Source organism: Cupressus sempervirens, chromosome 9 (assembly GCF_028749045.1).
Source record: "Cupressus sempervirens isolate cs-2001-9-10 chromosome 9, ASM2874904v1, whole genome shotgun sequence".
Taxonomy (NCBI): Eukaryota; Viridiplantae; Streptophyta; class Pinopsida; order Cupressales; family Cupressaceae; genus Cupressus; species Cupressus sempervirens.
The window spans coordinates 786199673-786343851 of NC_143126.1; the positions used below are offsets into that span (position 1 = coordinate 786199673).

Genomic DNA, 144179 nt, shown 5'->3' on the forward strand with positions numbered 1-144179 from the left:
CCTAGCACTATGAGGCCAATTGGTTTCTATATTTTGAGCCCAATCTCCATACTCATTGTTTACACACACCACTTGTACCAAGTAGCAATAATGTCCAACACGATTTAGGGCATCTTTATTTCCCTTTAGCCAATGAAACAATACCAAGATGTTTATGATCTCTCACTTCAAATTGGTTTCATAAAAATTATTTAGAAATTTTCTTGCTCTGCCCTTGGGTGTCTGGAACCATGGTGCTAGTAGGCTTCCCTTGTTCACAATCTTATTTTCATTGTAACTTGACATTGAATTCCAAAAATCCATTTTCTTAAAAACTTTGTGGATAGGTAGCTAGAAGAAATTATGTGTAATGTTTCTTTCTATGTTGAGTAATACTTCATTGTTGGAAATTCTAATATAGTGTGTGGATAGATCATACTGAGCAATGCACTTGAGTATCAACTCAAGAGCCTAGCCTTCACTAGGAACCCTGTAGCTTCCACAGTACCACTTTCTCTTAACTTCTACGTAATTATGTGTAGGCATGATGCAAGATCATCCTGGGTTTCCTTATAATCATACTCTTTTGTTCATTCTAGCAGTTATCACCAAGTTTACAGTATTAACCAGCAATGTTAACCAAGTTCCAAAAGTGTTAATTAAGTTTTAGTAGTGCTAACCTAGTTTCGTTGTTAACCAAGTTCTATTGTTAACTAAGTTGTCCTTGTGTTGACTGAGTGTTCCTTCATGTACTGAGGGAACTTGATATTCATTGATGCTTGGTTCCTTCTTTGACTATGTTTTTCTATGATTGGTTCTTTGCTCGAGCTGACTTATGTATATAATTTGGATCATAAATTTAATGATAGGATCTTGTCTTGAGATGTGTGAAAACCATTTTAAGGTCAGCCTTTCTATTATGTAATAATCTATGATATTATATAAGCCATTTTGGCAAGTATAAGTAGGGGTATTTGGTTTGGGTTAGGTAGAACTTAGAGAGTTCATAGTAGATGTATCTAGAAAAGTGAATTTGAAGCTGGGTAGTGGATCTTCAATTTGTATTTTGTATCTAATTATAACCCATAATGCCTTAGAGTTGGGCATGTATGCTGATAATTTGATCAATCAATAAAAATGTTTTGTTCTCTCTCTCCTTGGTGTTCTTCTATGTGTGTTTTCTTCTATTGTATTTACTCAGCAAGGTGTTTGGATAGTTAGGTGTGCCATTAGCCCCATCAAGTGGTATCAAAGCTTGAGGTTCTTCCTTGTTTAGATTGGATCATATAGAACCCTAAGTTGAATTTGGTTGTAGGGTTGTAGATCTATGGATTTGACCTATAACTTGCAAAGGGTTATGATCTTGTAGGAACCTATTTGTAAAGATTGTCCAAGGTAGAGGAAATTTTGACACTTCTATTATGGATATGTTGAAACAAATTATAGCCAGATTAGATGTTGTGCAAACATCCTAGAGGAGAGGAGCACATCTTGATGATGTGAGTGATGATGAAGCCATAGCACCAAACCCTAATCCAAAACTTGAAGAAGATCAAGATGAGGAAATATTGTTGAGATTGTTGTCTAGGGAACATTCAAAGCCTATTGTAGAAGTTGTTCCTTATGATGGAAAATTAGACACCAGTGTTGTGTTCGATTAGATCTCTAATATGGATAATTTCTTTGAGTTTGAAGACACTCTTGATAATAAGAAGGTAAAAATTTCAGTCACTAGGTTAAAAGGTCATGCCTTACTATGGTGGGAGAATTTGCAAACTGATAGACAAAGAAGAGGAAAGGAGAAGATCAAGACTTGGCTGAAAATGATGAACAAAGTAAAGAATAAGTTCCTTCCTTCAAATTACCAAGTTACCTTTTTGAGAAAGATGCAAAATTTGAGACAAAAGGACATTGACTGTGAAAGAGTATACTAAGCAATTCTATAGATTGGATATCAAATCTTGACATGTGGATGATGAGGTTGAAAAATTTGTAAGGAATATAAATGGATTGAGATCTAGAATTCAAGATGAGATAAGTTTTGTGAAATTGAAAAATGTGGAAGAATCATATCAATATGCCTTGAAAGCTAAGGAGGTCTTGACAAAGAAGCATAAAAAAAGACAAAGAGGTAGAGGTGGTAGATTCCAAAGAGGCAAAGATAGATCCTATGGAGAAGGTTTCAAATCTAACAATCCTATGGAAGATAAGGGAAAATATGAATGGAAAAATGATGAAAAAGGCGAGACCGAACGGAAAGGTGGTAATTCTTAACGAGGAGGTACTAGTTCTTATCAAGGAAGAGGTAATTCTTATTCTAGAGGTGGTTTTCTTGGAAATTGTTTTAGATGTGGAAAAGAAGGGCATGTATCATTTGAGTGTAGATACTCTAGTGAGAATGAAAAAGGTAACAGAAGTGTTGTCACTCAAGGAGACCTTTACGGTTCACCAAGTGCACCTAAGGTTGGAGAAAATATGATGGTGAGAAGAACTTTGTGTAATAAGGGAACTAATGAGGAACCTATCCTAAGGAGAAGTATTCTCAAGATCAAATGTAAGATGGCTAGAAAATGTTACAAAGTAATCATTAACAGTGGAGGTTAAACAAATTTGGCATCAGAGGAGTTGGTTACCAAGTTGTAGTTGTAGAGGTTGAAGCATTCTAAACCCTATCATGTTTTATGGATCACAGATGAGCATAAGATAATGGTAAGTGAACAATGTGTTGTGAAGTTCAATATTGGAAATTACTTTGATGAAGTTTTGTGTGATGTTATGCCTATATTGTTGTCATATTTTTTTGGGTAGACCTTGGAAATATGATAGATATGCTATACATGATGGAAGATTCAATCAATACACTCTTTGGATCAATGGGAGAAAGCAAGTATTGTTTCCTTTGGTTAAAATTCCAAATGATGTTAATTGTACTAAGGTTTGGAGTTTTTATGATCAATGGGAAGCAATTTGAAAAGGAAATGAAGAAGAATCATATATGTTTTTCAATACTTACTAGAATACCAAGTTGTGCTAGTGGTAACTAAGAAATAGAAAATAGTGATGACCAAGTATCAGAGGGTAATAGTAACCGAGTGACAACATAAGCTAGCAGTATTGCCCAAATGCCAGTAGAAATTTAAAGGTTGCTAAATAAGTACAAGGGGATTTTTACTAAAGTTATACTTGATGGTTTGCCACTAGTAAGAAGTATATGGCATTGTACAGACCTGATTCTTGGATCTAGTTTATCGAACAAGGCATCATATAGATTGATACCTACTGAAAATGAACAACTTAATAGAAAAATGTAAGAGTTGTTGAAGAAAGGTTTGATCAAAATAAGTTTGAGTCCAAGTGTTGTACATGTTGTATTAGCACCTAAGAAGAATGGATAATGGAGAATGGAGAATGTGTATTGATTCCAAAGATATTAAAAAGATCACAATGAAATATAGGTTTCCTATGTTGAGGATGGATGATATAATGGATTTTTTGAGTGGAGCCAAGTATTTTACCAAGATTGATTTGAAGAGTGGTTATCATCATATCAAAATCAGAGAAGGTGATGAATGGAAGACTACTTTCAAGACAAAAGATGGTTTGTATGAATAGTTGGTAATGGCTTTTGGTTTGACTAATGCACCTAGTACTTTAATAAGGTTGATGAATGAATTTCTCAAGAGATTTTTGGGTAATTTTTTTATTGTTTATTTGGATGATATTCTAATATTTAGTAAGACTTAGGAAGAATATATTGAGCATGTTAGACAAGTATTTTAGAGATTGAAAGAGGAAAACTTGTTGATTAACTTGAAAACGTGTTCCTTTATGCAAGAGGAGATTGTGTATTTGGGATTTGTGATTTCAAATGATGGTTTGAGAATGGACCATGAGAAGGTTAAATAAATTTTGGAATGGCCTACACCTAATAATGTGGGTGATTTAAGCTTATTTCATGGTTTGTCTAGTTTCTATAGGAAGTTTATAAAGAATTTAATTTCTATGTGTAATGTTATGACTAAGACAATGAGAGGAGATAAAAAAACAATTTTAAGTGGACACATGGAGCTAATAAAAGTTTTGAGAATTTGAAACAAAAGGTTGTGAGTTACCTATATTGGCTCTGTCTAATTTTAATAAGGTATTTCAAGTTGAATGTGATGCAAGTGGTGGTGCAATAGGAACTATGTTGGGTCAAGAAGGTAAACTTGTTGCTTTCTTTAGTGAGAAGTTTAATGATGTTAAAAGGAAGTATTATGTATATCACCAAGAGTTTTATGTTATTGTTCAAGCCTTGAAGAAGTGGAGACATTATTTGATTCCTAAAGAGTTTTTGTTGTATACTAATCGTAAAGCTTTACAATATTTGGGAAGTCAACATAAATTGAATCAGAGACATATGTGGGTTGAATACTTACAAAGTTTCACATCTATGATCAATCATAAAAGTGGAATCACTAACTGAGTTTTTGATGTATTGAGAAGAAGGCATTCTTTGTTGATTGAGACGAAAGTTGAAGTTCTTGGTTTTGATGAAATGAAGGAGTTGTATGATACTTACCTTGATTTTTATGAGGCATGGAGAGAGGGTAGAGAACCAAATCTATCAGATCACATGAGTAAGTATGAGGAGTATTTTATTCAAGAAGGTATGTTATTCAAAAGAATTTAGTTATGTGTACCAAGAATTTCTATGAGAGTTAATTTGATTAAGGAAAAGCATTATGGTGGATTGGCTGGACATTTTGGAATTGATAAGACATTGAGTTTTCCTAAGGATAAATATTATTGGCCACAGATGTATAAGGATGCTTTGAAATTTTTAAGGATTTGTGGAATTTATCAAGTTTCAAAAGCACTAATTCAAAATACTAGATTGTATACACCTATTTATGTTCATGAGAAACCTTGAAGTGATATAAGTATGGATTTTGTTCTTGGGTTACCTAAGAAAACAAGAGGATGTGATTACCTATTTATTGTTGTGGCTAAATTTTCTAAAATGGCACATTTCATACCATGTAAAAAGTCATTAGATGGTGTGCATGTTTCTGAGATTTTCTTTAAAGAGGTTGTTAGATTGCATGGATTACCAAAATTATTACCTCTAACAGAGAGAATAAATTCTTTGGTTATTTTTGGAGCACTTTGTGGAAGAAGATGGATACTAAGTTGAGATTTAGTTCTACATTTCATCCACAGATAGATGGATAGATATCGGTTGTGAATAAAATCTTGGGTAATTTTTTGATATGTTTAGTTGAAGATAAGTCGAGTAATTGGGATATGATATTGGCATAAGATCAGTTTGCATATTACAATTATGTGAATAGGAGTATAGGAAAAACTCCTTTCGATATTGTTACTAGAATGTAGCCTATAGGAATATTAGATTTGAGGGATGTCACTGATGAAGGGAAGAGAAGCGTTCAAGGGGAAGAATTTTTTGGTTTTATGAAGCCTTTGCATGAGGAAGTGATGTTGAAGTTGGAGAAAAGTAATTAGAAGTATAAGGAGAATGTTGATAAGTCTAGAAGACATCATTTTTTTGAAGTTGGTGATGACATGGTGGTTCATTTGAAGAAAGGTAGATTTCCTATAGGAACATACAATAAGCTAAAGATGAAGAAGTTTGGACCTTGTAAGATCTTGAGGAAGTTTGACAATGGTAATGCTTATGCAGTTGAGTTACCTAATGACATTGATATATCTCCTATATTAAATTTTGTTGATTTGTATAAGTATCATGGGTCAGAGGATGAAGTTGTTGTATTAGATGATTATCCTAAGAAGCATATTGAAGAAGTTGATAGATATTGGATCAGAGAGTTGGTAAGAGCACAAGAGGAAAAAATTACTATGAAAATTTGGTAAAGTGGAAGAACAGACCAGTTGAAGATTCTAAATGAATTTATCAATCTAAGTTGGATTCATCTTAGGTTGTGACACTTGCATGATTTAGGAGAATCATTTATTTCAAACCTAGTTGTCTAATGCAAGAGCATCCTAGGTTGCCTTGTAATTCTTCTCTTTTGTTCATTTTGACAATTATCGCCAAGTTTTCTACATTAACTAGTAGTGTTAAGTGAGTTTCAACTATGTTAACCAAATTCCAGTAGTGTTAACCAAGTTCCAGTGTTAACCAATTTGTCCTAGAGTTGACCAAGTGTTCCTTCATATGTCGAGTGAACCTAATATTTGTTGATCCTCAGTTCCTTCTTTGACTTTTTTTTATGATTGGTTCTTATTTTGAGTTGACTTATGTATTTAATTTGGATCATGAATTTAATGATAGAATCTTGTATTGGGATGTGTGCTGACCATTTTAAGGTCAGCCTTTCTATTATGTAATGATTTGGAATCTTCTATTAGCCATTTTGGCAAGTATAAGTAGGGGTATTCGGTTTGGGTTAGGTAAAAATTAGAGATTTAAGAGTAGATGTATCTAGAAAAGTGAATTTAAAGCTGGGTAGTGGATCTTCAAGTTGTATTATTTATTTTCTTATAACCTAGAAGGCCTTATACTTGGTCATGTATGCTAATAATTTGATGAATTTAAAAAAAAAAAATTGTTCTCTCTCTCCTTGGTGTTGTTCTCTCTATGTTTGCTTTCGTTGTGTTTACTCAACAAGGTGTTTAGATAGTCAGGTGTGAGACTAGCCCTATTGGAAGCATGAATATTGATGATATTCCTATGAAGGAGTATTGTAGAAACCTTATTAGATCATTATCATGATGGTATGTTACATTTATGACTATGTTTGTCATTGATGTCAACATAGTAGTTTTATGTGGTCTCTGACAAAAGAACAACAGTAAAGATCAAGTTGGTACAAATAGATCATTGAGTACTTTTAGTAGCAAGGTTATAGAGAGATTATACTATGTGTCATTATACGAAACTAACCTCAGAAGCATAAGATATTAAGTCTAGAAGAAGTTATGCAAGTTTTGGTGAAGAGTGTTCTGAGATAGAGTTTATAGAGGTATGTTCTGATAAATTTGTTATATCTCTTAGTCAAGTTATTATTCTGAGAATTCAAAGTTACAGATGTGAAGAAGACATGTGAGTGATGACATGGAAAATCTCACTCATCATAATGTTATGTGTACAGAAAGTTATTCAAGTTACAAGACAAAATATTGATGTTATTGCTAACTGTAAAGTCTTCTTAATGTTGTCCTATAATAATTAATTGAGAAGGTATAAAAGCTGACTCAAGGAATTTTTTTATGGATTTGGTATAAAGGAAGGACATTTTCCTTTATCATAGATGAGATAAATGAAGTAATTGTAAGTATCACAAAAAGCAAAATGCGAAGTTGAGTAGTGCAAAGCGAAAGTGAAGGAAACTTCATTGTCAAGGTTTTATTGTGTGATCCAAGGTTCATGACCTGGTATACAAGGTCTGACAGTGATTGGTCTAGTTGACAGGACAAAGGAAAGAAGTTGAAATACAACACACACAATTATTCTACAAGGAATAGTCGAGAGACCAGTTGGACAGTGAGTTCAGTGGTCTTGCCCCAAAAGTTGTTTGGACACTGGGTCCTTTTGTCTTCTACAACTCCTAACAAGGTTGGCACAACCCCTAACAGGGTTGGAATCTTCTAACAAGGATTCAAAGTCTCCTAACAAGGAATCATATATACTAAATGTTGTAATATACTCCTAGCAAGGTCCATCCTCTAACAAAAAATATTTATATTAGTACATCATCTTGTGGGCATCATTCCCACAAGGTTTTTCCTTCTGATCAAGGGTTTCCCTAGTTAACATGCCTAGTGTAATTGTCTATGTGCATCTTGTTATGGTTACTGTTTACTTTGGTTGAATGGATAATATTATTTAAGGTTGATAGATGTTTTAATTATTGGATAACTAATTCACACCCCCCCCCCCCCCCACTCTTAGTTATCTTGGTAGACTATTATTTCTAACAATTTTTATCAGAGCATCAGGTCCTTGAAGATAAAGTTTAAAACTTTGAGAGATCCATGGCGAGCATGTTTAGGAAAGATAGTCCAAAGTTCGATGGAACAAATTATGACAACTGGAAGGAAAAGATGAAGACACATATGTTGTGTATGGGTCCAAGATATTGGATCTTTACAAAATCATCAAAGACAACCATTGTTGAAAAATATTTATAAACTTGTACCGAGGAAGAAAGAGATCTTTTTATGTGGAACATGAGAGTTAGAGAAGCACTATTGTCTGCACTTCCTAAAATTGAATACAATTAGGTAATGCCACTTGTTACTTCACATTTGATTTGGAAAGCTTTGGAAACTAGTTTTTAAGGTGATGAACATTCTCAGAAATTGAGACTACAAAATTAGATTTATGCATTTCAAGATGCTAAAATAATGGAAGATGAATTTATAAGAACATATGTAGGTAGAATATCAAAAATCACTGCAGGTATTAAATCTCAAGGAGGAACCAAAGAAGATGATGACGTTATATGGAAAACATTGAAGAGAAAGTATTATAGATGTTATAATCTGAGAACAAAGACTATCATGGAAAGTGAAAATGTGAGGCTTGATGAGAAATTCAAAATACAAGAAAGAATAGTTGGTTACAATTCAAATGATGATGTTGTTACTAAACCAAGGAATGATGAAGTATTCCTTGAGACTAACAATGATTTGCAGAATGAAGGAGAGCTAAGGTAGGAACAAAGCTCAAAAACATCAGTAGAGCCAAGAGTTGAGATAATAACTCCTACTTCATATAAGAATATGACAAAGAATCATCCACCAAAGCAGATCATCAGAAGCAAAGATAAAGGTGTGATGATAAGAAGTAGAATCAATGAAGAACTATTTTTGATATCTTAAGTTGAACCTAAGAATGCAGATGAAGCATGTAAAGATGACTATTGGAAGCAAGTCATGAAAGAGGAATTGGATCAGATAGTAAAGAATGAGACATGGGCATTGGTCCCTAGACCAGCAGACAAGAATATGATAGGAACTAAATGGGTATTCAAGAATAAGATGAATGAACAATGTGAAGTTGTAAGGAACAAGGCAAGATTGTTATGTAAACGTTACTCACAACAAGAAGGAAGAGACTGTGATGAGACCTATGTTCTTGTGGAAAGAATAGAAGTAGTAAGGTTATTCGTAGCATATCTAGCATATAAGAAATTCAAAGTATATTAGAAAGCAATAGTAAAGAAAGCAATGTATGGCTTGAAGCAAGCACCCAAAACTTGGTATGCAAGGTTAGACAAGCATTTGCCAAAGCTTGGATATAGCAAAGGTATGGTAGATAGAAATCTCTATTGGAAATAAATTGATGATGGATTAATGATTTTGGTAATATTTTTTGATGATATATTTGGAGGAAATGATGATCAAAGTGACAAGTTTGCACAAGAAATGAAGAAGGAATTTGAAATGATTATGATAGGAGAAATGAAATATTTTCTACGATTACAGATTGTGTAGGATAAAGAAGGAATCTTTATTTCTCAAACTAAGTATTTGAAAGATTTACTAAAAATGTTTGGTTTGGAAACATGTGAAACCATTGGAACACCTATGGCTAGACATAGGTTATCTACAAAGGATGAGACACCTACTGTTGAGAAGAATAAATACAAATCTATGATTAGAGAATGGCAATATCTGACTCACACAAGGTCGAATATAGCAAAGGTAGTTGGAATTATTGCAAGATTTCAAGCCAATCCCAGAGAAGCGCATTATGCAACATTCAAAAGGATATTTAGGTACCTGAAAGAAACACCTAAGTTTGGATTCTAGTATGATAAATATAATGATTTCACTCTTTATGCTTATATTGATGCTAATTGGGTAGGTAGTATGGATGACAAAGAGAACTAGTGGTGGAGCCTTCTTTCTTGGAGGAAGACTAGTTTCTTGGCTAAGTAAGAAGAAGGATTGTACCTCACAAATTATAGAAAAGGAAGAATATGTTGCAGCAGCAAAAAATTGTAATGAAGTTGTTTGAATGAAGCAGATGTTGAAGGATATAAGGATAGAATTTAGTGAACCTATTGTCATACATTGTGACAATACAAGCATAGAAAATATATCTAAGAATCCAGTGTTGCATTCTAAAACCAAGAATATCTCTATCAAGTATCACATGTTGAGAGAGAAAGTTGTAGAAAAGGAAATTAGATTGGAGTATGTGAGCACTAAAGAGCAAATTGTAGATATTTTCACTAAGCCTCTTCCGAAAGATGCTTTTAAGTATTTGCAAGGTATGCTATGGGTTATGCCCCTTCCTAAATCAAAGTAGAAGATGCAAGAATGCATCAGGACACTTGAGCTAGTCAAGAACACTTGTTGCAAAGTTTGATGGTTGTTGAAACCTTTGACATTGATGTCAATGGGGGAGAAGTTTAGCGTGAAAAACAATTTGAGTACATTGAAGGGAGAAGAAAATAGTTTGGGATAATTATAGCATGGGAGGATTATTGATGAAGAGGATTTGAAAATGATTGATGAAGAGGATTTGAAAACAAAGGTTAACAGTCTTTTGCAATTGGTATTCTTGAAACTAGATGTTTTTCGTCTATGTTGCCATCAATGCCAAAGGGGGAGATTGTTGGAAACATGAATGTTGATGATATTCCTATGTGGGATTATTTTATAATCATGATTAGATAATTATCATGATGATATGTTAAATTCATGAGTGTGTTTGTCATTCATGTCAACATAGCATTTTTCTTTGGTATATGACAAAAGAACAATTGTAAAGATCAAGTTGGTATAGATAGATCATTGAGTACTTTTAGTAGAAAGGTTAAAGAGAGATTATACTATGTGTATAGTATACATAGGTAACCTCAAAAGCATAAGATATTAAGTCTAGAAGATGTTATGTAAGTTTCGGTGAAGATTGTTCTAAGATAGAGCTTACAGAGGCATGTTCTGGTAAACTTGTTATATCTCTTAGCAAATTTATTATTTTGAGAAGTCAAAGTCACAAATGTGAAGAAGACATGTTGGTGATGATGTGGACAAGCTCGCTCATCATAATGTTACATGTACAAAATGTTATTCAAGTTGCAAAGTGAAAGATTAATGTTATTGCTAAGTGTAATGTGTCCTTAATGTAGTTCTATAATAATTAATTTAGAAGGTGTAATAGCCAACTCAAAAAATTGTTTTATGGATTCGATATAAAGGAAGGAAATTTTCCTTTATCATAGATGAGATGGATGAATTAATTATATGTAGCACAAAGAGAAGAATATGAAGTTGACCAGTGCAGAGTGGAAGTGAAGGAAACTTCATTGTCAAGGTTTTATTGTGTGATTCAAAGTTGGATACCTGGATCTGAGGTTTGTGACCTAGTCTACAAGGTCTGAAAGTGATTGTTCCAGTTGACAAGACAAAGGAAAGAAGTTAAAAAATAGTACACACAATTATTCTGCAAGGAATAGTTGAGAGAACAGTTGGACAATGAATTTAGTCATCTTACCCCAGAAGTTGTTCGGATAGTGGGTCCTTCTAACTTCTACAACTCCTAATAGGGTTGGAATCTTCTAAAAAGGATTCAAAGTCTCCTAATAGGGACTCATATGTACTAAATGTTGTAAGAGACTCCTAATAGGGTCCATCCTCTAACAAGGAATATTTATATTAGTACATCATCTTGTGGGCATCTTTCTCGCCGAGGTTTTCCCTCTGATCAAGGGTTTCCCTAGTTAATATATCTGGTGTAATTATCTATGTGCATCTTGTTATGGTTATTGTTTACTTTGGTTGAATGCATAAGATTTTTTAAGGTTACTGAATGTTTTAATTATTAGATAACTGATTCACACCCCCCCCCCCCCCCAAGTTATCTTGGTGGACTATTATTTCTAACAAGCCCTAGTTTTTCAATCCCTCCTTGCATCAAGGGGTTTTGAGTTTAGTCTCCTATGTAGATCACCCAAGTCATAGAACCTTACTTGGGTAACACTTATGCTCTTCGATTCATAATAAATCCAATGCAAGCTATCATGCCTTGTGAAATTGAATGTCATGGCTAATAATTTATAATAAACTATGATGGCTTTACTCTGTTCAGACAATTGAAAATGCATGTTTGACGATTGATGATGGTGAGGTTTCTCTAAAATTCTTTTTTATATATTTTGTTTAAGAGACCTTTCACTTGAATTTTTGTGCCACATGGGTGAAAGGTATTTGCATTAAATTGTAAGTGACTATTTTGTTTAACGATCAAATCTGAGTTTAATGCCCAATAGCTAATGGATGGAAAGAGACATTATCATGTCATTTCATTCATACTCCATATCTTGGGAAATCAATTTTTCTCTTTACTTTCCTTTTTTAACATGGGAGCAATGGTTTTTCCACTTTTCCAAACCATAATTCTAGCTTTTATGTTGGTGGTTCCACTTTAATTCTCCTTTAATAAAGTGGTAGCCTCATAGAACTTATTTTCCAAATTTCCTATAAGCCTTGGCTTCAAGCACTATGCACTTGCTTATGGTGTTGTATGGAAAAAAACACTTTTTCGAGAATATTCTTTCAAAGCCTTCAAGAAATGTTTTCACTTTAACCTCTCATGGGGTCCACTTTATTGTTTACACTTGAGGTTACACCTTTCTTTCTATTTTTCCAAACTATAGGGTGTGCCAAGGAAATATCAACAAAATGTTCTTGCCTAGCTTGATCTTCCATTTTCAATGCAAGTGTTCACACCTATGAGGGTAAAGTTGGTTCAATACCTTTCTAATTAGTATATAAGCTCAAACTATGAAACTTTGACATTCCAAACTTGAGATGATAATATTTTTGTCTTCACTTCTCGTCGTGAATGATCCTAAAGACTTATATTGCTTGCCTAGACTCATGAACTAATTAGGTAACTTGAACTCACTAATTTTTTTACTAGACCCACATGTTATGACCAGAAATCTGAAGGGAGGAAGGGAAAACACAACATCTTGATGAGAAGTGCCTTGACTCAAACTCTACACAAGACTTTGGCTTTAATTGTATGACTCAAACTTGGGCATTTTGGGCTCAGCTCAAACATGCTACCATATGTGAAATGATGGGAGACTAAAATGAGGGCTACAACTAGCTCTGAGTGAAAACTCAGGTGCAAATTTTCCTAAGCAAGGGACCTAGATATCTTTGGTTTTACAACTATAAGGATGAAAAAAACATAATGAAAATGCAACGACCTAGGACAACAGCAAGCTAGAGAAAAGAAGCAGAAAAGGAGAAGACATGAAAATAACTAACCACTAACTATAGTACATGCAAGGATTACCTACTTGTCAAATTTGATATAAATTCAAGTATTTTCCATTGTAAGATAATGTAAAGACTTTTTTGTCTAGATATGGCAACTTGAAAGAGTCATGTTGATTGGCTCGATGAAACTTAAATGGGCCTTTTCACAAGCTCTCAAACTTCAAATAATCCATTTGGCTCTTCCCTTTTATCCCATTCTAGGACCAGATCTCCTTCCATGAACTTTCAATGCCTCATTATTTTTTCAAAGAGGTTCTTCACCCTCATCTGATGTTGCACAATTATATCCACCATTTCCTCCCTTTTCTTCTTCCAATTGAATTAAATTCATTATCCTTTTCTCCAAGCCATCTTGAAATACACCATCCTCTATCATAGTCTAGAGTTTACATATTGATATTTATAGAGGAAGAGGTAGATTGGCCTTTATATCATATACTAACTCAAATGGGGATATCCTAATAGCTCTTTTTGGGGTGATCCTATTTACCCATAATGCTTCTTGTAATGCCTTGTACCAATTTTTCTTATTATCTAAGACCAAATTCTTCATAATATTTATCAAGTTTTTATTGCTTGACTTGGCCTACCCATTTCCCTATGGGAAGTAATCAAGTGAGTGTCCCTCCTACATTCTGTAGTCATAGAATAATTGGATGATTTCCACCAAAGAAAAAAATAAAGCATTTTCTATAACTAGCTTCTTGGGAACTTTGAAGTGAACTAGTATGTTCTCCTTGAAGAATTCACAAACCACTGTGATGTTGTTTTCTTTCTAGGATTGGCCTCAGTACACCTAGTGAAATAGTTAATAGAAATTATGATGTGAGTGTTCCTTGAACTAAGAGGCAAGTTGATTGGGCCTATGAAATCCAACCTCCATTATTGGAAAGGGCTTTCTATCACCATTGGCCTTGAGGGAAGAGTTGCTAACTTTGGCTCTGTAATGCCTCACCAAGGGATCCAAAAGAACTAAGCTAAAGTTTTACTAAGTTTGCCAAACATTTTTTTTTCAAAAGAAAAACATATAACAACAATTACAAAGTAGCAGAAGCAATAACATACAATCATACATAGGCAAACATAATAGATTACATTCCTTAAGGATCCTAAGACATTGAGTCACATTTAAAGTTAAATAATACTAACTCCAATAAATAACACATCCATATGAAAGAATAACTACAAGTCCAGTCCGTTTAAATAATATACATTTTTTTGAATGCCACTTGACAATAAATTCAGAATGCACAATCATCCACTATAAATGTCACAAGGTATGAAAGGTTAAAAGAATATAGATTTATAAACTAGATCACATCATCCCTTTCGGACTCATGAAATAAAGTACAATACAATAAGTGAAATCATTCATCATAAATATATAACCATCCATCATAATACACAAAGATAGAATGAAAGGAAATGCAAAAAAAGGAACTCCGGCTACAGCATCTACAGACGGATCTCAATGATAAAGTAAAAAGCACTACCACCCGAGCTCATGGTAACACAAAAAGGTCCACTCCCACCGCGCTAAGGAGATAGCCTCAAATCCCACATAGGATAAGATAACAATCCCAAAAATTAAAGGTAATATCTATGTCAAGGAAATCCCTAAAAGTAATAACTCAAAGATTCCAAGATAATATGACATCTAGACCCAGAGGCAAACAAAGACACGAAGGAAATCTATACTGCTAGTGGGCAAGTGTCTTCGCATGAACCAACTTTAGGGTTACTTAGTTAGTCTTTTAATCCTTCGGTCCCCTAGTGACTCTATGCAGCACTAGTACCCTTTCATACTGAAAAGGCATACTAACGATGCATGGTCACAACCAAGTGTCTTCTCTACTCCCATCCTAATATGTACTAGTACTTGAGGCATGGGCAAGAAAAGACAAGACTCTTATTAGGTTCATTTTACTCTCATTCAGTGTAGTGTTTTCACTCATTAACCACTTACAATGGGTTATCCTGGTAGCCACTTTGGGCCCCAGCCTCCGTTGCAAGCCACTTCCCAACTTAACATACAAATTACCTACCCTAGGCTCATAAAAGTACAAATCAGAGAATCACAATTTTTACCTCAGCCCTATACAAGCATCAAAAGATAATCCACAATAATACCTCAGTTCTTTACAAGCATCTGGAAAGCATCCAAAAAATAATTGATCGAAGACTCAAAGGTTAAGTCAAATAGACCATAACATTCACTTGAGTTTCACACAAGAACACTGATAACAATAACAAACAATAAATCCAAACTCATCATAGAGCATACTAGACACATTACCATGGTTGAGTTTAAAAAGATCAAAGATCAAATCATCATAATATCACAAAAACAAAACTCTCGAGCCTCTGGTAAATGTCCTAAGACTGGTCAAGACTCTAGTCAACCCAAACCCACAATATAAGACAACATACAAATAACAGTGTAGGTTTCATAATTTGGTTTGATTTTGGAAACACATAGTTTGAGTTAATAGTAAGGTTTAGATTTTCGTTCAATGTAAGTTTTTGAATATATGGATTTTACAGTTTATCCTTAGAACTTAACCCATTCTTGTTTTAGAACAATTTGTACGATTCACCCAAATCACAATAAAAATCATTTTCATATAAAATTCATCTAGAGAAATCCCAAGTTCACCCATTAATCATTCACAACTTACAGTTCTAATTTATTTTAATAATAATTTAATTAAATACTCTAATTAAATATTATTAAAATTTGATAATCAGTTTTGCTCCCCAAATACATTTTAATGATAATTAATTAAAACTTTTTAATTAAATATCATTAACTTAAACCAAAAATCATTAATAACTTATTTTTAAATTATTAATAAAATTACAATATCATTAATAACAATTTAATTAATTAATTATATTAATTAAATGAATTAACAATAAATAAGATGAAACCTTTGTTAAATTATTTAAAATTTAATAAGTTTTAAAATATATAAAATTTAATATAAAAATATTATTAAAAATTTAATAATAATAATTAATTAAAAATACAAATTCAGCGCTTAAGGCCCACGTGGCTGGCAGGAAAACTATCATAGTAGGGTATTGTTGCGTTAGCAGTACCTGTTGTCGCAGTAGTACTGTTGTTGTAGCAGTAATACACGGTGACATGGGAGCGAGAAGGTAAGAAGGGGGTGGGGGGTTGGTGGCCTCCACCCACCCAATCATTTTTTTTTTAAAACAAATCCTGCCCCAAATTTAATTATATATATATATATATATATATATATATATATATATATATATATATATATATATATATATATATATATATAAATTTTAGAAGTTCTATGAATACTCTGATAGAGAAAATATGACCAACCAACCAAATTTTATATTCTAAAATTTCTATTTCTTTCCTTCCCGGTTTAATTTACAACTTTGAATCTACAGAACGAGGGTCTTACTGATATTTTCAATCCTCACATATACATAAACAATCGATATGAATACCAGTAATTTCAAAATGAAATATTAAAATATTTGTCACAATGAAATTTGGAAAACCAATTCAACAAGCATGATGAAGATAGGAAATTCAAAGAAACATAATTCATTGGATGAGTAAGACACGAGGCTCTACCTAGTTCTGATGCTAATTTGCAATCACCCGAAGATTGTGAGAGAAATCTCCTCTCAAAACCTTCTCTCTGAAAATTCCCTTCTCCAAAATTCCTAGTCCCTGCAAAAAGAACTCTCCATGTCTAATATGGAGTTCTCTCCTAAAATCAGGGCACCGATTGTGCGATCAATCAGAGAACTCATTAATCATAACCCTTTAACTCTTTATTAACTTTTCTTTTATGTTTTCATGCACGTTTTTTGCAATATAAAATATCTTTGTTAAATTTATTTTCTTTCTCTTTTTTAATTAATTTATTATATTTAAATTTCATGCATAAGCTTTATGCAATTTAATTAAAATAAACTTTATTAGATAATTGTTTTCTCTCTCTTATTAATTTTCAAAGCATTTTTTAATATAATATTTATTAACTTAAGTAGTAATAATAATTAGCATTTATTTAAAAATGATCTCCTAAATTTATTATTATTAAATTAAATAAATAATATTACGCTCTCAAATTAAAGCTATAATTTCCTTTTAAAATTTATTTCTTTTTATTTAAATTAATTTCCCAATTAATTAAATATAATTAAATATTGAAATTATCTTAATAATTTTTCATGAAATTAAATCATTAATTAATCTTTTAATTTGACTTAATTAATAGAAAAATCACCTAAAAGATGAAATATGAAAACCCATCATAAATTACAACATACAAGATCAAACTCAAGGGTTATAATCATGAATTTACACCATGCAATGAATTCAAAAGGGTAATCATCTCAGATACTTGTCCTAATTTTCTAGGACAATTGGTTTAAAGGTTAGGATTTAGACTCAAGAATTTATCTGCTCTCTCTTACCATTGAGATATTGCAATAGGGTATGCTCATCCTAGCAATTCAGGGAAGTCGATACCCGATACCTACAATCTGCATAAAATCCATGCATATACAAACACATATATTCTAAACTAAACAAGCAATGGTAGGAAGTGGTGCATCGTGTAGATCTCGACTAGCAGGTGACTATGACTCCCTTCCTTAACCACATCAGAAATGTCAACTTAAAGAAAACATACACACACACACCATACACATGCAAGTATGGGGTAAGTATCCATAAGAAAATACGTATAAATAATCCATCTAACTAACATCATCAAATAACTGAAATCATTGTAAATCACTATAAATAATCATGCATACATAAAGCAACTAGTACCAAAGTAGTCTCATTATAAAACCAAGTATGATAACAATATCCAATAATCTAGAAAAAAATGCTACTAATCATCAAGCATAAACATAAACTAGCCTAAAAGAGTTTGGAAATAATAACTAAATGTAAACTATGGGCAGGCATTACAGGCTTACCCATGAACATTTTGCACTTCTCACATTGAGCCGCCCATTTGTAAGAATCTTTGAACATACCCAACAAGTAATAGCACTATCTCAAGATCTTTAAGGTAGTGATAGAGGACAAGAAGTGGTCACTGCATGCTTTATCATGAAAATTCAAATGTATCTCAGGAAGATCCCATCAATGGCCCTCTTGTAGAGTTTGTCTTCCCAAATCACATATTTCAATTCCTTCATTTTGAGATCTCTCTTCTTCCTCAAAGTGATTCCATTAGGACATTCTCCATATGTAATAAAATATACTATGTTAAAGAACCAGGGGTCTTGGAGACTTACTACCAAAACATTTGGCAAATTTTCATTTTTGTCTTCCGCTCGGTTCTCTGTTATTGCTCTACACAATCCATTCCCTTGAACTAGCTTGGTAGGCTTCATGTCTATATTATACTCTTGTGCCTATATCATGTTGTGTGAGGATGCTTTTTACTATTTCTTTAGGTATGTACACCATGGTGTGGGAGTGTAAGATATAGAATTTGAAATTCTTCAAGGCCCTCACCATGGCATATGTGTGCTTCTCAACCTTTGACTACTTCAATTCATGATCTTTGAGATGGATGCTCATGAAATCGATGGGTGTTTGTTATTGGAATCATGAATTATGATGATATTCCTATGGGGGAGTATTGTAGAAATGTTAATAGATCACTATCATGATGATATGTTACATTCATGACTATGTTTGTCATTGATGTCAACATAGTAGTTTTCTATGGTATCTAGCAGAAGAACAATGGTAAAGATCAAGTTGGTATAGATAGATCATTGAGTACTTTCAGTAGCAAGGTTAAAGGGAGATTATACTATGTGTCTAGTATATGCATCTAACCTCAGAAGCATAAGATATTAAGTCTAGAAGAAGTTATGCAAGTTTTGGTGAAGATTGTTTTGATATAGAGTTTACAGAGGCATGTTTTGGTAAACTTGTTATATCTCTTAGTAGAGTTATTATTCTGAGAAGCTGAAGTTAAAGATGTGAAGAAGACATGTTGGTGATGATGTGGCTAAGCCTGCTCATCATAATATTACATGTATAGAAAATTATTCAAGTTGCAAGGAGAAAGATTAATGTTTTCACTAAGTGTAATGTGGTCCTATAATAATTAATTAAGAAGGTGTAACAGTCGACTCAAGAAATTTTTTTATGGATTTGGTATAAAGGAAGGACATTGTCCTTTATCATCATATGAAGGAATATGAATGATTTTAAGTAGCACAAAAGTGGAATGCAAAGATAAGCAAAGCAGAGTGTAAGTGAAGGAAACTTCATTGTCAAGGTTTTATTGTGTGATTCAAAGTTTGATACTTGGATTCAAGGTTCATGACCTATTCTACAAGGTCTTATAGTGATTGGTCTAGTTCACAGGGTAGAGGAAAGAATTTAAGTACACTACATACAATTATTCTGTAAGGAATAGTTGAGAGATCAGTTAGACAATGAGTTTAGTGGTCTTGCCCCAAAAGTTGTTTGGATAGTGGGTCCTTATGTCTTCTAAAACTCCTAACAGGGTTGGAATCTTCTAACAAGAATTCAAAGTCTTCTAACAATGACTCATATGTATTAAATGTTGTAATATACTCCTAACAAGGTCCATCCTCTAACAAGGAATATTTATATTACTACATCATCTTGTGGGCATCATTCCCTCCAGAATTTTCCCTCTAATCAAGGGTTTCCCTAGTTAACACATCTGGTGTAATTGACTATGTGCATCTTCTTATGGTTGTTGTTTACTTTGGATGAATGGATAAGATTTTTTAATGTTGATAAATGTTTTAATTATTGGATAACTTATTCACCCCCCCACTTGGTGGATTATTGTTTCTAATAATTGGTATCAGAGCATTAGGTCCGTAAGATAAAGTTTAACAACTTTGGGAGATCCATGGCAAACATGTTCAAGAAAGATAGTCTAAAATTCAATGGAACAAATTATGACAACCAGAAGGAAAAGATGAAGACACATATGTTGTGTATGGGTCCAGGATATTGAATCTTGAGAAAATCATCAAAGACAATCATTTTTGAAAGTGATTTGGAAACTTGAACCGAGGAAGAAAGAGATCTTTGTATGTGTGACATGAGAGTTAGAGAAGCACTATTGTTTGCACTTCTTAAAATTGAATACAACCAAGTAAAATCACTTAATACTTCTCATTTGATTTGGAAAGCTTTGGAAAATAGTTTTGAAGGTGATGAACATTCTAAGAAATTGAGGCTACAAAATTGGATTTGTGCATTTCAAGATGCTAAAATTATGGAAGATGAATCTATAAGAACATATGTAGGCAGAATATCAAAAATTATTGCAGGTATCAAATCTCAAAGAGGAACCAAAGAAGATGATGAGGTAATATGGAAGATATTGAAGACCTTAACACCACTGTTTAAGTCAGCAGTTCAAATGATACAATTGTTGATATCTTGTACCAAAGATTTCACAAAGGATACATTGCTTGGGAGACTTGAAGCGGTTGAGAATGAGCTTAGACAATTCAGAGAATTGACCATAACAAAAATAGCTTTCAGTGCCTTAAATATTCAACCTAGTTTATCACATAAGTGTTAGAGGAGACTTTGCTAGCAATAGCAAATCTAATGAGGACAGAAAGATTGAAGAAGGAGTAGCCCTTCTAGTAAGAAGAGAAAAGCATGTTAAGAAAAGCTTTAAATGTTGGACTTGCAATGAATTTGGTCATTATGCATCTAAGTATCCTAAAAGAGAGAAAAAGTATAAAGGAAATTTCAAACCTAGAAGAGATAGAGAGTGTCTTTATGAAAATGAAGAAGATGATTCTCATTAACAAGTAGTAAGTGCTAGTAATGATGAAATAGGATTTGTAAAAATTAAATAAGAAAGTCTAGAGAAAATAGCTTTGGTATCACAAGTTGAAAAGAAATCTGATTGGATAATTGATAGTGGTTGTTCACATCATATGACTGGTGATATGAACAAGTTTTTTGACTTCAAAATTCATGATGAAGGAATTGTCAGAGTTGGAAACAATGCAGCATGCCATGTTAAAGGTATTGGATCTATAATTCTTGAAGGTAAAACTAACACTAAAGATGTATATTTTGTTGATGGTTTGAAGCACAATCTTCTGAGTGTTGGACAACTAGTGAATAAAGGTTATCAGTTGTAGTTCACAAAAAAGATATGCATGATTAAAGACGAAGATGGAAAGGTAATTGGAATAGGAACCAGATCTAGAGATAATGTATTTAAGTTGAATCCTACTGAAATGACATGTTTGGTTGCAAAGGTAGATTACAGTTGGTTATGGGATAAGAGATTTTGTTATATAAACTTTGACAGCATTGTGAAGACTAGTAGTATATTTGCAATTAGAGATTTGCCTAATATTATAAAGCCTACTAAAACAATTTGCAAGGAGTGTGTTTTGGCAAAGCACAATAGAACTTCTTTTCCCATCGAGAAGTTTACTACTATAGAAAAATTGGAGATTGTACATACAAATATCAGTGGTCCTACGAAGACTAAAGGATTATATGGTGAAAGGTATTTCATGATTTTAGTTGATGACTTTTTTGGAATGTTGTGGGTTGCATTTCTTAAAGAAAAATCTGAGGCATTTGAAGATATTCAAGAACATAGTGGCGAATGAATAAAAAATGAAGATTAAATGTTTAAGATTGGATAGAGGAGGAGAGTTTACTTCAAATGAGTTTAATATCTTTTGTGAAGCTAACAGAATCAAAAGACAGTTATCAGCTCTGAGAACCCTTGAACAAAATGGTATAGCAGAGAGAAGAAACAAATTAGTAACAAAGGTAGCAAGAGATATGTTAGTTAAGAATGATGTACCCAAGATGTTTTGGAGAGAAGATGTAAATACAATAGTCTACACTATGAATAGAGTGCAAGTCACAAAAGACACAAACATGCCCCGTTATAAACTGCGGGTTGGTCACTCACCTACAATTAAGTATTTTAGAATTTTTGGTATTAAGTGTTATATCAAAAGAGATGATGATATTGGTAAGTTTGATGCTAGAAGTGATGAAGGTATATTTCTTGGTTATTCATTGAAAATAAAAGCTTATAGATGTTATAATTTGAGAACTAAACTATTATGGAAGGTGAAAATGTAAGAGTTGATGAGAAATTCAGGATACAAGAAAGAGTAGTTGATTACAATTCAGATGATGATATTATTATTAAACCAAGGAATGATGAATTATTCTTTGACACTAACAATGATTTGTAGAATGAAGGAGAGCTAAGGCAAGAAAAAATCATGAAACCTTCAATAGAGCCAAGAGTTGAGAAAACAACTCCTACTTCTGGTAAGAATATGATAAAGAATCGTCCACCCAAGCAGATCATCAGAAGCAGAGATAAAGGTGTGATGACAAGAAGCAGAATCAATGAAGAACTATGTTTGATATCTCAAGTTGAACCTAAGAATGCAAATGAAGCATGTAAAGATGACTATTGGAAGCAAGCTATGAAAGAAGAATTGAATCAGATAGTAAAGAATGAGACATGGGAATTGTTCCCTAGACCAACAGATAAGAATGTGATAGGAACTAAATGGGTATTCGAGAAAAGATGAATGAACAAGGAAAAGTTGTAAGGAACAAGGCAAGATTGGTATGTAAAGGTTATTCATAGCAAGAAGGAATAGACTATGATGAAACTAGCTATGCTCTTGTGGAAGGATTATAAGTAGTAAGGTTGTTCTTAGAATATGCAACATATAATAAATTCAAAGTATATTAGATGGATGTCAAGTCAGCATTTCTGAATAGAAAACTTGAAGAAGAGGTATACATAGAATAGCTTGAAGGTTGTCCGTTAATAGATGACAAGGACATCATATTTAGATTGAAGAAAGCATTGTATGGCTTGAAACAAGAACCCAAAACCTAGTAAGCAAGGTTGGACAAGCATTTGGCAAAGCTTGGATATAGCAAAGGTATGGTAGATAGTAATATCTATTTAAAAGAAATTGATGATGGATTAATGATTTTGGAAATATTTGTTGATGATAGCATATTTGCAGGAAATGATGATGAAACTGACAAGTTTGTAGAAGAAATGAAGAAAGAATTTGAAATGAGCATGATAGGAGAAATGAGATATTTTCTAGGATTACAGATTGTGTAGGATAAAGAAGGAATCTTTATTTCTCAGAATAAGTATTTGAAAGATTTACTGAAAAGGTTTGGTTTAAAATCATGTAAACCTGTTGGAACACCTATGGTAACTAGACACAAGTTATCTACAAAGGATGAGACACCTACTATTGAGCAGAAGAAGTACATATATATGATTGGAGGATTGCAATATATGACTCACATAAGGCCAGATATAGAAAATGTATTTGGAATTGTTACAAGATTCCAAGCTGATCTCAGAGAAGCACATTATGTAGAAGTCAAAAGGATATTTAGATATTTGAAAGGAATACCAAATTTTGGATTGTGGTATGATAGATCTAGCGATTTCACTCTATATGCTTATATTGATGTTGATTGGATAGGCAGTATGGATGATAGAAAGAGCACCAGTGGTGGAGCCTTCTTTCTTGGATGAAGATTAGTTTCTTGGCTAAGGAAAAAGAAGGATTGTACCTCATAAAGTACAAAAAAAGTAGAATATGTTGCACCAACAAAAAATTGTAATCAAGTTTTTTGGATGAAGTAGATGTTGAAGGATATAAGGATAGAATTCAGTGAACCTATTGTCATACATTGTGACAACACAAGCATAGTAAATATGTCTAATAATCCAGTGTTGCATTCTAAGACCGAGCACATTTCTATCAAGTATTACATGTTGAGAGAGAAAGTTGCAGAAAAGGAAACTAGATTAGAGTATGTGAGCACTAAAGAGCAGATTGTATATATTTTCACTAAGCCTCTTCCCAAAGATACTTTTGAGTATTTGTGAGGTATGCTAGGGGTTGTGCCCCTTCCTACATCAGATTTGAAGATGCAAGAGTGTATTAGCGTAGTGTAAAAAAGCACTATTATTTGTCTAGATTGAATGTTGATGCTTCATGTATGGGGGAGTATCTGTGATGAACAGACTCATATAGGTCTCTTGTTGTATGTTGTTTTTGAACAGTGTCTTTGGACACTTGAGCTAGTCAGAAATAGTTGTTGCAAAGTTTGATGGTTTGTGAAACCTTTGACATTGACGTCAATGGGAGAGAAGTACAACATGAAAAACAAGTACAACATGGAAAAATAGTTTGGAAAGCATTGAAAATAAGTACATTATGTTTCAAAAATTAGTTGGAAAGAAGTACAGTAGTATAAGTACAACATGGAAAAATAGTCTGATGTAAAGTACATTGACGTATATCAATGGGGGAGAATGATTGATGAAGATGATTTAAAAAGAAAGGTTAACAATCTTTTGCAATTGGTATTCTTGGAACTAGATGTTTTTCATCTTTGTTGCCATCAATGCCAAAGGGGGAGATTGTTGGAAGCATAAATGTTGATGATATTCCTATGGGGGAGTATTGTAGAAACATGATTAGATCATTATCATGATGATATGTTACATTAATGATTGTGTTTTTCATTGATGTCAACATAGTAGTTTTCTATGGTATTTGACAGAAGAACAGCGGTAAAGATCAAGTTGGTACAGATAGATCATTGAGTACTTTCAGTAGTGAGGTTAAAGGAAGATTATACTATGTGTCTAGTATACACAACTAACCTCAAAAGAATAATATATAAAGTCTAGAAGAAGTTATGTAAGTTTCGATGAAGATTGTTTTGAGATAAAGTTGATAGAGGCATGTTCTGGTAAACTTGTTATATCTCTTATCAGCGTTTTTATTCTGAGAAGCTAAAGTTAAAGATGTGAAGAAGACATGTTGGTGATGAGATGGCTAAGCTCACTCATCATAATGTTATTTGTAGGGAAAGTTATTCAAGTTTCAAGGCAAAAGATTAATGTTATCGCTAAGTGTAACATGTTCTTAATGTGGTCATATAATAATTTATTGAGAAGGTGTAACAACCAACTGGGGAAATTGTTTTATGGATTCAGTATAAAGCAAGGACATTCTCCTTTATCATGATATGGAGGAATGTGAATGATTATAAGTAGCACAAGAGTGGAATGTGAAGATAAGAAAAGCAGAGGGGAAGTAAAGGAAACTTCATGACCAAAGGTTTTATTGTGTGATCCAAAGTTTGATACTTGGATCTGAGGTTTTTGACCTATCTACAAGGTCTAACAGTGATTGGTCTAGGTCTGATAGTGAGTTCTTCTATCTTCTACAACTCCTAATAGGGTTGGCACAACTCCTAATAGGGTTGGAATCTTCTAACAAGGATTCAAAGTCTCCTAGCAAGGACTCATATGTACTAAATGTCGTAATAGACTCCTAATAGGGTCCATCCTCTAATAAGGAATATTTGTATTAGTACATCATCTTGTGGGCATCATTCCCACCAGGGTTTTCCCTCTGATCAAGGGTTTCCCTAGATAACATATCTAGTGGAATTGTCTATGTGCATCTTGTTATGGTCGGTGTTTACTTTGGTTGAATGGATAATATTGTTTACATTTGATAAATGTTTTAATTATTAGATAATTGATTCACCCCCTCCCCCCCCCCTCTCAGTTGTCTTGGTGGACTATTATTTCTAACATTTGTATCCCTTATTTGTTCTATTTTGTGAGTATAGCTAACAATGTATGCTCTAAGATGTAGCAATAGGTGATGAACTCCTTAGTATAGTTAGGATGAAAAAGAATAGGAGCTCACACAATAGCACATTTAATATTCTTGAAGGTGTGCTTACCAGAAGAACTCCAATAGAAATTTTGACTCCCCTTCATCATATCAATTATATTTTTGTTTATCTTTGAAAATCAAGGATGAACCTTCAAAGAAATTACACCTACCTGAAGAAAGATTTGACTCATTTTTGGCTCGATGGGAGGTTCAACAATTGTATGGCTCTTATTCTTTCTAGATCAATCCAAATCCCTTTTTGCGAAATTGTATCGCCAAGAGATTTTTCTTCACTGACATAGAAGACAAAAAAATTAGTGTTCAAATAAATTATCTATTCCCAACACCTTCTCCAAATCCTGCAAGTGATCCCTTCTTTTCTTGGAGAATATTGTCGAGTCATCAAAATAAATGGCTATGATCTTGTCTTTTAGATCCCTCAATGAAATGTCCATAGCTCTCTAGAATGTGGCTCCTATTTTGGTCAACCCAAATGACATCATTTTGTATGCAAAGTTTCCCCAAGGGGTGATGAATGATTCTTTGTGTTGTTCACCTTTTTCAACCTTGATCTGATTATAGACAGAGAAACCATCTAGAATTGATAGCATCTCTGGCCCATTCATAGTTTTTAGCAAGTGATCCATATCAGGCAACGCATAATCATCTTTAAGATAAGCTTGATTTAAATTTTCCAAACCAAGACATATCCTTATCTCTCAATTATTCTTCCTCACTGGCACTATATTTATGACCCAAGTGGAGTGGTGGATTGGGTAGATGATCCTCACCTTAAGCATCTTATCTACTTCTCTAAAGATAGTGTTGACTACCATGGGATTGCAATTTCTTTATTTTGGCAAAAAGGAGTGTCTTCTAGATTGAGAGGGATGTGGTACTTGAAATTATCACCTATGAAGTTCTTTAGATATTTGTAACCCCAAAAAAATACATCTTGGTAGGATACAAACAAATTCCTCACCTTGGCCCTTTTTTCTCTAGTGTAGCATTTCTTGGTATTAACAAATCTTGAGTCATGTTTGTTTCCAATATTCAAACCATCGTAATTCCCCTATAGTTTATTCCTTCTCACCTTGTCTTTTCAGAGTGTGTGCATCATGTCTATAGAGAATTTTCTTGAGAAAAATCAGTTGAGGTGGGATTTTCTTACCTTTTAAGTTAAAAATCCCCTACTCCCAATATTTACTTCTATAAAAAAAAAAAGTGTTTCATGCACTCTCACCCCCTTAAAAGTACTTCCTACAAACATCCTCGCATTCTCAAGGAACATTTATATTTTCCAATCATCTTCGAAGACTTTCCAGGTATCAACATTGTGTGGCACATTAAGTCAAAATAGTACTTCGACTTTATATTCCTAATCCTTGAAATCTAGAAGGAGTGACGAGGTAGACATGGCCCATGAATTATCTCTTTTGTTCTAGTCTCTATGGATAGCTTCAATAGAAAAAGATTCAAAATATTTGATCTCGTCCTAGACTCGATTCTTGTAGTTCCTTAACCTGTCATTCTTCACATTTTACAATCTTGATCTGGTCAAACTATCAACTTGGCATCTATCTAAGATTTGAGGGCCTTCACCTCTCTTCCTTAGCAGATTATATGTCAAGAAAGAGTGCCTCATATTCAGAAATATTATTTGTATTCTTGAATTCAAGCTTGTATGGGAGGTTAGTCATCTCGCCTCTTGGTGAAATCAGCTCTACACTGGCTCCAAAGCTAGCGGACACACAACTACCATTGAACTCTAACATCTAGATGTAGAACTAACCTACATGATCTTCATCCTCCTCTACTAGTGATGATTTGATGAAGAGCATATAATTTTTGAACTCAAGATATTGGTATAGAATCTAAGCCTTGGGATCATCTAACTTTAGCATAATAAACTTCACTTCTCCTCTAGTTTGAGCTAGATCTTTTTATTTCCAATTGGGATAACCATGTGTGACTAATCCAACTTAGTCCCTCCTCCCATATCCCTACAAAAATACATGCTTAATATCATGATTTAGCTAGCAAAGCTTGTCAACTTCAACCCCTTGGTTGGGTGAGCTACCAAGGCCACCTATGAATTGTTTATCTACCCTACCAAGGGGACCTATTTGGCATCCATTGAGTAGCAGCAACTAAAGGTTTTAGTTGATGGGAGACCCAAGGAAAGAGCTACAAAAGTTCACATCACATTACCTAACACTCTAGAATAAATGATACATTTTCTTAATCTATGTTTATTAATAAATAAAGACAATTAGAAGGTCTCAAGTTTTTTCCCTAGGGAGGTGTCCAAAACACACAAAAGGAACTCCAAAAAAGAGGGCTTCTCTTCAGATGGTGAATTTATGCAAGCATTGACACCTCTATTATCTTCTTTACAATACCCAACCATCTTCTAAAGCTTGGAAGGATTTGACTTCAAGGAATCTAATAGAGAAATTTGAATATGAGTATCTTTAAAAAATTGAACAATGTTAAATAAGCTCAGATTCTTTACCATCTATGGCATAGGATTATGAGGTACTTGGTCCAGTCACTTGGGTGGAGTTTCTTATAGATGCATTATTCTGAGGTTGGAACATGGCAACCAAAATTCTATTCTTCTAACTTATAGTCAGCATAGTCAATGATATCTCATCTAACTTAGAAAAGCGAACCCCTCCTCTTTCTAAATATGATTCATACTCCAAGTAATAATTTCCATATTTTCCATTAGGAGTTGAATCTTCTTAGCCTCTGATAGCCTCACCTACTATCTCATTCAAGATGCTCATCTTCACGAACCTTTCCATTTCTTGGAAATTTTCTCCATTTTGATCAATGGTGAGATGGACTGCACACATGTTCCCCTTCTTGGGTGGTGCTTCTATAGCAAGTCTTTGCTACGTAGGAGGCAATTATAACATCTTCCCTTCATTGTTCATCCATGGAATATCCTAGTAGGGATGTTGGAATGAGGAACTAGGTTTAGAGATTTGCATTTTCAATGAAATCATTTCATTTGAAAGCTTCTAAAGAATGGCTTCAAAGGAAGTTGGATTACCAGTACTCACTCTTGTTTGCATTTCCCATTTCTATTTCCTAGCAAAAATGAGATCATCTTCTAGTTCAATCACTCTGCTCTGGGCTACAGCCAAATCCACCACTCAACCTCACCTCAGATTGCTAAGAAAAAAAGTATTCAAATTATCTTTGGTGGGCCTGTTATTTGTTGGGGTGCAGTTAACAAACTTATTAAACCTGCTACAAATTCTCACATGGTGATGGTGGGTTCTGTCTTCATATGGGTAAGCTAGGAAAGAAGGGTATGCTTATCTTTAGCACTCTTAAACCTAGCTTTGAAGTGCCTTTTCATGTCATCACAATTGGTGATATATCATGTAGACAAGTGTTGAAACCAATCTATGGCTCCATCCCCTTGTGTCTCCACAAATAGGTAACTACCACATCCTTGTGTTGAGAAGCTATGATGCTACACACATAAAAAAATAATGTGATTTGTTCTTTTGCCAAGATCTTCCCATCACCTACAAACTTTAGAAGAAGAAAATTGGACCCTTGAGGAAGGTCATTATGCCCAGCTAAGTTTAGGAGACCAATTGTGGCTCCCCACAATATAGGCACAACTATTGCTTGAGGTGCAACAATAGTAATTTCCCAAAGCTTAACAATTTTAGGGGAAGCTACTCTGTGTAATGTTAGGGCATGAAAAATATATGTCAATATGCTTTGTTTCTTTGGGAGTGAAGCTAGTCATCTCTTACTCCTATGAATGGAATTTACTGTTGATAAGCTAATTTGTCTTAAATCTTCAAGGATGGATTTTATTTCTTGTATATCATTTCCACCTCAATAGATGAGCTCCAATACAGGGAAATTAGCTTTCTTGAACACTTCAAAGACATATTTCTTCTTACCTTTCCCCCTTGCACTCTTGGTGTACCATTTTGACTCCAGATTGAATAAATATTCTCATTTTTGGTGTCTTTAATATGTCAAAAATGTGGTACTTGTCATTGAGCCTACCTCAACCTTTTCATCTAGTGATTTCTTTCCAGGTTCTTGGCTAAAGTCTCTTCCTTTACCAAAACTAGAATCACTCTCATATAATCCTCCATACAATTTATAATTCTCCATGCTAAGGTGTTCAACTAGCTAACGATATCTTCTTGGTCAACTTGAAAACCAAAATTTGGTTAGAGCACTGGGATTATATTCTCATGAGGGAATACCATTTCTCCTCATAATCTCATTGACTAATCTAATCACAACCTTTCACCATCCCTAGCAGAGTCACCCAAAATATATTGGCTAATAGATTATCTATATTTGATATTCATTTATATTCCTCTTTGATGCCTAGTTGATGGAAATAATCATTCTCAATAGTTGGAAAGTCTCATCTATATCATTAGACTTTCGTACGAAGTGCAAGGTACATCTCTCTTGTGTATGCGATGCGAAATTAATTTTGTTTGAGTCATACTTAACATACATGCTCTCTTAACCCAAGAGAAGAAGAGGTGGTATAAAAACCTTCCATATCCATAAAGGGTCCAACCATAACAAATTTCTATAACTGAATTAACTCCTACCCACAGGAGTAAATGGATCTTAGCTTTGAATCTTTTCTATAACTTAGCATGCACTTACTATACTCTTAAATACACAATTCAATTAATACGATTGACTCACTTATAAATTTTTAACTGAATGATGAAAGAAAGGTAACTGGAATACATAAGCACTCTGATCACCATTAACCCCATATTCAAAGAAAGATTCTTCTCTGCTTCAAATTTGGTGTCATTAATTTAGTCAACATTCATCCACTATATACAAAATAGAAAGACAAATAAAAATAATTGAACAATAAACTTTGATACAACTCTTGAGACTCAATCAGTTGTCTCAGCACCAAGGAGAGAATTCAGACCGAAAAATTTCAATCCTTCTATTGGTTTTCAAAATATTACTTATTGTCCCTTTAACTTCTGGTCATTGCATAAATATAACTTTTGAGGAGAAAGAGAGGAAATCAAAAGGGATGGTGACACTTTTCATATTGGCACACAACAAGGATTAAGACTAAGAAGCTGAAACATTTTTGCTTCCATTGTCAATTTGTTTGGCACTTTCTTGGTTCACCTTGTATGTCTTCATACCTTCCAGGATAAGTGTATATGTTAGGGATTTGTACATTATATGAGTGAATCATCCAATAATCATGATCCCTTGAAAGTCCTTCAATTGTGTTGGTCTTGGTTTTTATCTTCTCTAAAACCTTTTCAATCATCCCATCTAAAGTGGTTAACTGATAAAGTCCTAACATTTGAAAATTGGTGGGACACACTAGCTCATCTATGAAGTCTTAGTATATGGTTTTCACAAGTCCAATATTGACAACCTCACTTCTTTTACTTACATGAGACTTTATGCACAATTTCCATAGATACCCAAATATATTTCTTATGTTTTCTTCACAGACTCATGCACCTTCCTCAATTGTTTCTTAGCTTTGACCATACTTTCTCTCGTAAACTTGCAATAGGGGTTATTAGCCAGTCTTCTGAATACCCAAGCTAAGGAAAATTTTGACTTTGAAACTCATGACTTCATGTAGTAGTGACATAGACTTTTTATATCTATTAACATATGTTTTCAACAATTCCAAATCATGAACATAACCTCATTCAATTTTACAACCTCCTTGCAAGTTTTGTTGATCTTTTCAATTAAGGGTAGGCCCCTAACCTTCATGTCCTCAATCCATCCACACCCAATCTTGCCAAAATGTCTCTCTTTTCATAGTCCAATGATCAAATCTTTGTTCTCCTCTATAGACAGGTTGAAGGGCTTGACAATAGAGGATTCTCCTAAGAGGACTTCTAATGGGGTTAGTAACTCCCTGATGTATTCTAAGAGCTCTTTTTTGGAATATTTTAGGTGAGCATTGGATTTATTCAATTCTTTGACATTCTCACCATGGTGTCATGCTAGATAGGGCCCTTATCATGTGTCTGGACATTGAAGTATGTGGGTGAGATAGATGCTAAGCCTCATAAGACTCCATCTTATTCTTCTCGTCGAATTCCTTCAACATTTTTATAGCATTCAGCCTTGATGCACACAAATAGGCTTTGACAGTAATAGGAAAATGGATGTTTTCCTTTCGTGTATCTATGCATAGAGTATTTACTTCTAATATTTCCTGGTAGAGCTCTACCAAAATGATCCTATCATCTACATATCTCGACAGTTTCTATGGGAATTCATCAAATCCATCTACCCTAATATAGGAGAAGGAAGGGAGCTGGATAATATAACTATCAAACTGAGTAACAACGGAAATAGCCTTAGGGGATAATCTTTTTTCAAGAAACCATGTAGTTCTTGACATAACCTCATGGTCAATGTGTTGTTCATCTTTGAAAACATTTCATAACTCTTGTGTAGCTAGAGATTAGGGTATAAATCATACACTTGAATCTCATCATCAAATTATTCAACATGGAGAAGACTGGGCCACAATTGAGTGGTAGTCAATGCATAGATTAGAAATGTCAACATAAAGAATTGCCTCTAAACTTTTGCAATCTGCAACAACAAGGCCAATTGGTCACTCATAATTTGACCCCAATCTGCGTACTCATTGTTTGTGCACATCACTTGCACCAACTAGTAATAATGTTAACAAAACTTCCAGGCATATCTATTGCCCTTCAATCGATGCAACTATACCAAGATGTCTATGATCTCCAGCTTCAAATCAGTGTCGTATAAAGTCTTTAGAAATATGCTTTTTCTTCCCTTGGGTATCTGGAACCATGTTCTAATATATTTCGTTTGTTCATGGTCTTCTTTTCATTTTAACTCAACATGGAATCCCAAAAAATCCATTTCATTAAACACTTCGTAGACAAGTAGTCAGAAGCAATTATGCATGGTATTTCTATCTATAGTGAGTAACCCTTTGTTGTCGGGCATTTTGATCTAATACGTGGACATATTATATGAGTGATGCACTCAAGTATCAGCTTTGGAGCCTAGACTACCACTGGGAACTTGTGGCTTTCACAAGACCACTTTCTTTTAACTTTCATGTTATTGGGTGTAGGGGTTCAGAGTTCAACCTCCTATGTAGATCACCCAAGTCATAGAACCTCAGTGGGGTATCAATATGCTCTTCAATTCACAATCAATCCCATTCAAGCTATCATACACCACAAGTTTGGCTGCCCTAGCTAAGAATTTATAATCAACTTTGATGGCTTTACTCTACTGTGAGAATTGGAAATGTTCGTTCGAAGATTGATGATGGCAAGATTTACCCAAAATCTTTTTTTCTAAATTTTCTTTATGAGACCTTTGGCTTGAATTTTGGTGCCACATGAGTGAAAGGTATTTGCATTAAATTGGAAGTGACTATTTTTTTTAAAGATTGAATTTGAGTTTAATGCTCGGCGCCTAATGGATGGAAAATGACGTCAGCACGTTACTTCATTCGTACTCCATATCTTGGGAAATCAAATTTTCTCTTCACTTTTCTGAACCTTAGTTCTATCTTTTAAATTGATAGTTCCTTTTTAATTCTTCTTTAATAAAGTGGTAGCCCCGTAGAAGTCATTTGTAGAATTTCCCACAAGTCTTGGCTTCAAGAACTCTCCACTTACTTACAGTGTCATATGGGAGGGAACACTTTTCTGAGAATCTGCTTCCAAATCCTTCAAGACATGTTTGTCATTTAACCTCCCACACGGTCCACTTTATTCTTGACACTTGACGTTTCACCTTTCATTCCATTTTTTTGAATTGTGGGTTGGACCAAGGAAATCTCTGCAGAATATTCTTGTGCACTAGCTTGATCTCCCACAGTCAATGCAAGTGTTCACACCTGTAGGGGCAAAGTTGTTTCAACACTTCTCTGATTAGTATATAAGCTCGAACTATTTAAGTCTAGTATTCTGAACTTGAGATAATAATAAAAAATTTCTTTACTTCACTTCTCATCGAGGGCAATCCTTAAGAGTTATCATGTCTGCCTAGACTCATGAACTACTCGGGTAACTTGAACAGACTAATTTTCAACCAAACACGGGTGTTATGACCATAAATGTGAAGGGAGAAAGGGAAAACTCAAAATCTCAATGAGAAGGAACAGACTAATTTTCAACCAAACACGGGTGTTATGACCATAAATGTGGAGGGAGAAAGGGAAAACTCAAAATCTCAATGAGAAGCAACTTGACTCAAACTCCAAACAAGACTTTGGCTTTGATTGCGCAACTCGATCTTGGACATTTTGGGCCCGGATCAAACATTATAACATATACGACATGATGGGGGACTAAAATGAGGGAAACACTATGCAATTACCTATAAATTGTACATTATTTTTTCTTTGTTTTTTATTTCTAATATAGTGCCACAACTTCTAATTTTATGCTACAATCTCCCTTGTTGCTACTAAAATATCTCTATAATGTGATACAATTGCTTGTTTATTTATGCACCAAAATTTCCTATCATTATGTGCAGCATTTTCTTACTATAGAACCACTTTTTTTCTACTTTCTAATTTGGTCATATTTTGTGGCTAAATCTTTGGGTTAACTTATTCTTATGACTTTTTTTTTTGTGGATCGAAGCCATCAGCCTAAGATTACTAAATATTTGTGGATTCAAATTTTACATGATTTTGTAATTAGATTATCACTTATTACATTTTATAATGGTCAATGAACAATCATGCTTGTTGTAGATTAGTTCTCATTTAGATTTGGATCTTTAAAAAGAACAAGTGTTTGGCATGTTTAGTGCACTTTCTCACTTTGTGGTTAAATCCCAAGATAGTATAAGAGTATCCTCTCCCCTTGCCTTCAAGGATCTTGGGTGTAGAGAAATTATATAATAAACCTTTCGTTTTTAGAGGAAGAAATCATGCTAAGGGGAACAACCTAAAGTGGTTTTTCCTTTAAGCCACTATATAAGAGACAAAGGAAAAAGATAATGTCTAACTAGTGATCCTATGTCAAGCATGCCATCTTGACCTAATAGATTTTGTTTGTTGATGTGTTATTTTTAGCTTAAGGAAGGGTTAGTAAAATCTTGGACATTAATTTTGCAAATTATGGCTAAAATCCTTAGTTTAGAACACTAGCCTATTGATTGAGTTAGTGTGATAGTTTTAATGCAATAGAATATCATCATTCCATGAAATTACTTACCATGTGTATTTACTTGAGTTGAAAAATAAATTATTGGGTTGTATGAGCTACTTGAAGATTCTTAAAATAGGGTGACTAGATCATGCCTCTAGCCCTAGTGCCCCTTAGTTGTCCTCCTCTTGCAAAGACATTATTTTGAAACACTCTTTAAGGTGTTGAGCATCTGACTTAAAGAAGTACTTAGTGTGGGTGTGATTATTTTCACATTGTAATCTATTAATCTTAGGTAAAAAATGGCATAGAGAAATACCTCTTATTTTAAGAAATACACAAACCTTACAAAGGGTCTCTTCAAGGCAACCTATGTGCTCTCTCCTAGATGATCACAACTAACCTCCAATTTTTCACAATTGTGAGACATAAATAAATGTTTCATGACCAAGTGAAAATATTGTTGAAAAATAAACCAAATCCTCCATATCACAATCCATTGTTGTCAACACCTCCTTTGAAGAACTTATATCATGCATAAAAAGCTAAGCCACAAAAGTTGCATCTTCAAAATCTTACTGTCAACATTTGATAATTTTATGAACTCTAATTTTACCTACTAGGGTACTAAAAGATGCTCAGTTGAAGGCATAGCAACTTCAAATTAGAAGAAAAATATGCAACAATAGAATTCTAAGAACAAACATCATATAGTATCCCTAATATTGTCTAGGCACAACACTTTTTTAACTCAATTCGACAATAAACTATGAAAACACCCCCAAAATATAAATTTTGTGATTATTTACTTTGATTAAATGATAAGGATCTCCTACAAGAAAAAGACACTTATAGTCCATTTTGCAAGACCCTAGGACATAGGGCAATAGGAAAAGAAACCTACAACCCCAGACTACTAAACACATTAATAACATTCAACAAACACCCAACCAACACAAAAGAAAATAAACACCTAGAAAAAAGGTTTCATGCATATTAGTAAGTAGAAAAAAATTCCCCACAAATTATCATGAAAGAAAGTGTCACCCCTCAAACAATAATAGTTTGGAAGTAGCCATTGAAAAAAACAATTCAAAGCATAATTCCCACAACACTTTAGAGGCATCAAGCAACTACAAAGTGCAAGACTACAAGGGTTCACCAAGCCAAACTATCACAAGTTCCTCACCCATCAAAAGATGTTCAAAGCCTTACCAAGGGTTGAACTGTCACTTAAAAGGATCAAAAAAAACTATTACTCATTACACATAGTAGCTACAAAAAATTTTAAAATAACATTACTAATCCTACAATAATGAATAAATAAAATGTCCTCATCTAAATTTCTATATACAAGAACTTCTTTCAAACTATCACATAACTACCAATTTAGTCAGTCATTTTTTTAACTTGAATAACATTAGCATACTCATTTTTTGATAATTAACTTAATACACTCCACTAACCTAGCTAAAAAGGCTAGCCACAATTTCAAACTATGCAACATTGTTAGTTTTGGATCCAAAGAGGAGACCACCTTTAACAAAAGTCCCCATCAAAACTCTTAGCACCTTATTAGCCCCAACCAATCCCAAATTCACCCAAACCGCATTAAAATTACAAGGAAAATTCTTTCGTTAAGGAAGGGTAACCATCAAGCATTATTACAATTACATTACTTAGTCATCTAATCTTAAATAAGGGGGTCCTTACCCATAGCTGATTTTAGCTTTAGGAATGAGGGGTCCCTTTTTTCTAGTTGTTTTTAGCTTTACTCATATTTGAATATACTAATACACACAAAAAATGATAATTGTTTTCATAACTTTCCTCTTGTTAAGACAAACTCACATATATAATTGCACTCACCTATAATGATTGATAAGGACATTTTATACAAAAGTTAACATCTTTCATGCTTTGGCCTCCAAATGGATCTTTCATGCTTTGGAGGGAGATGATCCTTGGAAAGTTCTAATTCATAATAATATTGAAAGGGGATACCCCAAGAAAGCTGAATTCTAGAAAAATCTCCCTCTTACTAATCTGATTTGTGGTGATTTTCCTATCATTGTTCAAGGCTCGGTTATATTCAAATCTATTTGGAAAGCCTGGAACCATGTTAGGCATTTCATAGAAAATAAAGATTTCCATGATAATAAGACTCTCCATGGCGAAATATCCATTTGGTAGAACCTTAAGCTAGGTAATAAGCCCCTTGCCCTTACCTAAGGATGTTTTGCCAAGCACTAGGCCACCTGTGGGATCAAGCAATTTATTGATATATTTGAGAAGGATAAACTTATCCTATGGGATGAGTTAAAAAATAGATTTAACCTTCATAACTCTCATAAGAAAACATATAATATGATCATCAAAGCTAGTAAGGATATTCCCACTACCTGTCATGTTAATTGCAGCAGCTATCTGAAAGTTAAATGGCCAAATGGGACCATCATTACCAAGCTAAAAGAAAAAAAAAATTCATTCTGTTATCAATCATAATGAAGCTATTATCAATAATGTTAATAAAATGTGGTACACTGATCTTGATGTCTCCTCCTAGAAGAAATTATTTGATAAGTTATGGAAAAGTTCTATTGACCCTAAAATTAAATGTTTTAAGTGGCTCCTTATTCTGGACAAGCTTCCCATAAGGAACAATTTCTTTGATATTAATTATTGTAGTATTTGTAGAACCCCAGAAACAAGAAGACATATATTCTTTGATAGTAGCTTTGTTAAAGAGGTTTGGTTGATGTTTGGTATTTATATCCCTTCTTTTGAAATTGTTATTGGTTTTATTATAAATGCTAAAAAAGATGCTAACATGTTTTGGAATATTCTCTCATCTAAGATTTTGTGGCAAATTTGGAAATGCAAAAATGACGAAAGGTTTCAAAACATTCCTAGATTGCTTACTAAGTCTTTTTCAAAGTCTCACACATTTTTAAAAAAATTCACAGGTTCAAATCACTATGAAAGTTGACAAAGAAAAAATCAAAAGACTTCTAAAAGATGGGCATGCCACTTTCTTCGCAAATGAGGTGAAGAATGGTTGCTTCTAGAGGTTGCATATGGATAACATTCAGACCTTTAATAACACCATAGATCTTCTCAGCAAGGAAATTAAAAGGAATGATCATGGTACTATTAGAGAAATGATATATATGCTTAAGTAGATTCAAGATTAGAAAACCAGTTTGAATGTAAGGCCCTATGGGTTGGATAGCTTGGGTTAATACCTTTGAAGATGTGCTCCACTATTGTTGTTCTTTCATGGTCTCTTTTTGATAGTTGGTTATGTTCTCTAGACTATTATCTGATGTGAGGCTAGGCCTCTTGTAAAAAAAAATTGATACTCTATGACTCTTAATGTAATTTTTGAAATCCTTATATTTAATTTTTTTTTTTTAAGTTAATATCACTAGAAAAGTATATTAACCCTTCCAATGAAGAATGAGAGATCACAATAAGCATTTGAGTTCAAGAAAAATATGATTTTTTGAATTATTTTGATCTAGTAGATGTATCACCTAACCTAGTAATGTAAAAGGAATACTAATCTAATAATAGCATTCACACAACTAAACAAGCTAACACTTAAGATAGGACCAAAGAGACAAAATGGAAGAAATTGGACCAAGGATGGTAAACTCCTCAAGTTCTTCTCATGATGACAAAGCTATGTCCCCAATGAGAGGGGATGTATGCTCATGGTGTGCTCAAGCTTCGAGTGGATGAGTGATTATTAAATGTGTGTATGGATGGGGGTTTCAACAATGGTGGTATGGAGGGGTTTCAGCATTATGATGGTATTTTGGTAGTTTTTAAGCTCTCAAAATAGCATTATAATTTTCATGAAAAGTGGATCATTATTTGTGAAGGGAGAGGGTTCCATTTATAGGCTAATGGGTAGAGAGATGGATGGTCAGGATGCAAGGATGGAAGAATGGTGAGGGAGGGCTAGGATGCACTCAAAGGGGAGCACATAGATTGTGCTTCTTTGGGGCCAATAGGAGAGTGACACTTGTCACAAGGAGGATGAGTGTGAGAGGATAGGATAAGGGTTGGTCAAGAGAGTAATGAGGGTGGTTGAGCATGTAAGAGGGATGTAAGATTCATTAATGGCATGTAAAAGCCATTAATGCTCTTGGATGGGGATGAAAGATGATAAAGGAAATATTTTGACTTTGGCTTGGGTTAGCAAGTCTTAAACCTTGCTTAAAATTGTGCACATGTTTAGGAGGGGGATTAGGATTAGCTTAGAAAGGGGGTTAGGGGGGTAAGTGGCTTAGCTTTGATGGGATGGGTTAGTTAGGTGGCTAAGTGAAATTAGTATGGGTGAATGGGTTGGATTAGGGATAAAGGTAGGTTTTAGGGATGTTTTAGGGGCTTGGGATAATTTATTAAATGATTCATTTAATAAAATTGGGATATGGGATTAAATTAAATAGATTTGAGGATTTATTTAAGTTAATAGAGGAATAGGGATTTAATTGATAAATTGATTCTAGGTTATCACTTGATTTTATCAATTGGACTATAGTTAATTAAATTAATTAATTAACTAAGGGATGACAATTAATTAATTAAATAATAAATATTTAATCAGTAATGTCCTAAGAGATGATTAAATATGATTACTTAATGACGTAATTAGATTTAGATGTCTACCCAAAGCCCGCCATTAACGGATTGAAACTTAGCAACCGAGACAAAGGTAAAAGTAGCAGTATAGTTACATCCCATTTTTCCCCTCTTTGACATAGTGTTGAAACAACACTATTTCAAAGAAGTTTGAATGTAAACGATATGAAGAAGAATTTTTAAAGCAACATGGTTGCCCCAATTTTGAGTAGAAGATGAGAGAATGGGTTGTATGATGCCCCCTCAAGAAGGTGGCAGGGAGAGAAGGAAAGGCTTGACAGCTTCTTGAAAAGCATGAGAATATGAGGTGAGCAGGAGGATTGACAGTGGCTAAGAGAAGGGGTTTAAGGAAGCTCATACTCTCACTATGGGAGAATGATTGAAATAAAACCCTTGTGCACAAGGATAAGCAATGGGTAAGAACACTTTTTACAAGGGGAGGGGGGGCGATTGGTTGTTTGAAATTGAGCCTAGGGAAGTGATTTGGAAGGTGGTAAGGTTGGGGAGAGCATGACTCTAGGATTGGTGATGACTAAGATTATGATTGATGTGGGAGTTATGATTATGATTGATGTAGGAGCTATGATTATGATTGATATTGGATTGGATACTATGGGATTGATAGGAGATATGATGATGATATGGATAGAACGGTGGGATCGGGATTGTAGGGCTAATTGGATGGGATGGTTGGATAAGGTGGGATACTTGGATAGGATGGGATGCTTGGATGGGATGGGTTGCTTTGATAGGAGGGGATGTTTGAATAGGATGGGTTGCTTTGATAGGATGGGATGCTTTGATAGGATGGGATGTTTGGATAGGATGGGATGCTTGGATAGGATGGAAGGCTGAAGTAATCCTTTGAAGCTTGGGCATGGGGGTGTTCCAAAGGGGAGCACCACCATGTATTTGAGCACTTATTTTGATATAGGAATATTGGGGATATGCCAAGGTTACTAAGAACATCAAGAATTTTGCACCAATATTACATAGGACTGACACGAAACAAACATGCAAGGATTGCCCCAACATCACACATGAATCCCAAAGGAATCAGAGTGGAAACAATACTGGGTAACCCACAAGCAAATGAGATTTCCCAAGTGCACCATGTAACCACAAGTGGTCACATGTTGGGACTATGCAAGGGTCATATCCAACTGACTCACAAGCAAAAAAGAAGATGAAAAAGCCCTGATCAAAATCCTGCTCTCAAATTGCTCCATTCCTAGCACACCATGATATAAAAGATCATGGCAAATTTGAGGAGGGGGCAACTCAAATCACTTGGAAGAGATACTTTAAGAACCAACCTTGAAATCCTGAAAAGAAAATAAATCAACAGAAAATGTAAAATCCATGAAAAAGTAACCTTTGCCAAAGAGATCGGTAGGACTGGATACTGATAGACCAAGATCAAACAAGAGGAAGGATGCATCCTACAAGGATCTATCAGTAATATCAAGGACAAGGATGAGTTGGGCAATCAGAACTTTTTAGGACAACATTTTGATGACGAGGGATCTCGTATGAGGATTTGCTAAAGAACCTAACCAAGAGAATTGCAATTTGAGATCAAACATGAACTGACACGAAGAGATGAGAGATATACAATGGGCCTAAGTTAAGGACTAACACACAAGGAATATATAGCTAAAAAACCAAAGTATTTACAAGGGATTACTATTAAAAAGCTCAGCATGGTAGGATAGCAATAGGAAAGATAAAGATGAGAAGATAGTGGATGAAAGGGTTGAATGAGAAGAGTTGGGGAAAAGGAGATAGGGGGATGAAAAGCTGGGCACGGGAAGATAGAAAATGAAAAGCTTAGGATGAGGAGATAGTAGGAGGAAAGATAAAGATGAGAAGATAGTGGATGGAAAGCTCAGGATGAGGAGATAGCAGATGAAAAGCTCAAGATGAGGATGAGATAAGGAGATAGAGAAAAGTGTGGGATAAGGAGATAGACGGGATGAAAAGCTTGGGATGAGTAGATAGAGCAGATGAAAAGCTTGGGATGAGAAGATAGAAAATTGAGGGTAGATGAGGTGATGTGGATAAAGGAATGATATACCTGAAGACAAAGAGTGGGAAGGATGCATCAAGGATGATGTTTGGGGTGTGACCAAGGCTTGCAACAAGGTTGGGTAGAAGACTAAGAAGGTGATTGGATGAGATGAAAGATGGGAAATGGGATGGTACATTGGATGGTAGATTTTTAGGAGCATTAGGATATGAATGGATGACATTGGAGTACATAAGGATAGCCTAGAGCAAGATACCAATGACAAGGGATGTACCAAGCGATGAAAAGTGGAGAGATGTTGAGAAATGCAAGGATAGATGAAAAGGGGATGACTAGTGTTGGGGATGAGAAGATAAAAATAAGGCTAGAATGGGGGGAAGATGGACCCAACACAATCTCCAAGGAAAAGAGTGCCCCCAGTTATAATATGTTATTCAAGGGGAGTTTTTATGAGGGATTTGTTAGGATGGAAAATTGGTCAACAAGAGGATGAGGGAGATAGATGGAAGCTAGGATGTGAAAGGTGAATGAGGTAGAGGGTAAGTAGGATTGGTGGATGAGGCCGATGGAGGGATTGTATGGACCAAAGAATAGGTTGATAAAGGATGGGTGGATACAAACTTTGATGGGAAATAGATGTCAAAAGGATGACCAAAAGCATGTATCTAGTGGTGGATTTTATTTTTATCAAGATCCAAAGGAGGAGGGCGGGTGAAATGGATAAGATGTGGTTGGTATGGTGGGATGAGATGGTGTATGGTGGGGGATGGAATGTGCCCCCAAGTGTGTAGAGCATTTGGATGGAGGGATTACACATGATGCTTGTTTGCCAAGTTTTCATCATGGTACTTGTCCAAGGTGCTTGAATAGCCAATTTTTCACCAGTGGACAATTTTTTTTTTCTTTTTTGACTTTTTCGATGTATTTTTACTCATAGATGTTGGTATGATGGGTGGAAAGAGATTGGAGTAAATGTGGAATGGTGGGTGGGAGTTGACAGATAATGGATGGGAAGACATAAGACTTGTGAGTAAATGGATGAGGAAAATAGAAAGGTCATCATTGGCACACACCTTGAAAGGTGATGAAGTAGCCAGAAACATGGAGTTGAGTGAGGTTAAGAAGAATATGGAGGAAGAGAAATAGAAGGACTACAAGTAAAGTTCAAAGATGGAGGATGGAAAATTTAGGATAATACGTAGAGGGACAAAAAGTGCATGGGGAGGATGAGGGATGCATATATGGAGATTTGGATAGAGTATGAATGGATGTGGGTTTTTGAGTAGCATGAATGGATGCTAATTCAGATTTTTCTTTGAGATGCATTTCTTTTATGAGCATCCTGGGTATTGATGTAATTTTTGACTTTTTTAACTTGGGCCTTTGTGGCCTTTTGACTTTTTCTTTGATTTGTATCAAATGCTTCTCTTCGAGAACATGTAATTTAGAAGGGACATGTCAAGACTTGGATCTCTGTGGATTTTTGGGTTTATGCTTTTTAATTTTGGCATCCAATTTTCTTCTATTAGCCATGGTATAGGAACAAGAGTATGGGGGATGTGAAGGGATTATGGATGGAAGGATAAAGGTTGAGGGTTGGAATGGATTCAAGGATGAGTTCCTTTGATGATCTAGCTTGTGGATTTGAGGGGATGGAATGATGGATTGGAATACAAGATGTGGATGAATATAATTTCCCAAAATGGATGGAGGGAATGAAAGGTAAGGCCCTAAAACAGATGGAAATGAGGAAGGAGTGGGGCCCAAAATAGATGGAGGAGATAAAGGATTCATATTAGGTATATAAGGACCCAAAATGGATGGAAAGGGTGGGGGATTTAGATAAGGGATATACGGACCCAAAATGGAGGGTTGGAAATAAGTAGTAAGATAAGGGCCCAAAATAGATGTAGAACAAGATGGATGGGAACTTTGGGGTGAAGATGGAAGGACTTGGGACCATGTAGGGATAGAAGGGATACCAACATTTAGAGATACTTTTTATTTCTTTCTTCAATATGATGTTCATTATTTGGAACACAAGATGTGAGTCCATTACTAGCTAAAGGAGTTGAAGCTTCAGATATGATAGTTAGTTCTTCTTCTATGGATCTATCATCATGGATTATGGGAGATGTATGATCATGAAGCAGAGGGGATGGAAGGATAGGATCTTGATTTGGATGGGCTAATGGAAAGGGATCTTGAGATGGAGTAGATATAATGATAAGATTTTGATATGGAGGGGATGGTGACTGCTCTTTGGATGGAGTGAATGATAAAAGTGGATCATGCAGATGAATAAGTGGGATGGTGGGATCTTCTTTTGTGTTGTATGACAGGAGAAGTATGGATGGCTTCTTTAAGTGAGGTAGATGGAATACTAATCTAGTATTGTAAAAGGAATACTGATATGATGGTAAGATTTTGATATGGAGGGGATGGTGATTGCCCTTTGGATGGAGTGAATGATAAAAGTGGATCATGTAGGTGAATAAGTGGGATGGTGGGATCTTCTTTTGTGTTGTATGACAAGAGAAGTATGAATGGCTTCTTTAAGTGAGGTAGATGGAATACTAATCTAGTAGTGTAAAAGGAATATTAATCTAATAAGAGCATTCACACAACTAAACAAGCTGCATTCACACAACTAAACAAGCTAACACTTAAGATAGGACCAAAGAAGACAAAATGGAGAAAATTAGACCAAGGATGGTAAACTCCTAAAGTGCTTCTCATGATGACGAAGCTATGTCCCTGATGAGAGGGGATGTATGCTCGCAGTGTGCTCAAGCTTCGAGTGGATGGGTGATTATCAAATATGTGTATGGATATGGGTTTCAACAATGGCGGTATGGAGGGGTTTTTATCATTATGATGGTATTTTGGTAGTTTTTAGGCTCTCAAAATAGCATTTTAACTTTTCATGAAAAGTGGATCATTATTTGTGAAGAGAAAGGGTTCCATTTATAGGCTAAGGGGTAGAGAGATGGATGATCAGGATGCAAGGATGGAAGAGTGGTGAGGGAGGGCTAGGATGCACTCAAAGGGGAGCACATGGATTGTGCTTCTTTGGGGCCAACAGGAGAGTGACACTTGTCACAAGGAGGATGAGTGTGAGAGGATAGGATAAGGGTTGGTCAAGAGAGTAATGAGGGAGGTTGAGCATGTAAGAGGGATGTAAGATTCATTAATGGCATGTAAGAGCCATTAATGCTCTTGGATGGGGATGGAAGAGGATAAAGGAGATATTTTGACTTTGGCTTGGGTTAGCAAGTCTTAACCCTTGCTTAAAGTTGTGCACATGTTTAGGAGGGGGATTAGGATTAGCTTAGAAAGGGAGTTGGGGGGCAAGTGGCTTAGCTTTGATGAGATGGGTTAGTTAGGTGGCTAAGTAAGGTTAGTATGGGTGAATGGGTTGGATTAGGGATAAAGGTAGGTTTTAGGGATGTTTTAGGGGCTTGGGATAATTTATTAAACGATTTATTTAATAAAATAGGGATATGGGATTAAACTAAATAGATTTGAAGATTTATTTAATTTAATAGAGGAATAGGGATTTAATTGATAAATTGATTTTGGGTTATCATTTGATTTTATCAATAGGTCTATAGTTAATTTAATTAGGGGATTAACTAGGAGATGACAATTAATTAATTAATTAATTATTATTTAATCAGTAATGTCCTAGGAGATGACTAAATACGATTACTTAATGATGTAATCAGATTTAGGTGTCTACAGTAGAGAGGATTCAGTTACCATTCAAGTTATCTTACCTTTTCAGATCTAAGAAGCTAGTGCAGAAGGACAACAAAGATATTCAAGATCTAATGAAGGTTGAAGATTCTTGAGATGGAAGTTGTTGAGTTGCTTGAGTCTTGCATAGTTGGGGTTTTTCTTGTCTTGTTATTTTTTCTCTATTGTTACTATTGTTGGCTTTTGTTTATTTGTTTCTAGTTATTATTTCCTTTCTTTTTGTTCTATTAATGCTTTTCTCTGACACTATATCTTTCTCTTTAAGGTTGTAAAAGGTTTTAAGGCCCCTCCAAAACTTAGTTTCACTTGATAAAAAGAATCTACCTTTTCAAATGATTGTCCAATAAAGATTCAATGGTCCTGATGAAAAGCTACAAAAACAAAATTAAGATCAGTTGCTTCCCAATTACTATATAAAATGATTGATGCTTAAATAGGTACACCAATCACTACTTGAGTGTGGGCTTCTTTACATTGTCGTTCTAGTGGGGAAAGGCATAAAATATGATACATTTGAGTTGATTATAAATGGCGTCATCAACAAAATTATATGTATATGGATTTGTGTTTTAAGGGGGGAGGTTGTTTGGCTTTAACAACAGGTGAAGCAATTGTGTAAAAGTGTGGATTGCACTCCCTCTATTTGGTTTTAAACCATAGGTGAATCAATTATATAAAAGCTTTGATTGCATTCCCTCTCCATCAAATGGAAAAAAGAGATATCTGTGTTTCACTACAAACACTTATGTTCTACTTAAACAAACAGACATGTAGGAAGGTTATCTTTAATGCCACATGTTATCTTTACAAATGGATGTAATGACGAACCCTACCTACCATCTACAATTTCATTAATACAATGAAATCTATAACACATAGCTTTACAACTTCATTCTATCTCAAGAAAAAATAATGGTCATTTGTGACCTTTCATCTTCCACCCTTTTGAAAATATTTCCAAGATCTTCACTAATTATTTTCGGATAAGTTCCCAATTTAAGATACTCAAAACACAATATATTTATTTTAGAATAGGAAAGAGTTTTACCTAATCTTACACTTTGGCATATACACCACTACATTAAAAAATAATCTTCCCAAAAATCATTATAAAAAACTAAATACTCAATACTACTTGAAATTTGACTTCCTTTAAGAAAAAAAGAGCTCAAATGTCATCTAGAATACAAGTACATATTGCAAAGCAAGCAGATGAAAAAACCTATCGGAGGGGAAGGCTCGCAATTTGAGCTTTAGAATTTAAAAACCAAGTACATATGTCATCTAGAATACAAGTACATATTGCAAAGCAAGCAGATGAAAAAACCTATCGGAGGGGAAGGCTCGCAATTTGAGCTTTAGAATTTAAAAACCAATTGAATGCAAGGAAGCTTATGTTGTGATGCTCTACAATTTACTAAAAATCTCCCATATAACTATTAAGACTTCACTAAAGAATTATGTACTTCAGAGTCTCGGATAATTAAGGAGCTTGCATAGATGAGATTTATGATGTCTTTGCAATTTTTTGTTTGTTGTTGTTGTCTTTTTGTTGTCTTCTTGTTGAATTTTGTTTGTTTGTTGTCAATTGTTCTTTCCTTTCATTTGGTTCTATCAATGTTTTGCTCTAAAGCTATATCTTTCTCTTTAAGGTTGTAAAGAGCTTTAAGGCCCATCAAATCCCATTTTCACTTGATTAAAAACTTTTTCAGGTGATTGTCCAATAAAGATTCAATAACATTTGTGAAAAGATAGAAAAATAAAATAAAATTTTCATATTATCATGGGAGATAAAAGCTCCACCGGACGTGATGCTCAGAAGAGTTTCCACATCACCATCTGCCTGTACGAAACTATGTGATGTGCATTATTAGATCACTTCTTAAATTCATAATAGTGAAAATTAGTAGTTTATTGGGTATGATAGATTGGGCACAATTGCATCAAAGAAATTATCAATATTTCTTTGATATTAGTTTCAATACTACCACGGAATTGGATATTGCTATACGATGACAAGGATTAGAGGATTCAACCTCGTTTACCTTGCTCCATTGAGGGAAGCACACTCAGCACCGAAGTGGACAAGGAAAGGTGGCCTTTATTAACTCACCCGCATGAAGTACAAAGTTCAGGTCAAACATACCGCCGTGCAAACGAATAGGAATTGATAAAGATCATCATCAGTCCAAGGCGGTTGTGTAAAAAGTGATGTGGACTGGGGGACTAATTCATTGACCCAGGGGAAGCCATTTGCGAACAGAGTATAAAGGATGAACACACACAGGTCAAACACATGAACAAATAGATCTACGAGCAAATATGATTATATAAACTAAAGGGAATTTCCATACTCAAGTAAGGTTCAGACCATGCACTTAGGTGGATAGATAGATCTGAAACGACCCTTAATGGTTAGATACACTGGTCACACCTATCCCATTGAAAGAGATCGAGGATTATAAAACATAAGGCTAAGAGTTATGTGTTGATCTTTCCTTTCAATAATGTTATTGCAAGGATCTTGAGATTGATCTCAAACTTGGAGGGAGTTTGTCACTTCTTCAAAGTTAATTTTGGATAAGGAGCTCAGATGATTGATATTTAGAGGGAGTTTGAAAGTCTATATGTTTAATTGTATGACTTAAATGTTGTTAGGAATAAGGTGTCTCAACCTTGGATTATTCCTATTCTTATTATTTGTTTTGTAAATGTATTTTTTACAAATAATGTAGTTAAGTGTGAGTGTACATCTCTGGTTGGCATGTTGATGTGTCACTCCACTTGAATGTGTAGGCATATTGAACTGTGTACAAGGAAATCATGACTGAAATGGTTATGACAAATTCCTATGATACGTAAGAGCTATATTTGGAATATTTAATTGTGTGTAAGAAGGTCCTGACTAAAAACAATTATGACAAATTCCTATGACACATAAGAGCAATCTTTGGAAGATTTAATTGTTTGTAAGAAAATCATGACTGAAACAGTTATGACGGATTCCTATGACGCATAAGAGCTATCTTTGGAAGATGCCCTAACTATGAAAAGTGCATTATATAAGCACTTTGAGGGCTGTAGATAGGAAGTGAGAGTGTGAGTAGTGTATTGTTGGTTGCTACTAGATAAGTCTTCCATGTTCTGAAAGAGCTTGCACTATAAGTGTGTTGTAACTTTTGAGTTGAAGATAATATATTGTGCAAGTTTTGAAGGGATGGGATTGTTTTACCAAAAGGTTTTTCCCGACTAACATATCTTTGTGATTATGTGTTATTATTTCTCTATCTGTTTTCTGTATTCATGGTTGACTGCAATATTATTGTTTACATAATATCGAATTTGAAATTGTAAGGATTTTAGAATTTGCACAATACTTTCCTTAAGAGATTAGTGTAGGAAGTTGTTTTCGCACCTGAGTTTCCTTACAAGTAATATCAAAGCTTGATCAACTTTTGATCCTAGTTGTTGGGTAGGGTTTTTTGAGCTAATATCAAGTTGACTGGGGGTTTCGTGTAGAGCATTTTGAATCTTATTTGCAAATTGAGATGTCTAGTTCATCATACAGAAAAATGGAGATGAAGAAATTTAATGGCATTAATTTCAAGTTGTGGAAACTCAAGATGGAAGACTTTCTTGAAGATCGTGATCCATGGGAGGTGACTTCACTTGATGTGAGACCCACAATATCTCAAACAAATTGGGATCTCAAGGATCAAAAAGCTAAGGGTCTTATTAGACTCTATCTAGTTGATTCAATTATCGTGAATGTTCTTGATGATAAGACCACAAACAGTTTGTGGGCATGGCTTGGGTCTGTGTATCAGGTCAAATCTCTGGTGAACAAGTTGTTCCTGAGGAAGAAGTTGTATTCTCTAAGAATGGAGGAAGGAGGATCTGTTATAGATCATCTAAATGCTTTTAATTGATTGATTGCACAATTAACATCATTTGGTGTCAAGATAGAGGACTTCCAAGAGCCATCACAAGATTCATTAGATTCAGCTAAGGAAGCTCTTGGTGTTCAAGGTAGATCCAATGATAGAGGCAAGAAAAATGATAACAAGTCTAGAAAGTATAGATCCAAATCATATGGAAAATCAAAGACTCCTGGAAAGTCCAAGACAAAATGTTGAAACTATGACAAGACTGAGCATTTCCGTAAAGACTGTAAAGAGCAAAAGAAAAAGAAGAAGACCTTAGATTCACGTTCAAAAAAATCTCAAGAAGATGGTGATGCTTTCATTGTAGCCTTGGCAGTGCATACATCTAATGATGTGTGGTTAATAGACTCGAGTGCTTCTTTCCACAAGACCTCTCATCGAAGCTAGTTCTCAAAATATGAAGTTTTCGCTGGTGGAAAGGTGTACTTGGGTGATGAATCTCACCTAAAGATAGTTAGACGAGGATGGGTCACTATCAGATTCCTTGATGGACGAATAAAGGGGATCAATGGGGTAATGTACATCCCTAGTTTGGCACAAAACCTATTATCTATAAGTATGTTGAATGATGTTGGTGTGCAAGTTGTTTTTTCTAAAGATGGATGTAAGATGATGAGAGGAGCTATGGTGCTTGCTAAGGGTACTAGGAGAGGTACTCTGTTTCAGCTTGATGCATGCATTTCTCAGTGCAATAGTTCTTCTATTTCAAAGAAGAGAATAGTTATCACTTCATCCCCACCATCTGAACAAGCAGTAAAGAAGATTGTGATTATTGGTTCTAATGGCAGTGTGGCATGTGTATCTAAGGGTGTAGACACATTGGAAGGAAAGCTTCCTGCAGAAAGACAATGTTGTGGCATAGGAGATTTGGCCACATTGGTGAGAAGGGTCTTAGAACTCTGAAAAACAAGAACCTCATTGAGGGGTTAAATGATTGTTATCTCGAGTTCGACTTTTGCGAACATTGTGTCTATGGTAAACAAAATCATATTCAATTTTACTCTAGTTCTTACAAATCTTCTAATGTTTTGGATCTTATTCATTCTGATGTATTTGGTCTTGTAAAAGCTCCTTCAATCTCAAATCTGTATTTTTTGTATCTTTCATAGATGATTACAATAGAAGGACATGGATTTATTTCTTGAAAAGTAAGACACAAGTCTTTAGTCGATTCAAGGAATTTAAAGCCCTTGTTAGAGAATCAAACTAGTAAGAAGATTAAGTGTGTGAGAACTAACAATGGTGGTGAGTTTTTCTTAGCAGAGTTCGAACTATTCTATAAAGAATGAGGTATCAAGAGGCATAAGACAACCCCTTATATCCCACAACAAAATAGAGTTGTAGAAAGAATGAATAGGACACTAATAGAGAAGGCTAGGAGTATGCTTAGTGGAGCTGGTCTTGAACAAAAGGTTTGGGCTAAAGCTGTGGCCATTGCTTGCTATCTAGTTAACAAATCTCCTACATCAACTCTTGTTGGTAAGACACCCATGGAGGTGTGATCTGATAAGAAGCCTTCAATTAGACATTTTCATGTTTTTGGTTGTGAAGCTTATGCACATTTTCCAAAAGAGAAAAGGTCTAAGTTGAAAAACAAAGTTGTTAAATGTATTTTCATCAGATACGGTGTTGGTATGAAAGGATACAAGCTTTGGGACCTTGTGACTAGTAAGGTGTTGTATAGCAGAAATGTTATTTTTAGAGAGCTAACATCTTCTCCTATTGTGCTACAACTAAATGAAAAAGAAAAGAAGGAGATGTTATTCAGTTGCCTCCTACCCCTGAGAAGACTGAACAGAAAGACCATGTTGGGTCTAATGATGAGGAGAGCTCTAGTAGCTCTGATAGTTTAGAAGAAGAGGAAGAACAACCTCAACCTCAACCCTTGAGGAGATCCACAAGAGTAAGAAAGCAGCAAGAAAGGTTTGGTTATTCTATGTTAGATTTCAGTTGTGCCTTTGCTTTGATTACTAACACTGATGAGCCTAGATCTGTGAAAGAAGCTTTGGATATGGAAGATGCAAGTTCTTGGATTGAAGCCATGGATGATGAGATGGCTTCATTGGATAAAAACAAAACTTAAGACCTTGTACCTTTTCCTAAAGGACCAAAACCTGTTGGTAGCAAATGGGTGTTCAAGAAGAAATTTTGTGCAGATGGCAGTGTTGAAAGGTACAAAGCTAGATTGGTTGTGAAGGGGTGCTCACAGGTAGAGGGAATAGATTATGGTGAAATATTATCTCCTATTGCAAAGTTGACATCTATTAGATTTATATTATCTCTTGCTTCATCATATGATTTAGAGATAGAACAGATGGTTGTGAAGATAGCTTTCCTTCATGGTGATTTGGAGGAAGAGATTTATATGGCACACCCTGAGCACTACATTGTTAAAGGTAAAGAATCTTTAGTTTGCATATTAAAGAAGTCTCTGTGTGGTTTGAAACAATCTCCTAGGATGTGGTACCTCAAGTTTGATGCCTTTGTGTTGTCATTTGAATTTGTAAGATCAAAATCAGATCATTGTGTTTACTTCAGAGTTGAAAATGATCGCCTTCTTATTGTTGCATTATATGTTGATGATATGTTGGTATTTGGGAAGGGTAAAGGGATGATTTCTGATTTTAAATCTCAGTTGCCAGCATAGTTTGAGATGAAAGATCTCGGGGCAGCAAGGTACATCTTGGGTATAGAAATCAGTAAAGATAGGTCTAACAGAAAATTTTGGTTGAGTCAAAGTAAGTATGTGAAGTTTGTGTTGGAAAGGTTCACCATGGCAGATTGTAGACCATTGTGTGTTCATGTTTCTATGGGAACAAAGTTATCTGTAGATGATTGTCCAAAATCTCCTAGTGAGGTGGAAGACATGAGTAGAGTAGCTTATGCTAGTGTAGTTGGCAATCATATGCATGCTACACTCTAAGTCAGTTTATGGCTAATCATGGACGGGTACGTTGGGATGCAATTAAGTGAGTATTCAGATATTTGAGGGGTACGTCAAATTACTCCATTTGTTATCATGGTAACTCTTCTAGAGCTTTGCATTTAGTTTGTATTCGTGGGTTTGTGGATTTAGATTGGGTAGGTGATATTGACAGCAGGAGATCCACCAGTGCTTATGTGTTCACTATGTTTGGTGGTGTCCTCAGTTGGATGAGTAAGCGACAACCTGTGGTTGCTTTGTCCACTATAGAAGCTGAGTACATGGCTGCTACTCATGCTTGTAAGGAAGCCATTTGGCTTAGGATATTGTGTTCCGATATTGGTGTTGATGCAAAACAAATTACTATTTGTTGTGACAGTTAGAGTGCTATTTGCCTTGCAAAGAATCCAACTTTTCATGCTAGAACGAAGCACATTGATGTGCAATTTCACTTTATGAGAGATATGGTGGAAGATGGAAAGGTAAATTTAGAGAAAGTAGATACTATAAAGAATGTTGCAAATGCGTTGACGAAACCAGTAGGCATAAAGAAGTTTAGAAGGTGTTCAGAGTCTATGGGCCTTTTGGCCTACAATTAGTTACTGTTATGTTCTTGTTGCTCTTACAAGGTGTTCAACAAGTGGGAGAATGTTAGGAATGAGGTGTCTCAACCTTGGATAATTCCTATACTTATTATTTGTTTTATAAATGTATTTTTTGCAAATAATGTAGTTAAGTTTGAGTGTACATGTCTAGTTGGCATCTTGAATTGTGTGTAAGAAAATCATGACTGAAACAGTTATGACAGATTCCTATGACACGTAAGAGCTTTATTTGGAATATTTAATTGTGTAAGGAGATCATGACTAAAAACGGTTATGACAGATTCCTATGGCGTGTAAGAGTTATTTTTGGAAGATATAATTGTGTAAGGAAATCATGACTGAAATGGTTATGACAAATTCCTATGACACGTAAGAGTTATCCTTGGAAGATGCCATAACAATAGAAAGTGCATTATATAAGCACTTTGAGAGTTGTAGATAGGGAGTGAGAGTGTAAGTAGTGTATTGTTCGTTGCTATCGGATAAGTCCTCCATGTCCTGAAAGAGCTTGCACTGTAAGTGTTTTGTAACATTTGAGTTGAAGATAATACATTGTGCACGGTGGGGTTGTTTTACTGAAAGATTTTTCCCCACCGACATATCTTTGTGATTATGTGTTATTATTTCTCTATCCTTTCTCTGTATTCATGGTTGGCTACAATATTATTGTTTACATAATATCAAATCTGAAATTGTAAAAATTTTAAAGAATTTGCACAATACTTTCCTTAAGAGATTAGTGTAGGAAGTTGTTTCCGCACTTGAGTTTTCTTACAAATGTGCCTGCCCCCTGTGTACAACATGAGAAAGTGACGATTTTCAAAAGATTATCACTTGTATTGGCGAAAGTTATTGGAAGGTGAGAATCTTACAATAATTTAAATCATGATATACATTTTAAATCATGATATACTAACAATATCAAATGTGATAAAAATGGTGGATATTTGATGATCAAATATATTCTTAAATTGTCATTCTATATATTACCAATGGCATAATATCTATGTTTTTATTCTCCCTATCTAAGAGGGAGTGTTAATGTTCAGTAGCTTCAGTTGGATAGACCCATGATACTAAACTGAAAATATATATATATATAATGAACAAACATCTCCCATGAAGAGATAGAGAAATCGTTGCTTTTGGAAAACATATACCAAAGAAGCAATGTTAATAAATTTGTAGCGATCTTGGAAATGTCAACAAACAACAAGTGAAGCAATTATTGTATAAAAGATTGGATTGCACTCCCTCTTTTTGGCTTTAACAATAGGTGAAGCAATTGTATAGAAACTTTGATTGCATTCCCTCTTCATGAAATGCAAAAAGAGATATCTATGCTTCACTACAAACATTTACATTTTAGTTAAACAAACATTACATATAGAAAAGTCATCTTTACATGTCATATGTTATCTTTACAAATGGATGTAACAATGAACTCTGTGTACCATCTACAGTTTCATTACTACAATGAAATATTTAACACATGCCTTTACAACTTCATTCTATCTCACAAGCAAAATTAATGGTCATTGGTGACCTTTAATCTTCGAACCTCTTGAAATTATTTCCATGATCTTCACTAATTATTCTCATATAAGTGCCCATTTTAAGGTACTCAAAACACACTTATTCTAGAATAAAAAGGAGTTTATCTAATCTTACACTTTCATATACAGCACCAAATTAAAAAATAATTTTCCCTAAAATCATTAAAATTAAACTACATACCCAATACTACTTGAAACTTGACTTCCTATAAGAAGAAAATAAGCTCAGATGTCATCTAGAATACCGGTACATGTGGCAAAGCAAGTAGATGAAAAAAGAATTTGTGCTTTAGAATTGAAAAAGGCAGTTGAATGCAAGGAAGTTTTTACAGTGATGCCACACAATTTACTAAAATCTCCCAAATAAACTGTTACGACTTTGCTGAAGAACTATGTGATTCAAAGACAGACAATTAAGGAAAACATAAAGGAATTATGGTATGGAGAAGTCAAAAAAAAAAAACTGAAACAGGTCTTGAAATATCATTTTATGAATTTTGAAAAGCCCCAAGTTTTTCTTTAAGGAAATAAATATATTTGAAGTTGCCAAAAGAATAATAATAAAGAAAAGGTGACTTTCAATTTTATCATAAAACCATCTTCAAACAAGTCCCCAGTTTTGATGTTTTGCAAGAAATTGAAATCATTGGCCATCCAACAATGGTCTCCTTCATTCAAATTCCTCAATCAGAATTGGCATCTTTTTGTCTAGGGCAATTCAGTTCATCCAGGCACCAGTGCAATCTTAGCATTAAGCAGCAAGAGTAATTGTACTTTTTGTATTGATATTGCACTGTGAGGACCACAAGCAAACACAGAACCTTTTCAACTTATCATTAGAAAAAAAAAATATATCGTGCGACTTGCATAACCAAGGACATTATGCAATTTGATATTGCAGCACATTGGACATAAAATTACCTATTATGAAATGTACGTATATGCTGAAACCACTATCTGACACAAAGCTAAGTGGACATGCACAAAACTGAAAGAAACATCAGGCAAATTTTGAGAATTGTATATAATAAGCGAGGATATGTTCATTATGTACATCTCTAGTTGTCACAGTGTGCTTTTTCTTACATAGTAAATTGACCAGCCAAATGTCCTTAACATAATACTACCTCATTCTTCACAGGATAATGCTCGGAAGACTATTCAATGAGCCCAACTCCAAAGTGAACTCAACTGGGATGTACCTACCATAATGGCACAAAACTGAGATCTAGCCCTTCAATGAATTTACCAATATATAAAAATTCTTGATGGATCTTTACCCATTTGTTCCCAAAAATTGAAACTACTTACTCGGGACTTCATATCCCCTTTCAGATTAATAGCTGTCTATCAATGAATAGCTTTATTCATGGCTATGCTCAACAGCATAGGAAAGAATGATTCAACCAATTTGATGAAATTTGCAGAGTCTATTGTTGTCCCCCAAATAGCATGTAATGGAAGGGGCACACACAAATTCTCAACAGTGGAAAGAATGATGTACACCATATTTTCCTGATAGCTTCTCTAAAAAGAGTTTTGTGTACACTGTATAAGATGCAACTACAATCAAATGTACGCCAGAATATAATGCACCAGCAATTAGCGAGGCATCTGCCTTTGGAAATAGCATTCCCATTCAATTTTCAAAAGTCACTCTTGAGATGAGCTGCCTGTAGCTTTCTTTGGAATTAAGAACAGAAAGCAGACTGGTATAAGAGTACAAACAGCCTGAACATAGATTCCAAGAGCAAGATTGTCGAATCTCTCTGACGAAATGTGCAGGGCTGAAGCTAGAACGGCTCCAAAGAATGAACTTACTGTGCTCCCAAAATTATTTATAGACATAAAAAGAGCAAACAGGGTACCCTCGATTCCAGGTGGACATAGCCTCCCAGACAACACCAAAAAAGGCATCAACCTGTCAAAAATATATCCAGTCAACAAAAGATATCAGTAAATAATGTTTTTGTTCCATTGCTAACAACGTGGGGCTATCTGCATAGAACAAAATAGTGCAACTTTTCTAATAGTAAAAGAAAGGAATGCATACTTAAACTGATTTACAGCGTCTGCAAGAGCTGAAGTACAAAGAACAAAAGCTTTGTCTGATATACCAAATGATACACTGATGCGTGACACCAAGATAACATCAAGGAATGTGAGAAAAGAAAGGCCAATATGAGTTCCCCTGGAGAGAAAACTTGTTAGTTCTGTCTGTCCATGAATAGATAAAATTAATATTCTTCTAAAAATTTACAAAAACTAGAAGCTAAAACTACCATTCAAGCAAAATCAGAAGCCATAATAAGTTTTTTATTTATTTTAATATAGTCTAATGACAATTATACTGGGGCCTTCTCCCAGAAGAGAGTAAGTGAACAAACAAACTGAAAGCCCGCAAAGAACAACGAAAAAAACACAAACCAAACAACAAAAAATGAACTCCCAAAAAACGAGCTAGCCATTTGATTTTTCTTTTCCTGAGATATCAGAGACCTCTGAGAGGAAGCTCTGTTTGTAGATTAAGATGTTTTAGACAAAACCATAGTCCAAGCTTCACCCTACAAAACATCCCCTTCAAAGTTAACAATCACATTTTGGCAATTTCCAATCCATGCATAGAAAGCAGAGCCAAAGAACCTGATAACCTCAGAACAGCTAGAGAAACAAGAGGCTCAACAAAGATGGAATAATAGAATAGCTCCAAGCAAGGTATCCAAAGACAGAGATGACACTCCCACAAATTGTGTGAAGAAAACTGCCCACTACCATGGAAGGCAATGGAGACAAAAGCAAAACTTACAAAGAAGTCAACCTTCCGGCAACATGCACAGGAAGCAAGGAATAAAAGGGGATCCAAAGTATCACCATGTACCACAACTGACAAGTGTTTGCTAACAGGAAGGAGTTCCCCATCTGGCAAAGGAGAAAAAAAGAGGACCGAAGATGGATCCTTAGAAACAATGATCAATGCTTCATGAACCAATACTTGGTGGGGGTTGGCACTCTTCAACCAAGCCTGACTCGAAGATTTCTGTTTGATTCTTGTACAAGAACCAGACAAATGAACAAGTTCATAACAATTACAGCATCAAAAACAAAAAGCCATCTTCTCATAATACAGTTCGTTTCCAAATATCATCTTCTACTTAAAGCCAGGTTTCAAAGGGAAAAACCTTCAAAATATCCATTTCTAATTGAATGCCAGTAAAGTAGGGTGAGAAAGAGAATCAATCTCCAAAGAGTGTTATTAAGAACCCATAAGAACTGTAACAGGAGACAAGGTAGTTTAACCCAAACAGGAGGCACGGAGAAAGACAAAATAATAAGTTTTACAGCGGGATACCAAGGTTAAATCAACAAAACAGCCTGCCCACAAACTGCAGTCCGCTCTCAAGATTATTCTACTTTACCATTCAAGTATTTACAAAAAGGAACAAAGATACTCTGTGCACAGATAAATATCAAACCCTTATCAGATTAGGCATACTTGGTTAAATTTGCATATTAAACCCTTCTCAACAAAGTGGGTTTCTTTGGCCAAGACCTACGATCACAAAAAAAGCATAGAAATCTCTTCAAAGCATGAAATGGTGCAAACTTCCTTCAAAGCCTTGATACCATCAATCCCTGCCACACAAACAATGATAGAGAAAAGTATCCAAAACCTTTACAGATGTACCAACCACAGCCATAAAACCAGAAAAGCCCTCAATGTTTAGCTTAAGCAGAAACTCCACCCTTCACTTCAGAGAACAAGCTGCTTGGAACTGACGCTTCCACAAAAACATCACAAGATATCTTCGAAACAAACACAAATGAACCCCCAAGAATGTCAGAAATCATCTCAAATAACCCAGAAACATTTGAAACATGAAAGATAAATGACAGAATTGTGCTAGGGTTAACAGGAGAAACATTCATGAAAACCCAAAGCCATCAGGAGCATGCCTCTCAACCTCTTTTTCAATTCTTGGTTGCTATAAAGGAACTTATCAAGTTGTGTTTCTTAAGCATCTTGAAGACATCCCATTTAGCTTTTAAGCAGTCCCAACAAAACAATGCAAGCCATAGATGCAGAACTCAAGAAGAACTCGGGAGTCAAAATGGCTCCTAAGTTGCAGCATAACTCGGCAATAAGCTATTGCGAAAACTCAAAAGAAACTTGGGAAATGCAACCACTTTAACATGGACTTGCACTTAAAACCTCAGTTGTGTTTTGCTAAATTTGTTCACCCCAGTAAAGTGATCCTTTTTCATCATTTCGAACTGCTTTTTTAGAGGCGCTGTTTGAAGAATGTTGTTGGAGGAGCAGAAAATGGAAGTAAACTTCCTCATACTCGTGATATTGCTCAACATTGATTATGAGTGTCGACTGCATCAAATCCATTATCATATTCATTGAAGAGGAAAGATGTAAACCTGAAACTATTCAAAAGGACTCATTCAATGACAATGATATTAGTGTATTGGGAAGAAAAAAATACTAATGAGCTCACAATCACCACCTAACAAAATCGTAAACTCTCATCTTCCTATAATCAGTAATATGATACCTAAATTCAGTAGTATTAATGCTTTTGAAGACTTTTTTACAAATTTATCTGTCCTAATGTTTGGAAAGTTTTCCAAGTTATTCCTTAGCCATGTTATTGACGAGTACAAGTTTTCTAGACTATGGTCAAAACCATAGATGTGAGTATCGCCGATTAATCGGCGATACGAGATAAAATCGCAATTATTTGGGGTCGGCGATTTAGTTGCCCCAATTTTTTTTTGCAGATTTTTCCCAAAAAATCGCAGATTAATCAACTAAAAATCACGATTTGTTGCAAAAAAATCGCCCGCGCCCGGCAGTCACATAAAGTGATGAAAAAACACATTTTTTTCATTCTGTTTTTACATTGCTTAGGGCGTTTTGGAGAGGAGAGGATAGAAGAGGAGTTCTTGGCAAGAAACAGGGGGAATCAAGTGCATTTGGAGGCCTTTTGATTCGATTTCTTCGTTACTAGGTAAGTGATTTGAATCTTTGTTTTTTTTTTTTGCAAGAGATTGTATTTTTTTTTCTTGCATGTAAATGGATAAAAATACATTCCTAATTAGTTAGGAATGCATTTGATGAATGTAAGCAAGATTAAATGCATTCATTTGCATTTTTTTCCATTCTAGATCGAATTTATGCTAGAAATTTGCACTTTTTTGAAAAATTTGAAACCCTAGCAACTAGTTTGTTTGAATGTTATTTGGATTTCAATTTATTGGTGCTGTTATTGGAATGTTGTTTGAATTCTTTGTTTAACTGTTAACTTTGATCTTGTTATAATTTATTTATAGTTTTTTTTTTTAAATTTGTATGTGTAGGCAGCCCGCAGCAGTTTTAAATGGCAGACAAATGGCCATTGACTCCATGCCCCTCAGGCTACATTGGCACCAGGCCAAAGAATGTGAGAGATCAAGCATGGAAATATGCCTATGAAGCACCCGATGAACCAACCAAAGTGATTTGCATTCGATGTGAAAAAGTAATATCCGGGGGCATTTACCGGTTCAAATATCACATCGCAGGGATCTCAAAACATGATACGAAACCTTGTGAGAGTACAACAGAAGAAATAAAAAGGTTTGCAAATGCCTTGCTCACAGCTAAAGAGCAAAAAAAATTGCAAAGAGAGCGGAATAAATTGCATGTCAAGGCAGCCATAGCAGAGACCCAGGGCAGTTTCGTTGATGTTCAGGAGGAGGCAGCCATTGAGAGCATGGCCGGCTCTTATCGTGGGCCGCGTGTCCGCAAACAGGGTTGTTTTTCTTTAACGAGTTCCGCTCCCACTCCCACTCCTACACCTAGCACTTCCGCACTATCAAGATCAGCAAGTGCTTCTAGGATAGGGAGCTATTTTGTGTCGAGGCACACACCTGGTGCACAACCTTCATTAGAGGCCACTAGATGGAATAAGGAAGTCCATGACCAGTTGGACAATGCACTAGCAGATTTCTGGGTTTTCAACAACCTTCCTATTAGTGTTGTTGACAGTCCCTATTGGGAGGCTTTGGCCACAGAGTTGACAGTTGCAGGAAAGGGGTACAAGTCCCCTTCTCGTTTTGTGTTGGGTGGCAGGTAAGCGAATAATTTTATTACACTCTATTTCCTTTTAATTTTTAACTTTTTACTTAGTTCTAAATTTTAGTTAATTTATCTAGAAATTAGAATGTTGATTACTAAAGTCTAAATCAATTTTAAATTACTAAGAATCTAAGACATAACTAAATTTTGTTTTTGTAGGCTTATTGGAAATGTTGTTGAGAGGGCCAAAGCATTTGTAGAGGAACAGAAACAAGAATGGACAAAATTTGGTTGCACCATTCTTTCTGACGGGTGGACGGATGGGAAGAGCAGGACCATAATTAATTTTTTGGCCTGCTGCAATGATAATGTGGTGTTCCTGAAATCAATCGATGCCTCCAACAAGGTAAAAAATGCTCAAACATTGGCATTGATGTTGGAGAACATGGTCTTAGAGATTGGCATTGAAAATGTGGTGCAAATCATCACAGACAATGCTGCTGCATATGTATCAGTAGGTAAACCGTAATTTTATGTTGCATGTGCATTGTGAATTTCACAAGAAGAATTTTTAATAGTTTGATATTTTTTAAAAGTTGGAAACTAATTAGTATTTGCTTTTACAATTGGCAGGAAAACTCCTATAGCAGAGGCACCTCACTCTCTCTTGGACCCCGTGTGCAGCACATGTCCTTGACCTTCTTTTGGAGGACATGGGCAAACTTGAGTGGGTCACTCCAATTGTGGAGGATGCAAGGCGGGTGTCAAAATACATATACAATCACCCATGGGTCCTTAGCTTGGTGAGAGAGCACACTGATGGCAAAGAAATTGTCAGGCCTGCCGTCACAAGGTTTGCAACGATTTTTTTGACATTGCAAAGCATTCTCGATAATTTGGCTTCTTTGAAGCAAATGTTTGTTTCCAAAAAATGGCTTGCTTCCACATTTTCAAAGAAGAGTGGAGGAGAGAATGTTGTGCGGATTGTGTTTGATAAATATTTTGAAGATAAGGCTGATGAAATAGTAAAGGTAACTACAAAACTTTAAGTTTTAGTTTACACTTTACAACTTTATAACATACTAAGTTTGTAACTCAAGTAAATAATAATTTTGTAACTTGTCAACTAATTTAAAATTTATATTGCAGGTGTCTAAGCCTTTAGTCAGAGTTCTGCGTTTGGTTGATGGAGACCAAACACCAATGGGTGAACTATATGAGGCCATGGACAAGGCCAAAGACTCTGTCAAAAATTACTACAAGGGGGAAAGCATCAAATATGAACCCATTTGGCAGATCATTGATAGAAGGTGGAATAATCAGCTCCACCAACCCATTCATGCAGCAGGATATTTCCTCAACCCACATTTTAGGTATACCGTAAGCTCATTCTTACTCAAATTTAAGTTAACGAAGACTTGAGTTCATTTTGCTTTTGTAGGGTGTTGGGTGTGTACTAAAATTGCAAGACTTATTTGTTTTTGGTTTTTGGTTTTAGGGCTGATGGTACATATGCAGATCCTGATGGAGAGGTCATCAGAGGCCTAAGTGAGTGCATCGAAAAGATGGTAACCAACGAGGAAACAAGAGATAAAATCATCGCTGAGCAGGAGATCTTCACTTCAGCAGGGGGCAAGGTGTTCTCCACTTCTCTCTGCAAGAGAGCAAGGCTTACACAAACCCCAGGTAATACATTTGCAAACTTCTGAATCTCAAATGCTAAATTAACATTTATGTTTCACTTTTTGTTGTCTATTAGTATTTTCTAACTTGTACAATTTTTGTGATGCAATGGCTTGGTGGACCACTTGGGGTGCAAGCACTCCAAATCTTGCAAAATTTGCTCTCAGAATCCTATCACAGCCTTGTAGCACATCACATTGTGAGCGCAACTAGAGTTTGTTTGAGGCCATCCACACAAAAAAGAGAAACAGGTTGTCCCAAAAGAGGATGAATGACATGGTCTATGTGCAATATAATCTTAAATTGCACATGAGAAAGGCACAACAAGATCCTCCTGGGCCAATCGATTTGGATGAGATAGATCCTTATTATGATTGGACGGCACAGGAGCAGGCTCCCTTATTTACACAAGAGGACATCTCCAATTTGGAGAGGGAGGCCACGGAGGAGGAAGGAGGTGGAATTGGATATGACATCAATTTGGATGACATCAAGGAGGGCGATGATGAGGATGATGACATTGAGCTTACTGCAGAGGACCTTGACATCTTGCGCGCAACGAATGTGGAGCTACTGACATTTAGTTCTATAGCTACACCATCTCCTGCATTGGCACAGACACAAACACGGGCACAAACCCTGCGGGGTTCTAGTTCTAGAGCTTTACCCTCTCCCGCACTCGCTAGTAAAGCGACTGGGAAGAGGAAGATGTAGTCCTGTATTTGACATTTGTACTTATTTGTAGTCATGTTGATGTGCTTATTTGAATTCTTTACATTTGACACTTTATTTATGAGAATACTTCTCATGCGTTGTGAACTTGTTAGTTGTTAGTAATTTACAACTTGTCACTACTTACTTGTTAGTAATTTACCGATTAATAACTCTTTTTGCATTGATATATATCTAAACATGATTGTTTCTTATGTATTGTTAGTAATTAAGTCATTAGATGCAAAAAAACATTGAATTCTGTAAAAAAATCGCATTTTTTTATTAAAATTTAGTGGTTTTTTAGTTCCCGATTTTTTCCCCGATTTTTTCCCGATTAAACTTTTTCAGGCCTAGGCGATTAATCTCCTCAGGCGATTTTTACATCAATGGTCAAAACCATGGTAAATTGCCTTTAGAGATCAGACCTAGCCTTACTTTGTTTTGCTGGTAAAAGCTTCCAGTTTCAGAATTCACCCATTCATGTGTTACTTAAGAGAAGGTATTGATCACATTGCAAACTGATCTTTGAAAGCAACTATCTAGTCTTCTAATACCAATTCTATATTGAAAAACATAATCTATGAAGAATTTTGAAGTGCAAATCTTGTGTAACCAATTGAATCATTTTGGCAATGCATTGTGATGTCCGCAAATGTCCCTGATAACACAGCGACCCCAGTCTATACCACTGTAATGTTCCTTAATGGGTGAGTTGATTCGAACGATATTTCCAGCAGGGATAATTGTTTGGTGTACAGCAATGTTGTCATGCGGTCTGCATTTCGACCTCCCCAAATATGTACAGTGACCAAAAATACCATACAGTGCTTCTTGTTTGTTGTCCCACAGAACAAGCCTAACCTTACGGTCAAAGGCTGTCGTACAGTGGTGTTGCAGGCTGCCCTACGGTGGGCCCAAGGGGCTGTATGGTTACACCTAATCAGTCTGTATGGTGACACCTCCAGCAACTGATATGCTAGATGGTTTTCACTTTCTTCTGTGTGGTATAGTGCCGAGGGTATTGTTTGATTTGTCACAGACTTTATATCGCCAAAGAGAATTCCTCAATTATAGAACTTCAGGCTCAAACAATGATAGTGCTTCAGGTTTGCTAGATGTCAACAGGAAAGAATTGTCTGAACCGCTAAAGATAAATTTTAATAACATTAAACAACTGTGTGAAGGAAGTGTCGATTCTGAGGAAGCTGATGCTGCTATAGCAGATCTGTTGAACAAAAACAATGCACTAAATGAAGAGGTAACCAAGATAGAAAAGGGAACAAGAAAGTCAAGCCTTGAGAATAATTGAAGTACTTGAAAGAATGAAAGCAAGTAAGAGTGCAAAAGGAGTCCTTGAAACTGAAAAGAGAAATGTTGAACGATTCAACAAAGATAAGGATGCAAACCTACAGAGACTACAGGAGGAAATTCACACACTCAATGAGCAGTTGAGTGAAACCAGTGATGAGAGCTTGCAAATATTAGCGGAGAAAGAAAGACTGAGAGAAGAAAATGAAAAACTGAAGAATGACCTGAAAGTTAAAAAGGAAGTTTATGAGACTCACAAGGTTTGAGCAGAGCATGCAGAAGATTGATGAGCATCTAAAGACTCAAAGAAAACCTACGGATATCATTGGCCTAGGATATACCGGTGATAGCAAATTTGAAGTTGGAGAATCATCCAAATCTGGTGCTGAACAACAATCACAGGACGACAAGGATCCTACTATCATACAAGGTAAGAAGCCTACTAAACCTACTTGGTACAATTGTAGAAAGTCTGGTCATACATCAAACGTTTGTAAAAGCAGACAGGTAAACATTCCAAGATGTACAACATTCAGTGGTCATTGTTACAATTGCAATCATACCGTCATAAGACTTATGAGTGCAGATCAAAATCAACTAGTAGATCATCTAGAAGAAGTTTTGTTGGATATTATTACACATGCAATCATTATGAACATAATACTGAGCAATGTAGAACAAGAATGCCACTGACAAGGAAGCCTAACAAATAGGTAAGCTTTATAAGAAAAGACAGTAACACTTCTACTATGTGCACTACATGTAGAAAATTTGGACACTTGTCAATGAATTACAGATTGGGAAAGCCTAGAGGTAATTCTAGATATTGGAGATCAATAGACATGGTATGCTACATATGTCAACATTTGGACATATTGCACACAATTGTAGATACTGATGCTCTACTGAAGGAGATAGAAAAGGAAAAGGAATCGTTGATCAAAAACAGGTCAAGAATGATATGACAAAAGTGGGGGTGAAGAAAAAAGAAAGCATTACAGTAACATGTGATTCACCATCCTCTGGTTCAGAGGATTCATCATCTAACTACCCAAGTATTTGCTTAGGGACTTAAAATTCCATTGTTACATCTACTAGTCCCTTATATTGATTGAGCATCAACAACTATTGGCATAGACAGATGCATTGGTGATAATGTTTATATAGTACTAGAAACAAGATAAATTTGGCTACTATAGAGTCATGGGTTGAAGGAGTTATACATCCATGCTATCAGTTAATGAAGACAGTTATCAGTGAAGGAGTTAATTATCAGTAAAGGAAGTTTTATCAGTTATACTTTATTTTATGTTTTGTACAACTAGCCGTTAGAATACCTTTCGGCAAATAATTACATTGTTAACCTATTCATTGTTACCTTACATTTTCAAAGAGCGATTGTCTGAGCAGAATCTAAGTGCCTATCACTGACTGATTGTGCAAATTTCTAGCCATGGAGAAATTGTGAAGATCAAATTGAGCATTTGCTAACCCTAGCTGAGTATCAGAACCGAGTGGTGAATTTCACAAAAATTTGGAAGATAATGGAAAGAATTCACAGATCATCATTGCAATGAACGTCGATACTCCAAAACTGATTGAGATTGCACAAGAGCCCGAGCCCAGGCCCAAGCCCATACTCTATCATTCGAAGACAGTGAAAATTGATAAAATCAGTGCCCTGTTGTCAATTCCTCCTCGAGTGATGCTAACAACAAATATCAAGATCTTCCTACACTGCAAAATTATTCAGTTGGGAGATGCAGAAATTGAGAAGGAATATCTGAAAATGTGTGACGAGAACAGAAACCTGAAGGAAGATTTAAGTATTTGGAAATGAAAGGTTTAACTCATATAGTTAACCTACAGAAAACTTTTGAGGCAGAATGGATTCGATATGTGCTAAGCTGATTCCATGATCAAATCATATGGTTGAAAGGTGAAAGACCGATCAAAACCACAAAGGAACTCGTCAATTTGGTAACAGGTTTCTTGGCAAATGCTAAGGAATGAACCCTAAGGTTGGTTTCTAGAGATGAACTGAAAGTTGGGAATCTAGCTGATATGGTCAGGGATCGATGGTGAATTTGATAAGAATTCAACCCAGCACAAGGAGATGAAGTATGGTCCACTGCTGGTAGGTATGTTCTTCTATGTAAAGAGCTTCTTTCCCAGTATCAGTAATGTTGTTTGGAAAACTGATAGCCCTGCTATTTATCAAATAAATGATTACATTAATCAGTTAGTAGAAAACTTCAATTCAATGATGTGGGGATACTTTAAAAGATTTCAAGAAAGAATGCATAAAAGGTATAGGATTCCACCACAAATTGTTGAGAGGTATAGGGATACTATTTGTTTCCTACTAGACACAGACACCTGCAAGATACAAGCAGTAGAACCTTGAACGTCATGGATTCCCTCAATGTTATACGAAACTAATGAGAATGTACTTGTTAGACATATTGAAGATCTTCTTAAGTTACCTAAGGACAAGGATGCAAAGAGATTTGAAACTTATGAAGGAGCTTGCAAAAGAATCACATCAAATCTCAAGAAACCCAAGATTGAGAGGAAAAATAGAAAGCTCATGGAAAACTTAGAATCAAAGCATGGAATAGGAAAAGCAAGTAGTTTAACTGGAAAAGAGAAAACTAAAGCAATTTGAGACATCTATGCAAAGATAAAGGGCAAGAGGGCTACAAAGAAAACTGAAACCCCTGGCTCACCTGTAAGAGATGAAACAGTTGATATTGATAAAACTAATGAGGGGACACCTATTAAAGAGAAAACTGTTGAAAAGAAAGTTGAAAGTGGACAATCTAAAAGAACGAGAACCAAATTAGTTGAAGTTGCTATACCCTTGCAACCAAAGGCATATCAGAAAAGGAAAACTAAGAGCCAAACAAAGGCATCATCTAGCACAAACAACAGGGAGAAGAAAATTGAGGAAGATGAAGGGGAAATTGAATCTGAGAAAGAAATCACTGAGTAAGAAAACTAGACACCATAGTATCAAGATACCTAATACAATCACTGAAATTGCAAAAGTTATAAAGCAACATGGATTTATTGGTAACATCAGTAATATTAGGTTTGTAAGACTGTTTGAAGAAGAAAAAACGATAATCAAGGATGTCATTGCATCTCATTTTTATAAGTTCAAGAAATTTCATTGAACTCGCATTCCTAATGTATTACTTGATGCATTAAATGCAAGATGGGAATCGACATCACAACTTGAGAAGACAATTAAGAGAAAGAACTCTGATGTACACAATGCCATACATGATTGTCAAAGAAGTTGATGAAACTTTACAAAAACATAAAGATAGATTTTACATCTGACCCAGGATTGCAAGGTTACTAGCAAATCAAGAACAGGAAAGGGAAGAAGAAGCAGACACGGTATGGAAAAGTGTATTCAACATTCATCAACCTCAACCACAAGAGATTATAGAAACCATACAGGCTGATGATACTTTTACTGTAAATGATTTAATTGGTGACATATTTGGTCACAATGTAAGAGATGAAGCCCATATTAATCTAACAAAGGAACAAGATGATGAGGAAATTGAGAATGTTCCTACAGACGCTGATTTACCTACTGAAGCAAATACAATTGAAGATAAAGATGCACCACTACAATCACCACTCGAGGTGAACCCAAATGAGCAACAAGATGATGTTGTGGATACAGAGGCTACTAAGAGTGATGAAGTTAATAAAGAGCATGAAGAGGAAGAGGTAGCACAAAATAATAGACCAAAAGATACAGATCAAGAGCAACAAGTTGAGCAACAGCATGAGCAAGAGGAAAGCAAAGAAATAGAAAAAGGCACATGTGCAAGCAGTGCTGAAACAGGGGATCAACAGGTCGATGTTTCCTCTGGTACACAACAGGTCCTAAGTGATAGACATGACAACACTACCATTGAACACAAATATGAAGAGGAGAAAAGTGAAAAGAAAGTAGAAGAAAAGCAGGAGAAACTATGAGGTGAAAAAGAAACACCTAGTACTTTACAAGTAATAAAAGAAGATATAGGTGACAAAAAGAAGAGGAAGAGAAGTGATGAAACCTATGATGATGATGATGTGGAAGATGATAAAACTGATGAAGATGACCCTGAATATGAGATATTGAAGAAAAATCCAAACAAGCTGAGGTACGATTAAAAACTTTTGTATGCAGAGAAGTTTGCTGATAAAGCAGAAAAGGACCGGTTGAGAAGGAAAAAGCAAAAGAAGAGAGACGTGAAGAAAACGGTAGAGATATTTTCAGAGTTATTACTAGACACACCAATTGACGAAGATGAAACATTGATTAACAACTGAAAATATTTGTTAATGCAATAAAAAACTTAGAACAAGAACTAGAAGTTGAAATAAGCAAAAAGGCTGAGAAAATGTTAGAAAATGAAATGGTTGAAAAATTGATGCAGATAAAGTTTTTCTATTTCAACTAGTCGAGGAGATGGACATCTTCATGGGAGCAGGTAAAATATATAATAAGGCATGCATTCATGCTAATTTCACTGCAGTGATTAATGCCAAGATAACAGCACTTGATGCTGAAATGTTTACACTTGTAAGCCAATTGGACCCACTCACTACACCTATGATGGAACACACAACTAAAGTGAGGGAGCTATCCTACAGAGCAAGGCAGCTGAGAGTAGATCAGATTAGAACGAAATTACTTGAGTTACAAGGCATATTAACTCCACATATGGACATAATGCAAACAAGTCTGAAGAAAATTGATGAGCTAATTGATACACCAGAATTGAGCACTGTTGATAGCATGGAAGAACTTGTGGTTCATTTTAATGGTCAAATCATTGCACTGATTGGAATAAAGAATTCATGAGAACAATCTGCTAATCGGTGCAAAGGAAAGTTCAAGTTTGTTTTTGACAAATCATGAAAAGGTGGGTACATTTGTATGTACAATTTTTGCCATAGTCTTTGCCAGTGTTGCCCAAAAAGGGGGAGTAGTATGTACAGAAAATGGGGGGAATGGTAGATTAGCATAGCAAAAGGGGAGAATATGGCTAAACCTATGGAGCAATAAGTGTTGAAGTTTTGTGAATTTTTCGCCATCAATTCCAATGGGGGAGAATGTTGATTGGAAAATCATAATAAAATTATTGATGATGATATTGAAGTATGGTTGTCATTGCAGGCAAACCATTGTATAGGAGAAGTCAGTTTTGTAAAGATATACCAACAGGTAAATAGGTAGAGGCAACAGGTAAACAGAAATATCTTATCCGTGAAAGTCACCAAACAAGTGAACTAAACACTATCGGCAAACATACCAAACAGGTAAAGGCGAACAGGTAAACTGTTATCGGTACATAGGACAACAGATGAAGACTTATTGATACGAAGGAGAAAAGTTTATTATTGGTGAACGAAGGTTATCAGTAAACAGAGAATAGAATGAACAGGTAAAACACGAACGATTTTGATAAAATCAAATGCATGATAAGATACAGCAAGATTCATTGAATCTGGACAATTGATAAAACATGTTAAAAAGATCAAGGAATCATTTGAAACGGTTCATAGGGATTTGTGAACAGATCCAAATGATGAATTCAGAATAGTTTTGGCAAATGAAAATAAAGTTATTTTACACCTCGGGAATGACAGAAAAGACTTAGATCCAGCTGACACAGTCAAAGAGTTGAGAAAGATCGAGAATGAGATAGATTATAGGTGAAGATATGGAAAGTAATAAAAGTTTAATTAAGTTTTCTAATCAAAAGTAATAATGAATTATAGAAGATCAAGCAGCATGACGAATAGTTATGTAATAACCCTGACCCAGCTATAACTTGAACTCTGATTTCACCAATTCCCCACAAGTACAACAATTAGATGGTTTGGCATTTTGTTAAACATTTGACAACAAACTCTTCAGCAGTGTAATTGGGAATGCAAATATATTTTAATGTATGTTCTGCTGGTGTTTAGTTCTCTTTTGAGTTTTGTCAAAAAAAATAGCAATAATAGAGGAAATGCACTGTCTAGAATTAACAAAAAAAATATCTCAACTTTGTCACTTCTATGGATGAAAAGTAATTACAGTTCTGAAATGAACTTATTTCCAAATTCAAATTATATAAAGAACCTGTTTACAGTTGATGTTGAATTTAGAATTAAGCCTTATGTTGTTTAGCTCCAGAATGAGATATGCAGATAGTAGACACCTTAAAAACCAAATGCAAGGTTCTTGATTGAGTTCGCCACCCTCCTATAGCCTCCCAGGCCAAATTCCAGGGCCCTAGGAGAAGATCGCAGGCCACTATAATTAAATGTTGGCCCTCAAATTTGAATTGAAGGTCTATGTATTGATTCGCAGACCTCAAATAATGTAATGCCTGCCTCCCCAAACGATGGTTGCAGCTCCAACAATTAGACTCAGGTCGTGTAAACTAATTGTAGACCTGTGTGGAAGTAATTTGGCCCATTAACTTGCATATGTAGGCCCTCCAGCTGTGAATGCATCTTTCCAGAGTGAAACACAGGGTCTGTGACTCCCACGTGGCCCTAGACTCCTCATCGCAGGACTTGTTTATCAAACGCTGATCATGAAAAAGATTGCAGATGTATAAACAAACCCAGTTGCTATACTTAATGAAATTGGCAGCCTTCCTAACACACCACAAGCCAGTCAGTCTCTCACCCAAATAACTTTTAGTTAATTCCTCACTAAACAACCTTCAGCAATTGAATTGCTTAGCAAATTGACCCTCTCAATTACAGGCAATACAGAGAAATGTCCAGAAAATTTGTTATACCACAGCATCAAATTGTTATAAAAATCCAAATAATTCAATCTCCAGAATTTCTGAATTAATTCACAATACCTCAGATATGAATTACAATCAACTTCCTAGCATCAAACCCTTCCACTTCAGCAACGGCACAGAAATCAACAAACTCAGAAACTCTTTACAGGCAACAAAAGCAAATAATCAATCGGATGCCTTTCTCATCAAATGGGCTCTCATATTTATAATCATCCAATGGCACAAGTTTCCCAAATGCAACTCCACTTAAAAAGCTTCATCAACACAACATCATTTTATAACATTTAAATATAATAAAATGTCATATTGATATAATAATGCTAATTAATTTATAAATAGTAGCCCATGAAATAAATACCCCAATCCACAGGTAATGACCAACTGCCAGTACCACAATCTACATTGCCAAATATGGCAACTGCCCGAATTAGAGTTACTAAAAATAGTAAGTCCACAACAAAGACCCCCAAATCACCCTGCCATCTCATAAGAGTTGCTATAATGAACTAACTAAATCAACTGCAGGAGCTCGCCAAAAATGGGGACATTACAAGTTGGATGAGAGGGGAACAAATGAGAAAGTAATTATTGCGGAATCAAGGAACGATCACAGAGCTGATCTCAGAAAGACTACAAAAGGATTGTTTGCATTGAGGCAGCGCATAGAGGATTTGACAAGCTTTTGGGGAAAGCAATTACAAGTCATAATCTTGTTTTTCTTAGCAGTTTGCAACAAGTTTTTAAATTCCTTTAAACAAGTAGTTCTTAACAGGAGTGAAAGTCTTTAACAGGACCAAATGTAAATACTTTAACAAGGTAAACACTATAATAGTGGGATAAAACCCATTAGCAGTAGTCTTTAATATAGGGTATCAGTCAATCCTAATAGGGTGTCACTTAGAAGGTGACAACATTGTAGCTCCTAACAGGGTAACCTTATGTATGGCAGTGATGAGTAGTGGATATCATCCCCACCACAGTTTTTCCCCCTAACTAAGGGTTTCTATGAGACCAAAAATCTAGTGTTATGTGTGAATGTTTTGTCTTGTTGATCATTCCTTTATAACTTTACATTTCAACAAAATGGTAAACAGGTTTACATTACAGCAAGCTAAAGATTAATGATATCAGTTTAATGATTTATGGTTAAAGTTGGAATTGATGAAATAATTTGTAGTACTGATGATGATAGACTAGATTGTCGCAGGGGCATTAGTGAAACCAAAAGGTATGACTAAGAACTCAAAAGTGACCAAAATGACACCTAAATATTGTCTTCCCCACATCTTATTCCCGAACTTTGATCTATTGATAACCAAACCTCAACTCAATCTTGCAAAAGTAGCAAGCCCCATGTAACTCATCAATCAGCTCATCAATGAGTGGGATGGGATGTCGGTTCTTAATAGTCCTTCTATTCGACATCCAATAATCAATGCACATCCCAAGTGTACCATCCTTTTTCTTGACCCAAACAACAGATGAAGCAAAAGGGGACTTACTCAGCCTTATATAACCCATAGTGAGCAATTCCTGAATAGTCCTCTTTATCTCATCTTCCAGGCACTCAAGGTGTTGGTAAGGAGTAATCATGACAAGCTCAGTGCCCTCCTCTAACTCAATGATGTGCTTTATGCCTCTATCATGTGGTTTGTCAGGTGGTAAATCACTAAACACTCTAAAGTGTTTAATTCTAAGTTGTCGTATATCAGGATGGTAAGCGAGTTTATCTACCCCATCAAGTGTAGGTAACATCCTACACTTTATTGCCCAATCAACTGTATCATGCTCAATAAGAAGCTACATACATCTAAATGAAATCAGCTTCAAATTGTTATTTGTAATAAATAGCCTTGAAATTTTGAGTTTTACCATCCTTAATAAACCTCATTTCCATCTTCTTAGCGCTAAGATAAATGTCCTCTAGAGTATGTAACCAGCTCATACCAAGAACAACATTAGTACCTCCGATGTCAACAACATAAAAAACTATCTTAAGTGCATAATTATGTAGCTTCATGGGAAGGTCAATAATCATTTTGTTACACTTAAGAGTGTAACCATCAGCCACATGTACTTTAATGCCCTCAAACTCCTCTTGGAGACCAATTGTAAGTCAATTAAATTATAAGTGGTACCTGCATCTAGAAGAGCAATAACTCGTTGCCTTGCCAAGAGACCACACAATCTGAATGATCCTTCCCTTCTCATGCTAGAAAGGTACAAGATTAGAATCATCAATAACTTTTGTACTATTAACTGCTCCCTCATGTGTCTTTGATTTTCAGGTCGTTGTTCCAATAAATCACAACTCTCCTCATCCTCATAAAACTGCTCTATCATCATATTTTTACCCTTAGGCCTCAAAGCACAATCATGTTTTTCATCATGTTGAATTTTAAGATACTTGTAAATGTATTAGCACTACCTATCCAGTATGCATTTTCCAAAGGCAGTGATCTCTTGTATTTATATTGAGAATAAACCAAGAAGAGACATGTCCCTTCATGGGACGTGTCTATTCACTAATATAATGACAATTATAATTTCATATATATTTATGAAATTAAATATTTATTTATTTATTTATATTATCTTCAATTGTTTAGTCTCATAGGTGTATCCTACTCAAGCTACCAAACATCAACACATCATAAGGACCCCGACAATTAAAAAAAGAAAACTTTTTCTCTTTAGATCATAAAGTGTTTCTTGATCTAAAGGGGCTGCCATGGGTCTCTTAGAATCAAAATTATCAACCATCATACAGGATGTTTTATTGTCATAAGATGAAGTAGAAGGTTTGGAAAAAAACTTGTTTCATGGAGTGTAGACATCTCTAAGTTCATTGCCTTCTTCATAGCTTCCTATAGGGTAAGCGGATCCAACGACTTAACCAAACCTCTGATAGGCTCAACTAGTCCCTCAATAAATAGCATCACCTATTTCCTCTCTGTACTATCATACACCATCACTGATAAGCGTTGAAACTCATTGATGAATGCTTCAAGACCTCCAGTCTACCTCGACTATGTCAACTCATGGAAATAAGTCTCGAGGTCTTTCTTGTCAAATCTCTCTACTAGTCTATCCACAAACTCTTGGTTAGATACAATCTGATCATGGTGCAATAATAGTAACCCATGGTACCACCACTCATTGGCTGTCCCATCAACATGCAACATAGAAAGCAAATGGCATCCTCTTTAGTCATGGGACATAAATAAAAATAACTATCAAGATTATGTACTTAAGATCATGTTGTAACCTTCGCACTTCCATAAAAATGAGTCAAGGTCATCTTGTTGGTTGCCTACTTCAAGCCATTGTGTGTTCTGATCCTGGTGGGCAGCCTTCACTAGCACCTCAGGGTTTTGGTGTAATGGTTCGTACCATGTGGTATCAGAGCCTCCACCCAAGTTCAAGTCTCAGAGCGGGTGGCAAGGCCGACATTGCAGTGTTAGTTCAAGGCTCATATGGCCAAGGGAGGGCCCACCATATGGGCGCACATCCAGCCCGGAGTCTGGACTATGGAGCATAGTGGAATGTTATGATCTTGGTGGGCGGCCTTCACTAGCACCTTGGCATTTTGGTTCAATGGTTCATAACATTATGTTTAGTCCTCTGTCTCATATCAAGTTCAGGCCTACCTCTAGTGTGCTCTCTTTTATGTCAGAAAATCATCAAAGTTCAAGTTCTACTTTATTGTTTGTGGTAAAGCATCCCACTCTACATAATGGGCCACCACATTATGCACAAATTGTGTAGCCTCAATCTCAGCACTTGCCACATCCAACTCTGGTCTCAGAAAAGTCTCAGATAACTATTACAAAACATCAACAACATGGTGTTGCCCATGTGCAAGATCCTTCAGCGTCTCCCTAGCCTCTCTCTCAATGTCAGAACCTGTATCAACATCATTTTTATTACCTAAACAACCAAAACCACCAACATATCTGTCACCCAAGGTGCCAATTTAAATCTCTTGTTCACCCCTTGCCTGGTGGTGTTGAAAATCAGCCCAAAAATAAATGATAAACTGCAATAAGGAAAACAAAATAGTTACAATAAAACACTAGAAGATACCTTGGGAAAACCCTTACAAAATAAAGGGAAAAAACCAGCCACACAAAAAAAATCATTTTATTGCTAATAAAATGTTCAAGTGAACAATGCCTTTTGTATGATGCAATATATATAACATAAAAAGAGACCTTCTTATTCCAACCAAAGGTGTCTTCAATTTTCAAACCACAACTCTTTATTTTTCAATGCAACTCTTTGTATTTCCATGCCTTTAAGCATATGTTGAATGACATATGTCTTTATGTTTATTATTACAAATCATAATTGTCCACTTCAATTGAAGGTGACCATAACCGTATTAATGCCTATAGATAAAGATCTCTATCACAGCTACAAACTCCAACACCCCCTCTTAGTGAGAGAGATCTTTAGTCGAACAATCACACAAGGTTGTAACCAAAATGTCAATGATAAAATCTATTTAGATAGATCCTATAAAATTCATGGAATCACTCAACATGAAAACCCTGCAAGAAACACAACCAATTTTTATCACAGATTCTCTCAATGTGATGTTGTCATGGAATCTCTCAACATGACACTAAGTGAACAATTTGCTCATTGTTAATAATCATGGAATCACTCAACATGATCGACTTGTAAAAATCACATTCAACTTTTATCACGAACTCACTCAACATGATACTGTCATGGAATCTCTCAACATGACAAACCTACAAAAAAATTACAATCACCTTTCGTCACGGACTCACTCAACGTGATGTTGTCCTAGAATCTCTCAACATGACAAGTTGGTAAGGTTTACAACCAGCATTTTATCACGGACTCTCTCAACGTGATTTAGTCATGGACTCTCTCTAATTTGCAGGGACCTTACAAATTAGGGATTGAACTAATTACCACTAACAAGCATTAAATGCCAACCATTTACAATAAGGCACCAATTTTTGAGATATTGAGAAATTGCATTTTTTATTATTACATATCCATTTGAGGATTAACCAATGAGGAAATTCATTAATGCAACACTTCAAAGATCCAAAAATAATCACCATAAAAACACCAATGAAAAGGGAGCAACCTTGGCAACAATCTCACTAAGTCTCCCCTTTTACTCTACTCTACTCCAACTAATGAATTACAAATGAGAAGACCTTGTTTTCCCCTCATGGGTAACAAGAACTAATGCATAAAGACAGAATAAGACATTGAACATGGGAATTATAAAGCACTCGAAGGCAACTTATGTATTCATTCATCATCGAATGCAAGCTTATATTTTCAATGCATCACATGTCTTTACTTGTGAAAGAGACTAGTAAAGGTAGTAGCCGAGGGATGTGAGGTGAACCGTTGTGTCTATAACTTCCCTCGATCACACAAAATTTTCTAACTACCCGATTACCTAACAACATCATCTTCATCTTCCCAAAAAAGAAAGTCCTCTCTGGACAACAATATGCAAAATGTTTGGGACTTAACACAACAAAATAGGGATGATAATACTACAAAACACTAAGAAGGAGGAGGAGGCGGCTTAGAAGATGTCCCTGCAGAGTCCAATATCTTCTACAGCTAGCAGACTGACTCGCTACGAATCTACAAATCTACTTGTGCTTGTGAGTTTACCTCTACAGTTTCCTTCAACATAATTGCAACCTCCATAGACTCAGCTTCTTTGCATATGTTGCTCAACTTGCAATCACCTCAGCTCGGACCTCCTCTAATTATTTTTCAACCATGCTTTTGTCTTGTAGGAGCACTGCTTGCTCTGCTGCCCATTCTACTTGTTGCATAGCCAACTAGATGGCTAACTTCTCTCTAGACTTCTCTGTTATCTCTCTACACCTCTCAACCACCACTCTATCGGCCTCGGCGCATCATTGAGCATAGTAGACGCCTCTATATGCCTTTGCTACCTCATGGCCAAGCCTTTCCGTAGTGCTATTGCCTGGACCCAACTTTGGTTCTGTGGTCCAGTATGCTATCGTTTCCGGCATCTCAATTGCTAGTCGTCCTCTTGCCTCAAAGCAAGATCGAAAGCATATAGGGCATCTCTTCCGTATGAAGGCTAAAACAAGTTGCAACCCCTTCATTCTAGTCATTGCATTATGACCAATCACACAACCATATCCAACAGATTGCCTAGGGTCTCAAGGTATGTCATCACTTTCTCATTATCTGAACTGTACTCTATCTCTTTCTCTTGTGCCTGCTCTACTTGTAGTGCAACCTCTACCTCCATTCCTTGGGAACTTCTTCCTCCTGTTGTAGCTATTTCTACATGTGGTGCGACCTCCTCATCATCTGGCGCATCCGCAAACTGTGGTATCACAATATCTTTTGGTGTTGCAATCATTGATGCCCTAACCAAGATATCTTCCCTTCTCGGGGACAGAATGGAGCGTCCCCTTGCCACAGGGCAAGCTGAAACTGTTGTCTCAAGAACTCGTTGGCATGGCCTATCAATTGTGTGGGCTGCAATGGTGCGAGCAATGTCATCTTCATATAGCCAACTCCTCCTAGCTCAACTAGTAGTATTGTGTCTATAGTCACCATAGTCTCTAATCTAATCATCTTGAGGTAGACCTAGGGTCGATGCAGCTCCTCTAATGAACGGTCTCCAATCTCCATTGCTCCAGTATCATGAGTTACGTCTATAGATGGTTGTGATGCACTATCCCCTTCTTCTATCGGGATAGCATCACTCTCATGAGATAGAACGCTCTCTATCTTAGGAACAGTATATGCCACCTGTACCTCGCTCTCTATCTGTTGAACTGCTATTATGGTGTCTTGGCTACCTCTATAGGAACGCCCTTCGTTGGTACAACTGTCGTTGGAAGCATTGTAACTGTCCATGGGCATTGCTTTGGCCATTGAAAGCACTGTAACTACTTCCTTCACGAAGACTCTCCGTGGTAACCACTAGCGGAGTCATCACAATAGGTGTCCTATTTGCCCAAAAGAAGGGATAGGAGCAGCACTAGTAAGTGGTATCAAGTGCACTATCGTCGACAACATCTTTGGTGCAAATAATATTGGTGGCTCGAGGGCAACGTCCCCTTCATCCTCATCAGCCTGAGTACTCTCATCATTTGTCAAGGCACTTGTGCTCTTTGATGTCTCTCAATGCCCACTATCTGTGTCTCAGTAGTCTAAGCTTGCCTTATGCCTTATGCGTTTTAGGCCTGTCGTTGTTCCTCCGATATCCAGATATAGCCAATAGAATCCTGGAGGCTGCCCTAGTGCCAACTTTCCATTGGGAGGTAGCTCTAATACATCTCCAGGAATCTAATGTAGTGCAACCTCCAAAAACAAGTTGATAGCATGGTGGGGCATATAGAAGGTATAGTGTTGCAATGCCATGAATTCATACATCTTGTCAGTCAACACAAACGCCCAATCGTAGACCACCATATTCATGATGTCATTCATGAAACCTATCTATGGCAATGCAATATCTGAAGCGCAACTTGCTCCTATAAGCCTAAACTTCAACACATCCAATATACAACACCATGGCCCCTCTCTAATGAAGTCTAGTTGAATTCTTCTGCTCCTCGTCGCCTTCACTATGGAATTGAACTTTGAAGGGGTGAATTCACGAGCAATCATCTTCGTCCAAAACTATTTATGTTCTTGTGTCAGCTTTCAGTTCTTCATTTCTACTACCTTTCGTCCAATCTTTCCCGGAATACCAAATACCCTTGTGAAGTTTGCAGCTTTGAAGGAAACATTAATAGGATGTTTCTAGTACTCGAATGTACTTTTCCTAGTATACACATTGAATGCTTAAATCATTACCCGTAAAACTTTCTCAAAAGTCCGAATAGGGAATTAGGGCATCCAAATAGCCCAATGCACTCCAGCTAGCAATAACTACTTTATTGCATTTATTTCAGGTGTTTCCTGTAACCACTTTCAAAACTCAAGCCCATTGAGTCCTTTGAATTGTACTGTGAGATGTGTGACTTTTCTTTTTGAGAATTCTGTTGAATCTTGGGCCAAACCTTTTTTCTTACTGGAAGGTTCTTCTTGCATTTGGCTTGCAACTCAAACGCCTGAAGATAAAACTTTTGCATCCTTGTCTATGCTCGAACTGATTGCTTCTATTAAAACCTTCCACCGTCTCTTACCTGCTGACTGCATAACTTAACTGTAACCATTTCTTGTTTTATCTTTATGTGAAAAATAGTTGGGGAGTAAAACTACTGTTGCCTTGCCAAACGATGTGTTTTTGTAAAAACCCTGTCTGGTTATATCTAACTTAAACAACTTCTCCCTACTAATTTATGGGTTTGACATTTTGTCAAACACTTGACAAACTTCCCAGATATCACAAAATGTAAAGTTTCAAATTCAATCTAGATAATGCAATCAATGCTCACAAGAAATTAGATGAATGCCAATTTTTGATATATGTTTCTACCCTATGAATTTTTGCAAATTAATAATCTTTGGAATGGCAAGGTTTCATATTTAATTTCTAAGTTCATTTAATATACGTTTGCTCTAACAATATGCACAACAATGATTTATTTAGTGCCAAGAACCATATCATATAATGCCAGTCCTTTGTACTGCCTTGTGGGATAGTGAAACAACCAAAATAATGAAGTCGCCAAACTGGGATGTCAATGCGGCTCCCTTCCACTACCCTAGACGCCTCTAATTTCAATTTCCAGCCTCAGGAAATGAATCACACAGGTCTGCAACTGTATTTCAGTTCCGAATTGCTGGCTGCAAACAATTCAGATAATTGTCGAACCTCCCAATCAAAACACAGGTACTCAAACCAAATGCAAGTGAAGCATTCGGGCTGTCAGGCCTGCAATCGTGGTCCTCCTATCACCAAATGTTGCTCTTAGACAATCCACCCAACCTTGAATATGGGTGTTCCCTCTCTAATATGAATTTTTGAATATTAGTGAGTCCACACGTGGTCTTAGGGTCAAAACGGCAACCTCAAAATTCTCCAAATCGCACCCCATCTTTAATTGCCATCATTGGACGTGCAAACACAATTAACTTCCTTCAGTAAATCGATCTCCTTAGTCACAGTAGGAGAAAAGAGAATCTATTTGCAAATGCAATTCTTAAACCACCTTCAGAATTCAATCTCTCAGCAAGACAATAACTCCCAGCCACAGGAAACACAATTAGGGAAATATTCAAAATATCACAAATCACTATACCTCAGCAGTGCATTGCCCACTCAACTTCAGACCCTTATACCACAGCAAGGGCAAAGAAATCAGAACTCGAGAAAATGCCACAAAGGCAACAAAAGCAAATTAAAATATCCAAGCGTGTTTTTCCCAATGAAATGAGCTCCTATTTATAATCCTTTGTTGGCCAAAGTTTCCTAAAAGACTCCACTTTAGAAATTGTGGAAGTTTCCCAAAAGAACTTAACACTTGAAATATTCCAATACGCTTTTTAGAAATATCTCTTAATGACATTATTATAATAACATAAATACTATTATAATAATGCAACACAATAATTAATGAATAGATAAGAGCTCATGCAATTATTAACCTTATTTACTGCAAGTGACGACCAACTGCCAAAGCCACCCACTGCACTGTCATAAATAGCAACTACCAAAAATAGACTAACTAAAAATAGCAAATCCACAACTAGGACCCCCAAAACACCTTGTCAGCTCATGAGGGTCGCCATGATGAGCTAACTCCATCAACTGCATAGACTTGCCAAAAATGGGGACATTATAGTTTTCCCTTCCGTAGTTGCACGTGAATGCAGTATCTCTTCTATCTATTCCTCCCATGGACACAATCTTCTTTACAACCTACAAATTCATCTCCTTTCGATCACGCAGAGGTTCTTCGGTGATGTCCTTTGTTGGTTTTGGTGTTGTCCGTGAGTGTTTTCTCTTACTAACATATTGCTCAATATAATGTCCACGGAGGTTTTCTTTTCAATGTCTGTAATTCCTTAGCTTTCCATGGAACTTTGGTTTCCACAACCTCTGATTGCTTTCCTCCCACAATCTTCTTTCCTTCTATCATTTTCACGGATTTATTTCTCCTTGTTTTGTTTTGTCATGCGTCTGTCCACAGGTAGTTTTAGTTGAGTGTTTGTCCGTGGACTTGGGTCATCATGTTGCTCCACAGGGTCTGCAAGAGTTGTTATTTCTACGGAATGCATCTTCAACAGTCTTCGTTCCTTTGCCACAGTTGCTTCAACGATTGTTTGTGGTTTCCTTTTTTCCCTCCTGTCTTGTCCACGAAGATGTAATGTTTTGTGCGAGGGGCTAATGATTTCCACAGAGTTTAATGTTTTGTCAATGGGGATTGGCTTTTTTCCCTCTAGTCCTTTGTGTGCTTTTCGCGAGGGACACTCATGTTTCGCGGCCTCTACATTTTTCCGTGGAGAGTCAATGATTTATGTGGTGAGCTAATGATTTCTGCGAGGGGGCTAGGATATCCATAGAGAGGTAATCTTGATTGCGGGGTAGGTAGTTAATGTTGCCCACGGGACTCCCTGTGATGCTTGCCTACAAACTCTTTCTTTTCCATGGGTGTTCCTTTTCCTCGGAACTTTTTTTTGCATTTTCATTATTTTTCAATTTTTTTCTCTTTTTTTCGAAGTTCGACATAAGTCTAAATTACTCAACCTTGGCAGGTCCTCATGTCTCTAATGGTAGACCTTCACCTTTAAACAGTTCACAGCATCAAGGACTTCTGGGCTATCAAGTGTCCACAACTTGATTGATCTATTGGCTCCAACCTCCCGAATTTTATACGGTCCAAGCCACTTCACTTTGAATTTGCCCAACTTGATCTCATTCCATCCATTAAACTTCAAGACTAACTGGTCGAGATAGAACCTCATGCGCCAAAGATGCTTATCATGCCAAAACTTCCGCCATTCTTGTGCTACATCAATCGCCCACTACACCAACGTCGTCTTCTCGTCTTATTTGTTCAAGGCATAAAGTCTCTCCCACAAGCTTTCCATGTCACCAAGCCTATCGTTGATAGCAATCTGTAAAATCGGTACCGTGAACTCTATCGGCACCACGGCCTCTTGCCCGTACATCAGTTGGAATGGTGTGTGCCCTGTGGCTACCTTGTACGAAGTATGGTAGGCCCACAACAGTGAGGGTGGATTTCCATCCATTCTTCACCCTTAACTCCGCATGACTTATAAATAACTCTAACCAAAATCTTGTTGGTTGCCTCTACTTGCCCATTTGCTAGAGGATAGTACAGAGTTGACAACATATGGAAAATCTTGAATTCAGTAGTCAGTAGCTTGATAGCATGATTCACAAAGTGGCCAATTGTAAAGATTGTGCTTTATTCTTAGCCAATTGTAATGATTGTGCTTTTTGTATTGTTCATTCAACTTCTTATGAAATCATAGATGTGGTGACCTTTTGGTTTCTTTGAAATGTATATAGAGGATCGATTCAAAGTTATGAAGAAGAATGATATGGAGATACATCACATTTGTTGAGATTGCCAATTAGTACCAAATCTTGTATATGGAGTTTGTGGGCATACATCTCGTCCACGGGATTGCCCACCTCCTATGGAGTTCATGGGCATACATCTCATTCACGAGTTAGCCCAACTTTTATAAACTTGAACATACAGCTCATCCACGAGTTTGTCCAAAAATTGATTTGAATCTCAGGCATACATCTCACTTACAAGATTCTCCATAATTGTACAGAATTTTTAGTATTATGAATGAATAGAAGTTTTCATATGGCTTATTATGTGTTAACAGTACCACCATTTCTTCTTTTGGTATTGTCCTCTGAATTGACAAAACGATTTAGATCAATGGTATTAGAGCTAGGCTCGAGTTCCTCTTCTAGCTACAATTTTCGAATTTGGTTTCCTCCTCCATCCTATAGGCTTCTTTGCATATGGTAGTAACAGATTTCTAAAAAAATTAGTATCACTCTCAATTCCAACAGCATGGTGAAATAAATTAGAGGCCACCTTTAGAAGAGTGCATATCCCTACAACAAGATCGATGACTGTGTCTCTAGGTCAAGTAAATTTTGAAGAAAGGAATTGCCGAATACTAGCATCCCTCTCTTGTAACAACCACTTTTCTTGGGTCTTAACTAACAACTAACTTATCAAAGAATGCAGTTATTACTTCATTGTCATAGGAAGACAGTTATATCAATTACGTTCATGTGAATGAGATTAACGATTACAATCAATTAAACAAAAATTTCATAACTAACAATTGAAAACACCATCAATGAATTTACCAATGAATTTAAAATCTACATACTGTAGAATTCAAAACCAAAAACCATATAGGGATGCTATTGCAAAACCCAGGTTAGTCCATAAAATACCTCTTAAGGAACAAATAGCTATACTACTTTATCGTAATGACAAATACCAATGTTTCATTTAGGACATCAAATACCACGTATCAATTAGGGAATCAATTACCATTGGATCATTTGGGGCATCAGAGACCACTATATCATTTGGGCATCAGATACCATTATATCATTTAGGGTATCAGATACCACTGTATCACATAGGGCATCAAATACTACTGTATCATTTGGGGGATCAAATACCACCGTATCATTTAGGGCATCAAATACCTCTGTTTCATTCCTTTTCTTCCGATTGCTTGACTATGGCAATAACATAAGACTAGAAGATATGCTCATAATTATTATTCTTATAAATGAAAGACTAAAATAACAATCCTATCTCTTGCATATAGATATATTCCATATTCAATTGTAAGATCATCCGATCTAACTGGTTACCAATTACATTGACGACAAAGGTTGCTTACATCAAAGGAAATAACTGAATTCAACGATACAAATTAATCCATCATATCTTCTACTTGTATAAATATCATAAAATTAAAAATACCTATTACCAATAAATGTTTGAATGCTCAACTTATCTTTATCTGATACATGTCCTGACATCTTGTGGAGAGGGGAAACATTGTCAAGGGCTTAACCTCCCAACCACGGACCTCAAACTTATCCCCGCACTTTCTCTAACTAGAAAGGTCCTCCCTACCCATAATAGACATGGAACACCTTGTCAACTACTGAGCATCCTAGTACTTAATCACACCACTCAACTTAACAACAGAGAATGAATTAGACATGCACGATCTATTTAATGATTCCTTTTAAAATGATAAATAATTGTTATGTCACATCTGATTCTATTTTCATGTTATTGCAGATTCCTCTCTCTCACCTCTTCACCCTTTTCCTTGGCCATACAGTCTAGTGAGTCCCAGATGTTTATAATATTAGAGTATCCACTCTTTTGCTAAGCCCCAGCAGGAGTTGGAACATTGCAATTTCTAGTATATCAAATAACAGAGAATGATCTAACTAAGCTTGCAAGGATATAATTTGATTCTGATATACTTCGATAAAACAAAGATGTATGAACATATCATGCACATTTGGTCTTGACTCAACAACATAGAGAAATTGGACTATCGAATATCCATTCGATTGAAATTCAAAAGTAATGTACAGAATTTTCATGACACATTCCTTCCTGCAGCAAATACGAAAATAATTTAAGAAAAACATACAGCAATCTGAATATGAAAGTCTGACCACATAAACTGGTTTGAGAATGGAAGACGTGAGCCTTGGCTTGGTTTCAAATAGCCGGTCCCTTGGATGTGAGCCTTGGTTGTACGTTAACAACCAGTTCCTTCTTTGGAGTAATTCCAGATGCAAAACTCCGAGTAATTATCAATCACGACTTTCAGCAAAGGCAAACTGAGAAGGAAAATAATGTGACAAGAATTGCAGAGGTATATCATAAATCAGGTGGAAGGAGAAATCATTTCATGTTCTTTGGGTTTCTCATGGCTCCCAAATATATAGAGGCATTCAATATATCAAAGCTTCCAAGAAGCCGTAACTCTTAAAGACAAAAGATTTGCCTTCTTGAACACCAATATTATATGCCAAGTGTGCATTTTGGTCTCTAAAAAGAATTGAATAAATATGGAAAAGAAATTGAAAGTTATAAATCAAAAGAATATAGCTGGTCCCTTGGACGTGAGCCTTGGCTGTATGCTAACAACCAGTTCCTTCTCTAGAGTAATTCCGGACGCAAAACTCAGAGTGATTATCAATCACGACTTTCAGCAAAGGCAAATTGAGAAGGAAAATAACGTGACAAGAACTGCAAAGGTATATAATGAATCGGGTGGATAGAGAAATCATTTCATGTTCTTTGGGTTTCTTATGGCTCCCAAATATATAGAGGCATTCGATATATCAAGGCTTTCAAGAAGCTGTAACTCTTAAAGACTTAAAAGATTTGACTTCTTGAATGCCAATATTATATGCCAAGTCAGCATTTCGATTTCTAAAAAGAATTGAATAAATATGGAAAAGAACTTGAAGGTTATAAATCAAAAGAACATTATAAACATATTATTTACTTGCACGTAAATATATCTTATTAAGATGGCACATAGTAAATGTTTATCCAAGGTCGTACCTTTTAAATATGTATGTCTAAATACATGTTTCATCTTGGAAGATTTATTTTATCTTCTTGCACATGCATTTAAATGTATGTATTAAATAGATAAAATCTTGTATAAAAATAATTTAATGATGTCAACTAATTTATATCTATGTCTACGTACATAATGATGTGGTGGAAAAGTCACTCATTATCCAATATAAGTATGTACTTTAATTAAGTTAAGATTATTAATGTTTTTATCCAATAGCTCATGCGTGCCCAATGTGTGTATCCCGTTATGCAATTGCTAGGTCCTCAACCATGGTGATTAACGATTCACACCCATTCGCCCAGTGATGGTGATGCTCCTATGCCTAATTCTTTTCTGACAATGCTTCCACCCCTTTGACGTGCTCCCTACAAGGGAAATTCTCCACAGTTAAATCATATTACCATAACAAGTTATTAATCATAAATAATCATTGCAACTAACCCCTTTTTCAATTCCATGAATTCATGATAAATAATCAACTAGCATGTTATCTTCATATGAAATTATAACGACTAGCCATCTTACCATTTCACAAGATTATAACAAATTTAACTGTCAACTGACTTCATGTGAACTTCAATGGCTATATGAACATTTTAAATTGGGTCAAAAATTGGGATGTAACACCTCTGCTCCGCCTCTCCGCGACATTTGGTCTTCCTTTAAAACCAAGTCCTGGCAATCCACTTTCTCCTAAATTAAATTTCTAGTTGTTGCGTCTAGCAAAAGATGAGGTGGTTAGAGAGCATGGTGAACCTTCTCCGTCAATAAAAGCCCTTTGTGTTAAATTCCTTCTCCGCTCAACAGTGTGAATACAGATTAACCAACCTTCAAGTAATAAGATCTAAGAATTGACATGTATCTCAGAGCCAAGTACAATCATCTTTGAGGAGATCAGCCGTACAAGCCACAGGAGAGTCGGCTCTTTCATCTTCGAGCAACATTAATAATCCACTGAGAGCCATTGGCAATCAAGTGATGCATACATCCCCAGCTTATAATTTTTGCTCAATCCAGTCTCAAATCACCTTCCCAACTCCCAACCCAAAGGAATTGGATGCTAAGGAAGATAAACTGGGAATGAGGAAGAGGCCTCCTACAAAATTAAGTGTGTTGTTCCCGAAGCACGACAATGAGCATTGGCTGACCATAATGGAGCCTCCCAAGGAGTTTCATCAAGCTCCCAAGGATGAACAAATAAAGCATTATATTAAATGTCTGGCTACTATGTTAGGAAGTGGAGAGGACACCGTAAAGGCTATGTATAGTATATTTGTCGATCGATTTGGATGTCAAGTTTTGAAGGATGTAGCGAAAAACTTAAAGATACACCTAGAGTCTAGTATGTATGGCAAGATTCATAAACAATATTGTCAGCTTCACCACCAACCAGTGTTGATTCAGTGCGCAAAGAAAAAATAATAATACTGATGCAATATGTTATTGATTTGAAAAGAGTATTTTGCTAGATGGTATCATGATATTTCATTGTATTATATGTCTAAGGAAAATATTTTGAGTCGACATACTCAGCAACACTTCAATATGCATCACAACATTACTATGCCTTGGGCACGCCATTATTTCATTTAAAATATGGCAAGGCACTGGGGTCCATTGCCTCATAAGGGTGGAGGAATGACCAAAAATAAATTAGGATATTCAACCAAATAGATCTCTATTTTTAGCCAATTGTAATGATTGTGCTTTTTGTATTGTCCGTCCAAGTTCTAATGAAATCATAAGATGCGGTGACCTTTTGATTTCCTTGAAAATGTATAAAGAGGATTTATTCAGAGTTATGAAGAAGAATGATATGGAGATACATCTCATTTGTTGAGATTGCCAATTAGTACCAGATCTTGTATATGGAGTCTGTAGGCATACATCTCATCCACGGGTTTGCCCACCTCCTATGGAGTTCATAGGCATACATCTCATTCATGGGATAGCCCAACTTTTATGAGCTTGGACATACAGCTCATCAACGAGTTTGTCCAAAAATTGATTTGAATCTCAGGCATACATCTCACTTACGAGATTCTCCATAATTGTACAGAATTTTTAGTATTATGAATGAATAGAAGTTTTCATATGGCTTATTATGTGTTAACAATACCACTATTTCTTCTTTTGGTATTGTCCTCTGAATTGACAAAACAATTCAGAACACCACCCCTTTCACTTGTCAATTGGATTTGGATTCGATACCGCATTATGATCTATTCGTAAATGAACTTAGTCATGCTCAATGCAAAGTTGTCTGGCAATGCTTGTGCCTCTACACATTTTGTTAAGTATCCCATAGCCACCACAATATACCGACACCTTCTGGCCCAACTAATCTGTAGGGATCCAATGTGTAGTGGGTTGAGTAGCATGAAGTCTCACTTGAGAGGCTTCTCCGCTCGTTGACAAGTGTCGCACCTAACAACCCATTTTCACGCATCGTTGTGCAATGTCGGCCACCACAAGCCTGCCAGGAGCACTTTCCTTGTTGTGGTGTCAAGATCCATGTGTCCGCCTACTAGTCCTTTGTGGTCTTCTCAGAGTAATCCTGGTATCTCTTCTTCCATTAGACATTGTCTTAATACTTGGTCTGTCCCCATTTTGTATAGTATTAATTAATTGAAATGTTTTGCTCTTGAGAACCAACTTCCTCCATACTGTTGGAGGCATGTCCCGGGGGATCTGGGTCATGGACAGGCACTCCCTGATGCTAGTGTACCATGAGGGAAGTATGGCAATCTTAAACAAATGTGAGTCGGGGAAGTCGTCATTTACTAACACGGGTGGGTCTCCCGACTTCACCCATGACAATTGATCCACAATCACATGGCTACAACCTAGTTGTACCACAATGTTGAACGTAAATCCTGAAGTGGCAAAAGCCAACAACTGACTCTCCCCTAGATGATGGGCTTATTGACCGAGTACATGAGGGCTTGGTGGTCTACATAGAAGGTGAATGAGGTAGCCAACAAGTGGTGCCAAAAATTTTGTACTAAATACACCATTCTGAGGGCTTCCCTCTCAATTGTGCTATAATTCTTCTACGTCTTGGATAACAACCAACTTGCAAAGCATATTGGATGGTCCAATCCGTGCGCCCCTTCCTGGTCCAAGGTAGCCCCAATGGCGCATCTAAGTGCACATGAAACTCCTTATACTAATTTGGGAATGCGAGAATGGGAGTGCCCATCAATCTAGTTTTTAATTCTTCAAAAGTGTCTCCTTGCTCCTTTCCCCATACGTATGGCTCCCCTTTCCTTGTGAGTTTGTCCAACCGGTGGGAAATTTGTGCAAAGTTCTTATTGAATCTCCGATAATATCCAATATGACCAAGGAATGATTTGATTTCGGTCATATCGATAGGGGCCTCCATTTCAAGGATCACACGTACTTTGTCTAGGTTGGTCTTTAATCCAGCTTCACCAACAATGTGCCCAAGTAACTTTCCCTGCGACACTATGAAGCGACACTTCTTCGAGTTAAGGGAAAAGCGAACTTGCCAACATCCTTCCACACACTCCCCTAGAGCTGCAATATGCATGTTCTGCCTACTAAATACTGACCAGTCTTCCAAGAATGCTGTAAAATTTCCTACCGACCTAGACGCCTTCTCTATTACAGCAGTGCCAAGAGAGATGAATACAAAGGCTGACCCTCTTGCAGTTTTTGCCTCTCTATTGCTTCCTCACCCAAACTTTAAGGATAAGAAGTATCAGATTGAAATTATATATCGATCTGCTGTTCCAGATAACACGGAATCCTGGCAAGTTTTCAATGATGATAAGAGTTTACAACTTTTCCTTGAAAATGATAAGTCTAGTTTTGAACAGGAGTCCAGTGGTAATGATCATGAAAGCTCTGGTGCAGATAAAGAACAGAGCCAAAATGTGGGAGTTCAATTAAAAGGTAATATTATTCCTCCTTATTTTGTAGCCTTAGAGAAGTTGTTTAGCAGACACGATGCCTATATTAAGCAAAAAAGGGCAAAAAAGGGACCTACCATTAGTGAATATGAAGGAGTGAATATTGGAGATATTCACGATCCTAAAATGATTAACATTGGAAAGTGTTGTTCTCCTGAAGAAAGAGAAGCCACGAAAAAATTATTTGAGGAATATAGAGATGTTTTTGCATGGAGTTATGAAGATCTGAAGAGCTATAGAGGAGGAGAAGTGAAACATCGGATTCCTCTCAAACCAGATGCAGTTCCTTTCCGGCAAAAACAAAGAAATTATAATCCTAAAGTTGCGGACGCCATCTTCCAAGAAATTGACAAAATGTTGAAAGCGAGGATCATCTATCCTATTCATCATTCCCCCTGGATAGCCAACATAGTACCTGTAAGGAAGAAAAATGGGGAGATAAGAATTTGTGTTGACTTCCGCAATTTGAACCAAGCATCTCTTAAAGATAAATTTTCTCTTCCAAACATGGATCATTTATTACAAACAGTCGTAGGATATGAGATGATGTCTCTGCTTGATGGTTTCTCAGGTTATAACCAGGTTGAGGTGGAGGAAAAAGATCAACATAAAACGACGTTTACAAGTCCTTGGGGTACGTTTGCGTATCACAGAATGCCCTTCGGATTGATTAATGCTGGCACCACATTTTAGAGATATATGAGCAAAACTTTTGCTCACTTAAAAGATCGAATCATAGTTATATACTTAGATGATCTTACAGTATTTTTGAAGAGGAGAAAAGATCATATGGAAGATTTGAGGAAAGTGTTACAAAGGTGCCGACAGCATGGAATATCTCTCAACCCAAAGAAGTCAGTTTTCTGTGTGACAAAAGGAAAGCTCCTTGGTCATATAGTGTCCCAAGAAGGCATTAGAATTGATCCTGAAAGAGTAGAAGCTGTTCAGAGACTAAGCCTACCCTCAAACAAAACAGGGGTTAAATCTTTCTTTGGGCAGGTGAATTTCCTCAGAAGGTTTGTGCCTGATTTCACGGAAACTACTAAACATATAGTGGACATGATGAAAGGGAATTCAAATTTCAAATGGAATGAGGCAGGAAAGCGAGCTTTTCATGATATAAAAACTGCTATTGCTAATGCCCTGGTACTATGTCATCCAAATTATAAACGGGATTTTATTATTTATTATTATGCTTCTGAGCATACATTGTCAACTATCCTTATGCAAGAAAATTATGAAGGAATTCAAGCTCCCATAGCTTTTATGAGCATACCTTTAAAGAACCATGAGCTGAAATACTCACAAATTGAAAAGCATGCTTTTGCAATAGTCAAGGCTCTTAAAAATTTTAGGTTCTATATTCTGCACTCACATTCAGTAATCCTTGTCCCAGACATAGTAGTTAAAAGTGTATTAACACGGCAGGATATAGGTTGTAATGTCAAAGGAGCATGGATAGCGAAAATACAAGAATATGGTATAGAGATTAAACCTACCAAGCTAATAAGAGGGAATGCTCTATGCAGAGCAATTGCGGAAAATAGAATCTCTGAAGAGTCAGAAGAATCGGCTGAGAAACTATTAGTGCTAGCTGTAGGACTCTATGATTCATGGTTTGAAAATATCTCTTACTTCTTAACATATGGTGAATGTCCAGAAGGCCTGAATGCAAAGCAAAGAAGAGACCTTAAACTGAAAGCAACTAAGTATGTGATTTGGGATGGTAAGCTTTTCAAAAGGGCTATTGATGGTACCTTCCTTAGGTGTGTAGATAAACAACAGCAAGAAAAGCTGTTGAGAACATTTCATGATGAAGCTTGCGGAGGACATTTCTCTTCTTTAGTCACGGCCTTTAAGATACTGAGGCAATGTTATTATTGGCCTGGGATGTTTAAAGATGCATATGCTTGGGTAGCAAATTGTGAAAAGTGCAAGATGTTCTCTGGACGCCCTCAACTAGCTGCTCTACCATTGAGACCTGTTATCATCGAAGGGCCTTTTCAACAATGGGGCCTTGACTTCATTGGTCCTATTAGTCCTACATCCAGTGCAGGTCATCAATATATAATAACTGCAACTGACTACTTCACTAAGTAGGTAGAAGCTAAAGTTACAAAGAAGACTACTTCTGAGGTGGTGTGTGAATTCATAAAAGAGAAAATTTTGGTCAGGTTTGGTGTTCCTATTAAACTAGTGATGGATAATGCATCTTATTTTTCTTCAATCGAAATTACTGATTTTTGTTTTGAGTATGGGATCATCGTTGGTCATTCATCTGATTATTTCCCTCAAGGAAATAGTCAGGTAGAGTCTAGCAATAAGAGCTTAATTAATAGTGTTAAGAAGCTAGTCTCAAATAATCAAAAGACCTAGCACTAAAAGATTCATGAGGCACTCTGGGCAGATAGAGTGACACCCAAGAGGGCAATTGGTATATCCCCTTTTGAACTGCTTTATGAAATTGAAGCCAATCTGCCTCTACCTCTGGAGTTAGCCACCAACAAACTCAAAAGAGTAATTGAGGATGATGTTTATAAGGATGGTCTGGAGAAGAGGATCCTATATCTGAGCAAACTCGAAGAAGAAAAGAGAGAGATTGTAGACCACATTACACAGCACCAAATGCGAGTGAAAGAGCCTTTTGATAAAAAGACAAGACCCAAAAAGTTTATGATAGGAGACATTGTGTTGCTTTGGGATAAAAGAAAGGCTCTGAAAGGAATGCATAAGAAGTTTGATACTTTGTTGAAAGGCCCATTCAAGATTTATTAGGCACTTGAAAACAATTCTTTCAAGTTGGCATATGAAGATGGCGAAGTACTACCCTGACTTATAATGGTCAAGACCTCAAGCTCTATCAAATTGCTATTTGAAAACAAGTAACCCCTGTGCTGTATTATAGTTAGGATTAGTGTCTTGTGTATGTCTTAGTTAGCCTTTTCCTAACTAACTATTTGCTTTTTTTTTTCTTGTTTTGTGTTTTGTTTTTGTTTTTTTGTGTTGCCACCTTTTATCTTCTTTTGTGAAACCAGAGATTTTGAGTTCCTTGCTTGGGTATACTCTACCCAAGTCCCCATTCAAAGCCAGCTGTTGCCCCACTTTTCATCCTGTACCTATCTTGCAAAAGTGGAAATTTAACTTGTATCATGTTTAGTTTGGTCGAGTCAATTGGTCCTTTCCTCCTTAAGTGATAAGTATCTCCATCAGGTTTCCATCTTCTCCCTTCTCCCGCATTACATAATCGGGTGGGTTTCCTTATCATCATGAGTCTTGTGGGTAGCTTAGATGTTAGAATCTGAAAAGATTAACAACCCAGAAAACTAGTGCAAAGAGTAAATATCTAAACTATGAATGCAAATGATACAAAATCAAAATAGCATCATAGAGTTAGTCTCCAAGAGAGTAATGCAAATGCTGGAAGCAAAATAGCATTAAGAGGATTTAAAAACAAGAGATACAAATACAAGTCAGGTAGCATGCTTATATAGGCTAGGAAGAGGGAGGAGGTGGCAACACCAACCAATGAGGAGCAACCATCTATCGGACTAAAGATAGCAAAGTATCTTCCCAAGATAGCTAATTGATGCTCACATGTAGGAAGGTGACACCTCACAACCATTCACTTAATAAGACATGCTTTATTAACCTAAGGGAGATTATTAAAAGTGTAGGAAAAACCTAGCAAAATAAGAAAAATAAAAAACTACACTAACACCCCCCCAATAAGCAAAGCTTAGGTGGATGTAGAAATGGGTCCCGGCAAGTCAAGCCTGATGAGGTACCCATGTACATAAAATTCCCCCAAAAGAGAGAGAAAAGAGACTCCCCAAAGAAAATTAGGACTCCAAGTGAGAGGAAGAGGCCCCCCCAAAAGATGAAGCATCCCGCACCTCCAGCAAAGCTTGCAAATTTTGTCTGGTTGATCCACTTACATCGAACAAGTTTTCTTCCCTTAGGAAAAGGGACAAGATCCCAAGTTTGGTTCCTCATCAAGGAACTATACTCTTCCTGCATAGCTATATCCCACTCAGAAATACCAGAAGCCTCATGAAAGGATTGTGAATTTGAGGCAGTAGCAATGAAGATATGTAGAGCATCCTTGAATTGTGAACGAGTCTGCTTGGTGTCTGATGGATCCCCAACCCAATCACCTGCAAACTGCAAGGTCTGTCTAGCCCAAAGTGGACCAGAAGATGGAGAATCTAGAGGAGAATCATCAACCTGTAAATGATGACTAGGAGAGGAAGGAGGTGAGTCCTCTGAATCACTCTCTGCATCAAAAGTGGAGGTAGAAGACTGCTCAAGTGAATCTGACCCATCAGAAGATCTATCATGTATTCCAAGTGACTCCAATGTCAAAGTAGAAGGCAACCCTGTGACCATGCTCTGCTGGTTAAGTTGATGCAAGTAGTGGAAGTTAAGATGGCCAAACCGCTCATGCCATAATCTACTCACATCATTAAAGTGAGTGAGTAAAACAGTCAAAGGAGGATCAGGAACAAAGTGAGAAAACATATAGAGTCGTGACTGATGATCTGCTCTCCCAACTGCAACTGTAGAATCATTGTGCAATTCACATATCTCCACTGAACTAGGAGTGAACTCAACCCGCTTGCCTAAACCTATGTGAGTGATCTGGTGTACCGATTGGAGATTAGTTGACAATGAGAGTACATAAGGAACATCATGGAATGTACCATCCCCCACATCAACATACCCTCTCCCACACACCTCAACAAGAGTGTTATCACCCATCAAAATAGAAGGCATAGTATACAGCTCCAAGGATGCAAGTTCTTCCTTAGATGAAGCCATTTGGTGTGAAGCACCCGAACCAAGAACCCAAGTGGATGGTGAGGAAGCAACTGCAAAAAGGGCCTTGCCCTTTCCTTTCCCCTTGTTGTTTTCTTTTTTTTTGTTAGACCCTTCATTAGAACTTTGTTTGATAGACTCAAGAACACTGATATTATTCTTCTCAAGAATGTATGTCAAGTGATCAAGTTGTTTCTGCAAACATTTATGTTCATCATGACCAGGTCTTTTACAATAGGCACATTTGACCTTTTCTTTCTTAGGCTTATCGCCCTTGGAAGATGGTGTATCAATAGTTACTTTTGAAGAAATCGGCATCTGATCCTTCTTCTCCTTGCTATTCTTTTGTTTCTTGTCCTTACTATTGTTGTTACAACTTTGTCCTTGTTGTTCTTTTGTGCCTTGGTTGGCAGCCAAGGCATGTGACTTAGAGGACTTAAGAATGCCCATCTGTATTAGCTTGTCTTGTTCTCGAGTGAGATTGACAACAAAATCATCTAAAGATGGCCTGGTGAATTGAGTACCAAGTGCACCCTTAGTAGCATAGAAGGTAGAGACAAACACAGAATATTCTGAACTTAGCTTAGAGAGAATACTAAGAATCAGTTGTTCATCTTTCTTTTCAATTCCACATTGTTTTAACTGCAGCCTTAGTGATTTCAATTTGGTGAAGAAATCTTGGATTGTGTTGAAATTTCCTGGACTCAAACTAATTAATTCATTTTCCAACATATGACCCCTCATTGAATCTTGTGTGCCAAATAATGTTTCTAGCTTTGTCCATACTTCATTTGGTGTATCCAAAGACTCAATGTGAAATAGCAAGTCAGGAGAAACAGACAAACACAATGTTCCATATGCCTCATCACATTTGTTAGACCACTTAGGCTTGTCTTCATCTTTAGCAAGTTCAGTTTCAAGTCCCATAGTTATCCTATTTAATCAAGCTTTCCTTAAGTGAATTATCATGTGTGATTTCCACTCAAAGTAATTGTATGGAGTTAGGATGGGCATATTTGTTTGATCCGTGATGAAGGAATGCAAAGAAATGCTAAAAAGAAGAGAACCCAGCCACGACAATGCCCCCCCCTTTTTACTCAATCAAAGAACCCCCCCCCAAAGAAATATGATTTGGCACTTTATTTTAGTGCATTTACAACTACCACTAGAAAGAGATACTTAGTGGTTTTGATTTCAATGCATTACAAACCCTCATGAAGAGCATATGCTAAAAGTGAAACTTGGGCACAATAATCAAGGAAACAAATAGCACCACTGCGATTTACTCGAAAAATCATGCACTTTCAAAAAAAGAATCGCCTCGATACGAGGTCGTATGAGAAAGTTATGATCCTCCGAAGTTTCCAAAATGAGAACTGTGCACAGTCACGACTGAGAATCTGCAATTTTTGAAGAATTCATACATGAAAATCAAAAAACAACTCCACTAGTGGATAGAGCACAAAAAAATAGCCAAGTTCATAACAAGAATCATCAAAATCAGAGTCCGTATGAGCAAGAACGAGACATTTGAAAACTGCATTCAAATCTGCGACTGCCAACGGAGAGGGGTATGGCTGTAGCTTTGCATGCTCGATTTTGAAAAATATACAGCTTGCATGCAAAATCTAAAAGATACCCAGATGGTTTTTCGGGGCTGCGAACAAAACCCAAAAAGCATTTTTCTTGCTAATGTACAGAAGATGTTGCTGTAGTGTAAATCAGACGCCTTTAACAGTAAAAAACGGCTCCAAAAATCAAAAAACGACCCCAGCAACCAAAATATGACATGCAAATGCTGGATTAGCTTCTTAAGTTCATCAATGGCATGCTGGAACCTGCAAAACTGATTGAAAACTCCAAATATGCAAGTTGGTTGTCAGATTTGAGATTGAAACCCCAGAGAAAAACTGTTTTTGTCAAAACTTTTCTGATTCTCAGGATCATCCAAAGATGCAAGAGAAGAGCATACTTTGTTTTTCAAAAAACTACAATAAAGTTTATTTGCCCCCCCCCCGAATCTCTTAAATAAGGAAACTAAAATCTACTCTTGCACATAGAAAAGCTCTGATACCATGTTAGAATCTGAAAATATTAACAACCCAGAAAACTAGTGCAAAGAGTAAATATCTAAACTATGAATGCAAATGATACAAAATCAAAATAACATCATAAAGTTAGTCTCCAAGAGAGTAATGCAAATGCTGGAAGCAAAATAGCATTAAGAGGATGCAAAAACAAGAGATACAAATACAAGCCAGGTAGCATGCTTATATAGGCTAGGAAGAGGGAGGAGGTGGCAACACCAACCAATGAGGAGCAACCATCTATCGGACTAAAGATAGCAAAGTATCTTCCCAAGATAGCTAATTGATGCTCACATGTAGGAAGGTGACACCTCACAACCATTCACCTAATAAGACATGCTTTATTAACCTAAGGGAGATTATTAAAAGTGTAGGAAAAACCTAGCAAAATAAGAAAAATAAAAAACTACACTAACATTAGAACCTTGCTCGATGGAGATTCTTGGATTATGTTATCTCAAATGAACTTACTTGCAGCTCATTTTGATCCGAGCATAAAGAAAATTGAACTTGCGGAAAATCTAGTTTCGTCTTCTCCTTGGCAGGTTTTCGCACCCTGAAGATGAAACTCCACGAAGATTTATGAGTATAGTTTGTGAGCTTGAAGGAGAGTAGGATTATATTATGGATTGATCATTCAAGTATTGCCATATTTTTACCGTGGGAATCATTCAAAATTCACTAAGATGATCAGAATAAGATCCGGCAGAAAGCTCTAAAACAGCTTCTCCTCGGAGGACTTCGAACCAAGAAGTTAGTTTCCCAAAAAGGCATTTGTGGAAAGGTAAAATAAGTCAATGGGTCCCATTTTCCACTTTCGAAGTCTCATATTTTCTGAGCGCTTGAAGTCAAGTGATTTGGGCATAGGGGGCAAAACAAAGACAAAGGTAGAAAAGCGGAGATTGCTTTCTCCTCTGCGGGGTTTCTACCCTCGAAAGCAATTTTCCGCATCTAATGGAAAACCATTCCTGCAAGCATGGTTATTTGGAAAATCGATCATGAGGTGTTTTGCGAAAGTAATGGAAGCAAATTTGTTACATATGTGAAAGTATTTTAAACAGAATTCAGCCAGGCGGGTTTCTTCCAGTACTCTGTTTCTATTTCTCAGAAACTGGGTAAAAACGGGAAAGTAAGTCTATAATTAAAAAAAGTTATTGTTGGGCCAACGGAAACAATAAAAGGGCAGGGAAAAATCCATTAGAACCCTCACATTTACTATTTCAACGGATTTATCTTAAATTCACTCGTGTGGTGCGGATCATGAAAATCAACGAATAGATTAAGGATTCTTATATAAAGATGAACATAACAGATTTTCAAATTACTGCTTTCTCTTTTGAACTGTTATGCTGTTGTATTGAATAGCGCTTTCAAAAACTTTCAAAGTTACTTGCACTATTTGCAATTGTTGAATTTCAGTTTACCTCTATATCAAACAAAATGGCAACAAGATTCACCGGTTTTGATGGACTAGGTGGAATCAAGTCTACATGGAAAAATATCACAGACACTTCACTCTGTTTCTTCGACATGCAAGATTTCCAAAGAAGGCTGAGGACGGAACCAATCCATCCCATAACGGAGGAACTCCGAGGAAGTGGACTAGTAGAAGCAGCCGGATTTCCAGTAGCAGTACAAGCCCCAAAGCTAATTGTTGAATGTATCAATCACTACAACCCGGATACTAAGAAAATCTTACTGCCTGATCAAACGGTGTTAATCTCAATTGATAGGCAAGCAGTAGTCAATTGTCTCCAGATTCCATAGCGAGAAGAATTCTCTAAATTGACAGTAGGAGAAGCTATGTCAAAATTCTCTCTGAAGAAAATGGTATGGCGGAAAGAGATTATGAGATCTTGGTTTCAGAAACCAAGGGGAGCTAAGAGTAAGGTTCCTAAAACCCTTTTCGGCACTGATCTCAAGCCCGAGATCGTGGACATTTTGGTCCTTTTGCATCAATTGAAAGGTGAGGTAGAAGCACTTAATTTTGTAGAACATTATTTCTTTTTGGTGCAAATAATTTGCTCAAATAAAGAGTATATTGACTGGGGGTATGAGGTAAGCGAGCATCTATCCAAAGCCCTTAGTGCAGCAAAGTTCTACAATTCATTTTGCATGTCTTCTTTCTTAATATATATGTTAGCTTCCCTACAATTATGGCCGAGCTTTCCCAGAATAGAGAATTTCCCAGATGATGTAAAGAGTTATGAGTTTTACCCATGCTTGCAGTTACAGAATAGTTATGCGGAGTATATCAAAGTTAATGATGCATTTACAATGAGGATTTGCCAGGAACTCCAAGGATGCCCAAAGAGGAGATTCAGCCCAGAAGCGATGGCGGTCATCAATCAATTTGGTAGCTATTTCATTCAATTCTCATCCTTTTCATATTTACGTCTTGCAGCTTTCGATGGATTTCCCCTGAAGCTGTTCAAATACCCGAATGACATGATCGTGCTCATTGAGATCGTGAGACAAGCAATTTAGGTGAATGTGTTGAGCACCAGTTTGAGGAAGAAGGGGTATGAATTCCCCATGAAAGTTGGAGCCTACAGTTGTGAGTCTCGATCAGACACTAAAAACATGCTTAAGGCATTCGAGAACAAGTATAAGTTAGAGGAGTATGAAGTGGTGAGGCCTATGTTTGACCCAAATAGGTATGCCAGAGATGTGCTTCAAATTGGAAGCGTAATCAAGCATGTTACTACTGTGGAGGATTATTAGACAGATTGTAAAGATGAGTTGGAGAGCCGAGATCGGGCTTTTGCCAGATTTACAGTGGATCAAGTAAAGACATATGGCATTGACTTGGATGTGGAAGGGCTAGAAGATGATGGGCAAAATATGTATAGTAATACATATTTGACTAAAATAAGGAATACTCCTATCAATTCTTAACCTTATGTGGATATAGAGGAAGATTTTGATATTATGATGGCTCGGATCATCAAGAGGACTGGGAAATGGGTTGAGTGGACAGCTAAAAAGAGTTGGAGTAAGAGTAAGACTACTCAAGCTTCTCCTGCTGCTGCTACTCCTACTTCTTCTCAGAGTGCCACACCCAGTGTTACAACTACAGTTGCTCAAGGACCTGCTCAATCTGCAGCAGGAGGTGATCAACCCCCGGAGAAGAACATTTCAAAAACTCCAACTTGCCAAGGCGGTCCTCTATCAGTTATTGGAGCCCAAGCTAGCACTGAAGAAAAGAAGATAGAAGAGTCGAAGGATGGTGTTACTGCTCCAGTCTCATCGCCTCACACCACTCCAACTCCATCTCCTCACATTACTCCAATTCCATCTCATCATAGCCCTGTTCCATCTGCAAGTGCTCCTCTTTTGAAGTCAATTGGTTCCCCCATTCAGATAGTAGAGATTGGGGATGAAAAGAGTAGTAGCAGCGAGTCCACTTAATCTAATGAAGCTACGAAGAAAACTCAAGAGGAAGAGAAAGTCACGAGTTCATCTAGGCTTCTTTTTCAAGATCCAAAGAAACCTCTCTCTGCAACTACAGTAGCAGTGACTCCAGTAAAGAAGATGTTTAGCATAGAGTCACTTGGGACAGCTTCTAAGGTGATTGGTACAGAGTCTTGGTTAGAAGACACCTTAGAAAGGAAGAAGAAAAGAAAAGGTGAGAGTGTACTTGCGAAGGACATTGTGTCTCAAGCGGTTCGCTCTAGGACTGTAATGGTGAAAGCTAAGAAGCAGAAGACCCTATCGATACTTGGACAAGATCCAGAAACAGGGCACTTGACCATGGAGATAGCGAAGCCAAACAAAGCTGGAAGAATTGAAGATATGTCACCTGATGACTTCACTCTACACTCAATTGATCTTGGAGAAGCTAGACACGATACAAAAGCAGGCTTGTGGAGATCAAGTAATGAGTTGATAGAAGAACAACTAGAAAGCCTAAAATTGTCAAAAATTAAGATGAAGGCCGAGTTGGAAGAATTGAATAGGTTTATCAGGCAACTGGTTGTTCCATTAGCAACCATCACTGGTGTACTTGCTACTCAGAATCCTACCACAACAGAAGTACAGGCTTTTATCTCGCAGCTCCAGAAAGATAGGCATTTTGGCCAGATTGGAAAGGAATGGATTGAGAAACTCAATTCAGATGGAATTGCTCTGATTGATCAAATTGGAAATGTTATCCTTCAATTGGAAACTGAGAAAGATAATATCATATCCAATTGCAACACTTTGGCCACAAAGAAGGCAAGATGTGATGACTGCATTTCCCTCCTGAAAATGATCATCCAAATGAAGGCAAAAGAGGCAGTTGAAGCAAAGATTTTGAAGAAAGCGACTAAGCCTTTGTTTGAATGGCTTCAAAGTATGCAATTTAAGCTAGAGATGATTCAAAAAGCTGAAGAAGGACTCAAAGAAACAGGGGAAAAAGTGAAGAAGACCCAAGATAGAGCATTTGAACTCATGCAAGGATTACACACTGATTCACAAACCAGTGGGCAAGGGAAAGCTCTTATTGGAGTAGAAGTAATGAAGAACAACTTCTCCACATACTGAGTAATCTGTTTGGAATGACTTCAAGAAGTCAAAACAGAGTGGTAGAGTTGCAAACACTTGGTGGATGTGTACACGTGGCTATGGAAGAATTGCCAAATCAGTTAAATGCTGTGAAGGAACTGGCTCGAGAGCATTCAAAGTGGCTCTTGAGATTCACTACAGTACACGTGCCTAGTCATGAGGAACTAGTTCCAATTATAGTTGCTGCCAAGGCATATAGGGCGAAAGCTGAAAAGGGGAAGAAGTCCAAGTGATTCAAATGATGCCTCCTTTTCACTTTCTTTTGCAAATTCTGTCAATTTTGTAAATTTTGTAATATGACAAACTGGCATCTTGCCATTTGTCCTTCTTAGAAGATGAACCAATTAAGTTTCTATTGTAACGGTCATCTCTTAAACCCTATATGTACGAAGTTGAATGATGAATATGGGCGGCAAAATTTTTGGTGTGAAACACTTCTTGTTGCAGAGACAATCGAGAGTATTTTATATTGATTATTTTCTGTTCTAGTTGGTGTTAGTTTAAGTTTGTATCTTTCTCTTATGGTTTGGATTAGAACAAGGAAGAAACAGAGTTTTACTTCCCCTGTTTGTAATACAACGAATGAATGTGATAAGTATTGTTATTGTTCGTTCTGAGAGGAATTTTAAGTGTTATCAATTTAGCAGTTAAAGTATAGATTTAAGTTCTTGTAGTTTAGCTCGTGGGAAAAGTTTTGTGAATTCATAAGATGTGTGGATGCATAAAACCAAATAGATTATTAAAAACTTCTGTTCGCCTGAGTTAGATCTTGTCTAAGTCTAGCTTGGTTATACCTCTATTGTTCTCAAGTTAAGAACACACCCCCAATTAGATGATAGGAATAAACATAATTCACTGAAAATCTATCATAGGGAGCTATACCTATTAATTCAGATAAAAGCCCATTCATCTACAGATGGCTTTTCAACTGTTGTAACAAGATATTGTTCAGAACTTCGGGTATTCAAGAGTCAAATCAAAAAGAACAAATCCGTTTACCAACAAAAGGCCAAAGGGCATATGGTTTTGTGCGTACACACCATCTTCCACTATGAAAGTTGTTTCCAGTTTGTCCTCCGCAATGGAAATCTAGTGTACCCAAAAAACCCATCCATAAATGAGTAAATTTTGTGATCTACTACTTCTAGAATGTTGTTAGTGAATGGAATAGGAAACGGGTCATTGAGCCATCTGAAATCCACATAAATGCAAATTTGGTTCGCTTCCTTCTTCAAACAAATGACAATGGGAGAAACCCACTTGCTTATCTCGACTCAAAAGATGATGCCTACCTCCAACATTAGTTCCATCTTTGTGTTCACTCTTGCAACATAGTTTATGATCATCCTCTATGACCTCTTACACACAGGTTGGGCTCTGGGCACAAGGGGGATTTGGTGTACGCATAACTCTGGAGTTACACCTTTCAAATCTTTATATGTCCAAGTGAACACATCCTTGTAATCCGTGAATATTTTAAACGTGACAGTCTTCAATACGGGGTCCCAGTCATCCCCTATCAAAATAGTCTTTGGATTGTGCTCATCTCTCGAATTTACTTCCTGCAACTTGGCCTCTTGATATTTAATAGTTTCTCCCTTGGGGAATTGGTGGATGGGGCTATCTCTAACTTTTGCCTCTCCTTCTCTATATTCTATGTACTCCAAAGGGAATTCGTTCTCCTCCTCCACGATCTCCAACACATTGCATGATAGCGTAAATAGTTCATAATCACCCATCTGCCAATGAAATAGCCCGTCCATAGAATTTGCATCATCTCTAGAGCACTCCCTCAATTCCAGTACCCCCTCGCCATTAGGTTCCACACCTTTCCTCCCCACATTTACTTTGTCATCGAATTCCAAGTTCGAGGAGGATGTCATCTCTTCACCAACCATCTGGGTTCTCGAGTCAGTTACGTACTTCCTTCTAACCTTCTCAAATGACAGTGTTCTTTTTCCAATTATGATTCACTTTAGCCATCACCAACCATCCTCTTCCTAAAATGGTACCGTATCCCTTCTGCTAGAGGGGAATCACTACGAAGTCTAGAGTGAATGGTTGTGTGCCAATTGTTACAATCTGTGCCATCAAAGTACCGAGGGGCTTGATTCCATGTTGGTCAGCCCCTAAGAGATTGAAAGTCGGTGACCATACTATCGACTTCTCGAGTCTCTTCCGAGTCTCTTCTGACAAGACGTTCTCTCCTGACTCGTCATCCACAATCATGTCCATGAGGACGGTGCTTAAGATACCCATCTCCACCACGGCGAGATGTCTCCCACTATTCATTGTAAGTATCATTGGATCCACTGCCAAACTATCAAGAACATCGGTTCATTCTGGAGCATTTTTTGTGGTCGTTGGAGTGTTCAAGAGGGTTGTACGAAGGTGGGGCATTACTTCCAGTAGGTCCTTCACCTTCATCGAACTTCCAGTTGCATCACCTGCCTTAGAATGTTCTCTTTTGTCATTGCTCAAGCAGAGGTTCCAGTGGCATCTTCTGACTCTCTACAAGCTTGTAATTGTTCCTCAATCTTCACTTTGGCTACCAAGGCCTTTTGCTTTTCTGTGTAAGGCTCTGCATATTCAGCCTTCTTCACTTGTGTACGTATAATCGCCAAAAATTCTTCCTCCTTACTCCTCCCTTCGACATCGAGGAGGTTGATGCCTGGTTTCGGACAATTGGTGGCTTCATGATCACCAGGCCCACACCATCTACACAACTTTTGTGGGGTCTCCTCTTTCTAGCAATCACGGGTGAAATTTCCCCATTGGCTATATTTCCTGCATTGTATCATGGGCCTCTCCTTCACATTGTACTAGATATGAAGGCGAGTATTGTTATTGTTGTTGTTTCCTCGACCTCCCCGCCAATTGTTTTTGTATTCGCCAAAAGTGGCATTATTGTTATTCTATTGGTTGCTTGATCCAGACATAGAGGGTTGTTCTTGTGTGAACAGTACTTGTTGGTTTATGGTCCTCATGTTATAGGGACATTCTTTAGTGGAATGTCCCATAACCTGGCTGATGTCATAGAAGGATTTCTTAGGACACAAACCTTTTATGTGTCCAACCTCTTTGTAGTCCATATACCATACTTCGCCCTCATTTTTGCTCGACCCTCCTTTGGTTGCCTTTAGTTCCTTCATCATCCGCTGAAGGTCTTTTTGTAAGGCGTGCACTTTCTTACTCCCTTCTTCATCCTTGCTTCTGTCAAAGGAGCCATCACTCGATGATTATGACTTACTAGCCTTCTTAGAAGTCTTGTATTCACTTTCTAAGTACATGGCTTGGTTATAGGCTTTGCCATACAAAGTCAAAAGTACAATCTTCATCTTCCTCTGAAGGGATGTCCTTAGTCCCTCAACAAACCATTGCTTTTTGAGTTCGTCCGCTAGTGCACACTCCATTTTGCCAAGGAGTTCTTTTAGTCATTGTTCGTACACTCTAACGAAATTACTTTTCCCTTGCTTGGTGCCATATATTTATGCGAGTACCTCATTGACATCTCACAGTAGTTTGAATTCCTTCTAAAATTCCTTTTTTCAATTCAGCCCAAGTTGTCAGATTTGTCTTGTCTACGCTTGAGTACCAACCGATGGTTGCTTCCCTCAATGTAGCACAGAACTGTCTCACCCATTCGTCCTAATCGATGACCTTGTTGGCAGTCCAAATGATTTCACATGTCCAACAATAGCGTACCAGATCTTCTTTTGCTTGACCCATGAATTTGGGCAACTTTTGTTTGTTTGCAACCATGGTTGTTGATTGTACCACCGTTTGAACTACCAATTGTGTCGGTTTTGCCCCGTGCATAATCTGTGTCTATGTCTATGCCTACGCCTGTGCACTAGCATTATATTGTGGTGTGGTAGGTTCTAAAAATGAGGTTCGATCGCAAATCTGTACTCGTTCATTCGGGGTGTGAGGAACAAACATGAGTGTCTTGGTTAGCCCGCGCTTGTGTTGCTTCAACACCTCTAGCCACATCGGTTCCCTCTTCACTCCTACAACAAATATCATTTCAGGAGAATCCAAGATGCATTCTTTGGATATTTCCGATGTATGTTTGATAAAGAGCTGGTAACCAAGCGAGTGTCAAATGAAGCTTGGAATAGAGTCAATCAATTTGGTGCTATCTTTCTACAATTTTCAACTTTCACTTATTTGAGGGTTGGTTATTTCAAAGGAGAGCCATATACTCTGCCAAGATATGCTACAGATAAGATCATACTAATGGAACTAGCCAGACAACTCATAGAAGTACAGTCTTATCAAAATTCTCTGCATAGGCCAGGTTTTGGTATCACTACAGCCAAACCCTTGGTAATTGGTCAATATATGATCAATTCAGTTTATAAGGAAAAGAATATGGAGGCAGAACTTCAATTTATCACATTAAAAAGGTTCAAGGCTACATTTGATTTTGATTATCGAGGGATGCATTCAATGATTAAGAGGGTGTTCACTCATGTTCATCGCATGGAGGACGTATGGATTGACCTGCGCACAAAACTAGATATTATGAGAATGGATTACTACAGGCTCACTCTACAGCAAATCCTTAATCTTAACATGCTTGAAATTCCATCTAATCTTCAGATTGAGGATGGCGGTAATATACTTGGTCCAAAATATCTTTGTGATGCCTTTGATAAGCAATGTCCTTTTCCTATATAATGGCAGCAGAAAGAAGGTATATCCATTTTTGATAGGTCTCAATCTATCCTTGTGACTACCAACAAATGGTTGAAGATCAAAGGTCTCAAGAGAGTGAATCCCAAGCTTGTGTTAGATTGTGGAAGTTTTGGACCCCCTGGAAGGAAATCTCAGCTGGAAATCTCAAACAAAGATGGTGCATCTTCTTCCATTACAATCCAATCTCTCAAGCTCAAGTTAAAAGGTGGAAAGGGATCTAAGTCATCTCAAGAACCCTCACAAGCACCTATGCAAGCTCAAGAATCTAATGAGGAGAGAGCTAAAGAAGAATCTAATGGAGAGGAAGGAGAGGTTGTGATCATATCTCCTCCACAACCAATAAATCAGCAAGGTCCATCCATTGAGGAAACACCTTTTCTTGGTGTCGTAGATTATGACGTGGATTCATTCTCCACTATTTTCACATCTACCATCCCTGCCTCAAAGGTGAATACATTGGCGCTTCCTATCTCCTTAGCGGCACCTCTTATTCTCACAGTTGAACAATGTGAAAACTTGGGGAATATGTTTGAAGATTTCCAACAATCACAAAAGGTCAAGTTTCCCAACTTGATACTTCAATAACCGGTTTTGAAGCATTCATGACAGAGTCTTCTCGACAAATACCTCTTGGTACAGCAATACAACCTGAAGCCTACACAGTTACTATAGAAATACAATTAGGATCAATGTCGATGGTTGTTACTGCTCCTAAATCAGTAGATAAGGGTTTTAGTTTGCCTATTTGGTTAGGCAAGATTACTGTGAAGAGAAGGAAGGTTGTGCTGCCCCCAGATAATCTTCCTATTAAGAAAATCGTGTCTAAATCTTTGAAAGATAAAATTGTTTCAAGGATCGTAGTTGATTCTGACAAAACTAAGTTTGTGGAAGTTGCTAAACCACTGGTAGACAAATCGGTTGAAGAACTTAATTGTTCGGATTACAAGTTCACCAATATTGAACTTGGTAAGCAATCTCAATTGAATTGTCTACAAGATGCTCATGATGCACTTGCTAATGTATCAAAGAGTAATCACAAGGTGAGAGAGGAAAAGGACCAACTTAAGCAGGAAGTTGCTCGCCTGAATGAGGTTATTCAACAACAGTCTTCGCAACATACAGCCACTACATCTCAAACACCTCAAGAGAAACAGATCACAGAAGTAGCTATAACTTGGTTTGGAGAAGTTGTTCAGGCCATCACAGATGCAGTCAGAATTCTTGAACATATCAGAGAGATTAAAGAAATGTTGCATGACTTGATTGCGTCTTTGAGTCAAGAAGTTAATACTCTAAAAGAACTTCTAAATGATTAAGATGAGATCGCCAAATCTGATTTGGACACTGTTGTCCTGCATTTTGTTACCACAAAATGTAGGTAACAATACAAAACCTTTTCAAATTAGTTTCGCATTTCTCTGACTTTATTTCATTATTTAATTGGTTAGTATTGATCAACCAATCGATACCAATTGATACAATGAATCATTTTATTGAAGGCCTTCGTCAAGTCTTTTTTGTTTTGTTTTTTGTTGAGCCTTTACTTGATTTTTGAAGCCTTCACAATCTGTTCTTTGCTTTTGAGTTTGCATTTGTTTGTTTTTAGTCCTTTGAATTTGCTCATGTCATGCCTTTCGATTTCCCCTTCGATTCGGTCTAACCTAGAGGTCAATCAGAGTTGTCAGTCAAGAGATATGGTCATTTTAGTGCCTCAAAAGTGGACATTTTAGGTGCAACAGCACGAATTAAAAAAATGATGTTATATTTTCATTTTGACATTCACTTTTTAAAAATATAACATTTTACTCACTTTTTGTTATTTTTTTAAGTTACTTTTCATTTAAATTTATAACTTAAAGTGACTATAGTGCACTTTATGTTATAATTTTAAGTTGAGTTACTTTTTAATTTTTCACTTAAAGTGACTATAGAACTATATAGTTACTTTTTAAATTTTTGATTTTTAAATCAAATACTTATATAAATGTCACTTTAACTTAATGTTTATGACTTATATTGATTAATATAATGCATAAATATTATTTTTGACCCATATTGTTGACATTTTTATAAAAATAAGTGAAATGCATAACTTAAAAGTCTAAAAGTGGACATTTTATGTGCATATGCATGTAAAAAACCATGAAAAGTGGAAACTTTTCATGCTAATGCGTATGAAAACTCATTTTGAAGACCTTTTTCAAGTCATTACATCAAAAGCTTGTAAAAGTGGACCTTTTTAATGCAATGACATGAAAAGTTGAGTTTTCATGCTTGTGCATGAAAAAGGGAGATATGTTTATAAAACATGTAAGTGACTCCAAAAAGTGAGATTTTGGAGACTTGCATATTTTAAAATATGTAATGGGCTTCAAAAAGTGAGATTATATCTCATGACATATTTTTAAAAATGTAATGGACTCTAAAAGAACCTCTTTTGCCTTCCAACATGTTTTAAAATATGTAATGAACATAAAAATGTCCTATTATGTGAAGAAAACATGTTCTTGCTCCAAAAACTTCCTATTTTGATCATAACTTCTGATTTTCTCCATGGATTTGAATAAAATCAGTTGCATTCATCATGTTTTGGAGAGGTGATCATTTTGCCCTCATCAAAAATCAAGTTATTGCAACCAAAAACGTGTTTGAAACTCCCAAGCTAGGGCACGATTTTGCAAAAAACTCCATAAATCTTCAAAGTTTGATCACATTTTTGTATGGAATCAAATCGTTTTAGCCCTATTTGCTGATTACATAACATAGTAATCACCATTTTTGTGTTTAAACATCAAATCGTTTTGTTTGGAAGATCACATTTTTTGCTTGGAGAAACACGTTTTTGCTTAAATGCCCGGAAAATTGGAGTTTTAATCCACTTTTATGCATTTTGAAGTCACTTTTTTGCATTTTGATACATGTATATGCATTTGGGGAAGTCTTTTTTGCATTCACAAGTCAAAAATGACTTTAAAACATGCATTTTTTAGTCACGTTTTTGCAAAAAAGGCCCAGATTTTTTAATAAAAAAGTCATATTTTTGTTCAAAAAACTCAAAAAATTGCATTTTCAGCCCATACATTTGATCAAAAGGGATTGTTTTTGAATTTGAAATGCACGATATTGTTTTTGGAGACCATTTATTTGACACTTTCATGTCAAATCCGACCATTGAATGTCCATTACATGCAAGTGCGGAAAAAGTCAAAAGGTTGTTTGAAAATCCGGATTTAAGGGAGAATTGGTCTTAAAACTATAAAACTTGCTATTTTAGCTCTTTCTCCTTCATTTTTGGCACATATTCTTCATGTAAGTGGACCTCTTCTTTCTTGCATTTTAATTCATGTTTATCGTTACTGATTTTATGCATGAAATTGTTGAATGGATGCCATTTATAAGAATCTTTGCCTTAGAATATGCATTTTTCCTTTAAATATGAATTTCTTTTTCATTTTGATGTCTTTGGTTCTTCCCCAAGTTCCAAATTCGAATTTCATCTTTGGAGCGCATTGCATCTTGGCATGTTTTGAGTTGTTTTTCTCTTGTTTTAGTTTTGTGTGCTTGTTGCCGATTTTTCTCCATTTGGAAAAGTTGCAAGTTTTTTCGGAAAAACTTGTTTTTCCTTCACTACATGCGAAAGCATTATCATTTTTCACATTCCATTTCCATGTCATTTCATCTCACATTTCATCCGACAAATGCGATTACATGTTTTTCACTTCATTCGCCATCCACACATGCATGTAATCCCATTTTCCACTTCCGTTTTCATCCATCTCATTTTTCGCTTTCATTCGCACAACATAATTACACGAAATGTCTTAAGTGTAATTGCATCTAAAAGGTCCAATCTTGACTAAAAGTCACCTTTTCTATGCATTCACACCTCCATGAGCAAATACATGTTTATGTATCTTTCCATGCTTTTCATCTTAGCCTTCATCCGCATATGCATGTAAAGCATATCTTTCACTCACACTTGCATCTCATTTCGCCCTCCACCTTCCGTTATATGTTGCATTTACATGTAATCCATTTTCCATGCAATGACATCTTGAAAGCCCAAGTCACTTTTTGAAAATCGGCAATCTCCATTTACACGCATTCCCATGCGCCAAGCACTTTACTTCAAAACAAAAAAGAGTTAAAGATGCTGATGGAAAGTTGTTCCGAGTGTACATCTGAACATCATCAAAAAGGTTTTCAAAGTGTCAAAGACTTCAGTTTGTACTGATCTACAAAGGAGAATTCACGACAACTTGAGCGAGAAAAGATGGATCACATCAAGTTTCCACATGATAATGGACAATTCATCAAAAGACGCAACACTGGTTATCAACGTACATGCAGCAATACAAAGTACAGGAACTCCCAATCCTGTTATCATCTAGGATTGCATCGTCAAGTACAAGGCTCTTCAGAATTGTTCTTTTCTCTTCCGTCTTCTTTCTTCTTCTTTCATGTTTGTAGATGGAGAAGATGCATTACATGAAAAAGTGTAATTGCATATAATGTGAATTACATGTATGTAAAAGATGTAATGCGAGTTGTATGTGTAGTTGCATGTAACCCTTTATTTTCTGTAGTTAGACTTGGTCAAAGTTGGTTGAGTTGCTCCCACTTTTTCCTCCCCCTTTTTCTCAACTTCTTTGCCTGTATAAAGGAGTGCCCCCTCATTGTAAAAATTATCTTTTGTTGTATGCAAGAAAGCTCTGCCACATTTGTGCAAACATAACTTTGATTGTGTAGTACAAATTTGGGAGAAAAGTGAATAAAAGAAGCAATTGGATTCGAAGCTTTGACTGGAAGCAATTGTGATAGAACAAATTAGAAGCTTTGACTATAATTTGTGCCTATTGTCTTGATTCATGTTATTATTGTGTGTTCAATAAAAGAGCATAGAGTTAAGAAACAATTGAAGCCCGAGCTTTGACCAGGAACAATTGTGAAAATCCATAGCTAGAAGCTTTGTCTGTGGCTTGTATTTTCATCTTAATTCGCAAAATAGTTAGATTGTTCTTACTTTTAGGAGTCTTTGTGCCCTAATTGTAAAACTTTTACCATATAGAAGTACAACAGGACTTAGAGCCAAACTAGTACGTTTTGGCTAGCCTTTGAGTTAGTTAAAATTTATCGATATCACTATTTCCAGCTCGTGATAGAAGTGTAATTAGAGATTCACCTTGCCCATTATTCGCCTTACGAATAAGTGGATCCTTTCTTGAAAGTTAAGAAGAAAGGATAATAGTAACACCCTCTTTATAAATCTCTCAATTTCTTGTTTACCTTGAGTTGATCCAAGGAACAGTGAGAAGGGGGAGTCTTCCCTTTAAGGTAGGAGAGACTCTGTCTCACATGCTGTGGCTAGTCATCTTATTTTGCGACTAAATTTTTACCCAAAACTGTCGGTTGCAAAATATCCACCCAACAGACGCCATGGTCACATGTGACATTTTTCCATCTTGTGAAATGTTCTACTGATGTCATGGACTCATGGGCTATAAAGAAGAAACATTAAGAAAACTTGTAACAAAGTTGCAAGCAATCTTAGCAGATTGTCAAGCAATAGAAACTAGGATCAGATGCAACTTAGAGCAAATTGGATGTCAAGTTCTTGATGAGCATGATAATTTGGTTGCAATTGCATAAATGACTTCAGAATATACAGTCAGAGTTAATGTTGGTTCCCATACAACGAATAAGTTTGCTTTGTACAAATCCTTAGCAAGGCACTTACAAGATTCTCTCACGGCAAATTGCAATGTTGTGAAATCAGCATATGCCGATAGTATGAGAATAGAAGCTATGTCAACGACAATGGAGATTTCAAATCTTCCTATAGTGTGTGATGCCATCATCAAATTCAAGGCACTTAAAGATAATCCGTAGGATTGTTTCACTTCTTTTCCATCTTCTTCCTTCTTCAATTTTCATATTTGTAGATTGAAGAGGATGTATTACATGACTTCCATGTGTAATGACATGTAATCCATTAATTTCTTTTATTAGTTAGAACAGGTCAAAGTTGGTTGAGTTGCTCCAACTTTTTCCTCATTTTTCTCAACTCCTTTGCCTATATAAATGAGTGCTCCTTCATTGTAAAATCATCTTTTATTGTATGCAAGAGAGCTCTGGAGAAATTGTGCAAGCATAACTTTGATTGTGTAGTGATATTTTCAAAGAAAAGTGAATATAAAGAAACAATTGAAGTTGAACTTTGATTGAGTACAATTGTTACTTGTGCAAGTTGGAAGCTTTAACTGTGATTTGCATTTTTTATCTTTGATTCATATGTTTTTGCATTCTTGATATTGAGTATAAAGAATTAGGAAGCAATTAGAATCGAAGCTTTGATTGAGAGCGATTGTGGAGATATATAGATTAGGAGCTTTGATTGCAGCTTGTATCTCTTTCTTAATTCACAAAATAGTTAGAATTCTTTACTTTTGGAAGTCTTTGTGCCCCAATACTAAAGGTTATTCTTAAATTGTAGATGAAGACCGGACTTAGAGCCAAACCAGTATATGCTTTCAGCTAGCCTTTGATTTAGTGTTAATTTATCAGTATCAAAGTTTACAACTCTAGATAGAAGTGTAGTTCAAGGTTTCATCTTTCCCATTACTCGCTCCGCGGGTAAGTGGATTCTTTTCTGAAAGCTAAGAGGAAAGAATATTGGTAATATCCTTTCAAATCCCTCAACTTATTTCTTACCTTGAGTTGATCCAAGGAACGGGGAGAAGGGGAGTCTTCTCTTTAAGGTAAGAGAGACTGTCTCACACACTGTGGTTGGTCATCCTATTTTGTCACTGGATTATACTCAAAACTATCGACTACAAAATATCCACCCAACACAATGCATAACATGTCTTTACTTGTGACGGAAACTACTACATATAATAGCCGATGGGTGTGATGTGAACCGTCCCATCTGTAACTTCCCTCGGTTACACAAAACTGTCCAACTACCCGATTACCCGACAACAAACCTTACCTTTAATAAGGAGCTCAATTACAAATGAATGACTTAACCAATTTATTTGACTTAACCAATTTATTGGCCAATGAGAAATTGCACTTTTTATTATTACATATCCATTTGAGGATTAACCAATGAGAAGATTCATTACGGTAAAGCTTTGAATGTGTTTTACATATCACTTGTAGATGAATTTGATGGGATGAACTTTGACATGTTGTGTAGGAATTCTCTAGTTGGTTGAAGGTGACTGGGGCACCACCTCAACATGTTTATCTTGTAACCTTTTGTTTCAATTCCACTTCTCCATCCTCTTCACTTAGAAATCTTCTCAGTGACATGCTCAAACTTGTACTTGACTTGGTACCTAACCTTAATCTTTTTGATGATTTGAATTTGTTGATTTCCATCTACAAAAACCAATAACAATAAAGCACCAATTTATGGGCCAGTGAGAAATTGAATTTTTAATATTGCATACACATTTAAGAATCAACCAATGAGAAAATTCATTATATTAAAGCATTAAATGCATCCCACATATAACTTGTAGATGAATTTGATTGGATGAACTTTGACATGGGGTCTAGGAATTCTATGATTGGTTGAAGGTGAGTGAGTGCCATCTCAACGCATTTATCTTTTAGCCTTTTGTTTCAATTCCACTTCTCCAACCTCTTTACTTAGAAATCTTATCAACATGCTCAAACTTGCACTTGTCTTGGTACTTGGCCTTGATCTTTTTGATGACTTGAATTTATACATTTCCATCTTATCTCAAAATCACCTTTGTATTTGACTTGTACGCCAACCAATTACAATAAGGCACCAATTTATGGGCCAATGAGAAATTGCTTTTTTTTATTACATATACATTTGAGGTTTAACCGATGAGAAAATTCATTATTGCAAAGCATTAAATGCATCCCACATATCACTTGTAGATGAATTTAATTGGATGAACTTTGACATGTGATGTAGGAATTCTCTAGTTGGTTGAAGGTGAGTGGGCACCACCTCAACATGGTTTTCTTGTAGCTTTTGTTTCAATTCCACTTCTCCATCCTCTTCACTTGAAAATCTTCCCATTGACATGCTTGACATTGCACTTGTCTTGGTACCTGATCTAGAATCAATCCAAGCCATTCATTTGTACTTGAGCTCCTTATAAAAGGAAAGGCCTTCTCATTTGTAATTCATTAGTTGGAGTAGAATAGAGTAGAAGGGGAGACTTGTAAGATCGTTGCCAAAATTGCTCCTTATTTATTGATGTTTTCATGGTAAATAGTTGTAAAGTTTTGAAGTATTGCATGGTTATTTGTTTCCACATTTCTCACTTAGTTTAGATTTGCTTAAGTTGAATAGAAGTTAAAGGTAATTTAGGCTGAATACTTGATTAGATAATGACAGACATTGTTATTGTTGAAGTCATGGTGAAAATAGTGCCTATTGATTGCAAGCAACAATGTAAGGCTGTTTTGAACCTCATTACAAGTAATTCACTGCAATTGCTCAATGTTTCTTGATTTGCATAGTTATGGCTCTGATGAGCATAAGTAGTTTAATAATCACACCCCCACCCGTTAAAGATTGCACCCTACTTAGTGTAGTTGATTTGGTGAAGTAAGGACTAGTTTGGTCTCACCACAACTTCAATATTATCTTCCATGGAATAGAATTAGAAGTAGCTTAGATCTCTAAATCCTCATCCCATTTGTGCTCTATCTCAAGTTAAAGTTAGGAATAGTTGATGCACCCAATTGTCGTATCATTCGCAAAGTAAATTTTAAGAGTAAAGAGTGAATTAGTGTAAGTCCCTTTGGAACACCAAGATACATCAAGCCAAACAAGCTCATCTCTACACTAAAGTCGCAAGTACATAATCCAAACCTTGAGGTCGCCTCTATGATCTTCTCTACAATCTTAGTGTACATGGTGTCTTTGTTCAAGAGAGGATAGAAAATCTCTGGCACTTTATGATGTCATGATGTGGTCATAAAACACTCATCAACACGACTCAAAGTCCTAACGTGAGCACTTTCAATGATTTTTGGTGTTTCCAACACAAACTTTCTATTTTTAGCACTACAATTTTTAGTAAGTGCTAATTTTTAGCACCTAGATATGGTCTCAATTCCTCTCTAAATTTGAGAAGAAATTTATTTTAGCTTATTCGCTGAGTCTTTATAAAGTGCCTTTTAAAAATACTCCACTCCCCCAGCCTAGTAACATGAAGTTGTTTTCAAAAGAGGGATCATTTGACATCCAAAATGGAGGCCTAAGGAAGAGGAGAAATATTTATTTGATTGAGCTTATATTATGCTTCCAAAAAATGACACCAAGGAGGAATCGGGTGATTTAAAGTAAATTAAAATGTTTTATTTGAGAGCTCAAAAAGGTCTGAACATCTATGAGGTTTTCAGGTTGCTTTCAAATCGATTTTGGAGGGAAAAGGTTTCAAATGGAAAAAGGTCACCCTATTTCCTTTTCACTCTAAATGTTAATGTTTTGAGATCTCATTTGGTTATGTTGAAGCGATATATTACTGCTATGGTGTTGGTATGATTCTGGAGTTCATATTACTGGTTCTGGAGGTGAAAGACTCTCCCTAGCTAGTTGGTTCTCATAAATGCAGTTTTCAGTATGCTTGAAGATTTCAAGTGAGTATTTGACTTATAGAGATGAAGTTCTTTAAAACTTTTAATGAAGTTTGTGTTGTTTGGTGTGAGAGCTGATTTTCAAATATGTTATGTGAGTTTTGAAGAGTTTTGGGTTGTTTTAAGTGCCCATGTCAGTTATCTAAATTCTGGAAATGTGTTTTTACTGAGTAGCTGCAATTAAGTTTTGCTTGTATCTTTCAAAGACTAAAGATTACCAATCAGGGAAAATACTTGCAGATTTGTCATAGCTATGCAGCTTACTTTGAGTATTCATTTTAACTGTTTGGCAAAATACTGATTTTTCAAGGGCAAATCATCCCTCAAGGAGGCCGTACCGTTTCCCTCGAGTAGAGTTTTAATACTGAGTTAATTCTGCATTGTATAAGGCATGAAATCTACTAGTTAAGGCATCATTGCATATAGTAATTGCTACTAAATTTTGAAAAGTTGATTGGTGCTGATATGGCACTTGCATGTGCACCTTCTTGAGAAACTTAAATGAGTTTGCTACTCTTTCTAAGAGTCTGGTTTTATTATCAGAAAATCTAATTTTAGTACTTATCCCTCTTGAGTCTTTAATATTGTTATTGAGCTAACACATATTTGAGGAGTTGAAGGACATTTCTTTGCAAAGGACCTAATGTTTCCTATGATTATGTAATGATTTAGAGGCAATGGCTCAGCCCTCTCATCATTGTTGTTTAAATTCAGTCTTTATTTCTATACAAATCTACAAACTAAGAGGTGAAGGAGCTGTCCCCACATCATCTAAGTTCTATTCTATTTTCTATGGCGTTTTACTTACAAAGTGGCGATGATTTTAGGCCTCCACTCCATCTAGTTGATGTTGAGAGCATTTGCATATGTAATCTAGAGCCAACAATCAGAAAGTTACTCTTCATTAGTTTTGAATATTGTATCATACATTTCAAAAAAATCAAGGGTCATTATAACACCAAAAGTAGACGAGTAAATTACAACCAAAAAGATTGACTCTCCATCCATTCAGATTTACTGCCATACTAGTGAGGAGATCAACAACATTGCTTTATATATACATAGTATATATTATTGCTTAAAATAAACTTAAAGTAGTACAAGATGTGCTTTAACCATGGAAGCACTCCAAAGTCAAATCAATGACCTCAAATAACTACTTCCAGACATAGTCGCAAGAAGAGGCTATTGAAAGCAGACACAAGACACACCAAAGTGTCAAGAAACCGAGACTAAGCTTCTCGAGGCTGCTCCCAGGACCCTGCATACGGCCAATCCTGGCAACAAAAAAAGTGGGCTAACCTTCTCTAATCAGCTACTTAATAAGTTCACTAATCGGTAATGTTTCTGGTAATCATTGGCAAATTTTTATTTCAAATTAACCTAAATTTAACATGTTTACCAAAATCTACCAGCAGTATCAGTACATGTTATGTGCACATAAAACTTTAAATTTTGTAACATGTACTGACAATTTTGTGCTTCTTAAGAAAAAAAACCTGTTGTTAATCTCTGTATAATATACAAGCGAAGATGGTACTAGAAAGGTCTAAGGACCTTCAACAGTTTATGACTTCTGAGAACAGTTGCATGTCTAACTCAAAACATATTGGCAGCTTAAATTTTGCCTGTAATATGTCTTCTCTATTTTGTTTCTGAAAAAAAACCTTTCAGGATGGCATATTGCCACTTTCTTTCTTCTTTCATTTAGTATTGGCTTGCGAAGTAGAATCCTTTTATTTTATGGAATCTGGTACTGCTGCTATCTAGCCAATAGTTTTGAATATGTTTCTAAAATGAGGCTTTTTTTGGTTATGATATACTGTTTGGCTGCTTTGTATTTTGATGTAACTAATAGAAATTTAAACAGTTTTAAAAATTTAATTTAGTCTTCAAAATACTCACAAGAATATGTTCCTCAAAGGCACACGTTTCAAATAATGATTATAAATGAATGTTCCCAGCATCAATCCACCCCATCCAACCACACGTGCAGCTCCCAAAAATGATGCATCTAGATGGAGAAAGTCTGTCTGATAGTAGAACATGACAGTTGAGATGTTTGGAATTGTAACTTGAGCTAGAAAGAACCACAGCATAGGCCTGATATTGCCACAACACATTTACCATCAAGATAATTTGAAGCAATTGCATAAAGAAAGACTAAAAATGTCCCCAAAAACATGCAACTGTACTGACTATTGCATAATATAATATTTAAGTATGAGTGGCATCAATGTTTACTAGTACCGTAAAATAATAGGTCGTCTCATTGCCTTAATTAGTGTACTAAAAGTAGTCTTCACATTATGGAGCCACTGTTTTTCTCTGTAATCAATATGATTAACTGTCTTTGACTCAGCCTCAGATATTTTCTTCTCTCGCTCAATTCCATCAGGTGTTTTCCTTCTTCTCAAACCATCCACTTTGTGAATGTCAAGTAAGGAAGGCTTATCCTCAGAAACAGATATTTCTTCCTTCACGGATGTGTCATCTTGCATCCTCTCATAACTTTCCTCTACAATCTCTCCTGATTTTTTCTTCTGGATTTTAACCCAATCTTCATCATTTTGTATAACCTGTTCTTGCAAACCATCAGTACTGACCGGCAGAGAGAATTCAGGTTCTCCTCCATCATCCTTCTCATCTGGCTTTTCAAGTCCACTTTTTGGCATGTCAGGCAGTTCCTGTTCATTTGCCTGTTCAACTGTCTTAAAACTGCTTGAAGACTTTTCTTCAACCAAGCTACAGGCAAACAATTGAATTGTAGGGAATATGGAGAAAAGAAGATATATCATTTGGATCCTCAAGTTAGATAGTGCATAACCACCAATCAAACTGCCAGCTATGCCTCCAATTGCCATAGCCAACCATGATAGCGACTGCAGATCACCAGCATATGTTGCCCTGCTCAATGACAATTTATGTTAGTTTACAATCCATGTAGAACAAGCCAGCATATTAGTTAAGTTATCAAACATGGAAGCTGACCTTTCCTGCCTTGCAGCCTCTGCTACCATTGCATCGATAACAACATCAGCCATGGCTGAACCCAAATTTTGAAATGTTAGAAGTATAGTGAGAAAGGTATATGAGTTTCTCAGAGATTCGATGAGCCCAAGGAAAAGCCATGGAACCAGTGAAAGGATGCTTGCTATTATTAAATATGGCAGCCTCTTTCGGCCTTGAATGGGTACACAGTCTGACAATATTCTGCAAATAGATATCTCAGATTCTTGTCCAAATAAAGGAAATAATGCACTAAAAATGGAAACTGTCAGAGTGAAAATTTCAAACATGTTGCAAAATATATTCCATGTGTTATCTTACAGTTTTTTCCTCAAACGAAACTAAAAAGCTTCAAATCAAAAATTGTCAAGAGAATGTAAATGAAGCCTACCCATATAGAGGCTTTATACTCCATGGAAAAAATGCAATTGAAACCAAAAATTGAGAAGCAGAAGGGCTCAATTTAAGCTCATCCTTCAATTGATATGAAACTGCCGTCCATGCAAAGGCTCTAAAGCCCTGAAAATAAGATCAAATTGCCAAATAGATGCACTTGTAAGGACGTGTGAGCTGAAAAACACATGAGTTCTTTCAATCAAGACTAAGCCCCATCCTTCTATCTGACTCTAATCAATCCTAGAAACACATCATCACATGTCCTAGTGTTTGTATCAAAAACCTGTGTCCCTTAACAAAGTAAAGCATCTTGAGCGAGAATGTAGGCTATAGTAACTGTCAACTTTCTGCCACAGGAACCACTATTCGATTGGGGAATCTTAAGGCTCAGTCATCCGAAGAGCACATCCTATAATGATATCTTTCCTTGGACTGTTGAATGTAAAATGGATTGAGGATTCTTAGGAAACTTCTTGAAATATGCTGACTGCACAATGCGGACTTCCTTTATGCTAAGGTGCAAGGCAAGAACATAATACAGCTAAGCAGAGGAAGAACCTTATGACTGAGGCAGCAAACAGAGGAACAGAAACACCGGCATTCTTCCTATGTTATCAAACGGACTTATGAATCACCCATTCAACTGGGTGAGTATCATTTATGTTTGAAAAAATCAGCACAGATGAATTTAAAATACAAAGAAAAACAATTCTTGCAAGAGTGAACAAAATTTGTAAGGCAAGTTGTAAAGAAACCTGAGTCCAGTATATCAGACAAATAAGCAGAAGGAATGGAATCCCAAAGCTGCTCTGCAACTGCCTAATCCAATTCATGGCACTTAAATATGCTCCAAAGAAAATTGGATCTCCAATTCGTCCGTAGCTCCTCAGACCCTATTTCGTTCTAGTGTCAAATAAAAAACATATTAACAAAACAAACATTCTAAATCGGTGAAAAATAAAACTAGAAACATATGCATAAACATATTACCCGCAAGAAGAATAAAGAAGTGTTCAATGACAAGAGTTCAATTGATATAAAGGCTAGTCCACTAATTAGACAAACCATTCTCAATCAGAATATATATCTCAAATGAAAGAGAATCCAATGTTCATTAATACCAAGAACAGTATTAATAGAAATGTGTGAATTACAGATATACATAAATTTGACTAATGAAAACCTGTAAATTACCAACAACTATATAAACTTTACTTATTAAAGCCTGTGAAATACCAACATCCATATTACTTATCCTAATGAAAACCTCGAAATATCTCCATTCGCATACATTTTTCTTATAATAAATACCGGTCACTAACACCCACGCCAATTTTACCAATAAATACCTCCAACAACCACATCGATTTTACAGATACCAACACCCACATGAACTCTTACTTTCCGTGATAGATCCGTACAACTTAGCATACACCCACATAAAATTCTAGAAGTCACCTACGATTTATCAACGAATTTAACTGGTAAAAACCTACAGATTAGTGATTATCAAAGACCCAAATAGATTTAATTACCGTAACTGAAATGCAAAATTCTCCGAAGTAAAACCTACAAATTATTAACGCCCAGATGAATTTTAGTCATAAAAACCTACAAGTCGTACTATCCACATGAAGTTTAATAATGAATCCTTGCTAAATATCGACGCTCGCATGATTTTCGGTGGTGAAAGCCACAAAACGTTGACAACCACATAAGTGTGGAAAATTGAATTTCAGCGAATTATGAGATCATAAAACCAAATGTGCTCATTTTGATTTTGGAAAATCAATAAACGAAACCATTTTAGATTATTACGAGGCCTACAAATATACTTCAAGTCTCTCTGAGAGAAGATGGATCAAATCTTACCAATAAAAAGTATTTAGGAAACAAGAAAATGAATAGAATAAGCGAATTTTAACATCCAGAATACCATAGAAACAAATATACAGTTGCAAACCCGCCAAAATAAGACAGGTGACAATATTACCGTTTTAAACCCCAGTGCTTTTTGAGACGAAAGCTTCTTCTGGAGTACAAAGAACAAATAAAGCAACGGTAGATCTCATTTGTTTTTTTCCGTATTTTCAGTTCTAGTCCTCGTTATTTACGTATTTTGAATTTGAGGGTTACGAAGTCAGCAGTTACGTCAATTCCGTCGGCTGGATAGCCATTTCGTGTTACGTCAAAACAAAATTTCATATACTTTATCCAATTTCATATACTTATATTTATGAGTAATATATTTACAATGAGAAAATATTAAATATTAATAATATAAATTATGTCGATATAAAAGCGAGAAAAAATAGTAATAAAATTATTGTTACAATTAAAATTTTAGATTTTTTTTTTTAAATAATTTTATTGTATTTTTTTAAAATTATCTATATTAATAATATCATAAATTTGTAGAAAGTTTGAAAACTTATGTTTACAAAATATTTAGTATATTCTTTTATTAAAATATTGTAAAATTTATTTGTATAATAAATAATATATTCATAATTGGCAAAAATCTACAATACAATGGTAAATTGTGAGCTTTTTATTTGGGAAGTCTTGGGTTCGAGTCTAGTTGAGCTTAACGCATAATAATAATAATACTTTTTATGGTACTCTTATCTGGGAAGCCTTGGGTTCGAGTCTACTTGAGCTTAACAAATAATAATAATTGTTTTTATAGTAGTTGTGTTTCTTGTTAATAAGTGGAGCATCGATTGCCAATTGTAATGCTCAAGTATGCATCTTCACAAATTTTAAAGTTTCCCACATTTACCAAGAGGGTAATACTTTGGTGGATAGCGTTGAATTTTGCATAGTGGTTTATATTAGAATTGGAGGAGATTTGGCAACTGGGTTTTGAGGTGGTGGTTGAATCACCATTTTAAGTGGATAGCTAGGGTGTTGGATGTTGGGAGTGCTACATGAATCAATACTCTACATTGAATACATGGTGTATGTTTTAATGCAATTCTATTCCTTTTATTAAGATCCAAAGGTACATTATGTTTGTCTCCATCAAATTTAGACATGTGTATGAAGAGTGGTAGAGTAGGGAAGGTAAAATGGAGGCCAAATTTTCATTTAAGAAGCAACAAATGGTATTTTGAGGCCCTATCTCGCAAGAACAACTGAAGAATGTCTTTGTTATGTGTGATTGTTTTATCTCTATTGGGGATTAAATTTATGGTTTCTAGAATTCATTTTTGCATAAACACAAATATTTCTTATTTGTTTTGTGCATGTGGTCTTCACTTCAGCTTAAGTGGAGATGATTGGGATGGTTGAGTGATGTGCACCTAGAATGGTGTGTTGTGAATGAGATTGTGGTTTGTATGGTGTTAGGTTGAGAGTTTGTGGAAACACATTGGCATTGGTTTGGAGTTCCAAGATTACCCAACCATTTGCACTCTTTCCTCCTAGATAAAGCTCTTGGCAACATCATAGAGAAAAAGTCAGAGGCCCAAATATCTTAAATTTTGAGGCCCTATCTTGCAAGAACAACTGAATAATGTCTTCGTTATTTGTGATTGGTCTTCCTCATTCAAGTTTTATCTCTATTGGGGATTGAATTTTTGGTTTCCATAATTTGTTTCTACACAACCCAAATATTTCTTATTTGTTTTGTGCATGTGGTCTTCACTTCATCTTACAAGTGGAGGTGATTAGGATGGTTGAGTGACGTGTCTAGCTAGAATGGTGTGTTGTGAATGAGATTGTGGTTTGTACAGTGTCAAGTTGAGAGTTTGCGAAAACACATTGGCATTGGTTTGGAGTTCCAAGATTGCCAAACTAGTTGCACTCTTTCCTCTTAGATAAAGCTATTGGCAACATCCTAGAGAAAAAGTCAAAGGCCCAAATATATTGATACTCATTGTGGATTATGTGTATGTCTAAGAATCAGTTCTAGTTGTGGTTATTCCCAAGGATCAAATGAATTTATACTTATTCATATTCAAGTTTAGTTAGGGGCATACAAATGATTGAGGGTTTCACAAGAGGGGACATGGAGTGGCCTATGGATGTGGTTTGGCTCGTGAACGAGGACATGGTCAAGGGTGTCAACTCTGAGCAAGGGTGGTTCAATAGCCCTTGTCACCTTATTATTCTTATGTCCCAAGTTTTGACTTGGTCATTTTATTTGAATAATTGTGTTTGGTGTTTTGGGTCAATTTTTCCATGTATTTGGGCAGGCATGGGATATCAAATGTACAATGATTTAATATAGCGTGTACACACAATACTATAACGCGTACATGTTATTTTGTGTATGCACTATAGCGTGTACGTGCTACTTTGTGTATGCATTACAGTGCGTACATGATATAGTTTTGTGCTAAATAACCTTATATACCAAATAAATGAGATTAAGGAATATAAAATATATTTTCTTTCAAAGAATTTTAGCACTAAAAAGACCTCATTAACATGAATTGTAGCTTTAGAGTACAAAATGACATCATTTATGAATTTAACTAATGTATAATACAAGATAGTGAAATAAGATATATGTAAAAAGATGTTTCTAATAAAATGATCAAACTTTTCTTAGAACTATATCATTTCTCTCAACATGTGAAGATACTACCTAGAAAATGAAAAATATAATTGGTATGCAAATTATTTCATTACAACTATGTAAAGTCCCTAAAATCATAATATTTATATTTTCAAAAACTTAAAATAAATATATTAATAAATTCTAATAGAATAATTTTTCATATTTATATTTATACATAAATTCCATTGAGAAAATAAAAAATTATGAATAATCTATATAATGGAACTTAGTATAATTTCATATGGTTAGATGTTAAAGGAGAATAATTTAGTAGATAAAGAGTAATATTATAGACTATAAACTTTTAAGTTCATCGGAATGGAAAAAATGTGCACTTGGACCAAAAGAGTATATATACCGTGTTGAAGTTGATGAAAGATCAACCCACAACTCCCAAGAATCACTTGTATGCAAACACATGTCACAGAAGAGAGAAGCAAAAAGTTATGGAGGTTGGAATTGCCAGATACATAAATGAGACATTCTTGATGAGCAAAAAAAAGATTTCTATAATCAAAAGTGCATAAAGTGAAATCTTAAGAAGGGAGTAAAGGTAATTCAATAAATTAAATTAAATTAATGCTTTACTCTAACACCCCCCCTTAAGATGATAATAATACAACTACAAACAATGCAAAAAGAACAAGGAAACTCAAGTTTTCTTTCAGCATTGCATTGCAGTTTCCTTGCTCTTTTTGCATTGTTTGTAGTTGTATTGTTGCTCATCTTAAAGGGGGGTGTTAGAGTAAAGCATTAATTTCATTTCATTTGTTAAATCAACTTTACTCCCTTCTTAAGATTTCACTTTATGCACTTTTGCATTCACATTTAATAATTAATTAGTAATTATTAAATAGGATTTACCTTTTAGGTTACCCTTTTCCAAGTTTTGGTCTCCTTCTATAAGGATTGATCTTTTGTAATTATCTCTGATACCGTGTTGGAGTTGATAAAAGATCAACCCCACAGCTCCCAACAATCACCTGCATGCAAACACCTATCATAGAAGAGAGAAGCAAAAAGCTATGGATGCTGGAATTGTCAAATCTATAGATGAGACATTCTTGATGAGCAAAAAAAAGATTGCAATAATCAAAAGTGAATGAATAAATTACAAAGAGATCAATCCTTATAAAAGGAGATCAAAACCCTAATAGGGTAAAACCTAGGTTGCATGAAAAAAATTAATAAAAGAATTAATTATTATATGCCTAAAGTTTATCTTAAGTAAACTAGAGATAATAAGTGACGTAATAATTAAATCAAAATGATTTGATTAATAAGGAAATATCTTATTACTCTAACATGTGTGTGTGTAATATAATTATATTTCATTATGTACAATGCTCAATGTAAAATTAGGAATTAACTCTATGTAAATGGAAAGAAACTATCTGCAAAGGGAGTTTTTCTAAAGTCTAAATCCAATGTAATATTTGATTATAGCAATTGTAAATAAAGTTTAAAATATTAAAATATTAAGCTATTGAGCTATATCTATTATATACTTATCTTCTAGTGACTCTTTGGTTGGCAGAGTAATAGAAAGAACAATATAAGATACAAAATTATAAGATTCACAAAGAAAGAATAAAGATGAGTCCAATAAGCCATTGGAAAAGAAACAATATCATAGTGCACCAAAATCAAAATTGGAATTATTTAACTCTAATATTTCTATTACGCAAGCGTAGGATATTTTTAAAAAATAGAGAGAGAATGTACCTCTTTTTTTAAATGCAATAGTCAGTGATTAGATAATAAGGTTAAGGTTTGGTTAAGTGGAAACAAAATAAAAAATACTTATTATATCATCTATTACATTTATTAATATAATTTAATGTCACATTATTCAATTAAATATGTGTCATTAGAACTAAAATAAAAATTACATTTTGGAGCAAAACATACATTGCTATATTCAACTATTAAATTTTGAATTTTTTTATTCTGTCATAATACTTTCAACTCATTTTTTAAATTTGTGAAGAATTAATGATAATCTAAATATAAGTAAAATTAATTTATAAATATTATACATTAATAAAAAAATAATATAGACTTATTTAGTGTGTACGCACTATAGTGGGTACACACTATTTAAAATTGGTAAAAAAATGCCTAAGGTTGCATTTTCCTCTTATTTGGACTAGTAAAACTTTGTGAAAAGCTCCATTGTTGCCCTCTAAAGTGTGTATGTACCTTCTATTGCGCATTTCAACACCAATCATTGCAAAATGCGTAGACAATCTTGATCTCATGCAAGAGGTAAGTGATTGAAACAATTTTTTAATTCAAATTTAAGTATATTGAAAGTTTTGAATCAAATTTTATTTGCAAAATTTAAATTAGATTGTATTATGTTTTGAAAATAGTTTTTTTTTTTAATTTGTTGGGAAGGAATAATTTGGAAGAAAATAACCCTCTTGAAAACCCTCCCCAAAATAATCCACCAAACCCTCCTCAAAACAATCCTAAAAGCCCTTTGAATGAAGAAAATGACCCCAAGTGCCTCCACCAATTCAAAGAACTCCTCTCGGTGCATGTGAAAATTTATTAAATCAAATTGAAAATTAAAAAAATCAAATTAGGAGCATTGATTAGGAGGTGACAACATTCAGCTCAATCAAATCCTCAAAGGGCACAACTTGCTAAATCTCTTGAATCTATTTTGACCCATGTAGGTTCAATTAGTGAGAAACTATATATATGGCATAACAAGAGAGAAGAACAAAAACATTATTATGCAAATAAGTTGTGATGTGAGGATGTGAAAAATAAATAAATTATAAAAGATGACATATGTACATTGCTTAAAAAACTAGGTCAAGCTAACACAGTCCAAACTACAACCAAGAGATTCCTAATTCATTGATGCATCAATGATTGAAAAAAAAAAAATTGGGACCGATGGTGGCTGGTATTTGATGCCCCTCCCTATAGAAGTCATGAGGCTCCTATTTATTTCTTAAAGAAACTCTATTGTGAGTTCATCCTTGGGGAGATCCCTAATTATTTTGATTTTCTAGAGTCTCAAGCTAGAGGTGGCGGGTCTTCATTTGAGAGGTTGGGGGTACGTTGTGGCCCTAATGTACCTAGAGCACCAATTGGAAAGAGAGATGCAGATCATGTTAGTATTCCTTCCATTGTGAAGGAACATGTAGAGGCAGACACCCTAGGCATGATTTGTGCTTTGACTCAAACTCTCATTCACTATGTTGGTCCTTTACTTGAAAGTCAACATAGTCAACCTAGATAGTCCTACATGTGTCTGTCATGTGGATCTCATTACTCATTTAGAGATGAGGACGAGGATACTCGCATGATGATCAATGATTTCCTAAATGCAATATTTGACATTGATACACAGGTAAATATTTATAATTATATTTAATTAATTTGATCACATTGCATATTTAAATGATGAATATTAAATTAGTATATATTCATTATGTTAAAAATCCAGGGTCAGGCTATTGGTGGCATTGGCAATGATCCATCAGCTCCATTTTACACTATGTTGATGACTCCACATGTATAGAATAAATCTTTTAAATTAAGACATTTGATTACTATACATAATTATATAATTTTTCTCTTGGGATATTATGCATGTGCAATAGTTCTTTGCTAGACCATTGGCATTCACAATAGGCGGTGAGCATGGACATCGTACCACATACATAGAGGTATTTTTATTCCCATATTAATTTGATTTAATTAATAATTTTTATTTATAAAATAAATGATTTGTTCAAAAAGTTGACTTTATTATGATCAATATGCAGAGTCAAAGTGGTCATGGAGGGGTTGGCATGGGATCACATAGCATTGCGATGATATCATTATTTCCACATGTGTATTTATATATATATATATATACACACTAATGTATCATAATTGGTATGTCAATAGTATTACATTCTTATATGAATTTTTCTCTTATAAATTTACATACAGTTGCACTAGGCTAATGTTGTAGCTTCAACATTGACACTACACGCTAAAGGACGCGATGGTAAATTCACAGAGGTACTATAATTTGTTGATTGATGGTGTTTTAAAACATCATATGTATTCTTGACAACTAAAATTAATAGCCATGTTATATCTTTTCAATTATTGATATCAAAGACTCCCCTGACAGTTCGTGACACTGTTGACCATGGAGTTATTGCTGCACTAGCTAGTTCAGAAGCATTGACTGAGGTATGAAAGAATTTTTTAAATTTTAATAGTTAGTATTGAAACTTAAAATGATATTCGTGTATGTAATATGTCTATTATTTTGATTTTTCTTGTAGGGCCTTACTACTCCTCATCGTCTGCATGCCTTTGAGTTGGATGTACATTGTCATGCCCATTTATTTTTTCTACCAAAAACTTATTTAAATTTATCAAATAACTATCAAGATTTAGATTCAATATTTAGATCCACAATTGGCATTTTGATAACATGATCTTGCGCATTAGCCACTTGTTTCTAATGAAATAACTCACAAATTTAACATCTAAAATAATTTCTCTTAACAAACAATATCATAAATAACAATAGCTTTTAGAACAAATTTACAATGTCTAAAATAACAATAGCATCATTTCTATAATCTTTATCACAACTTCTTCTCTCATACATAAGTTTAAATATATTATCAAAATCTTAAGATCTAAATTTTCATTCATATTCATTTGCAAGATTACAACAATAATTATCAAAACCATTCACAAAAGTGCTCTTTTCCACCCTACCATAATGGCATCATGAGGCTGCTTGTGCCCTAGCCATACCCTCGGGCAAGAGAACTCATTTCAACCAAGAGATCATGGATGCAATCCTAAGAGTTCTCTCTAAAACATTATGGAATATATTTTCTAACAATATTTCATCTCAATAAGTAAGAACTACTCTAAATGCGTATAAGTTATTTATCTTTTCAAGAGCTCTCCCTTTAGATAGATCTTCATCTTCAACCAAGAATCATTCCTCCTCTTCCTCCATCTCCTTCTTCCTCTCCATATTTATGTCATTCTCCCTTCCTCTTCTTAGATCTCCTATTCTACATATATCTTCCCCTTTTCATCTCCAACAATGGTGAAAAAGTCCCTCCTCCAAAGTCTTCCTCCCTTTTTAATGAAGGCACACGGCTCTCTTATCAATGTGTCATAACCCATTGTTTCCCACTATTCGTTTTCGTCACATTTGAAGTGGGGCCCTTTTGAGTTGTCATAATGTATGTTTTAACCATGGTTTGACCCTCAACTAACCCCCAACCTTAGGTAGTATAAGTGGGTTAGGTTATTTTAACCCAGAATGCACTCTAGGATCCATTTTAACCCCTCTAAAGTCCAACTTTAGTTCATATCCGATTTTACAAAAAGTTTGCATTGAGGTCGACTTTGATTGTTGTACGAGAGTTGGCATAGTTTTCTTGAAGGTCTTCATAATCATCCAATTAGGCCTTCATAATCATCTGCTGCACAAATTCAAATTTAACATCAGTAATTCAAACATATAAATATAAGACTGTAAACATTAATACATATCCCTGAATTAACCATAGATCAACCTATTAGATCAATATCATATTCCAGCATCATTTCTTCAAAATGATTTGCATATGAAGTTCATGTACAAATAAGTATCATTCTTTCTACTTTAATCACTCTAATTACAAACTTTTCAAGAATAATAACCACATTAATGATTCATAGCACATGTATCAAAACTCCTTACACCTTACACATACATCAATCAAATTCATCAAGCATAAGTACTTACTCTCACTAATTATAGGATTCAAATCATAACATCTCTTAGAATAACATAACAAGTATCACTGGTATTCATTGTGTTATCTATATTCTATTCATTTCCATACTTCTTTATTTTGAATTAAATGATACGTAATTTACTTCAAAACAATAATCACGTAACCCAAACTTGATTTCCATTTTCACTCACCTTATGTAGAATGTATTTACCACAACACAATATCTATCCAATTCAATTGGCCATAATTTCAATTACTAAAACTATCTAATTATCATGATGATATAAGACGAATAATATAAGGTATTTATCCATAAGCTAACTCACATTAGCTAATCAAGATGTTAACATAAATTAGACAATCCATCATAGTGTGAATTAGTTCTAATGCTACCAGTCTCATAAACTATCTAAACTATTGTATCATATGTAAAGATGTCCAACCATTTCTATTTGTAATTATTGTCAATTGTATGAACAAAATCCATAGTTGATCATAAGTTGAGTCTAACTTTGCACATTAATTAAATAAGTAGAATTCTACCATACAAAGTATCACATACACATTTGTACCTAATATTCAGATGGTTACAAATGATAAGTCAATCTTATTTAAACAATACTAATCATAGCAAGTCACATAAGGATTCTCCCTAATCATGTTATTGCATAAGTCATATAATATTCTTCTTATGACAAAACTAATATTTACTACTAATCAAATTATATTGTAGACAAATTAACAATCGTTCTAGTCCTTACTTGGACGGGACCTTACATACATAGTGACTATTTGGTAGCAGCAAGTAAATGTTTAATTTTATGTGTATACATATTTCAACTTTGATGTATAATAATTATTGATGGTTATACTTTTTATTTCATCGAGTCGAGTTACAGGAGAGTCTTGATAGGAGGACTAGTGAGTGTGTGCAGAAGACTACATCATCAACTCCATCTCCCTTGACAAGACGATCAAAGATAACTTGTTATTTGTTTTCTTCCCCTCATGAGAAATGAGTAGATTACGGATATACAATCTATGCCTAAATGACATTAGTGGATTGATTGTTTGAATGTTGTATTGGATATAATTGATGTATAACATTATTCAACATACAATTGATGTATGATATTTTTGCACATACAGTTGATGTATTGGATTATTAGACATATATTTGATGCATGAAATTGTTGGATATCAAAATTTCAAATATATATCTCTTGTATGTAGCAGGGAATGTGGGTAACAATATAGCAACATGTAATTTTCCTTAAAGACTTCATTATTTTGTGTTAGAAGTTGTTAGAAAATATCCTATTCAAGGTGTTACAAATTGGTTCGATTCTGGGAAGTGTTGGAACATACGAGATTGAAAGGTGCTAGTTTAACAAGGGTTCAATGAAGGTTTAAGGTCCAATTAGGGGGTGTGGGAAATTTGTTCCAGACAATGTCAAGTGTGGAACAACAAGGTATAGGTCCAAAAAACCATTAAATAAATTTTATGATAATTCAATTAATCTTCAAATTTTATAATAATTCAATAAATATTAAATTAGACAATAATATTCATTTGATAAGTAGGAGCTATTTTCCACAAAAATTAAAATTGTGATATGGCTATCAGGATTCAACTATGTAGATTTTTTAGTCAAACTCATTAAACCCACGCTTCATAAGTAGTGTTTCACAAAAAAAGCATCTCTCATGAGAATGAATGGAAAACTTAACATGCAATGGATCTAGGTGATTCTCACAAAGGTGAAACACTGAGACTTCTGAGGAGGTCACCCATCCCAATACCACTCCATCTTGAGTGTGCTTAACTATGAAGTTTCCTCCATAGTTAAAACCACTCTACTTGCAACCCTATTTGCATAACCTTCACCAACTACTATGTCTTATGAACCATTCATATTTAAGTGGATTTCTAATGAATGGTTCATAAGGCACAACCATTGGTGATGGATTTGGAAATAGGGTTCCAAGAAGAGTGGGTTAAGTAAGCTCAAGCTGGAGTAGTATTGGAATGTGTGACCTCCTAAGAAGTCTTGGTGCTTCATCTCTACAAGCATAACCCAGATTCATTGGGTGTTAAGTGTTCTATTTATTCTCATGAGAGATGGGTTCTGTATACCACTACTCATGAAGTATGGGGTAAATGAGTTTGACTAAAAAATCCACATAGTTGAATCACGATAGACATATCACAACTATATTCAACTCTTCATATTAATGATGTTAATGTCTATTTACAAATTATCTCTAAAAGGAACCGATAGAAAAGAGCTAAGGAGAGAAAACCTTCGGTCTTGCACAAAAAAAAATGTTTAATATAAATATTACATCAAATTCTTTTATAGTTATATTCAATCCAATGAACCAGTTGGATCTTCTTTACCCTATATTGTCTCAAGTATTGCCTCATGGTCTGACTCACAAACCTTCCAGAAAGTCTTATTATGTGGTTTTCCTCCATATTTGATCAAGTGGACATTTTATGCAACAACAAGGTTTGAATAATGAAGAATCTTCTTGTGTGTCTCCCAATCCTCGAATAATCACAACCCGGGGTTCCTCATACCATAGCATCTAAGCCATGTACCAGTTACAACCACTGCTCCTATGGGATATTCTAAACCTTCACCATCTATAATAGAGTGATCTAGTTTCTTTTTTTGCCTCAACACAATGACACAAATAATAATATGTCCCTTCTTGATTGTCTTTAGGTGCAATAACAACAAAAACATGTCTTGCAATGATAAAAACATAATTTTCCCATTAATTTACCAAAATAATTAGCTTAAAATGCTAAGTAAATATTAATTATAAACTTGAATATTTTACCTGGTTGAACCAAACCAAAAAAGTGATCAAAATCAATGGATGATTCCATCTATACCATTTGAAGTGTTGTTGGGGGATGATAAGATTCCATTGGGATCGACACACAATTTTTCCATTCATCAACCCATTATGCGGACTCACATCCATCCCAATACTCATTTGCACATGATGGACAGAAACATGCCATATATCATGTGTAGATACTCCATGAACCTGCATCAAAACTTCTATAAGAGTGTAGCTCACTTGATCCTGTCACTATACAATAGTCTTCATATGGGGAAATGTTAGTTTCATTTATCAACCAAAACAATCTATGAACCATAGAATCACCTTTCTTACCTGGACCCATTGCAGCATTATACTACTCAACAATACTTGTCACATCTAAAAAACTTGCTCCATCTTTGTACTTTAATTCTTCATGTACTAAGGCTCTTTTGATACATGCACCTACACCATTGTACTCTCCCTTTCCATGACCAGCCTTTATAAAATTCCAAATGTACTAAATACCTATCATCTTATGTATCTCGTTGAGCCAATAAAACATTTGAGCATTCTTGAATTACGATGCACAATTTTCTAACCATATGATGTGTCAATGATATGATATGCCCTTGTTAGCCAAATCAACATAGAATAATTGAAAATGACCATGTACAAACATAGTAGAATGAGAGCAGTCATCACTAATGTAAAAATGATGCTCCATCAACATCTTCCTTTCCTCCTTTGTACTCGTAAGTGCATGCATGAATGTTGTATGAAAAAATATGGAAACTTGTTGAGAAGCATAATACTTAGCTTGTTTTAGCCTACAGTTCTCCGCAAAGTCAACAATATCAAGTGGAAACATGTCCTTGCACAACTTGAATTGTAAATTCAACCATCAAGCCCTATGTGTATGTCTTGCATACTCATAAATATTTTTTTTCACAAAAAATGTTCATGAATTGATACACTAGAATATTCTCAATAACTAAATCAGATCTTTTACCCTCTTTTCCATCTTTTAGAGCATGTGTCACAATCTTATATTTTCCAAAACCTACTAATTCATTCCCTATTGCATGTTCACTCCCCATATGTTGACAAATTGGTAAACGCTGCAAGCCACTACAAATTATCCATGTCCCATTCAAGCATGACAACTTGTAAAATTGTTGACCATCCACTCTTTCACATAGAGTGGTGGATATGAAATCCCTTGAAGATTTAGGTGGCTCAATCATATTACAATCCTACAAAATATTATTAGAATTAAAAGCACACATATATGTATATAAACGTCAAAGTGGCTAGAAAATCTATATGTACTCTACAACAACAAGTAGTGCATGTATGATTTATCTTCACACGAAAAGGTTTACCCATTTCAAAAAAAATTTGATTAATTTTAATTTAGGGATACATACCTTTGAATTTTGAAAAGAATTTTGTTTGGGTTGTATCCAAAAAATATTTTGGACGTGGATCACGGATTCGACTACCGATCCTTCTTCTTACATTTCTTTAATTAGGAGAAACTCGCGTGTTATTTTTCCAAAAACCTTCAATCAATGATTTCAAAGCTTCACCAACTTCTTTATCCTTTCATGGTAGTCTACCACAAAATGGCCATAACTCATTCTTATTTGGATCTTCCACTCTTTCAAACGTTCCAATGACTCTCATTAGAGACTTTCGACTACCAATCTTTCTTCTTACAACATCTCTTTAATTAGGAGAAACTCATGTATCATTTTTACAAAAAGCTTCAATCAATGATTTCAAAGCTTCACCAACTTCTTTATCCTTTCACATTAGTCTACTACAAAATGGCCATAACTCATTCTTATTTGGAGCTTCCACTCTTTCACACTTTGCAACGAATCTCATTACAGACTTTCTACTATTTTTTAATGCTTTTATTTTCTTTCTAATCATGTAAGTACATGTCTTGTGGTATAACTATCTTTGGTGTGTGATGTAGAGCCAACTCTCTCATATGCATTCATTTGATTCTTTATAATTTTTTCACTTGACTCATCCATTGTTATTCGACCAACAATCTTCATTATGGTCCTGAATTTTAGTTTTCTCAACATTTCAACAAATAATTGACATTTACCAATCACATTTAAATCATCAAAAAATAATCTCCAAATACTATTCAATTTTCTTTGACAAGTATGCTTAGGGATCTTGTCAAGCATTTCTTTCAAAATATTAGTATCAATATCAATCAAATATTTGGGCTTTCTATAACAAATTGTAGGAGGTGATCTAAACTCATCATTAGGTACAACATTAGGAACATCAATAATATTAAAGATGAATTTTATACACCTTCAACTGAAGACGTTGTATGAAAGGTGGATCCTCACCAACTTTGGATGTTAATGGTATTGCATCAACATGACATGATGAAGCATGTACACTATTGAATGTAGACAATGATGTACCTTCAACATGATTTGGTGTGACTCCAATACTGGATGATATTTCCCCTCCAACATTGGATGATGGTGTCCCTTCAACTTCCAAACTCATAGAAGATGTACCAACATCTTCACCATGGAATTGTCTTCTTGAGAACATGAGCCTCACTTGTTCTCTTTTTATTTATAATAATAATTCTTTTTTACTTATTATTAATGGTTCATGTTCCTCATCTAAAGACAATTCTTCATTTATGGATTGCAATTTTTTTTTTCACAAATTGCTCTCATTCTTTCCCTTTTATTCAACAAATAATTCTCATACTTTTTAGGTATTAGAATTTTTGCTCATTTCCTTGGTATGATGTTGAATTCGACATACCAAAATATTAAAATATACAAATTACAATTACAAAAAATCTTGTAATATATCAAATTATAATTAAAATCTATTACCATATGCAAAATCATAATAGAAAAGACTCCTTATTCATATTTCTAATTTTAAAAAAAGAAAAAAAAAACTTACCTCAAAATTGCCAAATTCAATGATTAATCCTTGACTTTCCCACTTCAATGTCAAATAATATGTAAATTAATGCTGAAATTTGATATAATAAGCTCTTATGTGGTCTTCAAAACCATGCAAAGTGTAAATGTGTTGGATGCAAGCAAATTTCAAACTCTGCAACCAAAATTGTGGGCCTTCTTCAATTGTTTATGGGTTTAAAAGCATTTTTTTGGCTTTTATATAGTGTGTACGCACTACTTAGTGCATGTAAAAAATAGTGTATATGTGCTATGAGGTACATTAAAATTCCTATTCCTAAGGATTCGATTTTCCTTGGATATCTCAAATAGGTCTGAGACATGATTTCCAACAAGTACACACAAAAAACCATATATTTGGTTGTGTGGCATCCATCAGGTTTGCTCATGGTTATATAACAAGACAATTTGTTAGATGAGATTATGCATCTCTTTGTTTTCGATCTAACCATATAATTATTTTTGAATTAAGATTATTTTAAGTCTTTCATCACTAATTTGTTTTCTATGTATGTCCCTTTTCTATCAAAAACCAAAGTATTTTGGGCACAGATTTTCTCTCTTTCATCATTTCTTGTAATAAGTTACTGTTGAGAAAAGATTGATGTAAGTATGAGGATGTGTTTCGATCATTGTTTTGTCACTGATGTCAAACCTTCTACTTTTTGGTAAGACAACCACTTAGTTGATTTGAGTACTATCATCTATTTGATTGATGAAGCGAATTTGATCAAATATGATAACAAGAGCACCTAGAGGAAAGGTTGAGTTATGGTATGAAAAAGGAGTACAAAGATTAGTTAATACATTGATGAAATAGTGTATTGATTATCTACTTAAGGCTACAACAGTTGGATGTATTGATTAAGTCTAGAAGAACAAATAAGAAGAATTCTATTTGTCAAGCTTGACCGAATGGACAATAGGTGTTGAGAAAAGTTAGTGCAAGCTGAGTAAAAAATCAATTGGACCCAAGTGAATTGAAGATTCAGTGTATGCCAAGTGAAATAGTGTAAGCAAACTAAAGTTTAGTTGATGTCGAGCATCAGTAAACTTTAGTGTTTGTTGAGTGAACTAGTGGAAGTCAAGTTATGAGTGACAACATATTGATGTCGAGTGCTTGTATTCATGTTAAATCGTAGATTTGATGAATTTGAGCCTACTATTTTGTTTTCTTGAATTGTGTGAAGTGTGTAGAAGATAATTATGATGATTTGGTGGCACAAAATTCAAGATAAACTATTTTTAGGCGAATTCAAGAAAAATTGAAGAAGATTCTAGAGGAACCAAATGGAAAAGTGGGTAGATTCACTATATCCTACCTAATCCTACCTAACCCTAAAATGGACGATATATGTTAAATGAGAAAAGATTTTAAATCTCTATTTATAGAGAGAGCTAGCTGAAAGAAAATGTTGTCATGTGCAAGAACCTAAGGAAGACAAGGAGTCTAGGGTATTGCTTCATTTAGTGGCTGAATAGAAGAGACTATTGTTGGAAAGCAAAGCAAGAAGGCTTAAGAGTATGAATACTTGAAAGGTAAACAAGCTATCAAAGCTGAAGTGTGTGAAAGCCAAGAAGAATGTAGGACTGAAACAAAGATCTATAATCTGCAAGTAAGTTGTAATTTTTTATCAGATCAATCCTTGCTGTTACTTTCTAATCATTGTATTAGACTAGGGTAAATCCTTTGGATTAAGGTTGACCTAATAGTCATTGGTAAATCTTTTAACTGGGTGACATTCCAAGTGAATGGTCTAAAGTCCTCTAACAAGGCTCACTCCTAATAGGGTGATTGAAATCCTTTAACTAGGTCACATTTAACAGTGTGTATTGTAACCTTTAAAAAGGTTGGCCTTTTACAAGGCGTCACTTCAAAAGAGTGAGAATTAGTAGCATGTTACTAGTTTTTTTTTTCTAAATTGGGTTTCCATGTAAAATATATGTGTTAAATGTGTTATTGAATCTATTATGTTTCATGTTTACTATTCACCATTTTTTGCCCCTCCTTCCAAGATCCAGTTTCCAAGGTGACAACTATGGTTCACATATGTTGAATTTTTTTATTTTTCCATGCAGGCTAATGAGGATATGACAAGATTCTTTGACTTTCCCTTTTTAGCCCCAAGTCTTTTAAGACTTTTGTATCATATAAAGATTCAAGCTATGACGGTGTGATTATCCCTCTTTGCTCAGTCGCAGGCAGTTAAGGTTTAACTATCAAGAAAGTCGTGATAGTGTGACACACTCAAATTCATAACTAGTTATATCATCATAACTAACTTCAAGTTCAGGCAATCTTAAGCTGTGACCATGCAAATTTTAACTCTAGCAGCCCGAATTCATGTGTTATCGCACAATTTTAGAAGGTTAAGGGTTAGCCAGAGTTTGAATTGTGATGCAATGATTGCTTTGATCTTTTATTCATGGGGTTGACTTTTTAGGTTAACATGTCAAGTAGTGACATTGCGATCTTCCCTTTTTTGCACAGTCGTAGGTGTTTTGATACAAACCATGGTTAGAGCTACAAAGTGGCGAAAGCCTATTATGCACATGTTTAAAGGGTTAAAAGCTGGGATCAAAGTTAAGGCCACAAGCATGTGAACAGGTGGACGTATGTCATGGTTAGCTAGTTTAATAGCAGTTATCCACATCGCACCATTGCAAGGGTTAGTTTTGAAGGAGATGTTCAATCAAATAAAAGAAAATCAGTTGAATCAATTTGTCTCCATCAATGAGCTTCAAAAGTTTAAGTTGCAACCATGTGAAAGTCAATAACCCATTCAAATCCAATACTTTTGCGAGGTCGCACATGGTTAAAAGTTAACTAGAGTTTATGCATTTCTTCTTTGTTCACAGGTTCACAAAGAGTGAAGGTCTACCTTGGGTCAAGGTTGCAAAGAGGTTATTATGGTTAAGGGGTAGTCTTCTTAAGGTTACAACTGTCTAGGTTGCGGTTCATGTTTAAGTCACGAACATGTGAAGGGCAGCACATGTAGTGAAGATAATATCAATCACAAGGTCATAGGAATTTTATGCCAGCCATAGGATAAGCTACAAGGGATTGATTGAGGGTAGAATAACTATTTTTGTGCCATCATGCAGTTAGAAGACTATTAAGTCTAAACTATTGTGATGACACGAAGAGCTAATTACATGGTGAGCGCGGGGTCACAATAGTTAGGGGAATGAAGTGAGGGCAAGCTGCAATGCAGTGATCACACATAATATAATTTTTTTGTGGTTTTGCAAGAACAAACAACTGATGAAGAAAATGGTCTACAAAGCCACGAAACAAGGTGATGAGCACGGGTCAACATTACAGTTGAATGTTTGGCAAGGTGGCAACATGCTTTGGTATTATTGGGCCACATGGTAGGTTTGAAGGTTAAATTGATGACATATCTAATTTGGCACATCAAAAACATCCTCAGAGACACTCTTTAATGGCAAACTAATTCCTTGATCATCTGCAACTACCCTTTGATGTTATCGATACTTGTTTGATACAAAGGACACTCCATCGTCACTTTGAGTTTTCTTTCTATTTAGATCTGAAGTTATGACTGTCATTTTTGTCTCTTTAAGGTCAAAATTAGTATGAAATACATGATTTTCTACATATGGGCATGCACTCAATCAAATCTTCCTTGGATCATTAGTGATTGTTCTCTAGAAATTTAATGGTAGTAGTTGAGCTTTGGCTTAAGATAGAAGTTGCTCAGTCACGCTTGAGCTATAAAAGAAAGTTTTGTAAACCCTCCAAGGGTCAATCTTTTCTCTGATTCTATAAAAATTGATTGCATGCTCTACTACTATAATTTCCTTTTGCCTTTGAATGAATATAACTCTCTATTGTACCTTTTCTTTTGTTAATACATTGTGCAATACTCTCTTGCCTTCTGTTAATGTATTTCTTCCATTCTCCAAGTTGTATGTTGTATCTATTTGGTCTTGAATGATGTAGAGTGAAGTTTCTTTCTTATAGTGTTTCATTGGTTCTCTGATTTGCATGCAGTTGTTGAATTAAAGCAAGGATTGGACCTATGTATTTTGATATTATACTAATGAATTGTGAAATCTTAGGTAGAGATAAGATCAAACATACTATTTTGGTGTATCGTTCCTCTAGATTAGATTAGGTACTTTAATTTTCGTGCATTCTGTCTCTTTTTTCCTCTCAAGAAGTAGGTAGGTGCACCCTGATAGTAAGGAATTTGACCTTCTCTAGAGACTAAATCTCTAATTTACAAGTCCCACACTTTTGAGATTTTTTCCATGTTGCACGAGGTTGCCTTTAGGTTAAAACTTTAGGTGAGGGTGCTCACTTTCATATCAAAAATTTTTGGCACACCTAGTGAGACTCGTATTGAAACATTCTTAAGTCTACTAGTTCACTGATGTCAAAAGAACTTCAAATTCATGCTAAGGAGAAAGTGTTGAGTCTTAGCATTCTAGGCCTTTAAGAGGCTCACATTCAAGCACTTAGCAACTCTACTTTACTTCTACATCTTGGTTTTAGACCATCTAATTGTTGTGATTCATGCCCAAAGCTCACATAAGGGCATCTTCTAGAGATACCTTTCAATATACTAAGCTTTCATTTTCAAATCCTAGAAGAAAGAGAAGTAGATTATCTTTATCATCAGTTAGGAGTTCAATAGTAATACATACACTTGCAAGATCTCTCTCTACTCCTCCTATTGATAGGTCACAACCTAGGATACCATTTGCCCATTTAAATAGATCATTATTTCAGATGGCTCATCCTAGAGCTCATGCTTTCTCCACCTTCAATGGCTGGAGTCCTCTCATTCTAGCCCAAAGGCATGATATTCTAGTAGTTGCATTCAAAAGCCTACCTAATTTTATAGGCGAAACTTCCATCTCCCCTATAGAGCACATTCAAAGTCTCAAATATCTATAATATACATGGTATTATAGAAGATGATATTATTGTTAAAATCCTAGCTTCATATTTAAAAGGAAAAGCCTTACAATGGTATAGAGGATTGCCTCACAACTCTATCAAAAATTGGAATGAGTTAGGGGAAAGATTGTGTAGACATTTCAAAGATAAAAGTGATCATCTATCACTCTTGGAGCAACTAACAATGATCAAAAGGACACCCCATGAGTATATGACAAACTTCAATTATAAATTTCAAAAAACATGGGCTATAATACATGTTACAATGAAGCCTACTCCTGGAAATGCTCTCTTACATTACATTAGAGCTTTTAATAGTGATATTGCTACCACATTGGAAACTATGGGAGGGGACACTTTGCCAGTTGCATATGAAATTGCTATAAGGGTAGATAATATCTTGAAACAAGGAGGAAAATTAGCTCCAAGACCTTTAATGCCTTTCTTTCCTAACATGCCTAATCATTAGCCTATAGTAGCCCCTATTCCTATCACCTCTACAAGTCAACCTCTTGCTATAGCCCTAATGGCTTCCACATCTTCTAATGGAGTAGATAAGATCAAGGCCATGATGCAAATGATGATGTAGAATATAGACAAAAAGTTGCAAGATAAGGAAAAGAAGATGAAGGACAACTTCTCAGTGGTGCAAAAGATGAGCAATGATTTAGTGACCGTTAAGAGAAAACAAGCTCAAAGCAATAGTCCTCCCAAACCTCATTATCAAGGCCCCATATATAATAGATCACCAAATCTAGGCTAGGGTTATGCTCCACACAACTAGAATAGACCTATTGGTAATACCCCTGCTACAAATGCAAACACAAATCCAAACAGGGCATTAGTCCCCTAAAACAACCTTGCTCAAGACAAATACTTTTTTCCTTCTTGCAACTATTCTTATGGGTATTGTATGTGTCAAATAACAAAAACATCTTAGGCATTGGTCACATAGGATCAAGTAGTAGAAAAACAATGTAGTGCTCATCAATCTACTGATGCTTCTCATTTACAACATTAGGGTTATTATTCTTTTATGAACCATCAATTATAGAAGCATTGTCATATCAATTGTGATGCCATAGCTCACAATACCAGAAGAAGAAGAAAAGAGTTGTTGAGGATGCCATACCTCCTTCTCCAAATCAAGCTTCAACTTTAGGTACTACTTCTCACATACCTATGATGAATGCACAACCAAATGTTGCTCCCCAACAGAGGCAAGATATGGGCAACAAGAAGTCAACTAAACCTCAGACTACTTAGTTTTAGTCATCGATCCCTATAGCCCCCAAGGCTCCAACCAAATAAGTAAGTAATCCTCTCAAAATTGTAGATCAAATGAAGAGGACTACTATTAATATCTCCATATAGGATAATGTTGTCTCTATACCATCACAGAAGAAACAACTGAACAAGAGTTAGAAGGCATAGGAGTGGAAGATCAGTCAGCCAAAGAGGAAAATGCAACAAGCCTAGTGCAACCAACAAACAAAGGCGAAACTAGTAAGAAAAATAGACCTCCTCCTTTTTATGTCTCTTTAATTATAGGGGACAAGCTAGTCCATAATTGCATGATTGATTATGAGGCTAGTAGCTCTATAATGCTTAGGTGTATAATTGACCTCCTTGGTATCAAATATGAGCCAATGGTTAGGGATGTACTCTAGTTAGATGATAGCTCTATCAAAATAGTAGGAATCTTTTTAAATGTGGAAATGACATTGCATGCTGCCCTGGTTGTATTGTTACACAAGACATATTAGTAGCTGAGGTCAAGCCATATTTTGCTATCTGTCATTCTAGGGATTTCTCTATACAAATAGGTGGCTATATTGCATCTGACTGGTCTTATATGTTTTTTAGAACAAGATATGGAACAAAAGCCTCCATAAGGATAGATCCCCTAGCCCTCAATCATATAGAGACCTATACTCCTAGTCCCTTAAATATGAATTGCACAATTCATGAGATAAATGATAAAGGCATAGCACATGAACCTGCTACTTCTTTAGCAGAGATGCTTGGTTATGTTTTGGATGAGTGGGCCATTGCTTATCAATTTGACCCAACACAAGAAGTCAGGGAGATAGGTCTTGGAACCTATTGCATATTTGAGGAGAATGCTCCTGTTTCCAATATTATGAAGGTAAAAGAAAATACAAGTGGATTGTGGAATATGTTCTTTGATGGCTCAAGGAAAAAAAATGGCTTAGGTGCTAGTGTCATTCTCATTTCCCCTAAATTAGAGAAATACAATTTTTTTTATAGACTCCAATTCAACTGTACTAATAATGTGGCAGAGTATGAAGCTCTAATCCAAGATCTCCAAATTGCACAAAGGAGAGGCATCAAGCTCTTATAGGTATCTGGGGACAATGAGTTGGTTGTTAAAATCAAATTAGAAATCAAAATGTCACAAAGAACAACCTTCTCAAGCCATACACGCATAGAGTGTGGGATTCGCTTGAAGGTTTTCAAGCATTCAACATTCAAAGTGTCCCAAGAAATAAAAATAAGCATGCTGACAGACTTGCAACAATTGGTGCTCATCATGATATACCAGAGCATGTTGCTAATGAAAGGAAGCAAAAAATCAAAGTTGTTGTAAGGCCTATCATCCCAAATAATTGCACAACTTGGCAAGTGTTTGATTTTGATGTGCAAATTGTCAATTCTTGTAAAATAAAGCAGAATTTTCTACTAGTTACTAGTTTGAGCTACAAAGTCAGTATGGGGACCAAATTATGAACCTAAACTCTAATAAATTGCCTAAAGGTCTAGTCACCTTGGAAGGCATATTCAACTCTGATGATCAAGAAAAGGGAAAAGGCTCAAACTTGACTACAACGAGGGAGGATTACACACCTATCACTATTGTTGATGGAAAGACCCTCAACTTGGGAAAGGTATGCACTAAGAATGAATAAGAAGTCTTCATTAAATTATGTCATTGCTTGGACATATGAAGACTTAAAGGGTTTTGACCCAAGCTTATTTCAGCATACCATAGATTTAAACCATGATGCTAAGCCTGTTAGGAAAAAATAAAGGCCTGTTAACCTCAAGATTGAACCATTAATGAGAAAAGAATTGTCAAAGCTCATAGAGGCTAACATTATTTTCCCTATCAAGCACTCCTCATGGGTGGCTAACCTTGTTCTAGTTAGGAATAATAGTGGAGAAATTAGACTATATGTAGAATTTAGGGGCCTTAATAAAGCTTCTCTTGAAGATCACCATCCCCTTCCTTCTATGGAATAGATCCTATTCAAGGTTAGTGGTTCAGAAAGATTTTCTTTATTAGATGGTTTTTTAAGCTACAATCAAGTGCTAGTCCAAGAGTCAGATAGATATAAGACAACATTCACTACCAAGTGGGGTACCTATTCTTATTGTAAGATGCCATTTGGACTAACCAATGCAAGTGCCACATTTTAAAAGGTGATGGAGATGGCCTTCAAAAGTGCACTGGAAAGTTTTGTGCTACTATATCTTGATGATATAATTGTGTTCTCAAAATATGTAGAAAATCACTTTGATCATTTGAGATAGGTATTCATCAGATGTAGAGAATATGGTGTATCCCTGAGTCCCAAGAAATGTGTGTTCTCCACTGACCAAGGAAAGCTTCTAGGACACATTGTGTCAAGAAATGGGCTAACAATAGATCCAAGGAGAGTAGAAGAAATTATCTCTCTTCCACTTCCCAGCCATAGGAAAGGATTGTAGAGATTTATTGGTAGGATCAACTTTGTAAGAAGGTTCATCCTTGACCTTGCTTCCATGGTGAAGCCTCTCACAACTATGTTTAAGAAGAATCTGATATTCACCTATACTAAGGTAGGGAAAGCCATCTTTGAAGAGATCAAGAAATTGATTGCATCAACTCCCACTCTTGTCAACCCCAACTTTAGCAAGGATTCCATCCTCTATTCTTTTGGAGGAGAGTCAAGCATTTCAACTATTCTAACATAGTTGAATGATGAAAATTTGGAGTAGCCTATTGCTTTTTTTAGTGAGGGGCTTAAGGATTATGAAGGTAGATACAACTATGTAGAGAAATAAGTTCTTTCTATTGTAAGGGCTTTGAAAAAATCTAGACCTCTTTTGTCTCATAACAAG

The 144179-nt window shown here is 35.7% G+C and overlaps 1 protein-coding gene across 4 annotated transcripts; it reads right to left on the reverse strand.

The window, feature by feature from the left end:
* Positions 1-55658: 55658 nt before the first annotated feature.
* On the reverse strand, positions 55659-121149 carry LOC149541073 (Major facilitator superfamily protein). 4 transcript variants are annotated; one of them, XM_089802063.1, is made up of 8 exons: positions 120958-121149; positions 119720-119867; positions 118960-119087; positions 118551-118772; positions 117810-118466; positions 117465-117662; positions 56712-56849; positions 55659-56579 (listed from the first exon to the last, which is right to left on the reverse strand). In XM_089802063.1, the coding sequence occupies exons 2-8, from the start codon at positions 119795-119797 to the stop codon at positions 56312-56314; spliced, it is 1689 nt and encodes a 562-aa protein (XP_089658189.1). In that variant the 5' UTR covers positions 119798-119867; positions 120958-121149; the 3' UTR covers positions 55659-56311. The 4 variants fall into 4 exon arrangements, with proteins under 4 accessions (XP_089658189.1, XP_089658190.1, XP_089658191.1 ...); XM_089802064.1 differs by having other exon boundaries at positions 120837-120962; XM_089802065.1 differs by lacking the exon at positions 120958-121149 and adding an exon at positions 120580-120822.
* Positions 121150-144179: the final 23030 nt, after the last annotated feature.

What these genes read in the sequence shown, in the direction of transcription:
- LOC149541073 (XM_089802063.1), bottom strand. Translation starts at nt 119,797, where the DNA reads ATGAATTGGATTAGGCAGTTGCAGAGCAGCTTTGGGATTCCATTCCTT. An exon ending in GTCTGATATACTGGACTCAG is followed by an intron (nt 119,088 to 119,719) that starts GTTTCTTTACAA and finishes TCTTATTTTCAG; the next exon opens with GGCTTTAGAGCCTTTGCATG. An exon ending in AGACGACCTATTATTTTACG is followed by an intron (nt 117,663 to 117,809) that starts GTACTAGTAAAC and finishes TGGCAATATCAG; the next exon opens with GCCTATGCTGTGGTTCTTTC.